The 109,304-nt window shown below is 43.9% G+C and overlaps 8 protein-coding genes and 1 pseudogene across 14 annotated transcripts; 6 read left to right on the forward strand and 3 right to left on the reverse strand.

Annotated features, from left to right (window-relative positions):
- Window positions 1-373: 373 nt before the first annotated feature.
- Window positions 374-9,542, forward strand: LOC143009989 (angiopoietin-related protein 1-like). Its single transcript, XM_076162097.1, has 5 exons — window positions 374-505; window positions 2,957-3,795; window positions 4,986-5,179; window positions 6,298-6,568; window positions 7,854-9,542. The coding sequence occupies exons 2-5, from the start codon at window positions 2,994-2,996 to the stop codon at window positions 8,039-8,041; spliced, it is 1,455 nt and encodes a 484-aa protein (XP_076018212.1). The 5' UTR covers window positions 374-505; window positions 2,957-2,993; the 3' UTR covers window positions 8,042-9,542.
- A 4,829-nt stretch (window positions 9,543-14,371) lies between these two features.
- Window positions 14,372-18,423, forward strand: tada1 (transcriptional adaptor 1). The gene is made up of 8 exons (XM_076162276.1): window positions 14,372-14,477; window positions 15,194-15,285; window positions 15,389-15,454; window positions 15,559-15,653; window positions 15,748-15,960; window positions 16,571-16,722; window positions 16,842-16,998; window positions 17,479-18,423. The coding sequence occupies exons 1-8, from the start codon at window positions 14,386-14,388 to the stop codon at window positions 17,629-17,631; spliced, it is 1,020 nt and encodes a 339-aa protein (XP_076018391.1). The 5' UTR covers window positions 14,372-14,385; the 3' UTR covers window positions 17,632-18,423.
- A 415-nt stretch (window positions 18,424-18,838) lies between these two features.
- On the reverse strand, window positions 18,839-20,851 carry LOC143010056 (transcription factor Jun-like; annotated as a pseudogene).
- fggy (FGGY carbohydrate kinase domain containing) lies at window positions 19,933-32,109 on the forward strand. 4 transcript variants are annotated; one of them, XM_076162196.1, is made up of 18 exons: window positions 19,933-20,020; window positions 23,478-23,544; window positions 24,141-24,334; window positions 24,648-24,859; window positions 25,218-25,329; window positions 26,007-26,158; window positions 26,358-26,446; window positions 27,181-27,296; window positions 27,452-27,580; window positions 28,067-28,170; window positions 28,618-28,725; window positions 29,304-29,365; window positions 29,660-29,813; window positions 29,911-29,985; window positions 30,117-30,237; window positions 30,331-30,425; window positions 31,367-31,428; window positions 31,816-32,109. In XM_076162196.1, the coding sequence occupies exons 4-18, from the start codon at window positions 24,677-24,679 to the stop codon at window positions 31,895-31,897; spliced, it is 1,644 nt and encodes a 547-aa protein (XP_076018311.1). In that variant the 5' UTR covers window positions 19,933-20,020; window positions 23,478-23,544; window positions 24,141-24,334; window positions 24,648-24,676; the 3' UTR covers window positions 31,898-32,109. The 4 variants fall into 4 exon arrangements, with proteins under 4 accessions (XP_076018311.1, XP_076018312.1, XP_076018313.1 ...); XM_076162197.1 differs by having other exon boundaries at window positions 24,666-24,859; XM_076162198.1 differs by having other exon boundaries at window positions 24,669-24,859.
- A 17-nt stretch (window positions 32,110-32,126) lies between these two features.
- On the reverse strand, window positions 32,127-34,736 carry LOC143010057 (peroxiredoxin-6-like). Its single transcript, XM_076162199.1, has 5 exons — window positions 34,562-34,736; window positions 33,662-33,818; window positions 33,352-33,501; window positions 32,779-32,925; window positions 32,127-32,641 (listed from the first exon to the last, which is right to left on the reverse strand). The coding sequence occupies exons 1-5, from the start codon at window positions 34,651-34,653 to the stop codon at window positions 32,513-32,515; spliced, it is 675 nt and encodes a 224-aa protein (XP_076018314.1). The 5' UTR covers window positions 34,654-34,736; the 3' UTR covers window positions 32,127-32,512.
- A 713-nt stretch (window positions 34,737-35,449) lies between these two features.
- LOC143010170 (polyisoprenoid diphosphate/phosphate phosphohydrolase PLPP6-like) lies at window positions 35,450-37,189 on the forward strand. Its single transcript, XM_076162374.1, has 2 exons — window positions 35,450-35,833; window positions 36,631-37,189. Exons 1-2 carry the CDS (start codon window positions 35,455-35,457, stop codon window positions 37,047-37,049), a joined length of 798 nt encoding a protein of 265 aa, XP_076018489.1. The 5' UTR covers window positions 35,450-35,454; the 3' UTR covers window positions 37,050-37,189.
- Window positions 37,190-38,403: 1,214 nt separating this feature from the next.
- LOC143010176 (myocilin-like) lies at window positions 38,404-40,574 on the reverse strand. The gene is made up of 3 exons (XM_076162383.1): window positions 40,085-40,574; window positions 39,471-39,575; window positions 38,404-39,215 (listed from the first exon to the last, which is right to left on the reverse strand). Exons 1-3 carry the CDS (start codon window positions 40,572-40,574, stop codon window positions 38,404-38,406), a joined length of 1,407 nt encoding a protein of 468 aa, XP_076018498.1.
- A 6,943-nt stretch (window positions 40,575-47,517) lies between these two features.
- Window positions 47,518-64,086, forward strand: dnm3b (dynamin 3b). 2 transcript variants are annotated; one of them, XM_076162258.1, is made up of 20 exons: window positions 47,518-47,678; window positions 49,277-49,350; window positions 49,626-49,775; window positions 49,884-50,087; window positions 52,070-52,168; window positions 52,976-53,136; window positions 53,435-53,577; window positions 53,733-53,868; window positions 54,176-54,243; window positions 55,723-55,861; window positions 55,958-56,044; window positions 56,189-56,259; window positions 56,495-56,549; window positions 58,339-58,461; window positions 61,866-61,975; window positions 62,489-62,603; window positions 62,689-62,853; window positions 62,941-63,176; window positions 63,313-63,486; window positions 63,699-64,086. In XM_076162258.1, exons 1-20 carry the CDS (start codon window positions 47,518-47,520, stop codon window positions 63,736-63,738), a joined length of 2,511 nt encoding a protein of 836 aa, XP_076018373.1. In that variant the 3' UTR covers window positions 63,739-64,086. The 2 variants fall into 2 exon arrangements, with proteins under 2 accessions (XP_076018373.1, XP_076018374.1); XM_076162259.1 differs by having other exon boundaries at window positions 58,348-58,461.
- Window positions 64,087-66,192: 2,106 nt separating this feature from the next.
- Window positions 66,193-79,102, forward strand: LOC143010062 (SUN domain-containing ossification factor). Of its 3 annotated transcripts, none has more exons than XM_076162205.1 (24): window positions 66,193-66,464; window positions 69,403-69,514; window positions 69,687-69,809; window positions 69,999-70,285; window positions 70,688-70,807; window positions 71,014-71,155; window positions 71,250-71,367; window positions 71,553-71,677; window positions 71,772-71,839; window positions 71,954-72,061; window positions 72,265-72,370; window positions 72,626-72,646; window positions 73,102-73,157; window positions 73,378-73,460; window positions 73,624-73,689; window positions 73,799-73,864; window positions 73,981-74,071; window positions 74,244-75,545; window positions 75,639-75,726; window positions 76,584-76,688; window positions 77,053-77,210; window positions 77,338-77,429; window positions 77,602-77,657; window positions 77,762-79,102. In XM_076162205.1, exons 1-24 carry the CDS (start codon window positions 66,400-66,402, stop codon window positions 78,176-78,178), a joined length of 3,975 nt encoding a protein of 1,324 aa, XP_076018320.1. In that variant the 5' UTR covers window positions 66,193-66,399; the 3' UTR covers window positions 78,179-79,102. The 3 variants fall into 3 exon arrangements, with proteins under 3 accessions (XP_076018320.1, XP_076018322.1, XP_076018321.1); XM_076162207.1 differs by having other exon boundaries at window positions 70,026-70,285; XM_076162206.1 differs by lacking the exon at window positions 72,626-72,646.
- Window positions 79,103-109,304: the final 30,202 nt, after the last annotated feature.

The raw sequence follows: 109,304 nt of genomic DNA on the forward strand, positions 1-109,304 counted from the left end.
AAAGAATTAAAGAAAATAATTGTGTTAAATTGCTTCAACATCAATCAATCTAAATATGCCAGAACAAAACTAAATAAAAAGCCAAATAAAAACGTGTGATTGTTGTGATTAATTGTTTATCTATTCCTTTACACTTACCAGTATGACCTCACCAGACTTCTAAAGATTTTTCTTTACACTGCAAGTTTTAAAGTAGCAAATGTTCTTCTGGCAACTGCCAACTCTTCCTAAATGTCCTGACATCAGAGCAGGAGGCAGGGCCAGACCAGCTCTCCTCACACTGCTCACTCTGCATGCACCACCCTCCTCTGTTCTCTTAGCCGTCTGCTTGCTTGTGTCATCGCCGCGTGCAGGCCCTCAGTCTCAATGAGACCGACGGCAGAGGGAGACTGAGAGTGAGGAGAGAAAAATGGAGAGCATGAACCTACAAAGGAATCACAACTGAGACGCCAACGGATGATCCTACCTGCTCCTCATAGACTGCTGACTGAACCCACAGACGCTGGTAAGATTCTATTTAGATTTCTGTTACATTGGCATGACATATGTGTGTTTAGTCACTTTATATAAGGGACTGAATTCCACTGGTGACATAGAACCATGACCTTAGAATATTCAAGTTTTTCAGCGACACTAGAGATCAGAAAAGACCATGAATGTCTCCCAGTTTAGACATTTAAAGTTGATCTAATCCTCTTTTCATTAGAAATTAGTTACAAATGATTATTTCTAATGTAAACTCCTTAATCACTTTCCTTATTTCCTTCAAAACTCCCTGCTGATAAGCACTGTGTACGAAGATCCTGCATAACTTTGTCCCCTTAGTAGACAGACCTAATCAATGGCACCATCAGAATAGCTTGTGGGCTAATTTGCAAAGTCCTAGACAACTAGCTGGTCCAGATCACAAGCCGCTGCAGATTCAGGCTGGATAGAAAGGATTTGATGATTTGCAGTTTGGTTGAAATGCTGAAATAAAGTTGGAAAAACTGTGGGAAAATAAACGCTGCTCTGTGGGATTCCCAAGGAAAAAGTTTTTGTGGTTTCTAACACAAAGAAATCTATTTAATTCAGGATTGTACCAATGGGAAATCAGACGTCAGTGGTGCCACTTAGAATAAGTGGGCCGACTGGCGCTGTCCTCGTGTTTCTCAGCGCTGGGAAAGCCAGCCACCGCAGAGTTTGACCTGTATGGTTACAAACAGCTCCATTAATATAGATGAGGTGGCTGAGTCTGGTTTAGAAGCTGTTTTTGAGCAGAGGGGAGGAGAAAATACCCTTTCAATAAGTCAACAAAAAATTTCTGCTGTGTGGCTGACTCCACGAAGGCCTGCAGGGTGTGAACGACGAGAGAAACCCAGTGGTAATAAGTGCAGATGAGATTCGCAGCCGTGGTTGAGAGGCACAGCGAGCCTCTGTGTAAACACTGTCAGTCGTGTCAGCCGTTGGGTCTGCGAGATTCATAAAGTCTGCTTGGAGCCATGCAGGCCGGTCGATGAAGACGAAACTTTGGAGGCGGCTGACCGGTGATTAAGGAAAGACAGGCAGAAGTGCTCTCTGGGTAATATTAATGGACTGACACTGCCAAGGTGTTTTAGAGCTCTGACACAAGGCGTCTTCCTTTACCGTCACTACTTCATATGGTTTACAATCTGAGACAAACCAAACTGCAACTTTGTATTTCATATGTTTAAACTGAAATACAGACCTTGGAGCAGCTTTCAAACCTTTTAAAGCCAAAAGAACGTTATTAAAAAGTCATCTTGGCTCAAAACACTTTCTTTCTGTCAGTAAGTCATTGTGCTTTATGAAAACACAAGAACCTGATATCATGTGTTTTCTTTGAGGCAAGCATGTTTTTCTGCTTTGACAATGATAAAAGGGTTCTATTATGCTACAGCAGCAGTTTGGGCTTAGGTAATGCTCTGGGATCTATCCCATTAACTGTGGTCGGGACTCTTCAGTGCAACTAAACATCAAATAGAGACCACAGAAATGATTCAAAGCCCTCGCTGTCTCTGTCTTAGACTCATTTAGTTCTGCCTTCTTGGCATCTGTTTAAATCTGAGGATTTGTTGTGATGAGCGCAGATATGAAGTGGGTGATTGTGTGTCTGTGAGAAGTGTTAGATGAAGGTTATTAAACCTCCCTGGTCGAATATCCTCCAGACTGCCTTCTGGCTGGATTTGGCCATGGCGCTAAGATCAGTCTTAAGTTGGCTCAAGGTGTGCTCCATTTCTAGAGCCAGGCCTCGATATTGAATATGGTAGGAGGGCTTTTTCACTAAGCGTGCAGTTTTTAGTGTTTCCCACTGCTGCTCTATTTGTTGTGCTGTCAGTACTAATAAAATCAAAACGCACACCGTCCTTCCAAAAATAGCGTCCAAAGACATTACTCATAAAACAGGGATTCCTGCTGCCACTGCTCAAATTCTTTCATTCACCACAAAATTTGCATTTATAAGAAAAATAGCATGAAATGAAAAACACCTGCTGATTTCTGATAGTTTGCTCATTCTTGCATTGACCTGGCAGTGGATGTTTTCCTATTTTAGGGAACTAAATTCTTCAGTGTAGGTATGCTCAAGGGTTATAGGGCAGGGGTGTCTGAGTAGGAGATCTCCAGAAATATGAAAAACAGATCCCTGCATGCGCACACACCCAGATACCTGATACAGATGTGGTAAGGGTCGTAATGAAAGAGAAGCCATGAGGGAATGCATTGAGAACATGAGATGCGATAACAGATTTGTGGTGGGTGGATGTCACGGTTCTGACTCCACCGCAAAGTGACCAGAGATCTATAGGATTCTACTGGATTAGGGGAGAGAGGAAAGGAAAACATCTGCAATACTGTGTAGTCTACCAATGATTTGTTCAATAGGAAATGGCAATAATGGGTAGAATAACAAATACTTGGACTTAATTAAGTAAAGCCTGCACTTTTCTGTTTTTAGACATTTAGTTTGTTTGGTGATAAACAGAGGAGGAACTATGGGACCTGGAATTTGGCGCCTGTTCTTCCTGGTTGGCCTTTCTCTCTGGAGTAGGAGTGATGCTCACACCAAGCACCCCCTCCTTTCCCGGATACGAAGAGCTCCAGATACCAGCGGTGAGGCTAAAAAGTGTTCTTACACCTTCCTGGTCCCTGAGCAAAAGATCACAGGCCCCATCTGTGCCGCCCGAGGTTATTCAACCGACAAGGACCGCGTGACCCGCCTGGATGTGGCTTCAGTCCGAGACCTGATGTCAAAGCAACGCCGGGAGATGGAAACACTAAAGCTGGTGGTTGATGTCGATGGCAACTTAGTAAACGAGATGAAACTGTTGAGGAAAGAGAGCAGGAACATGAACTCCAGGGTAACCCAACTCTACATGCAGCTGCTGCATGAAATCATCAGGAAGAGGGACAACTCACTGGAGCTGGCGCAGCTAGAGACGCGCATCCTAAACGCCACAACAGAGTCACTTCGCCTGGCCTCCCGTTACAGGGAATTGGAGACCAAATATGCCACCTTGTCTGCTGTGGTAAACAACCAATCAGTGATAATTGGGGCACTGGAAGAGAGGTGTATGCAGGTGTACAGCCGGAGGCACGAGCAGCCACCTCTGGGCCCCCCACTGGTGCAGGTGGTGCCGGAAAACATTCCTGTCAATGTCCCACGTTTTACCAATGAGATCCAGAGGGACCACAGCCGAGCGTTTGCCCGGGAAAGAGGCTCTCGCTCTGGGCCTTCTCCCACAAGCACCACCCTGGAAGCTCAGAAACCTCCATCCAGAAACTTCAGTGCTGAAGGTGAGTGAGTGAGTGAGTGAGGGAGTGAGGGAGTGAGGGAGTGAGGGAGTGAGTGAGGGAGGGAGGAAGTGAGGGTGGGAGTGAGTGAGTGATTGAGTGAGTGAGTGAGTGAGTGAGTGAGTGAGCGAGCGAGTTATTTATTCTTTCCTCTATCCATCTGTTCACCCATACACCATCCATCCATCTATCCATCCATTAATTTGTTCAATAAGTTGATATCCCTAGCACACACAGTAGAGCAGTCATGAACAGTTGAGGCCAACAATAACAAAGCAAAGATCCCTGACTTTAAATAAGGCTGCAGGTGGGCCTGTGGCCTAATTTTCAAAGGCACCAAGATTTGCAAATTCAGCTGGAAAGAACACGAGCTATGATGGAAATAAAAATGTTGTAATGTCTGAGTGAAGTTTGGGGACCTAAAGCAAAGAAAGAAAGAAAGACCTAAGCGGTGCGATTCTGCTCATCAACTGAAATTCCTGACACATTTAGTTTGCCCTCACCCAAGAATAATAAAGTGTGTAGGATTTCAGGGCTGATGTGTATGAAAATGATCCTTTACAAGACTGTTCCATTGCATGTGAGACACAGACAAACCCCAGGCAGGCATGATATGTTCCTAGAAACCACAAAGTAGGAGCACTTCTGGTATACTTCATAACCGTACCGTGGGTGACCTATAGTATATGATTAACCGGGCGGGGATTATTCTCCCATTAAATAAACTCACTGCCACACATGGGCTTGTAATTCAGAAATCTCTTAAAAGCACAGCCACAAACCATTTACAAAGTTGGTTAACAATATATCTCTTTGGTTCATTGGATTGACCCTATATACCGACTGAATTAGCGCCGTTCTCCCTCTGTTGTTCTGTTCAGAGGACACAGAGAGCCTTTGTTGGCCTACATCCGTGTGTTTTTAATTACTGTGTCTGCTGGCTTGACTTTCTGTCTGCCTCTCGTCTTCCTCCGTGCCCAGTTGGCTTCTGTTCTCCGTCTCTTTTAGTTGAAATAGCCACATTAATTGTTTCCTCATCGTGTAAACTTACCTTAATGTCTTATAAAGCTGATTTTAGTGCCCCGGAAAAGTATCTAATAAACGTATCGACGCATTTATCTCTGTGTCTTACTGCTTGTCCTTGTGTTTCTCTTCTACTGCCTCCCTTCGTGTCTGACTGTTTGTTACTTCAGGACCATTCCGAGATTGTCTCCAGGCGCAGGAAGCTGGCCACAGCACCAGCGGCATGTACCTGATCAGACCCGACGAAGCCGAGCGGCCCGTGCAGGCCTGGTGCGAACAGGATATAGACAACGGGGGCTGGACCGTTATCCTGAGCAGAAGAGACGGATCGGTAAACTTCTTCAGGAACTGGGAAAGCTACAAGGTGACAACAAAAATAACATTTCCACTGCACATTTTTCTTTATCCTCCTGGCCTGTCTTCTGTCAACCTCAGAATGTTTGGCTCATCTAGAGACAACAGTGGCGCGTTATATGAGCTATCAGGAGGAGCCATCTGGGTGCTTTGGGAATATTTCCGACGGCCAGAATCCTTGTGTTTTCACTTACTGTAAAATATAACGCCCTGTCAGCAGCATTATTCCTCCAAGGTCATTTGGTTTGAAATTCCCATTATGAAACATTAGATGGCCCACTAGGAAGGTATGTTCCACTGCTCAATCTGCAGACGTTTCTCTCCAAAACCGCTACTACTATGCTGCCTTCCTGGATGGATGGCTGGTTGGCTAACAGCTACCACACCATATAGGCCCACTCATCAAAGCTTCTCTTCTTTTTTTCTGTAAGAACGAGATGGAGTATATCACTGTTGGCAGCCTTGGCGATTCAGTGTTCCATTCACCCTGGCCAGGCTTGTGCATGTGTAACTGGAAGCTAAATTGCTCTCTTCAGAATTGATTTGCCTCTGTGCTCTCCCACAAAGCCACCACATGTACACACACACACACACAGAAAGTGAGCACCAGAGAGGAGGCCCCTAACTGAAACCCTACATCATTCATCATCTGCTGGCTCAACCAGTTAATCCACAATCACGAACCACAACCTTCTCTACGAAGTGTTCTGGAGGCACTCGGCCAGACGTAGATTGCTCGTGGTTATTCAGCACAAGCGCACACACCGGTCTTGCCATTAACTATGATCCAAGAGAGCTGCGGGGTTTGAAACGATGAACCACTGGATTCTTGTTTTCCATCATAAATTCTATAACTTGTCTATCTTAGGAATTTCAAAGACTGTGTGGCACTCACAGCTCACAGCGCTCCCGCCCTTAGTTTGAAGCTTTGTTATTTGTCATAACTATTATGGTCAAACATGATCAAAAAGAAAAGGCAGTTGTACATACAGAGACAATCCCACAGCATCTTCGTTCCTAAACAATTCTCATGTTTCTAAACTCCACAGACTACCACATCAGAAACATCTCTCCTTATTTTCTGTGATCTATCTTCTAACCTTCCTTTTTAATCTCACTGTGACACAGAGTGGCTTTGGCAACATCGACGGGGAATACTGGCTGGGCTTGGAAGGCATCTACAACCTGGGAAGGCAGGGGGACTACAAGCTGCTTGTGGAGCTGGAAGACTGGATGGGGAAGAAGGTGTACGCACAGTATAGTAGTTTCCACCTGGAGCCGGAGAGTGAGGGATACCGTTTGAGGCTGGGAACCTACCAGGGCAACGCCGGGGACTCGCTCAGCAGCCACAACGGCAAACAGTTCACAACTCTAGACCGGGACAAGGATGCTTTCTCAGGTAGATGAAACTCCAGGTTCTTATGTATGGTAGCCTTTTATATGGTCCATAGTCTCTATTTTAAATGGGATTTTCCACCCAAATTCTATCTATAGGCATTCCCGAAAACCAACTGTCCATCTATTTCCTCACTACGTTCCAAACAGGAACCGTATACTATTTCCAGTGGAGCTTTGGAGCCTCCCGGGGCTCTTCATGCAGGCAGTGTATTTAGCAACACATTGGTGATTCAGAAGACTGATTGTGGAAAATTTAACACCACTGGAAACGCATTGTGAAGACCTTAGTTCATGCTGAGTAAAGCTGAACAAAACCTTTTCGAGCCGCCCTCCAAGTCCTCAGGAGCTGTTTAATTGATACTATAATAGAGATAATATACTGTACATCAGGTTATTTTGGCCATTTATCCATGATGTGTAATAGAAACATGTGCATATGGTGCTCAACATGTCCATTGCATTTTTTTTTATGTTATATTTGCATCAACAAACTATAGTAGAGGGAGATGAGAGACATGGATGATATCATGAATGATGTCACAGTTGTCAATGACTTTTTTGACATACACACTTCTTTGAGAATCATGAATGAAGTCACAGTTAACTGACACACACACACACACACACACACACACACACACACACACACACACACACACACACACACACACACACTATTTTGAGAACATGTTGGGGTAATTGGTTTGGCTGGGGTGAAGGGGGTTAATTATCAGGGGGGGAGGATATTACAGGAGGGTCGCCAAGAAAAGGTGGAAAAGCCCAGAGGGTGTTTGTAATGGGTGGGGCAGGGGGGAGGAAGGAGGGGGAGGGGGAGGGGAGGCTGGGGCTGAGTGGGAATTTGCCAGAAGGACACTTTGCTCTAGTTAACTCAATTACTCAGTGTGTTTTGATGCACATTAAAACTTTGATTTTACTCCAATTAAGGCAATAAATGAAATATTTTTAAACATTAATATGATGTATCTATACACCGTGCTCACATTAAGTAACAGTTGTACCACACCTCTGCATGTATTTCCTCAATGGGCAGAAGCTCCTAATACTGTGATACGTTGAATAAATATGAATATTTATGGATAAATATAGTATACTGAAATGTTATTGCTTCCCCCAGTTATATTCCAACAAGAAGATGGACGGTCCCAACACAGAAATTTGATTTGGGGACTGGTTTACGATGCAATTTAGTTAGTTAGTTAGTCAATTTGTTCACTTGTAATTTCTTTCACTGACCATCACTTCTTCTTCTTTAACCTCCACCATAGGCAACTGCGCTCATTTCCATAAAGGAGGCTGGTGGTACAACGCCTGTGGTCAAGCCAATCTCAATGGTGTCTGGTACAATGGAGGAGTCTACCGCAGCAAATTCCAAGATGGGATCTTCTGGGCCGACTACGGTGGCGGTTTCTACTCCATGAAGGCTGTGCGCATTCTGATCCGGCCTATAGACTGAGGAGATTTCACGAGGCTGGACAATGCAGGTGCAGCCACGGAGGAGAGGGAAACTTGAACCTCATTCTAAAATCAGAACTGTATATGTCAATAGTAACTGGTTGATTAGAGGGTCGTACACGGCCCAGACACAATGTGGATGTGGGTTTCACCTACACAAACAGAGACATACCAGCCAACAGGCGTGGACTCATGAACATTGTGCTTTTTTTTTACAACATAAATATTTGAACACATAGAAAATTATTTAAAAAGTCACGCAGCTCCTTTAACCACCAAATATCTTTTGATGGTGAAGGGAAATTAAGAATAACCGCCTGTGCAGTTTATCAAGTGGAATAGCTAAGCGAGCTAAGAAACAGGTGTGTTTTCCTCATTAGTGGGCCACCCTGTGGACAGGAGGCGCCACATCCTTCAAAAAGTTTCATTGGTATTAATTTTTTAAATAATTCTCAGCGTCAGGATCTAAAAAAGCTGGTCTTCCTACCTCGCCAAGAAAAACGTCTGGCGGAAACAGTCGTACATGCTATTTAAGTTTTGCTATAGTGCTGGGAGCTGGAAAAGACGTTTTGCTGATACGTATTTAGAGTTATATGCCTCCGTATCTACTGTAATACTGAAAATTCTAAGACCTAACACTGTAAAAAGTGAAAGAGAAATGAAGGTGTTCCGTCCATTTGAGTAAACAAAATCAGTGCTGAGTTCATGTTCCCTCCCTGCACTCATATTGACCTTTATACTGTATGTGCATATGTCCAGAAATGATAATTTATGTGTACAATTAACTATAATAACAGTGAAATGGACCAGGTGTCCTGAGGGAGCAGTAAATGATCCCGTAGAACAAACAGAGAGCTAAGTTTCTCCACTGTATATATGACAATCATTCTTAAAGTGTGCTTACAGGGCAGATAACGTATGGAAATTGCTGTTATATGTTTTTCTCATTTTACTGTTGATTAAATTTCAGTATGAGTCGGGAGAAAACACGCATTGTAGGGAGAGGAGATGGAATTATGTTTTTTCGAGCGGTTTTAGGGCACGAAAAAAATGCCGAGCAAGCGTGTTGAGAGTTATAGGCGGTGGGACAGACAACAAGAAACACATTGCTCAAAGCCAGACAGGATGGAGGAAAAGGGAGAGAGAGAGAGGGAGAGATCAAGGGAGAGAGAGAGAGAGAGGGGGAGAGGAAGGAAAAGAGAGGGGAGGGGATGGACTGGGATGGAATCTGTCCAAATTTCCAAGTTATTTTCCCCCCCTCTTCCTTTTAAATACAGAGAAATTTACATTCTTTCCACACAAATGTGCTTGAACTGTGTGTGTTTGAAAAAAAAAATCTTTCATTGAAAGAGTCACGGGTCCCTGAAGTCTTTAATCACCAGTGTGGAGGAAAGGGGAAGGCTGCATCCTTATGGGGAAACCATCCCAGAGGAGAGCTAAGGGGGGTTTCTAACCCACTGCTGGGTCTCCTCTGAGCAACAATGCTGCATCCACAGCACACATGAAAGCACAGCAGCCTTTGGTCCCACAGCTGAAAATAGACCCACATATTGGACTGTTTTTGCTGATTTGACCACAACGGCCATCACACCCAGCTCTTTAACTTTCTTTAACAAAGCAGTAGAACATAAATCTGGGATGGTGGTGCAAGCAGACTGGACACTTTCAACATTCCTGAGCAAAACAGTGCCATCATAAATTTGTATTATGGTATAATGTTAGGTTTAACAGCCCTACAGAGCTCTGACAGATGACTCACAGTGTTCTCATACAAGTTAACAGTGAATAACATGGAAAATCAGGGTCACATAAGGGGACGTTTTTACAGTTTTTAGAAGAAGCTTTGTTCATGTGCCATAATGATTTATGCTGTTACCCAATACACAGTAAGTATATGACTTGTTTGGTTGGGCACATTGCTGAGATCAGGTCACTCCAGCTGTGTGTGTGAGTAATTAGCTGTACGTGAAACAGTCAAAGTCGCTACTTTGTTTTTCTCCAAAGCTGATTTAGGCTGATAGTAACAGTAAAAGGTTTTCTACTAAAAATCTAAAGCTTGTCGGTGTTTAACCCTTTAAAGTCAAACACCGGCCTGCTTGCTACCTATGTCTAGTAAAACGTAGATTCTAGAAAAACTAATGTAGAATTATGGGGGAAACAAATCCCTCAAGCTCAAAGAATTTGAAAAAATTGAATTTGTCATCCTAGTCAACATGTAGATTAATGATATGTTTAATATTATAAATTATTTACCTTTTTAAGGGGAAAAATGAAATAAATAATTATTAAAAAATAGAAAAACCAAACCCTAGACAAAATTGTAGAAATAAGTATTGAAAATGTATTCTACATTTCATTTAAAAACAATTCAAAAACATTCTCCTTGACCTCATTTTAGAAAATGTTTCCACATATGGATGTCATGTTCTTTACACTCTGTAAACAACAAACAAGACCTTGAAATGTCAAGATTATCATCAGTTCAAATCTTTTCTTTTTTAATAAAATGAAAACTGGAGTCAATGAAAATATGACTCCATATTCTCAAGGTTTCAGGTGTTGGTGTCTCATGAGATGAACACATCACGAAGACATCTCGCTTCACCTGGTAACAATTTTCATTTGATGACTGAACAAGGACGAGTCAGCGGGTCATGTCTGGCTCAGCTACATGCCTCGTCTCTGTGCTTCACCACAGGAAGTCCGAGTCATTCGTTTGTCATCAACAAGCAGCTTTCTGAGGTTAATGCCATTATTATCTATAATGGATACGATCCCTCCTCCTCTTTCCTACCTGCTGCAACCAAATCCTCCATTACCCCTTCCAACTGGGAACAAGAGACATGAACCACAACTGGGGTAGTAATTCTCCTTGTGGTAAACTCACCCAACCCCCAAAAGTTACGGTAGTTTCAAAAAGACAACTCTGTTTTCCCTCAGTGGGAATACAAGTTGACCAATATGTATTTTGTAAATTTAGGCATTTCAAAGGTTGCAATAAGAACTTGGATATTTGTCTGACATGTCCCTTTCAATAAGGATCCTGTAGCCGTCTGAGGACTGGTTATTAACAGCAGCAGTGTGTTTTGCATTGGTACAGACCCACACAGTTCCAAGCCCAGTCCATCCAGTCGTCTTCTGTTGGTCACTGGGCCGCTTCACTGGAGGAGCTCAGTCCTCTGTAGCTTGCTGATAGACACCTGAAGTTGTCGAGGGTGACGACAGCATTGGTTGAACTTCATGCCCACACTTTCCCAGCCCGTCCAGGGATTGAAACAGGCCACCTTTCTGTCATAAATCTGCTTCTCAAAAGTCAAGCGTAACCACCGTGAGATGCTCCGTCACCACACCAGCTCTAACCAAAGTCTTCCAGAAACTCTGCCCAGCACACACTGAGGCCTCACATTGAACACACCATCATGGAGGTATGGAAATGCATGATTTGCCCACACAGGCCAAACTCCAGAGCAGTGAGACGTAGGAACAGAGGAGGTGACATCCTTGGCTGCAGTGAAAGGGACCACACTCACGCCATTCCACCTCGGGTTGCTGGCCAGCGAACTGGGGACGGCCGAACGCCGCTGCGGTGTGGTCCTTAGGGGACGGTTGGAGGTTTCAGAGGTGAAAGCCGTCTTTGTGACAAAGTGAACCTTCAGTGTCTGCAAAGTTTACCACCAAAATGGCACCAAGCTTGGAAGATTTCTGGAAGAAGCTGGCTCCACAGCTTGCTGATGTTTGCTAAAAGACATCTGCTGTCGGGAATGTCCGTGAGAGTGACTCATTAGCCCACAAAAGCTCTATTAGTGTCAACCAACAAATCAGCACACTGGACATGGAGCTGTTTGCTTTAAAAATAAGCACTATAGCTAATGCCTGTCTTCTCTGTGATAGTTAAACAACTCCGTGACTCCTAAGTGTCTCTCTGAGTTAAAGCTTAACAGACACTTGTTTAAGATGGATGATCATTCTGAATCTGGGAAGAATCACTCAGACAGCTGGAGTTTCCGTCTGCCTCATGACACTAAAACGGAGCGATATTTCATTTAGCCGTGAAGCACAGAAGCTAGAGGATTAATGAGATTTATTTGAATAGCACAGAGAAGTAAACCTAAGCAGAGAACACAATCCAGAGATAACAAACAAGGGAACATTTCAGACGTGTGCTACTCGTCCTCATGTTCCAACTTCATTTGAACAGGAATTGAGTTAAACACGTCCGTTAGTGTCAATCAGGGGCCTAAAATTCAAGTCGTTTTCCTTTTTTATGTGCTTGGCATGAAACGTTTATTGATTCTTCTCTCAAGCCTTGAAATCTCTTAAGATATATTGGATCCTTTTTCTAAACAGTATGATGTCAGGACACTGGGGAGTTAGAGAGCTGAAGGAACTCACACACAGGGCTACATGACAGTTAACTGTGTGTGTGCTGGATATACAATTCCACTCATTGTGATGAATGGCATGAGTCACACAGGCCAGCCTGAGGATTCACAACTGACTGGGGAGACGGGGCCAAAGGGCCTATTGCTCCAACTACCCCAGTGTTTTTGTTCCATAGTTAAAACAATGAAAGAATTGCCAGCCAGTCTAAACATGCTCAAAGAGAGCGTAAGCAAATGAGCCACAGAGGACAAGAGAATGAACCACACAGAAGTTTTGCATGCTGTTCAAAGGATATTGGTCATTTTATACGCCTGGCATTGATTTTGCTTAAATGGAAAATTCAGAAACAAAGGCAGAGAGGTTATAAATGAATAACACATTAAATGATTCATAATTATCCCAAGCAATGGCAAATAATTAAATATTAATTTGTATGATAATGGTTTTGAAAGTAAAGATATACTTATTATTATTTTCCACATTTAAAAAAATGGCAAATAGAATATGCAATATGTGTTAAACATGATAAAAGTGTTAAGTCTCAAAACTTGTAGGAAGTTACATCAAAGTACAAACGCAAGGCGAGTGAGCCACATTTTGGCTTCTCAGATTCACTCACATAAGTAAATTTGCTGAAAAGTAATCAAGTCAAGTTCAACCAGTGTGAAATTTGACCCCCCACTAGTAGCAAAGCGTAACAAAGGATATCTAACAATTGTCCATTGATGATGTCATACAGGAACAATCAAAAATAATGGGTTATAACGATATCAGAAAACACAATTTCAACACACACACACACACACACACACACACACACACACACAAACAAAACACAACCAAACATAAAAATAACGAAACCAACAAGACAAAAACAAAATCATTCTCTAAATAGAAACAAGAGCATGGAAATCTGGATGGTGTGTATGACATAACTGACATGCATGTTATCAGACATGAATCATTCATAATAAATCTGAGATTGTTATGGAATGCTGAGACTCTTTACGGTTAAACTAGCTGCAGATGTGAGAGTGACGTTGACTGGGGCGACGAGTTTCCATGTGATTTGTGAGAGATAAAATTACGTTTTTATATCATTTTCATTCCACTGACTTTGTATTGGAAGCAAACTACTGAGGTCATAAAAAGAAAAGGGACCAAACTATAAAAAGATGAGATCATTGATAATGAACATTAATCATACGTGTGTGGAGATGGGAAAGAATACTTTATACCCACAAGCATTTTTGAGTGTTTGTTGGGGTGACATTCTGCTCACACTGATCAGATCTGACACACTACATGTCAACTCAGCCCACACAGAACCACAGCAGCTCAATCTGGAACTAAACATCTTCACACTCAATTGACATCCAATGTCCATTTTAGTCCATTCTCTACTGCCATCTTGTGGCATAAACCATGTTAGTGTCGCTGTGCTCCTTACAGAAGTGACAAAATAGGTTTGTTTGTATTGTTTTGTTTGCCATAGGAGCAAACTATTATTGTTGTCACCTAATGTTTCAGATTTCTATTAAGATAAACACATTATCTGTATATACACTTTTGAATATAAACATATAGACACACATATGGTATATAAACAATAAATGTATACATTGCCCGTTTATGTTTTTACTTAAATAAGCAGATTCATTTTATTTTTTTATAAATACGTCAAAATAAAAAATCTCAACACTCTCTAAAACATCAAATTGGCACTATTTTCAATATACATAAAGTATTGAACGTGTTCATATATCCAACATCCATTAAATAAATTAAATTCACTTTTGTTATGTTGGAATTTTAGATTCAATACAATCTATCTTTTTTCCAAGTAAGCTCTTGGTTGTTTGTGTTGAAGTTCACCGGATTCAGCAGTAGGTGGCGCTGGTGCCATTTAGAAAGGGAAAAGGGGCTAGCTTCCCATGTTTGTCGCGGAATGATGACGTACGTATGCGTTTGACGACCGTAATGGCAGCCCATGCTAGCGAGCTTGAAATTGCAAAGAAAAATTTAACTGACGCTATCGGCGAGAATGTCAAGCAGTGAGTATGAAGTAGTTTATAAGTCTCGTGTTCACCTCCTCAACTTTCAGCCTCAAACATTTAGTTCTGACGCTGGGATGCTGCGAGAAAGTGGCAGCTTGCTAATAGACGTAGCAGCTCCAGTACTAGTTGAAGTACTTGGACATTCAAATATTACGCGCTTTCAATGGCAGATTATACACAAACTAACTACTAACTACTAACGCAAGTGTTCCATCGAATGTTTAACTCTACCAGCATGAAGTTCAGCCTTATTGTAATGTTGGTTGCGTGGTTTCACCATTTTTATTAATACAGGAGCATTGATTGATAAGTTGTGCGCCTAAGTTATTTGAAAGTGGAACATTGACCTTAAACGCATACACAAAAATGTGATTTTATACTATTATTTGTCTGTTTTTGGTGGAAGGTAGAGAAAGCTAAAGAGAGTCGAGCCTGAGAGGTTACATGTTGGTTGTGCTTCTGTGAAGTACTGTTATGTTTAGGGTTGATTGAGAATTTATGAGCTTTGAGCTATGAGGATAAAGGCAAATGCAGTAATGTTCTCTGTAGAGGTTAAAAGTTCTTCAGGGCTGCTTTACACATTATCTGAGTTCTTTAACTAGTTCAGGACTCACCCTCCTCACATCTTCTAGTCTAGTAAAAACATACTAAATCTTCACAATCATTCCATCTGTCCTTTGTCAATTCTTTGTTTTATCTCTTCCTCTACACAGTTACTGGGCAAACCTGAAGCTGTGGTTCAAACAGAAGATCAGCAAGGAAGAGTTTGACGTTGAGGCTCGCCGTCTGTTGGCACAGGAGAATGGTTAGTAGACAGGAAACCTGCGTCTTGTTTATGTGTACAAACTGGTGTCCATTCCCTGACAAAATGCTGAATATTCTGTATTCCATTTGTTCCTCTTTTACAGTACATGTTCATAATGATTTCCTCCTGGCCATTCTCACACGCTGCCAGATCATCGTCTCCACACCAGGTATTGTACCCTGTCTGTCTGCCTTCCTGTCTGTCTGGCTGCCTAAGTGCCTGTCTGTTTATTTCAGCAATGCATCTAGCGTTATGTGTGCTTTCTTCCTCCAGAGGGCGCAGGGTCATTACAGTGGCAAGGTGGCTCTGCTTCAAAGCCTGGTAAACCAAAAGGAAAGAAGAAATGCTCCTTGAGGCAGAAATTTGATGTAAGTACTCATCAGTGTTTACATTCTTATTCCTCTCCAGTTGCCTTGTCGTCAGGAGCACTCAGGTGTTTGTATGTTCTGTTTTGGTCTTCAGCATCGTTTCCAGCCTCAGAACCCTCTTAGCGCTGCCCAGCCATTCAGCCCACGGGAGGTTGGAGGAGAGGAAGAGGAGCTGCGGCTCAGCGCTCACACGCTGCTGCTGCCCACCAGGGGTCAGCTGGAGGCTCGCATGATGGTGACGGCCTTTGAGCTGGGCCTGGATAACGTCTCAGAGGACACCGTCAGCGCCATGGTCTTTGCGTTGGAGGTGTGTGTTGATAAAAGTTTGTTGTGTGTGTGTGTAATGGTCACTACTCTGTGTGTCTATACAGTATGTTGGTATTCATTAGAAGTAACACAGAAGTTACACTCACTGGAATAGGAACAAGGATATGCAGAAACAAACAAACGAACAAACAGGACCACCACACTACCAGGGCTTTTATTCTGAAATACCATTCCCAGTGATGCATCTGGTATAATCCCATTTTGGGCAACTGATAGCTGTTTTCTGTTATCAAAACAGCCATCTGTGTATTGCTTTTTATTAAGAAAATAGCCATCTGCGGGAATTTCTGTGCAGCCAGGAAGAAGCAATTTGACAAACCTTTGTGTTTAATATAGGTTTCTATAAAAATGCTGTATGACAGTTTTGGTATTGAAATCTAATGGTTCTACTGGTTTAATATACAGCTAAAGGTTCTTGACAAGGTGGTGGTGTTAGTACTCTTCATCTGTGCTGTGTTGTGTAACAATGAAGGGGCCTAAATGAGAGAGAGAGAGAGACACTTATTTGCCTCGGATCACAAGTATGTCTGGCAGCTGTGTTTGTCCCTCGCTTTAAGTAAAGCTCGACTTAATGCTCTGATTTATTTCAGCACCACTTGAAAGATGTCCTGACGGCTGTCATCACCCGGAGAAAGTCATATCGGTTACGAGACGGCCACTTCCCCTACGCGTTTGGCAGCGACGTCACACCGCAGCCTTATCTGAAAAACAGCCTAGCAGCTTACCAGAGCGTGACTGAATGGTAGGGACAATCAGCCAATAAGCCAAACTGCAGCTTTAATATGACGGAAATCACATGGCCTAGTTTGTTTTGGTGTCATTATGAACTCATCCTGTTTTGTTTGTATGTTTTGCTTCCAGCCCACCTCCAAGCGCTTCTCTCCCTGCCGGTCCGCCACCTCAAGTGTCGCCGGACGAGGCAGAGCAACAAGCCGTTCACCTATTGGCTTGTTCCGCTGACAGTCTCCCCGCTCCCCTCCCTCCAATCAGCATGTTCGATCTCCTGGAGGCTTTGCAGGTCAGAGAAATGCTACTTTTCAATGCCTTTGATTTGATTTCTCTGAACTTTTGTTGACACACTTGAAAGTCAAATTCAAGTGCACACATTTGGTGGAGGCTTCATACAAGTGGTGGGGATTTGCTATATATATAGATGTGTTTTAACCTTTAACAAACTGTATTATTTATGTAAACGTTATGACATCCAGAATATTTCAATCGAGAAGAAGAAGCTTGACTTTAGCATTGCACAGAGACCATTGAGCCTCAGCACACTTGTTTGCATTTCTATGTCAAACTGTTTATGGTCTCCGTAGCGAGTCTGAGTCTCTCTAGAATTAAAGAACAGTGTTTGTGTCTGGGTCTTGTACGTGCTCACCTTGGTCATAATGCTGAATTCTTCTTGGACACCTACAATTTGAATTTGTTGCCGTATTTGTTCATTTCTTTGTAGATTTATTTGATCTATTGTCATTTTGTAACATTTGCTCTGTATCAGGTTCACCGCGGCGTCATGCCCTCCCACACAATGCACGCCTTGAACATGGAGCGCATCCTGTCGCGGCTCTGGCACCCCAGCCACGAGGAACTAGAGCAGGACCACGTACACCGGCAGCGTCTCGCCGCCAAGGAGGGCGTGCTCGTCAGCTGAGAACCTTCCCGGGGCAAATTCAGGGGGAGGGGGAGGAGGGGGCCGAGGATTTCAACAGGAACAAAACAGGAAGTCTGTATCCTCCGAAATGGGAATGGAAAAAAAAACTGCAAACTTTATAATTGCTGGAAACTCACATCCCCGCTGGACAGAGAGCTAAAAATCCTGAATGGAGCAGGATGAAACTAAACGGAGCGGGCGGTTAACCATTCTAACTGAGGCCCCTATGGTTTGTCCTTTCAACCGGGCACAGTGGCGGGTAACTAACCATTTCAATTGGATGTAAAACAAAATATGGAAAGTGGACATTCAAAGCTCTTCTAAGACTTGCGACTGGGTTTATTTGACTTTAATCTTGCCTCATGACCATCACAGCTGATAAAAAGGTGTGTACGGGGGTGTGAGATGATACAGGACGTAGTGTACAGGGTTGTGTTAGTAACATACGGATAACAACTGCACGGCGAGGCCACGTTGTATACCGGAGATAGAGAGGTTTTTTCCCGGAACTGCCAGAGACTGCGGCTTTCTGCACCATGACCCTCGTGAAACGCGCTGAAAGTGTTTCACAAGTATCCATAAAACATAAATAGTGTCCGGCTCAGTCCATCACTGTTGTCGGTCCACATAGTATAAAGAACATGAAGTTGGATTGTCAGTGTGTGAGTGAGCAGCAGCAGCAGTCGGGGCAGGTAAGCCTCTCAGTGTTTCTACATTTGTACCTTTCTTTTCTTTTTTAGTTTGTCATTTGTATTTTCCAGAAAATAAATAAACATACTACTGTTTATACAAGTTGTCCACCGGCTGCCACTTTGAGAACATACCCCCTCCACCCCCCATAACAATATCTTCCCTCTGCACTTTAACCCCCCCCCCTCCCCAGTGTGTAAACAGATCTGCTTGTGCTTCATAGGCCCTGCTCAAGGAATCACCAGCTGTAGCAGGAGGCAGTGATTCATACACACGCACACGCACACACACGTCTGAGTGCGCACTGAGGCCCTCTTGCCATATTTGGCTTCCCTGTGGCTCACTTCCGAGACCTTGCCGTCCAATGGGAGTCAGCGCAGCCATTACAAGCACAATACACTGACTCAATATCCTGTCTGTCCCAGTTTCCGCCACCCCCCCAACAACAAACACAACATGTTATACATTTTTTAAGACTTATTCTCTTTAATGTGCACAAAGGTACTTGCACATCATGTGTGTCCAGCAATTTATTTAGTCATATGTACAGTTCAGAAGTGCTCAAAATACAGCATACAAATATTACAAAGTGTTATTCAGGTCTAACATCAGTTACACCTATATCACAAAGTTGTATTAATGCAAGGGTTAAGAAAGTAAGGCAGGTTTTTTTGTCAGTAAACGCTACACACCCATGAGTCAAAACTTAAAAGGTGCGAAACAAACTTGAGTTACTGTGTTATTCTGTACATAGTCGCTGGTGGTATACTTGAGTCTTTAATGCAAAAATTGCTACTTGCTAGGCGAGGCCTGCACATTTGTGTTACTGGCCATGGCGGTCTGATCCCACAGACTCTGTCAGGACTTAAGACAGCATGGGTGTTTACCAGCTGACCCTTGAAGCCACCTCGTCTGGAGTGAATCTGATCCTGTACTTTTCAATGAAATGGTACAGCAAACACTGACCTCGGTGCATAGCAGTCTGATGGCCTCCGCTCTAGTTATTTATCACATTGACCGATTCAGATTCCATGTCAACTCAGTGTTTTACTTTGTATGTAGGAGCTCAGTGACCCAAGTGTATATTTTGTTGGAAGGTGAATTTAGTTGCTGGGACTCAAGTAGCAAGTGCTACATTACCATGTGGTCAACTTGAGCCCCTGTAAAACTGGATCAGGCCACTTGGAGCAGAATTTGGTCCCCAAGAAAATGTCCCTTGGTCCTTTCTTTTGACAATCTAGTAAGCTTGGAGCTGCTGCGTCAGTATGAGCTGACAGCCGCTGTTAACGTGGTCCATGACCTTCTGCTTGAGCAGAGCCAGCTCGTCCCGGAGGACGTTAGCAGAGGAAACCAACTCCGTGTTTTGAGTCTTCAGGTTCTTGACCCTGTCCTCCAGTCGAGAGATCCTCTCTAGCTTCCTTTTCCGGCATTTCGACGCGGCCACTCTGTTTCTCAGGCGCTTCCTCTCCGCTTTAATGCGCTCCTGGTTCTCCATGTCGATGGGGGAGAGCGGAGGGGTGTCGCCGGACATCTCCGGCACCGTCTGCGGCTCCTCTTTCAACGCGTGCAGCCGCTGATGTCGCGCTGCCAGCTGGGGGCCGATGTGGTTCTGGGACGGGGCCGCTGGGTAACCCGCAGATGGGTGCCTGTCGTCGGCAGGTCCTGACGCTGAGCCCACAGCCCGACCGAAAGCGCCCAGGTTGGTATATTCCGGAGGCTCAGTACGCGCGGTGCAGCTGTAGGGGATCCCATTGTCGGACACAGCCGCGCCAGATGCCACACCGGCGGCCCCGCCGTTCTGTGCCTCGGGGTGGGCGACGGGGGTCTGATGCTGGTAGTGGAGCTCGGCCAGAGCCCTCGCGAACCCCTCGGCGAACCCCTCCTGGTCGTCGGTGATCTTGGGACAGATGAACTGGGTCCCTGGGGTGGGAGTTGTCAGGCCATTGCAGGACTGGATGATCAATCTCTCGAGCTCAGGAGACGCCAGTTTCAGTAATCCCACATCAGGAGACGTCAAGATGTCGAGGGCTCTGGAGGCCAACTGGGGTTTGAAGTTTTTCGGGTCGTTTAGGTTCAGGGTCATATTCTGTTTGAGGGTCCTGGGGTTGAAGCCATACACTCCCGTCCCGTCATGCTGTGAGTTAGAGGTGTTCACAGACTCGTCGTAGAACGTGGCTTCCATTTTGCTGGACATAAAGTTTATATTACCTTGAGGGAAGTCCAAGATCCGCTGTTTACATATGTCTTGTGACTCGTTATCTCTCAAGTGTCTTGTGATAAAGTCCGCCTATTGTTGAAATTCAACTCACTTGACAAGTTTGGGTCCTGTGAAAACTTTCCCCTTTTGTACCGCGCGATCATCAACAAAAATGATCTTCAACAGCCGTCGAGCCTCACCGATTTCATTTACAACTAAACTTCCCGATATTATTAATTTCCGTGGATAAAAAACTAGACATCCTGCGTGAACAGGATAATACTTTCTATCACTTCCAACGTGGAAACGAACTTTATCCACCTCTAAGCTGCAGCTTCACTGAAAATAACAATGATGTCATTTCTACAGCTTCTGATTGGCTAGAGAGGGTTAGATGGGTGTGGTGTATCTAATGACATGCAGGTTGCTCTGACAACTAGCCATGTCTCCGCCCCCCCGCGATGGTTTATGGGATTAGGTAATGCAGGGAGTGGAGCAATGTACTCTGGGATTACGTAGTGTTTTTGAATATTTAGTTACCCGCTCAATTATTGCTTACCAATTCTAAAGTAAGGGTCGGCACACACGGTTTATTCACTTTAACCTCGATTAAAATGTAACAGAAAAGCAATGACTTAACATCGGAAGCCCGTAAAGCACAATTGAAACAATCGATTAGTTCTGTTTTTTTGCGAAATGCAGTGGTATGTTGTAATCAATAACTGTAAAAACAGATAACCCCAGTAACAGTAATAATGATTTTGTATATATAATTATTATTTGATAAGGTAGAAGAAAAATCAGAGAACAACAAAAACAGCCGAAAATTAGATGTAATATCTCAACGTACCTATAGGAGTTCTAATACAACGAATGAATAAATTCCAGCTCTGACTCATAAGAAAGTGCAACAGCAATATATCAGAATCAAAAGAGAAAGAAAACACAATAAAATACAAATGAGAATAAAATTAAATAGAATAGAATAAAACACGAGAGCCACACACTATAAGATGTTATACACAACAATGTAATGTTATATACAAGCTGAAGCTATAAGAACATCAATAGTCATAGTTAGAGTGGCCTAGTATGGTACGTACTATTGTATAAGTCTTCAGCTCACATGCTAAAGTAGAACAAAGGAACAACCTCGACTTTATTGCAGTATAATTGTCATTTAGGGAAGTAATATTTTGGGGATTTTTTTAATTCAGTGGGTGATGTAGTCAGTTGAGCTCGGTGGTCATACCTCACTAACTTACCTAACCCTCATTTCCAGTGATACACAACGCTCTATTCATTAAACAAGATCGATAAATTACACTAATATGCAATAATTATTGACTTTCTGACTAATTTCCATTATTGTGGCTTCAAACTAGATCAGCATTCACCCTTCTCACCTGTGCCAGATGAGAATTTTCTTCCCAAATATGAAAAAGGTGATGATGATGATAAATATACACCTGCAACACATCTGGTTAAGATGTTTGTAGATGTTATAAGAACACATTTTCAAAGTTACATATCTTCATGACTACACTTCTACTTCCTTTAACATACCAGCCTAGCCATGAACGGGGTGTTTGTCTAAATTTGTACCGACAATACAGGACAATACACCTTTCATAACTTGTAATCATTTTTGATGGATTCTACATTGATGGTTTCTACTTCGAATGCTTGACTTGTATTATTCTTGCCCTTTCAGCTCGTTACAGTGTATTCACTCTTTGATCCCCTAAGTATGTGGAGCTTTACTAATTCTTAAAGGGTCTATAGAGCCACAGTCCAGTCTGTCTGGCCACCCCATTGTATTATTCAACACATTCTCTTCAAGCAACTATAAATAAGTTAAGAGTGTACAGCCCCAGACAGAATGGGAGAACCAAAGCCGTCTGAGGTCAACACTCTTTAGTTGACACGCTTTTCCTCACTACATGGCTCCGCAACACCTATTTAGAAGTATTTGACACCCTAAAGTAGAAATCCAGTATTGGAATGCTTAAGATCCTCGTGTCTTATTCCACAGGAGCACTGAAAGTAAACAAGGCCTCACAAGGCAGCAACACTAATAAATAAGTATTTTTTTCTTTCTTTGTTTACATAGCAGATACCCAAATCATAGAATGTTCTCTCCCATGACATGAAGCTACCACTTTCCAGGTCCCCACCATGTAATTGTCTCTCTCTATTCCTCTACACCTGTGTTTAGACCACAGAGGAATATTTTCCCATCAAACTACCGCCGTGTCCCGACTGTGCTTCCTGTTTCTCGGTCAGCTCTTCCCCTCTGTTGCCCCGATGGGGTCACCTTTAGATAACACCGCTTTCCGCCACCCTGCCTGGGCCAGCTGTTTCCACTGCATGGCGTTTTCTAATCAGGAGCTGACCCAACAGGCCTGCCTTTGTTGTACAGAGGTGGAACCAGGCTAGAGCCCATGACACGCCCTTCCATGAGAGAAACTATAGAATTTGTTGATCTATCAACAGAGCAAAGTTTTGATTACCTTCAGGCTTGAACTACAACACACACACACCCACACACGCACACACAGTACAGGACGAGCAGTGAGCGAGACGGATGAGATTTCAAACACTGTCCATGCAGTGTTTGTTGAGAACCATCTGTTTCTTCCTGTCCTGCTGTTTGGTTTTACTCTGTACTCCACCTCAGCTGATCATCACCGGGTCAAACACCCCGATCACAGCCAGCACTGTTTCCGTTAGACAGCGGCTTATCTCCTTGAAGCAATGAAAACAATAGAGTATAGTGACAGGCTTGGATATACTGTAGGAAGTTAAATGTGTTGATTCCAAGTTCACAACAGTATTTTTATTGCTTTTTATTTTCGGATGGGAAGCTAGTATATAGTACAAATATTTTTCAGTTACTATGTATATGTGGTCATAAATGAAAGGCATAATTCTAATTGTAATTGTTTTTGTTTTATAGTGAAGAATAACAGTGATGGACATGCTCAGGTTCACCAGTGAGATGTCCAACATCTTCAAATACAGAGGTGGGTGTCACCATAAAGCCTGAATGTGAATACAGAGTGTGAGTGCGTTATCTCACACTGGACGCTTTCATGCACTGGAGAGAATGTAGGAGGGAAGAAAATAACAAGATAAAGGTCAGTGCTTCAACCTCAGTTTATCAGTTGATCAAAGGCTGATCCATGGCACCAGATTGTGTTGGGAGTGCTTTCACTCTAATCAGCATCAGGCATCAGATGGATAACAAGCTGTCTTATGATGATGTGATAAATTACTTTGCCACCAGGAAAGGAATATGGCTAACAATGTAAACAACATGTATATCTCAGTAGAAAACATTCTATAGTGCACATTCATGTTGCATTATTAAAAAAAATAGTTCTTGATGCATTTCTTGTTAAATTTATGTTTAATTTGCTTTACAATGTCGACTTCTAAGACAGATTACTGTGATAACTACATGAATGTGTTGCAGACAGGTGGGGGTCGAGTTTCAGTGTTTGCTTGTTGGATCAAAACACCAGGACCTGCTTTGTCTTTGCCGTTTCCAACAATGGCGGACTATAATGTTCTAAAATCTCTAACATGCATTATTTATGGCTCTCTTGTGTTTGTGCAGGTGAAGGTCTACACATTGGTCCATACATAATAAGCCAGAGAGGCCAATGTTCCGCGTTACCGTGAGAAACGCAAACATGCGACTGGATCCTTTTTGGCCACTTTGGCGTTCCGTATGCAAGCAACTCAAAGTACGCTAAATCCAAACTGAAAAAGTGATGTTTTCTGTGCCTAAGTAAGGCTGTAACCCAGCGGGTAAGTTTGGAACTGTGTCAGTATGTTATTCGCGAAAGTCTGACTGTTGCCGATTATGTTGGTTTTCCTCAAATGAAATTGAATTTTGTGCGGGTGGTGAACTCCGTTGCTGCAATCGCTCTGTAACGTCATCATCCTCAGATCTGATATAAGAAAGATATCAGGGTAGATCATTAAGCGACTAATGCACCAATATGAAAAGTAGAAAAGCATTTAAATACGCAAATACGCGACGTACAAGCTTTGATGTATGTGTTTACTTCGACCTCTTTCGAAACACACAAACATTACCTCGTTAATAATCAACTCTCAGATCTCTTGTGGAATTCAGCAGGAGTCCACATGGCAGAGTGGTATTATGTTGGGGTGGACGTGGGTACTGCAAGTGTGAGGGCTGCTCTGGTGACCAGGGAGGGCCTCCTGAAAAGCACGGCCGAGGAGACCATCAGCATCTGGGAACCCCAGTCTGACCACTATGTCCAGTCCTCCACTGAGATCTGGGACAAATGCTGCATGGTTGTCAAGGTGAGGAGTTTGAAGTCAAGTCACAAGTCTAGGTTCTAAGTCCAGACAGATAGGACCTAAAGCTGGACACATGTCAAGACAGGCAAGACAAAAAAGTCTAACTAACTTTTAGATTCTTTCTAAACAAGTCTCCAAGTGCTCTATATCAGATTTATGCCCGATAAACAATGACATTTTGTTCAAAACACCAGTAAATATGGCTGTTGATTATGTCAAGTTGAGTCTCAAGTCACACACAGACTGATATTTTGAATTGCATTACTACTGCTTTTCATTCTCGTCCCTCCACTGACCTACAACCTAAAATTAATGATCTGCTGTGATTTTTAAGCTTCTTTCGTGTGTGTATTGATTCCAGAGAGTCACCCACGGTGTGGAGAGGAGCCAGGTCAGAGGGATCGGCTTCGATGCCACTTGCTCTCTCGTGGTTTTGGACCAGAGCTTCCAGCCTGTGCCGGTGAATCAGGGTGGTGAGTGAAATCAGGCCTTGCCCTGACCTGATCTCCTCACGTATCACTGTAAAGCCCTCAGGTCAGGTCCTGTTTGTTACCAGAACAAAGATCTTTCTAGGTGCAGGAACCTCCAGAAGAGCTCCCTTTATAAAGATCTTAATACCCAACATGAACCGCTGAAGTTAGAATTAAGCGTTCAGATGTTGACTCTCGCACTGGATGTTGACAAATTTGACTTAAAATGACAGCAGATGTAATTATAATGAAATGTAATGTGATATTGTTTTGATCCATGGAGGGAAAGTCTCTGTCAGCCTGCCCCCCTCCACAGGGAGGTCATGGGTCAGAGTCGCCCTTAGTACAGAAGCCCTGGAGCTGGTGGAGGTTCATGTTTTGTTCAGTAACAAACAAGCAGAGCACACACACAAGGGCTTGTACACCGATTCTTATTTAAAGGACTCACACAGGGTTAATAGTTTATAGGTCAAACTCCAACCCCAAATATTACAGAAGTTTTGAATTAACAGCTGTCTCAACATTCACAAAGTTATGACTTGTAGCGAGGATATTACATCATACATACAGTATGACAGATGCTCAGATTTGATGTTAAATCACAACTGGAACCAGTATTCGGTGTTTTATTGATCCTATTCGTATGACTCACCCTTCCTCTTCTTCACTGGCTGCTCCAGGTGAGAGGCAGAGGAATGTGGTGATGTGGATGGATCACCGTGCAGCAGAGCAGGCCGCTCATATAACCAACACGGGCCACAGGGTCCTGAACATGGTGGGAGGGGTCATGTCACCAGAGATGCAACCCCCGAAGCTGCTCTGGCTCAAAGAGGTGAGAGGTGAGCAAGGTCACCACCCGTCACTAGATGTTTTATTGTTGTTTTCTGTACCGACTGGTCAGCATGTGCACGTGTAATTGATTGTTTGGAGGCATCTGATGGACCGATGCTCCTGAACTCAACTCTCATTAATTGGGGAGATCTAATATGTGAACACGTCCTGTTTTGTGCCTCCGCTCTTGTCTCTGTCAGAACCTAAGAGGAAGCTGCTGGAAGGAAGCTGCTCACTTTTTTGACCTCCCAGACTTCCTGTCTTGGAAAGCAACAGGATCTTTAACAAGGTGAGCTTTGGCGCTGGGTAATACATGAGTTTGCATCAGCGCAGTCACCACTCATATGTGTAGCAGAGCACCGTCTGCCTCGTGCTTGCTTGAGTCTAGTCTGTCTCACAGCCAGAGTCAACTGAAGGCCCATTATTCAGCCCGGTATCTTCGAAAACAAAGGTCCATTGCTTGGTAAATTCACACTTTGAGTTGTTGGAGTCCATTGACTGCTAGTTTTTAACAATTTCAAGCACTCAATAAACTGAAGAAGCACACAGACGGTGGTTATATGGTGGATATATAATCCAAGTAATTTAACAAGAGAAGTTTTTACTGTGTTATGATTTCCTGGTTGCATCATCCTGCATGGGCAATAGAACACACCAACACCCCACGTCCTTGCCACCAGTGATTGGGACAGACTACTGTCACTGGGGTTTCATTGTCTGTAACACAATTTGCAATGTATTTTCATGTATTTAAAGGACATGTAGGGTTGGCCTTCGTACCTTGCAGATTTCTTCCTGAGGTTATTTAAAAGGTTGATGCCTATAGCAAATGCATCCAGTATGATGAACTGAACGGAACGTGAGTGAGTGCTTGACCAGCATCAACAATGTTATGTTGGCTATACAGAGCAGCCTTGTTGGGAGGGAGGGTTTAAAGAGACACCACTAAAGATAGGCAGTGTGTTTTACTCAGTGTGCACTACAGCGCTATATTGTTTAAGTCCTATTGTGCATGCCCCACAGGTCTCTGTGTACGTTGGTGTGTAAATGGACGTATTGCCCTCCAGATGGATGGGATGCCACATTTTGGACCACCATTGGACTGGAGGATCTACTGGAAAATAACTGTTCCAAAATAGGTCAGAGAAACCAAATATTTTATTGTTGTTCATGATGCAAAAGCTACAACTCCTCTGATCTGCAAAGTGCATCCAGCTATGACGTTTGAATTGCATATTTGTGTAATAATAGTAATAATAATATTGCTGCTGCTGCTGCATTTGTGTCTATGCAGGCAGTCAGACCTGTTCTCCAGGGACCCCTGTGGGAGACGGCCTGACCCAGGAGGCAGCAGTAGACTTGGGATTGAACCCAGGAACTGCAGTTGGTGCCTCTCTGATCGATGCTCATGCCGGAGGTCTAGGTATTGAACATAAGATTCAGCTGACTGTGAGGTATCTCCGTTTTGTTAGACCCCCTTCCTCTGCTGCAGAAATCAGACCTCGGCCATCTGGTTTTGTTCTGGGACCTACACTGCTGCTGAACTCTGCCCGCTGAACTCTAGCTATGACCTCTGCTGATCACACATTGTTGTATCAGTCAGAGGTTAGAGTTCTCGGCTCTTTTAGTTGTTGAACGTGTCACAGTGATGTGCACCCCTCGCCCCGGCTCGTAGACGGACCTTTCACCTTAAACTCAAACCAGCTTGCCAAACATTATTCCAGCAGTTAGTGTCACTGCTAAATTCTGTGTGAAGGTTACAGAAATACTTGAACGCATCGTAAAGCTTTTGATCTGCAGGTCTGTGTGTTTTTCCCTGGCTGGGCTCTAATGGGAGTTTTGTAAACTTCAAAATACAACAATTTCAATATAAAATGCCTTGTGATATTCACCTTTTTACTCATTTCAGGTGTGATTGGTGCTGATGTGAAGGGTTTTCATTTGCCTTGTGAGGGAGAGCCAATCACATCGCGGATGGCAATGATCTGTGGGACATCGACTTGTCACATGGCAGTGAGTTTGGAGCTTCAGTTCTCTTATCAAAAATTGCGAGCATAGCTTCTGTTGTACTTTTCAGGGTTACTCATGCTCGACAGCCTCGTGACATTTTGTCATGTAGTTAATAACAAGATAAGGTTGCGAGCTCCATGATGACCTTTCTGGAATTACACACACTATACGCAGGTGATTGTATGACTAATACAAGCCCGTCCAGTAATTATTCTTATTCATGGCCTGTGTTTGAATAAGGGAGACGTCATATAAGGTTTATTTAGGCAACGCTGACGTATCTTCTGTCATGACTTATTGTTCCAAAATCTAATCTGTAGCTTGAAATGTATGAATAGCAGCACTATGGTTTGTCTAGTTGGAGCACTAGATATAATTGTTGATAATGTTTAATTTTGTCTATTGCTGTTCCATCATCTCTAATAAACATGTTGCCTCTTTGTGAGTCAGATCAGTCAGCAGCCTCTGTTTGTACCAGGAGTGTGGGGACCCTGCCTGTCTGCCATGGTGCCCGGCCTGTGGCTCAACGAGGGAGGCCAGAGCGCCACAGGAAGGCTGGTCAGTGCGACGTTAAGCTGCATGGATGGATGCATGGGTGACATGAATGCCCCTCAGGCTGTGGAGTAATGGCACGTTTCATCTAAAAAGTTTTCCATTGCTTCTTGGGGTTTGGGGTGTGGTACAAATGCAGTAAGACAATCCGAGAAGTGAAAGTGTGTGCTGTTATCCCCATTTATGTGATTAATTACATTTAGATTACAAAGACACTATGTCAAACTCCTTCTATGATGGTTGATGTTGCGCTCCACCTTTGACTTTGGACATTTTGAACAGGTATAAACATAATCAGGCCATCTAGTTTGTTTAATCTTAATTGCAGTCAATAAGTGGGTGAAATCAGCATTTTTGAAGCTTTTTCGATGAATTTCTTACTGTATAATGTAGGAAAAAGCCAAACCTTTACCGGTCCTCTAATGTGAAAATTGTCATTTAAAAAGAAATCTGCCTCATTACGGCCTGATATTGAAGACTTTTGCAGGTTTCCAGTAACTGTAAATCCTCCTGCTGGGTTCCGATAAGATGTGTCATTGTTTTGATAAGATTAATAGTTTTCTCTCCCTTCCTCCCTCCCTCAGATCGATCACATGGTGAAGGGCCACGCAGCCTACGCCCAGCTGCAGGAGCGAGCACAGCACAGGTCAGCTGATCGTCGGACTTCCCAAAAACATTGTGCCGCAGCTGTCATCTCTCTTGCAGCTGACTTGTAATAAAGCTTAGTAAGCTTGGACGTGTAATGAGTTTGCTTATTGTGTATGCCTGCCTAGAATTGTCAGTGGTGATCTATCTCCAGCAGCTGCAAAACAAAGTCTTGATTGTTTAATTAAATCTACCCAGCGAGCACGTGAAATTGATTTTCCTCATGGCAGCAGCTATAATGTTATTTCATCAGGTTGTGGCCGCTGCTAATGTTGCATTTTGTGAATATGTCCAGATTCGCTGGGAACATCTACTCCTACCTGAACTCCCACCTGAGTTTGATGCCTCAGGCTGCTTCTGCTGTTGACCTGCTTGGTTCCGGTCTTCACCTTTGGCCAGACTTCCATGGCAACAGGTCACCCCTGGCCGACCCCTCCCTGAAGGGCATGGTGAGGGGACATCAAATGGATTTTTACTCCATGTATTACTAGTTCTAGGTCTTTCCGTCCTCTGAGACCTTCTCCATGATCAATATTTATGTTTCAGGTGATCGGTCTGTCATTTTCCCAAACATTAGATGACCTGGGCCTGCTCTATTTGGCCACAATACAAGCCCTCGCTGTGAGTTTGCTGTGTTTTATGTGTCAGATGAGTTCCTCTGTTTACCTCATAATCCCTTTTAAGGTAGAATGAAGGGTTGTACTTGTGTTCTTGTAATCCTATTCCCTTCATATCTTCGTCTCCTGTTTCAGCTCGGTACACGTCAAATTCTGGAGGCCATGAAAGAAGCAGGACATGACATCAGAACGCTCTTCCTGTGTGGAGGATTGAGCAAGAATCCACTGTTTGTACAGATTCACGCCAATGCTACAGGTATAAAGAACTCAATACATCATGTAAACTAACACTGAATAAAACAGGATCACCCACCGAGGCTTTATCTAGTTCCTATATGATCCATTTCAGGGCTTCCTGTGGTGTTGCCAGACCAGACGGAGGCTGTGTTACTTGGAGCAGCAGTACTGGGAGCATGTGCATCACAGGACTACAGCACCATACAGGTGGAGTGACAGAGTGAAACATATAATAAACTGCAAATGTCCAAAGTTAATAATACGTTTTAAAGGATCTACAGAAAATTGTTTGTTTTGGTTAAATATGATGACCTGTAATCACTAGATGGGCGCTCATGAGGCTGCATGAGGCCCCCAAGAAGCCTCGCTTTAACTTTTTCATGAACTGATCTTGTAAGGGGAAATTCTTCTTCTGCTGTAGCTTTTGACCTATATTACATAATTAATGAAAATGGATCTAGATTGTGATCTAAATCTTCCTTGACCTAAGTCTCACCTAGACGATCAACCTTTTAAGTTAATGATAGTAAATCTGGCTTTATATTGGCAAAGAAACAGATAAATAAGAGGATTGTCAGGCCTTGGTGGAGGTATGTGCCCTCAACTTTAAATATGTATTATAGCTTTAACAAGTTTGGTTTGGTTTTATAAATCTGGCCCTCAAAAGGTCAAAATGCAGAATGAAATCTTGTGACATCAGTGACTCGGTGCTTCCATCTGCTGGTGGGACTTGTACAAGGCTTCTGTGCGGGGCTACGCTTTCTTCTGCCAGAGAAGAGTCGAGATTTATGTCAGATATAAAGTGGCCAATAATCTGCTGCTAGGTCAATCTGTCATCTGTTGGGCTCTCACAGAGGAATGAGGAGCCTATAAGCCAGACATGCTAAAATAAGACATTATTGTTTGGACTCTCTGCACCTGTCGGCTCATTGTGAGTCCTAACGGCCCAGACAGTTGTTGTTGTCTGATCCTCTGTGTTGCAGAGCGGTCCCTGCACCCAGCCTCACTGTAAGCACTGCTGGCTGGCTGGCTGGCTGGCTGGCTGGCTGGCTCACGTTCTCACTGTAAGTGGGTCATAGTCGGCCTAAAACTGGACGAGCACAGCATGATTTATTCAGTGACGTCTTTCTGTACAATTCATCTTTTAGGAGGCCATGGAGAAAATGGCTAAAGTGGGAAAAGTTGTTCAGCCCGATCGTGAGCTCCAGAGGTGAGATGGGGATTTTATATTTTTTCCACATATAGAATAAAGGTCATAAAAGGCCTAATTGCAACAAGATTGAAGCGTTTTTAACATTAGTCCCCAATGAAATCTAAACCTAGGCACAGGCTTGTATGTTTAATTATGATTGATTCAATACAAAAATTTATAATAATCATCTATGTGTCAACTTCTTCAAATATATGTTGACTGTGACTTTAAATGTAATTTATATGAAGAAACACAGATTATGCCTGGATTTTATCTGTGTCTTCTTTTAGCTTTTGAATTATAGCTCATCTCTCTCGTAGCTTTCATGTCTTTCTTGACTTCTTCCTTCACTCGCCATTATATTATTATTATTATCTAAGTGTATCAATCCTGCCCTTGTTTCAGCTTCTATGAGAGAAAGTACAAGGTGTTCCTCCGTCTGTTCGCCCACCAGAGGGAGTACCAGGCCCTGATGAGTCAGAGATGACGTCATGCCCTGCGAGTGGGTCGCCGAAACATTTTGTCTGAGATTGGAAATACTGTCGATCATGACAGGGGAAGGAAGTTGTGACATCCTGTGATCTCAAGGCCTGTGTGTGTTTTTAGATGCACCACTGCAGTGCCACTTAAAGATGAGACGGGTGCAGGGGGGAAAGCTGTCCTACTGTCCTGTTCAAATGGATGCCCAATAAAAGATCAAAAGGGAAGAACTCAATGTGTTGGTATATTTAATTAAGTGGGGCACATTAATAGTTAAACACCAGTCACTGATGGTTCCTATTCTCATGTGATCACTGATGTTCATGTTTAGTGTGTAAGGGGTAACTGAAACCCTTTTGCCATATAGGATATTAAAGTAAATTACAGAATTCAGCACTTCAGCAACCGCAAAATTTCCGAGTAGATTAGATTTGGGATTTTTTTAATTAATGAAGCTGTATAAATTAACAAAGTAAAATTTGCCTGGAAATTTTGAGGAGCCACTAATGTCCGTCCTCGTCCTCATCCTCGTCCAGCAGTGATTCACAGCGTTACCTCCGGCTCAGGTAGAGGATCGTGGTTGAGGAGTGCAGGTAGAGTTGAGTATCATCTGTCTCTGTGTTTATGGATGCGGTGTGTAGCGCAGGTACTTCTTCCCAGAGGGCAGATCTTTGGTGTAGACCCCAGATGGGAACAATGAGGCAGCCTCCTCTTCAGACATGCTGGGAGGGATCATTACACAGTCTCCAGGCTGGAGGGGGAGGGGGACAGACAAATCCTGTTTCTGGAGCTCTACAGTCATTTACTCTTCCTAATTCTCACCTACAATGATCCAGTATTTCTCAAGCGCCTGCTGTTATAAGTGTTGCATATTGTGTTTCGGCGTACCTGCCAGTCAACAGGTGTAGATACACGTTTCCCTGCTGTAAGCTGGAGCGAGTCCACAACCCGCAAGATCTCATCAAAGTTACGTCCTGTGGTGGCGGGATAGAGCAGTGACAGTTTGAGCCTCTTGTCTGGTCCAATGATGAACACCTACGCACGCACACACACACACACACACACAGACACACAGACAGATGGAGGAAGAGAGGGTGAGGCCAAGACATCACAGAAGCTACATTTGGCACAGAAATGATAGTGGATCAGGCTTGAAGGCTGAGAGAGAGAGAGTGACTGAGGAGGCTGTGTCTCATTTCTTAGGATGAGTCCTTGAAGGATGCAGCCTTTGTCCTCCTCTGTCCAGCAGAGGGCATTAGGCTTAGTGCTGGAGATGAGATAGCCTCCATCCAACCTACGTCATTGCCTGCATCATTAACTTCTCACAGACTATTGGCCATAAGAACTTATCATTTAAATCACATAATCTGGTATAAAAATGTGTGCTGTCTTCAAATGACACCCTCAGAGAGAAGAGACACTAGCAAGACAGGGAGAGAATGAGAGAACGAGACCACTCACACAGCGGGCAGTTAGGGGCACGCCGTCCTTGTCCTTCTCGTCTGGGTCCAGCATGCCCAGGGCCACAGCTAAGTCCCGTTTCTTGTCCGTTATGATGGGAAAGGGCAGCGAGCAGCAGTCAGACTCCTCACTGTTGTAAGCCAGGATGTCCTAGTTAGTACAGAGACACAAGAAGGCACATAGTCAAATCAGTGCAGTGCCACATCAGAGCAGAAGATACCACTTCTATACTGTCCACATTCTAGTTGAAGGCCCTCCAAACCCCCCCTCCACACACCGACTCATCAAAGAAACAGGCTGGCGATCCCACCTTAGTCCAGCCGTTGTGATCCTCCAGGTCGTCGATGGACAGGGCGATCATTTTGACATTCCGATCAGTGAACTCCTGGGAGAGTCTGGCGGCTCGCCCCAGCTCTGTGGTGCAGACGGGGGTGTAGTCTCTGGGGTGGGAGAACAGGATCCCCCATCTGGGAGAAGAGAAGGTGGAAGTTACCGACCCTGTTTCCTTCGTGTGATAGTTTGAGCTCGAGGTTAGTTAAAGTTGCTGCTGACAGGATGTGACATACGTGTCAGTCGGATGATGTCGGCGATGTCTTCTTGAGGTCATAATGTGTTGCTACATCAAGTCGATGGAAGTCTACAGACCTACTAAACTTCCTGCCCCTTTTACTGGATTATAGCCCTCAAGTTGTGACGAGAAGCATCTAGAGTCAATTTTGGTTTGAGAGACATCTTTACACAGCAGGCCTGTGAATCTATTCAAAAGGTTTCTTATTACTGATCAGTGGGGATGAACTTTATAGGATCAATGATTATTTTATTTTCAACAAAATTTTATTTTATTCCACTTTCCTGAGAATCTAAGTTTTGTTTTGGATTTGTACTTTTATTTGACAGTTTTATCTCCCCACTTTAATATTAAAATAAATCATTCCTGTCTTAAAGCAGTATTTATTTAGATCTTTACACATAGATGGGTTGCAGCTGCGTCTTTGTAGGAGTCAGAAAACCTGATTTATGTGAACTAAAATTGTAACAACATGTTGTTGTCGAGACATTAGAGGTAGTTGTTTATACTTGTACATTGCTGTTGTAGGTTGGATTGGTATACGATCGTTATAATAACATTACCAGCCTCATCATGTCTACAAAGCAGAAGCCAGCAGAAACAGGAACTATCTCCGTTGAAAGTCTGTGAAACTTTACTTACGAATCAGCGAGAAATTCGTGTAACTTGATGTTTCCATCGGTGGTCTCAGCCTCGAAATCGGGGAACACTTGTCCGAGAAGCAGCCCGGGCATGTCTGCGGTGATGATGGAGGTGTCTGTGTGTGGAGCGGTGGCTCTGGTGTCACACAGAAGCGGCGCTGCAGGAGGAAGATACTTCCTCCTCTTTCACAGCCTTCTATATTTACACAATCAGTGGAACTATCTCACGACAAGTCTGATGGTTGACTGCTTGTGTTGTTTTCCTCAATCGATGCAAAACAAAGCAATTCATCAGTTCTCTCAAGAATTTGCCAAGCTCGATCATGACGTCACTGTACAATAAGGTTATTTTAACATTACTACTCTGCTAAAGTGAATTCTGAGCGATTTGCACCTTTTCTGGCTAGAATTCTTATGTTTTTGTGACGTAAAGTCAACGAAATTGACAGTTTTGGCAACACACACAATCATAATCATAATCAATAACAAAACAGCAGCCGAGTTAACAGTCAATAATAATCATGCTGCCCAGAAACTTTTACACGCACAAAGCAGGAAAAACACTACATGCTCACGTTTCCATGACACCCCATGATGCGCTTGATCTTATATTACCTTTGATCGTCACAAAACTTCGGTTGATAAAAAGTCCAAGAAGAATTATGATACAAAACACAAAACAAACCACATTACTTTGGACTTACACACCTCATAACTAATATTTTGGGTTAATTAGCAGGATAACTTGTGTGTTCTGTGAGTCACGTGGCCAGATCAGCTCAGCAGTTTAGAGGAGTTCAACCACAAGTTTGGAGAGGGATGTGTTGCGTCTGAGCGCTTTAGTGGCCACAGGTGGTCGACAAATGAACAGATTATTAAAGCACTCAAGCCAAAATGTCCACACCAATGTCCAGAAGGAATAGTTGCCGTGGAGGTGGAACCCGGCCGTCAGCTGAGAACCACGTCCGGCGGCGCGGCTCCAACAACAACAACAACAACAACTGCTCCTACTTCTCCTCTGAAGACTTCTCGGTCAGCCTGAGCCAGCCTATATTGGCTATAACGCTGAGGTTTCTGCTGGCGATCGATCTGTGGCTGTCCAAGCGGGTTGGAGTGTGTGCGTGTGAGGAGTCACCGTGGGGCAGCATTCGGCCCCTGGTCAGGCTGGTGGAGCTCTCCGGCCATGTCATCCCTTGGCTCATTGGCACTTTGTACTCTTTGCTCCGCGGGGAAACGGCGGAGGAACGTGAGATCATGCTGAATCTGACCCTGGGTGAGTTTGTGTCTCAAATAATAATCACTTTAGCAACAATTAACGTTCTGTTCATCAGGAGGCCCGGATGCGTTTAGACTAGAATCCTGCCTGCAACAAATTATGAGTAGATGTGTTTAAGTCCATGTGCACGTTTTGAAATCAAGCTACAATGATCAGATTACACTTATCTTATTATAATTATGTATTATTATTTATTATTAGTTAGGGGTGGATAGACGATCAACACGTACACTTGTGAGATCTGTTCAAAGTTGACTAATGTCACCTGTTTATGATGTATTATAACTAAACACAACTCTGCAAAGAAGCTGCATGACTGTAATAAAGCACGAGTGGGTGAATACTTTGTTTTGTTTGTCTCTGCGCCCCCCGTGACCGTGAAACAGCCGCAGATCAACGCCATGGAAAGTTTCCTCCTCTGAGCCCCAGCTGGTCCCTGCTCACTGACAGACATGCACGCGACCTGATGCTATAGCTGCTTTGTATATTTAACTTTTTTTTTATACTGTATTCGTTGACAGACATATTGGGGAACAGATTATCTGATGTTATAACGCGCCGTGTTGAAATAGCAGAGCTATTCTAGACGCGTTTATGGATGTGATCAGAGGAGAGCTGCTGAAAATTTTCCGAGAGAGGTTCTCAAACTGTGTGTCGGGTGCCATCAGCCGCACTTGACCTGTTGCTATGCTTAAATGTATCAGAGAATTTCGCCAGACATTCAAAATAATTGATTATTACACAATTACAGGTGAAATTGAAACTCTTCTGATCTCTTGTCTCCTTCATCACAGCTCTCCTGATGGATCTGCTGCTGGTCAGACTCGTGAAGACGTTGGTCCATCGTCGGAGGCCTGTTCAGATCCGCTTGGACATCTTTTCCACCTTCTTTGTGGAGCGTTACTCTTTTCCCTCAGGTCACGCCACGCGGGCGGCTATGTGCGCCCGGTTCCTCCTGGCCCAGTTTGTGTACACAGCCTCTACGCGTATCCTGGTTGTGGGCTGGGCGGCTCTGGTCAGTCTGTCCCGGCTGCTGCTCGCCAGACAGTATGTGACGGATGTGGGCTTTGGCTTGGCCATGGGCTACTGTCAGTACAGCTTGGTTGAGAAGTTGTGGGTGACTCAAGACTGTCTGCAGGATATTCTGCTCCTGAGACTGGGAGAGAGACTCAACAGGGTTTACAGTGGATTCTGGATGACAGATTGGCAGTAGTTCTTTTTGTAACGAGAGGGCTGTGCGGGGAAAATGTCCAGCATGAGCATGAGCGTGGGCGCGTGTGCCTGTGTGTGTAAAGGTCACTACGCCTTTATTTCAGCGTGTTTTGTATGAACTGTATTTAGTGGTGTTTTTCATTTTGAAGGTTATTTGCACAATGGTATGCATGGACTTCAACTCACAGTTCTGTAACCAAATTAGCCTTTTTAAATGTGGTAATTAAAGAAAAGCACTTATCTTGGCAAGATCAGCGAGTGAGGTTGTGGCTGAATATGAAAGTGCGAGGTTTGAAAATGACACTGACTTAAGGTTTCTGTTTCAGTTTGCTGTGCCCACACTACACACACACACACACACTGTGTGGCAATGATCTGAGCTGTTACAATCCACAGTGGGCCCAACGTCCCACTGGAACTGTCCATGCCAGTGAAGGTTCCAACCGTCACTGAAATATTTGGTTCTTCACTGGCTTCAGGCAAATCCTCCAGGGTTGTTGGTACATTATTAAAGCTGTTAGATTCAACTGTTAGTGGAGTTGCAAGGTCTGCATGCATCATGTAGGTGCAGCCATTTACCCACAGAGGGCAGCACATAACAAGAATAGAGCAACAAAGGGGCAACAAGGGGGCTTAATGTTCCATAAAGGCAACAAGTACATCATTTGTACTCTTGATAAATATGAATATATTTAAGAAATGAGTGATGGTCACATGTACATTCTTGTGTTAGACCTGTAGACTCTTATACTGTAGTGTACACACACACAGAGTTCATAGCTCAGTTAGAGAAGAGCAGAGGAAGTCTTCAGCTGTGACTCTGTTGCAGCATGGCTGTGGTGAAGGAGGGGCTTCACACAGCTCACCGTTATGAATTCCCCATTGCATCATCTCTTCAGTCTCAGTCTCTTCAGTGTGTGTGTGTGTGTGTGTGTGTGTGTTTCCATATGAATCCACATAAATTCACATATGCACTATACGGTTGTGTGGCAGAACGTTTATGTCTCATTCATTGACACAACGTTTGCACCAAGTGTTTTTCTAAATCTTTTTTATTGATAACTTAAATAACATAAGCATTTAAGAACAGGTAACAAAAATATTGCACAATATTAAATAGAAAACATGAATACTGTGTTTACTGAGTTAGATCATAGCTACATTGATCTGCTTTATGAAGATTTCTGTGCCGCCACAATACAGCACATCTTATTTACAAATGGTAATAGAAAAAACAGATTGTCAATTCTAAAATACACACAAGAATACACACAATTGTTGTTTTAGTAATAGTTTAAATGGTGATATTTTGTATCAGCACTGTGTATCACAGTCCAGTAAACATCAGTCCCTCCTTAGCTGCTGCTGCTGCTGCTGCGGCTCAGCCTGCCCAGCCTGATGTCATAAGTGACCATGTGGAAGTTGTCCCATGCGTACAGCTTCTTCTGGGCGTGGTTGTAGTCCACCATGCTGTTGTAGCGGTACTTGTTCTTGAAGGGCACGGAGACAGCCTGGCCCACGCCGGTAGCTGTATCAAAGATGTAGTTGATGGTTGTGTTGGGTGCGGTGTAGCTGGCCACCGTGTACAAACGACCGCAAACCATGAAAGCATTGGCCACGGTGATCTTCCGAATGTTGGTCTCCCAGCTCTTCTTCACCTCCAGGCTCTCTGGGTCCAGCTGGGAAATCACAATAGCACCCTTTGCCTTGCTTGTACTGTAGATGGCCCACAGCCCCTGCTCGTCTGCTGCGAGGTCGATGTCGGTGTAGCCGCCCCAGGAGTACGGGTACTGACCGTGGAAGCCAGCATGTGGCAGGTCCAGACGCGACGCCAGGCTCTCAGAGGCCAAGTCGTAGCGCATCAAGGTACGGCTGCGTCTGCGCTGGTAGTAGAGGGAGCCGCGGTACAGAGTCGCCCCTGTGCTCTCCACAGGCTCGGGCAGGACCAGGACCTTCAAAGGGAAGCCACGAGTGAACTGATCCATGTCTTCATAAGCAAAGAGCTGGCGGATATCTTTGCCCACTGTGTCAATGCGCCACACCGTCTTGTTGGTGAAATGCGGACCCTTTGGTTCAGGGTCCTGCAGCCACACTCCATACTTCCCGTTGATACCGTCAGCCTTTTTGTGTAACACAGGATCGCCCACTGACAGAAGATCTCCACAGCCTGTAGACAGAAAGAGACTCTTACTGCGCTGCCACCAATCTCCTTACAAGGCCACGAGACTTGAACCCAGTCCACTGTGAGCCCCGGGCCAGCAGGGTTTCTTTCATCTGCAGCCCAGGTTGGCTGAGAGCAACTTCTAATACTAAGTGGAAGCAATTGGCTACATGGTAGGATAGAAAATCTCTCACACTTTGCACTAAACTGACTTAATTTACATGTAAGCAGCAGCAGACATCTGTGTCATCCAAACCGTACCTGTGACGTTGTTACTTCCTTCAGGAATGAGGTGGGACGCTGGGACTTCTGTCACCTCTGCTTTCATCTCCTGGTACGCACCATTACCCAAACTATATGCAGGGTCTGAGAGAGATCAAATGAAAGAGAAATAGCGCATTAAGATGAATTACATTTCAAACTGAAAGAAGAGGACAAAATGGACTGTAAATGTGAAAGGAGTCAGCCCCTCACACACACACACAACATCAAAGCCTAAGTGCTGAGTTTATTTACCTCCGGAGCTCAGCGGGTTCTGCTACAACCCTGTTATTGCTCTCCTGAAAATGATCACGCACCTTTAAACACACATGCATGACTGACAAAGCTGTAAAGGAGACGTCTGCGTTGTAAATTCCAATCCCCTTACTCATCCTAAGACAGCTAACTGCAACCTGACCTGTAGCCCCCGGACTTTTCATAGCCTTCCCCAGCCATGCAGACTGTAATAGAGAAACTAAAATGCACATCCTGTTTCTTATCAGATCCAACAACAGAGAGAAACTTGAGCTATAATCATTTGTTGATCTCCCTAAAAGTGAAAGTGATATTTGTTTAATTTGTGGTGGCTTCTCCTTAGGTGCTGCTGTACGTACCGCTGGCAGGTCTCTTGTTGTTGTCATGTTGGGGGCCCTCAGCTGTGAGGGTCTGCAGGCAGGGTTTCTTCCTGAGGGTCTCTGCCTCCTGGCTCAGCTCGGCCACGCTCCTCTGCAGCTCCTGGATCTGCAGGCTCAGACGTTCCTTCTCCTGCTGCAGCTGGTTTCTCTCGGCTGTAACCTGGGAGAAAGCCAGCCGGAGATCCCCTTCACCGTCGGCTTCGGCTCGGGGCCCGCCGTCGCCCTCTTTGCCCGCTATCAGCCGACTGACCAAAGCCTCTAGCAGGGTGAGTCGCGACAGGACTCCCTCCATCTCTGACTTCCCATTGTTCCCCGGGCAGGTGATCTCCTTTGGACTGGCGACAGTGAAGGTGTACTGGCAGCGTCCGTTGTGATCATTGGAGAGGTTAAGTGCGGCTTGGTCCTCACCGTGGCTCTCAGTGACCAGACTTAAGCAAGACAGGCACAGGATGGACACTTGGAACCACATATTGAGCTGATCTTCTGGTGTGGCGAATTTAACAAGGATTTAACTCTTTATTCCCCTCTTCAATTTCAAGTTTCTGTATCTTTTCTTGATGTGGCGAGTCTTCTTTCCCTCTTGGAGATCTGCGGTCAGTGCAGGTCAGTGTCTGAATCCCAGCAATGCTGACAGTAGGATATTTATACAGTGAACTGTCAGAGGGTGGGAGGGGACGAGGAGAGTGGCAGGGAGCAGAATAGCTGGAGGGGGGGTGTGAGTCCACATGTTTGGTGGTGGGGGGGCATTCTGAAAGGGACAAACAACATGAAGTACCGCTGTGAAAAAAAGAGGAGAAGCACTTTTTAATGTTTGTTATTTTCCTGTGGAGAGTTTTTTCCGTGGCGTCTCAGCAGTTGGTCTGTCTCTGCAGGTTGTTTTGACTGGGCAGCATCTTTTCGTGTGTCTAGTCAATGTCAGCTGTTTACGAAAAGGAAAGCTGCTGTACTGTTTACTTCCTCCTCTACCACTATGTGATTAACTGCAAAGCCAATATCAGAGGACTTTATGAGGTGGATAAGGCGTCAGATTGGAGCTGCAGGGAGAGTGTGTGTCTGATGTTTGTCTGGTTGGATTTATAGCAGGTCCCGGAATCTGCAGGCATTGTTTACCAACTGGGCTCGACAGCAAGCAATCCTGGTTCACCAGAGCACCTGAGGGCTCACCGGCTCTCTCTTCCACGCAACACAGCTGGGCAGGATGTCTGGCACAGGAGGACTGGCTGGCTGTCTGGCTGTCTGGCTGTGAGGATGGAGATGTGGTGCAGTTGCCCTTTCTTTCTTCCAACTAAACCCATACTTTCCTCAAGCACCACATTGCACAACATTAATTAATTTTGACCTTTGATAATGGGTTTTCATCCGTCTCTCTCCATGTGATATGTCTGAGACTCAGTCTGGTTCTGTGAACAGCTCAGTAGACAGACAGAAGAGAGGGGAAATAGCAAATACAGTATATCACAGGAGTTCCACACACTGTTGCCCAGTGTAGTTATGTGAAAAACATTCATCTGGTCTCTTAGGGGCTGAAGGCCAATAGAAGCTGTCTTGAGTTGGTAGCGCTTCCTCTTGTGCTCCTTTGCAACATCCTTTTTATTTGTCTTTCCATCCACATGTCTCCCCCGACCTTTCTGACCTTTACCAAATGCTTAATGTTAATACAGACGACACAGAATGATCTCCCACACATCTGTGTTTAGTTCCACAAGATCATTCTGCTGCCTAGTTAACCTGTCCAGTTTACGGCTCATGGAAAGTCACCAGTACCTCATAACGCTTTCACCGCTGAGGTGTGTTTTTCTTACATAACATCATGAGTCAGGCAGCCTGTAAAAATGAGTCCCGACTCCTCAATCAGCCCCAAAGCGAATAGAGGAACACAATGTGCACACAACATCTACAGGGAATGGTGCTTTGCAGCAGCATGACCGGGAGCCAGGACTCCATGCGTACCTGCTTAAATGCTCAACACAAGAATGCACATCTTGAGCTACAAAGCACTTTTTAATGATGATGCTCTTACATTATGTTATAGTCATTTGGCTGCTGTTGAGTTCTGGTGTTTACAAAATGTGGATTATTGGATTTAGATTACTATTTCTTCTTGATGACTTTCTTATTTTTGTATTTAATATTATTTTACTGTATGCACATTGCAGTGAATCTGATATCTGAGTGCAGTTTGTGATTAGGACTAAGAATGTAAATAGTGATGTCATTAGTTGAAGAAAGAGTAGAAACAGTATGGTTATTTTGGCAGTAATTTCAAACATTCTGAAAGCTTTATCCCAGAAGTCTTTGGCAATGTAGGGTTTCCACTGTGCTGAATTCTGAAGGGACATATTACTGCTGCATTTGTCTGAATACATTACATAATATGCAAAAGGAAAATGAGGCAGGATTGTCAGGGACAGATGGAAAACAGCACTGATAAGGCAGAACAGTATGACTGGTGAAACAGGAGAGAAATGTGGAAAAGGAAAGGTTTCTGAGTATAATTTGACCATACATTTAGAAGTGAAGTCTCATATTGAGTCATTCAGGTAATGACAAGTGATTTTCCAATGACTGATCAAGATTACTTTGAACTAACACCCACTTGGAACAATTGCTGCCAGCCACACATGTACAGGTGTGAAGTGTTGCATAAGACACATTTACATGAGCGCGAGTCTGGCACAGTGATGTGGAGATGAAGAAGGTGAGGCAGAGACAAGAAGGCAGTCAGTCATCTTGAATAGAACCAGAACCCATCTGAACATCCTGCATATGTGACAGCCTAACACTCCAATGTGTGAGTCAGAGGAGTGTCCTGAAATAAAATAAAATAAAATAAAATAAAATAAAATAAAATAAAATAAGATGAAATAAGATAAAATAAGATAAAATAAGATAAGGTAAGATAAGGTAAGATAAGGTAAAAATAAAATAAGATAAAATGAAATGAGATCAAATTAAATAAGATAAAATAGAATAGAATAGAATGAAATAAAATAAAATAAAATACAACAAAACAATGCAACCTCTTCAAACACATAATTGATTATAAATGGCTGAAAATGGAGAAGAGGGGGAGAGTAAAATTATAAAAAAAGGTTTCAAATGATACCCATCAGGTGTTTATGTGTGAAAGGCACAGAGAGTGTGAGACCATCTGGATAGTTTGCTTTATTTGTGATGTACCTGCTGATGCTTCAATGAGTCATTAGGCTTGACTCATGCTGCTGGGAAGTGCTGCGTGCTTATGACATGTGGAGTGTTTGATAAATGGGCCCTCGTGGGGTCAGCACAACTTGTTTTTAGTTGATCATTAAAAATGGTCTCCTGTCTGCTGTGGCTGTGACTGTATAATTACAGTACATTACACATAGAGACAGACAGACACACACACACACACACACACATTGGCCTCACACAGTAGGTGTTGTTTGGTTTCTGAGTGCTGCATACAGGTGTTACACCCAGAGGTTCACATTACAACAACAAGCAGACTCGCATGACAGCAGCACATCACAGTCACACTTGCGTCATCATGATTCATGCAATCATCATTATCACTCTGTATTCACCCAGTTATTGATTATTGTAACTATTGTATTGTGATTTCGACCATGAAACATATCTGCAGCTTCACGGTTGCAGATTTGATTGGTTGAGAATGTTCTCTGTTAGTGATACAACTCAATATTTTGTGTCAGTTAGTTCTTTTCCCATCTCTGCTCTGGCACACATGGTCATGGTCAATTTGGTCTTTTCAGTCTTTTCAAAAGCGTTGTTGGCAGTTTGGAGTTAATGGCAGATGTGGGCAGAAAGTAACATTAGCCACTGGAGCCGATGAGTCACATGAATTGGTTTAACACTCCGATGAAAGGCTGCAGCGAGCATACTAAGACATCTCAATGCAAAAACTCCACATTATGACAGATAAAACCTCAGATAATAATGGAACAATCTAGATGTTTGTCTGCAAAAGCATCTGTATATTTGACAAGATGACCCATAATCAGAGTGCATGTCTCTGCTTTTTCAAACATGACATCATCTAAACACACAGTGTAAAAATAATGGAATTCCTGCTCATTGTAATTCCAGTCATATCTCCTCACAGCGGCGGCGCCCTCTAGCCACACCTTTCTGTGAGTGTGTGTTTATGGGATTCCAGAGGTTTTAACCCGTACATTTAAGAGTTACAGTAAATTCCTCTTTTCTTACTTGCAACACAAACTGTCATTGCATCTGTGTGTGTGTGCGTGTGTGTGTGTAATGTTGTGCAGTATGTAAGTGGGCTGCTTCAAGGCAAAGGTTATGTAATGGGGCCACTGTTTTTCCACATTCACAGCAGGTTAACAGCGGGGCCCTTCGTCTATTCAAGTCACGCCAAGTATTAACGACTTTGCTATTGGCAAATGGAGAAAAATGTGAGTCTATCATGAAGATATTTTCCGCAAACCGTGGCGCCACAGCTCATTTGCATCTAAAACACTGACCTTATGTCATCTTGAAACACCCGCTCATATATTTCTGCTTAAAGCTCCAGTCAGTGGCCTTGAAATCTCATTCAAGAGAGGAAAATTCCTTCCCTGGAAACAAACCTGAGGTGGCCTAAATTCAAATATTTGTGACTCCCTTCAGAATTTTGCAGGGAAGAAGAAATGAGTGACCCTGCTGGCTTCATGTTGTGCTCTAGTGGTGCTCAACCTGATCACAGTGACGTTTCTTGTGCTCTCTGACGCGTTCAGCAGACATCCTCAGTCTATTTACATACAATGAATCATGGGTAATGGATGATTCAGGGTGATGACGGAGAGGTGCATAGGAACATATTGAATCCTGCCCTCCCTGGCATCCCTTTGATCCAAAGCCAATAATCTGTTCTCTACCATCTGTCTCTGATTCAAAACACACATACATACATACAATAACAAAAAGTGCACACCCACACAATCACTCCCTCTCAGTGTCCTGACCTTTCATTGTATCAGCGTCTGTGCTTCTCATGAATTATTCACTTAAACAGTAATTCTGAAAATATGAAGAACCCTCTACAGGTGATATAAATTGAAATTGATTGTTCCCTTGACAATTGCAAGCTTGGGGCCTTGAAAGTTGAAACAAACTGTAATACTTGCTCCTTCATACTGCGTAGTTGAGACAAGGCTTTGGTGTCGCTGTTAGTGCTTAGGATTCAGGCACCCACAGGATCCGTCTTGATATGACCGTATGTCCCCCATGTCAAGTATGGGTCCACTTGTGTATTTCTTCAGTCATTTTAAAATCCCAACCTGAAGATGATCTGCTGTTGCCCCAGATACCTCAGGAAACAGGATCTTTGCCACTAAATGAGACGGAAGACCTATCAATGTCACTGGAAACCACAGCTCAGACTGGGGCATCCTGTGTCTGACACTTAAGGTCACAGGGGTTCTTACATGGACCACAGGAATCAGAAAGACTTTGTCAATACGAGTCTTGACAATAGTTTTAGATAGTTTTACAAATGATCATCTGTACTGCCTGGTTTGTATCTATATTTTAGCTTGTAAAAACAAATTTAAATAACTGAGACCAAACACACAGTGGTTAGCTCAGGTCATTACCGCCATCTAGTGACCACTCAAGGCAATACACATGTGTCGCCCAAGACCCATCAGCGTTTGGAGGCCTAACCATAATTGAAACGGAAGATTCCAACTAAATCAATAATATTTAAATGTCAAATCATTAAATATGGAGGCATTCCACACAGGAGATTAGATGTTATAATCTCGGGTGTTTTTTCTCCATCATTTGAACTCGAATTACCCCTTTCCCCGTCATCAACCCTTTATTAATATCAGCTGATGTTATCCGGTGAAGGAGAAGTAATGACCTTTATCTGGCCCAGATGTCGGCGCTGTTAAGACAGAATGGCAGCGTCATTTCCGCATGACATCTCCCAGCAGCCCCGGCACTTTAACCGAGGACCGACAATCACATGTTTTTATTCACTTAACAGAATGTCAAACGTGTGTGTGGTGCCAGTGTGTAATACAACATGCAGCCTGTCAGTGAATTTGTGATGACATAGAAGCGAGGTGACAGGAAAATGACTTCCTCAGCCTGCGTCTGCTATAAAAATGGTCGTGCAGTGAATGAAATTTACGATAGCGGCTCTTTGCTCTGCTCACTGCGGGGCTGTGAAGGAGCGCGTCCACCTCTGCTGTTGCAGCGATGCGCAGCCGTGCCGCATGACTCACAACGGCAGAAACGGCAAGCATGTAAACAGGGGGCGGGCTCAGGTGCACCTAACACGACACCTGCTCAGCCAATGAGCGCGCCGCGTTTGTCTGCCTCGGCCCCGGATCCTGGCTTTTCATTGGTCCGCCGCCGCGTCACTTCGGCGTATAGAGGCAAGGCGCAGCTTCGCAATTACCGCGGAAAGGAGAGGAAGGGGGGGGAAAAATGATTAATCTGTCAACGGCGAATTTGTGTTTCGGGATGAGACCGCGCTGACGTCCGAGCGTTTTAAACGAAGCCCTACGGACGGACACACCACTTGATGCACGGGGCTTTAAAGCCGAGCCGGGGGCTACCAGAGCAGGCGGTGCTTGTGTAATCGTCCGGGGTTCTGTCACTTGTCTTTGCTGCCTGATCTGCTGCTTGTCGTTTCAGCACTGGACAGCGACCAGGGACCGTCGGACACTGAAAACACTGAGGGAATCTAAAGGCGGGGTGAGCTTAACAACCACATAATACCACCGTCTGCACTCATAGGTACACAATGTTTACAATCCACACACTTTGACATCGCGTGTTAGTGTGCTGCTGTGTGCATGCAGCGCGTCCGAGGTGGTGTATGCATTTATTTATAGATTGATTTATATTTACATGGCGTCACCCGTGTTTGTTGTGCAGAGCCTCCTTGAGCGCACTGGTTTGATTGATCCACCATGGCTGCACGGAGACTACACAGCTCCACTCGCCAAATGCCCTTGAAAGTATCGAGGCTGCGCGTGTGGCCCAGTGTTTGTGTGCGATTGCGTGTGCGCGTACGTGCCTGAAAGAGAGAGAGAGAGAGAGAGAGAGAGAGGGGGAAAGAGAGATGGAGAGAGAGAGAGAGAGTTTTATTATGGTGGTACGCAACTGCGCAATTGTCTGTCCGTCTCTTTTCATCTCTCTCTCTCTCTCTCTCTCTCTCTCTCTCTCTCTCTCTCTCTCTCTCTCTCTCTCTCTCTCTCTCTCTCTCTCTCTCTCGCTTCCACAGTCGGTGCGACCCTTGCTTGGCTCGGGGCAATGCGCGGCTAGATGACTTCACTACATCAACAAGCGGCACCGCGGTATCCTGGACTAATATAGTAGCAACACATCTTCCCCCCTCTCTCTCAATCTCTCTCTCCATTCGCTGATCCCCGAGTCCCTCCATCTCTCAAGGCACCATGGGAAACCGTGGCATGGAGGATCTTATCCCGCTGGTCAACCAGCTGCAGGATGCCTTCAGCTCCATCGGCCAGGCCTGCAACCTGGACCTGCCGCAGATCGCGGTGGTCGGCGGGCAGAGCGCAGGGAAGAGCTCCGTGCTGGAGAACTTTGTCGGCAGGTAATATTGACCACCACAAATAGGATAATCCCTCCACTAGTAAACCTTGAGGATGACTTAAGAGGCCTATCTCTCTGTGCAGAGTTCACACCAAACCACATCAATCTCTCCATGCAGCCTTAAGTCTTCCTTAGCACTGCACCCAGCGCCTCCTGATGGGTAGAGACCCTCAGTTTTATGCCCCCATTCTGTTCCGCTCCACGGTCGTCACCATTTTTTTTAAACTTTAGAGCAGGGGAGCAGTATTTGGGTTACAGCGATTCTTTGGGGGATTTCAGAGAAAGCAGCTTCGTCTACGGTCAGACTCTCACTTTCTTAGAAACACCAACATCACACACATCATCCTACATTCATTGTTCACTGCTGGCACTACCAAAGAACAGCATGATGAATATTCATCACCCCACTTTGAAATTTGAACACACAATTAACAAAAACATAATGTAACTGAGATGATAGTTATGTTCGGATTAGTATTCTTGAATGCCGTTATGAATAACAGCAACATTATTAACAGAATCAGGATTGTATTCCTGTTGGCTGCATCTATTTCAGAGTAAAGTATTGATTAAATATCGAGCCTGCAGGTCACAAACGTATTTTTTGCCAGCTGATACCCAATTGTTGCAGTTGTGCTTTGAGTCTGATACAGGAATGTTTCTATATGCTCACACAGCAATGTGGCAGGTTGGCTATAGTTAGTTACTGCATACTGAAGAAAGCCACTGTGTTAGATTGACCTTTTTCCTGATGGATAATGATGATACGCTTCTTTTAATTCAAATACTACAGAGAATTGCTGTTCACTCAATGCCAGGATGTAATCAAACATTCACTCTGTAACGTAATGCAGTTGCCATGACATTTCCTATGCCACTTGTTTTTCAGTTGATGTGTGACAAATGAATTAATATTCTAAAATATATGCAGTCTCATGGCATTGCTATAGTAGCAGATTCTTCAGTGTGTCCAGGTTGCGTTCCTATACCGTACAGCACATGCATGCATATGGTTCCAGATGGATGCACAGATTTTGTCCTGTTCTAGCTATTCTTTGGAGCCATGATGCTGAGTAATGGTCCATCTGTACATGGTTCCCACAGCGCTGAATGGACAAATGTTTTTTTTAACTCAACCCGCTTGGGAGTTGCAATGGTCAATCGTTGTTAATAAGGTGTCTGGGAACTGACATTAAAGCCTGGCACTTAGTTGTGAGGGCTGTCGGGTGTGTGACATGCAGGCACGTACACAGTCAGGGACACACACACAATCTGCGGAGCCTCCAGTAAACTGTGAGGTCATCGTTTTTAAATGAGGTAGAGTCCTGCTAAGGATGGAGCTCTATTCTGATCTGTTTATTAGGTCAGATTGTCCTGCACACAGTTGTTGTATTTAATGCAGAACAACATACCCATGTCTGGTCAGATTGGAAAGGGATTAGAGCAGAGTGTACCCTGTGTAGTTACCGTGCAATCACACAGGAATAATAACTAGTTTGCTCTTGAAGAGATCAAAGACTGAAGCCCAAAGAGGAAGCTATTTGTTAGTTTTGGTTGTGTGGTTGATATTATGAGTTTTGATTGGCTGTCTTTCCTCAGGGACTTTCTGCCCCGTGGAAATGGTATTGTCACCCGGAGGCCCCTGGTTCTGCAGCTTATCAGTGCCAATGCAGGTGGGCACATATTTATATTCCCACACACACCGGCATGCATACACACACACATGCACCCTCCCCCTATTTCTTTCACAACTGATACTGTTTTTGCTGGCTTTGTTTTAGTCTCCTACTGGCAGTATTTTCCACACACACACACACACACACACACACACACACACACACACACACACACACACACACACACACACACACACACACTGTAGCTGTAATCTCTTTTGACACACAGCAATAATCCAAAACACATATATTCCTCGTTTGCATCTTTTCAGAATGGGCTGAATTCCTCCACTGCAAAGGGAAGAAATTCACAGATTTCGATGAGGTTCGCCAAGAGATTGAGGCCGAGACTGACCGTGTCACGGGGGCCAACAAAGGCATATCTCCTGTCCCCATCAACCTGCGTGTTTACTCCCCTCACGGTGCAGAACCACACCTAACCTTCCTCCTTTAACGATACACATTAATAGTTGTTGTTACTTTCTCATACTTGTGTGTTTATATTGAACTGTATTCCTCTGGTTGCACAGTGCTGAACCTGACTCTCATCGATCTGCCGGGGATCACGAAGGTGCCAGTTGGAGACCAACCTGTAGACATCGAGCAGCAGATCAAGGACATGATCATGCAGTTCATCACCAGGGAGAGCTGCTTGATCCTGGCCGTCACACCAGCCAACACTGACCTGGCCAATTCTGACGCCCTGAAACTGGCAAAGGACGTTGATACCCAGGGTAAGGCACAAATGGAAGGAGAGAGCGTTTGATAGGAAGGACATAAAGGACTGGAGGAGAATAAAGAAAGGGACAGGGAAAGATGTCCTTGTGGTTAAAGGGACCAAGACATTGAATCTGTATGAGGACTGCATGACTGACCTTGTTCTTTGACCTCTCTGTCAAAATAGAATTTCCCTACAGGGATCGATAAAGTGTCACGTTATTATTAGAAATGAGGGGCTGGGGGAAATAGAAAATAAAGGAAGCATGAATCAAAAGAAAATATTAACAGGAAAAGAAACAGGGGAATATAACAAAAGTAGAATATGGAGGGAATGGGATAGGAAAGATAGGAAAGGTAGGAATGAGAGAGAAAAGAAAGAGGCATGAGTGAGGAAAAGGAAGAGGGAGAATGCGGAGGGGACATGAGGGGAGGCAGAGGGAAATAATTAATTTAATGGCCAGAGTTTAACCTTCAGACAGGAGAGGAGGACAAGGGAGAGCACAGAAGGAATCGGCAAAGAACAGAAGGTCAAGAGGAGGAGGAGGAGGAGGAGGAGGAGGAGGAGGAGGAGGAGGGTTAGGAAGAGCAAAGCTAGGGAGAAGGAAGAATTCTAAGAAAGAAGGACAGAGGAGGTGGAGGACAACAGGAAGGAACGACTGCAGATCAGAGTTAATTAAAGAAAGCATTTGACATCCAGTTATGAGACATTAGAGATTGTTTTCATACACAAAGAGAGAAGTGATACACATGTGGACTAGATGCATAAGGAGACATAAGTGACTTGAGCTAGTGACTTGTACAGTCGGGTTGTACAGGTGGTGAATAGCAACGTTATTGGTGATGAATAGTTGTGTTCTGTTTCTGATTCACACACACCCATCCTGGCTCGTCTGCCATAATGAAACTATTTGGCGTTCAAGTCTCAGTCATTAGTCTGGCATACCCAGTAGATCTGTAAAGTAGGGAAGAAATGATTGCCATTTGTGATAGAACTTACCGGTGTGTGTCCTCTTGGTGTTTTTGATTTTCTTGCGTTTAAGAAGAAACATGGTGTCCTTCAGCCATTGTGAAACATCAGGAGGTGGAGGGAAACTGATCATCTATTTTTGCGTAGTGTTAAGATGACATGAGTCGTGTTGAGTCCGGGAGATGGCAATATGAGGAGAAGGTTGAAACTGTGTTCCCAATATGTTGGACTTTACGTTGAAGTAACCAGACCAGTAATTCTGTAACCTGAGGCAGAAGAAAAACACGTGGTTGATATGGCAGTGTGGGTTCGAATATCCATCACATTTGTCCTCTACTTCTGTGTACATCTTAGATAATCTCAATTTGGAAAAGTGGACCCTGTGTATAACCTTAAACTGAATGAGTGCAAGACGAGCACAGGACGAGACATGTGTAGTTTGCGTATGACTTCCTTCCACCAGACTCCAACCTCAGACGGCCCTTATTTTAGAGTTAGATCCAGGATGGGTGATACGACTCATCCCTCTTAGTGGTGTCCTGAATGTAAGCACGTCCTCCAACATTAGTTGAGGAGGAGGGGAGGGGAAGTTTGGAAAAGTGTCTGATTTTGAGGTACTTGAATAATTGGTTTGCAGGCATTCGGCGTTGTACTTTCAGCCTAGAAAAGCTGTTAAACTACCATTTGAATATCAATCAAGGAAACATCTAAAGAAAGATCTGTAGGAAAGAGCAGCAGAAGTACAATTAAATACAGATGAAGGAGGAGCGGGAGGAAAGGAAATGAATTAAGTCAATTTAGAGGCCAGGGACTTGAAAGAGGGACAGACAAAAGAAAAGACAGAGAGGAGGAAGAGGCTGAAAGAAGATCAAATGGAAATGCCAAGAGGATAAAATGTGCGCTAATGCTTCTCTAATTGGAAAAGACATTCTATCATGATGTAAATATGGTACAATTCTCTACTCTTAGGCATCAAACTCTAACAGTTTACTTATTAAATCTATCCTCTCTCTTTTGTCCGATTTCCAGGTCTGAGGACTATTGGGGTCATCACCAAACTGGATTTGATGGATGAAGGCACAGATGCCCGAGATGTTCTGGAGAACAAGCTGTTGCCACTGCGAAGAGGTGTGTGTATGTCTTTGTGTGTTTTATAGGGAAATTTGCAAACTAAACTTCACTTGGCACTTGGTTCTTTATTTGTCTTTCTGTTTTCAAAGGGGATATATATAGTTACGGAGTAATATAGTAGGGACTCTGTAGAACATTATTATAATTGCAAAACTTCAGGTTCAGATAAAAAAGATTGCATTCCAGCCATCCGAACCCATAGGTCCTCAACGTTTTGACTAATCCTGCATTGCTGCTGGTGTACAATTACAACCAAGCTGTGACTCAACTGAGCTACATCTCCATATAGACTAGACTTAAAACAGCCTGTTTTCATTCAGTGTGCACAGCTGGTGTGTGAAAGAGAGATCAGAAGTGGATCAGTGTGTGATTTGTACATTAATTATAAAATAGTTCCTTAAAATCTACATAAAATGTTGAAAATTGTATCATATGTCCCCTCTAATCTCAATTTATAAAACTCCACATCACCTTTTTTCACCTCCACCCCTTCTTTAACCCTATATCTAGCTCCCAGGCTCTCAATGCTACTTCTGGGAAACCCGCAGCACTTCATGTCTTCCATCTCTACCTGCTCTGTCCACGCTGGATGATCTAAATCAGGTGTGTTTAGGTTTCCTGGATCAAGAGCTGGTCTCTTCCAAATACCCAGACGGGGCAGAGCAGGCAGAGATGGAATATTCGCTGTGCTGTGGTTCCCCCGGGAGCAGCGTGAGAGCAAACGCTTGAGCCTTCCTTGCCCTTTCAGTCATCTCTGCCAGGATGATCACCTTTGAATCTAGCTCATTGTTTATTCATCCCCAGGTTATATTGGAGTGGTGAATCGCAGTCAAAAAGACATTGACGGGAGGAAAGATATCAAGACAGCTTTGGAAGCGGAGAGAAAGTTCTTCTTGTCCCACCCGTCATACAGGCACATGGCTGAAAAAATGGGCACCCCGCGCCTGCAGAAAGTGCTCAACCAGGTGATCATAGACTTACTCCCTGAGTGCACTTTACATAATTAATAAGAGTTCGGCCTATTTGATTCACTTTCAATGTAGGAAGCATTCATCCGCTTCACAGGAGACTGTCAGCAGATGAAAAATTCAGTTGCTCCTCCAATAATTTATCATTTCAACCTCATTTCCTACATTTTATTGTATCATTTATGCTTTCATTGTTGTAAAAAGTGTAGATTCTTATAGTATACAAGACGACACAGTGCATCACATATAATTACAGCTTGGTTAATGAGGGTTTGGTGCGATTCTGTGTCCATAGCAACTGACCAACCATATCCGGGACACACTGCCGGCTTTCCGCAGCAAGCTGCAGTCCCAGCTGTTGGCTCTGGACAAGGAGGCTGAGGAATACCGGGGATACCGACCCGATGACCCATCGCGCAAAACCAAGCAGCTGCTGCAGTCAGTACCCCTCTGTTTCCTTCCTATCAAGTGCACTTACATTAGATCAATTCCATTTTAATTCCAAAATGAGTTTGGAAGAAATTCCCACTGCCTGATCAAATTCTTCAAATCTAATCAGTTCTCCCCATTTTCCTTCTTTCTCTGTTTCCCAGGATGGTCCAACAGTTTTCCGTGGACTTTGAGAAGAGGATTGAGGGTTCAGGAGACCAGGTGGACACGGTGGAGCTTTCTGGTGGAGCAAAAATCAACCGCATTTTCCACGAGCGTTTCCCCTTTGAACTGGTCAAGGTGATATGCACAAGATATTAGACTGCATGGCGAAATCTTTGTCTCTCACACCATCTTTATTTGTCCCAGCTCCTCAGACCAACTGTGTAATGAGACATCCGGTGTCAGAAATAGCCTCTCTATAATCACTGCCTTTGCAAACGCTCGGTACAAACACAGCTTTTTGTGCTATATTCACTCTCTCTGTCCCTATAATATCTATCCTCCTCTCTTTTTCTCTCCCCAATCCTAGTCTCGCCTGTGTCATCATTGTTTTGCCACATTCTCAGTATCCAATTTTCAAATCTCCTTCTCTCTCTCCCGTCAGATGGAGTGTGATGAGAAGGAGATGCGTCGTGAGATCAGCTATGCCATCAAGAACATTCACGGTATCAGGTAGGAATTTGGCTCCAAACCTAGAGGGATTCAAAATGAAGCTTTAATTCTCTACATCCCTCCTCTCACAGTCCTTATTGGGCCTTTATCACCAGTGTATCCACTACAGACACACACACAAATCATCCAGATACGTGTCAGATACACATACTACCAGTCCCTGCTTCCTGTCTGTTTGTATTATAAAAGTTTAAATCAATCCAATTTATGATCTGTGGCCAGGAGAGACAGTCAAACACTGTAGATCAGCAATGACATGGCAGATATCATGACAGGTTAACAAAAATATGAACCAGATGTTTGAATTCGGTTTGCCATATGCCTACAAATACATGGTTTGGATGGGAATCTGTGATTGAGGGAGGAGCTATTTTTGTTCAGTTCTGCATGTGTGGGAGAGTGTGTGTGTGTGTGTGTGTGTGTGTGTGTGTGTTTCTATACTGATTCACCAGCGGTAGGCCACCACAACCAAGAAATTGCCAACTACAGAAGAGAAAATCTGACATTTAAAGAAACATCAAATTTAGCCCAAATCCATTCCAAAACCAATAACAGCTAAAGGGCTGAAGCAGAATTTATGGCATCAATAAAACATTTCTGTTATGACCCAGTAGTGCAACCATAGGAAGCATAAGAAATCTGTGGCAGACAAAAAACAAGAAGTCAAAAATACGTTTTTATTATTTTCAATTATTTTTTGTGTAATAAATGAACATTGCCAAAGTTACAAAACACAAACAAGCTAAAGGTTGTGAACGACCCTGACTGCTTCTATTTTTATGTTCTCAGAATCAGAGTTAGGTCTTTTTCCCTCTGAAACATGTTGACGTCAACGTGTAACACATTTGAATTTACTCACACACACTTGATGACACACCTGATGGGACACACTTAGCAAGTAAGTCCAATCAGTGTTTGGCCAACATTTGTGTTTTGCAGTCAGGTGGATGTTGCTTTGTCATGTCTGCACCTGACCAATCAGAAAGAAGCAGGTTCCTCTGTGGGGGGCCTTAAAGAGACAGTACCTAAAATTGATTGTTTTCTCAGTGTGCATGGGAATCCTGCAGCGAGGGAGAATAGAAATAGATCTGTGTGGTTTATTGAGGGTTATAGATTGTAGTTAAAAATAAGAACATAGGAATTTCGATATGTCCAATTTAAAGGTTGAAGGTTGAAGGAAAGCAGCTGCACCGTCTGCTTTCTGGAACTCCAATTTGTTTGTGACCTGGCAGTGTGCAGAATTTGTTTTCTTCTCTCTTGGTTTGAGTGTTTCCATCAAACACACACACACCTGCTCAAAACACAGATCAATGGAAACCCCAATATTGCTGCTTTTATGATTTTAAATCATTGCAACACTTTCAAAATGGACCCATAAAGGACAATTAGAACATGAAAAGTGTCACCAACATGAAAACCACTCTTCATTACCATTGTGCTGTCTCTTACACTCTTCTCACTTCTCTTGGTGGGCTTCAGGACCGGTCTGTTCACCCCCGACATGGCGTTTGAAGCCATTGTGAAGAAGCAGGTCATAAAGCTGAAGGAGCCCTGCGTCAAGTGCGTGGACATGGTCATCCAGGAGCTGATCAACACTGTGCGCCAGTGCTCCAACAAGGTACAGCTCAGATTACTCAGCTTGGATGCTGGCATTCATGGGAGTAAGGAAGTAACTTAAAGTAAATTAATGTATTAACATGTGATGTGCTCTCAGCTGGAATGCTTCCCCAGACTGCGTGAAGAAACGGAGAGAATTGTGACGGCTCATATCAGAGACAGAGAGAGAGGTGCCAAGGACCAGGTAACACTCATTAGTGTGCCAGATTGATCTACGCAGGGGGGTGTGTGTGTGTGTGTGTGAGTGTGTGTGATATGTATACGCTCACATATGCATGAGTGCACACTAAATCAAATCAAACAGTGAATGTCTTTTGTACGGTTACAGGTTCTGCTGGTGATTGACATTCAGCTCTCTTACATCAACACTAACCACGAGGACTTCATCGGCTTTGCTAAGTAACGACTCCATCTATTAGCTTTGCTCCCATGAATAATGCATTTATGATGAAGAGGCTCAGGGTAGTGAAAACTGCCGATCGATAAGGTGTTCATTAACACATATTCAGGCAGTATCCTCTTACCCATGTGTGCTTCTTTCCTCCTCCATTTTCCTCCCTTCACCCCTTTTGACCCTTTCATCCCACTCTTCTTCCTGCCACCGTCGCCTCTGTGTTGCTTCTCCCCGCCGCAGCGCCCAGCAGAGGAGCAGTCAGACTAACAAGAGCCAAAGTTCAGCAGGAAACCAGGTGAGCGTTTGTCACGCCGCCTGTGTGTGTGTGTGTCAGGAACAAACAGCAGAGAGCACAAGGTCAGAGGAGAGGAAATACAAAGAGAGAGAGGGGGGCTGAAATGAGAGAGAGAGATATTCTAGTGTGCAGCACATTTTCTATTTTAATCTCTGTTTAAATTCATGCATGACATTTTGGTTTGTTCTAGGTCATAAATGTGATTTTGCCATGTATATAGGTTTGTTTTCCTTCTTCGTTTTGTGATTTTGGTCTCAGGAAACACTCAGACTGGGTGCCTTTGCTTTATGCCACCACCCTCATTGGTGTTGTTGAGACATCTCCCTTTGTTTGAACCCCTCCTGTGTCATCAAGGTGCCACTTTGCATTTCATCCCCATCCCTTAGTGAGAATCTCAGCTGCCCTCTAAGGGGGGTCTCCCGGTGAGTATCGCTCATTGTGGGTCTTGGTTTTGCAATGTGGGTTTTTGCCTGCGATAACACTTCTGCCCATTGCGTGGTGCTGTCCAGCGCTGCAGACTAGAAACCTGTCGTTGTTCATTCTCTTCTCTTCTGTCACATCACACAAAATGGAGCGTGGAGAACAAACTGCTGTTACATTCTAACAGCTCGAGAAAGGCATTCGGCTGTGTAGGCTGCTGTTTTGGCACAGACGTTTTCAATCGAAGCTGCACTAGAAAAGCTGCCAACGTTTTCTTGAGCCACCAGGTGTCTAAACCCCCCCTCCCCGTTCCTTCCCGTTGCAGGCCTCTTCTCCTCCTGCATCAGGCCTGATTGTAAGAGTTTACTCTCTAACAGATTACTTGCTAACACCCTCCACTCCCTGCGAAGGCCCACAGACTACAAGGGGTTCCCAATTGGATTTAAATGAATCTTAAAGGGGACATATCATACTTTTACCTCATTTCTTGAACTGCCTTAAAGCTTCAGTTACCTTTATTTCACCCGGCACAAGGCTAACAAATGTGCAAAATTGCATTTTGTGGGTGATGCCAACTCAGGATTGCTTTGCAGTTGGTCAATCAGAAAATCCAGGCCTTAAAGGGACAGTACCTAAAAATGTTTGTTTTCACTGTGCACAGTGGTGCTGCAGAGATTGTGTTTTTACATATTATAGCAAAGGTTTCCACATAGACCTCTGAGTTAGAATAAGAACATCTAAATCTATATGATACGTCCCCTTTAAGGAATAAAAAAAAACAGCCATATGTAATCCATAGTTGACACATTTTTGCACGTTTTTGCAGTAATGAAAATATATCAAGATTGACTTGATTAATAAGAATGTGTGTCCTATGACAGAAAGGCTTTAGCAGTATTTGGGTAACCTCCTTAGTGAGTCTTAGGCTGTGCAAGACTGACAGTAATCTAAACTAATACTCACTTGATGCTACGCCCAATGGATGTGTGTGTGTGTGTGGGGCTTGTTTGGTTTATAATTATCACACAGTAGATAGGACACACATGCTTTATTGTGCTTGAAGCACTTAACACAGTTGTCACTTAACAAGCTAACCTAAGCCTTTGTGTGTGGCATTGTGGACACTGTATCTTGAATGAATCTGCACTGGAACACGATGACAGTTATGTGCTCGGCTCTGAATGAGTCACGACACACTGCTAACCTGGCCTTCACACGTGTAATCATTCACATTTCATGCATTGGTGATTCTGGGTTCGTTTTTAGCCACAACTTGGGTGAGTCAGTTCTGCCAAAACAGGATGAAGGCTGCCTGTCATCTTTTATTTTCTTGTTTTCGTTGCTGCTATTTCTGACTTTTGACCTTACCTCCTTGCAGGTCATTCGTAAAGGCTGGCTGACCATTAATAACATCAGCATCATGAAGGGGGGAGCAAAGGAGTACTGGTTTGTGCTGACTGCAGAGAGCCTCTCCTGGTTCAAGGATGATGAGGTGGGTTTAGCTCCTAAACACTACTACAGCTAACACCAGCAACCATAACAACACACACAAGACAAACCAATGAGTTCTTCAGATTTGATAGTTGCAAAAATTTAATAATTACATCACTGAAAAATACATCAAATAGTGCTAGAACAGCTTACAGGTTGGATAAGGAAACCCTGGCCACATGCAAGCACATCTCAGCATGACTGTGATGCAGTGTGTGTTTGTCCTTCCTGGTGGCTTGCTGGGCTGATGTCTATCTGCCTGTCTGTGCCTGCTGTACAGGTTGAAGGATATTCTGCACAGCAAGTGTAGATAGGCAGACACACTGCAACTCCGTCAGCCAGTTGGCATTGACACTGGTCTGTTGTTTGTTTAATGCGTGTTTATCTCCTGGATGGCTTTCGTATGTGAGAGAGTGTGCGTCGCCGTGTCGTTCCTTCTCTTTTCCATTCATCTTTCTCTTTGTCTTGGAGTTCCCCCCCTTTTTCTGTCTTTTTTCTTCTCCCCCCACCTCTTTCCACTGGGAGTAAAGGCATTTGCTTCTTTTTTGCACATTTGGAACAGTCCCAGTTCTGGCCAAATGTTCACTCACAGACACCCAAAATAAATGAAAGCAGCTCAGACGGCACACGGGTTCGTGCTGCTCCGCATCTACACATTGTTATTTGATATGTTAGTGTGGTAATGTCGGAAATTATAGACTCCATTGGCTTTGCTGTGTATATTTCTGTTTTTCACTCCTTGAACTTTCTATAGTCACTTACAGATGCATGCGCACACACACACACACACACACACACACACACACACACACACACACACACTCCTCCCTCTCTCAGTGCGGTTGGCAGTTACTTTGGAACTGCTCACATTCTTGGCAGGAAAATCACAAGTTTTTAATCCAAACATCAGCCTCCGATGTTTTCGAGGGGAGAAACCCTTCTATTTAATATCAATATCCCCCCTTTTCTGTTTCACATATTCAAATGAATGCCTCTCTTACGCCTTGTGAGCAAATCTATTCCATCCATTCACTGTTTTCAACATAACATTCCATTTGAGTGAAAAGGCTGCATTCATATTTTCAACACAAACCAACACAAACATGAGATCTAACTGAATTGAACTTTACATTTTACAAGCTCTGTATCACTTTAATAGCGTGGATTTGAGGCTCTGCAAAGCTTTTTTTTAACCAGACTTTTGCATTTGTGTCATTTGACACCGCAGCCACTGAGCATACATCAGTGTCCTTTGTATTAAGCCTTCCAAGTCTACTTTGGCCACCCACTTAAATAACTTCACTGGAGGTGTCTGACTGTATTTCCAAACTCCACTTGATTGATTGGCTCTCGTTCCGTTGGCCTGTGCTTGATGCTTTGCAGCCACAGTGGCTCCTCCCACTCCAGCGGACCACATCTTCCTCAGAGCACTAGGCCATCAGCCTGCACGCTTACTTACTCATTCAAGCACTTACACAATCAATAATGTGAGCTCACTTCTTCATGTGAGGCTTTGCACAGTTTCTTTAAAGCGTTTAGCATCGAGGTGAAAAACTTGCACCATTAGATCTTAAATTAGATCTTACATTTTTTTTTTAGCAGTTTGTCAAATCTGCAGTTAGTGTTGGAAATCTGTGATGTAATGTTTATTCCATAACAAGTGAAAAAGAACTAGGAAGTGTTAGAATGCATTAAGGACAAAATACAAATGAACAACGTGGTTAACTATCGGTACAAAAGGAATCAAGTAAAACAAAAGGTTAAAAATAGCAGAGGTTGAAATGGCCACAGAGACAGAGACAGAAAGACAGACTGACAGAAGAGGATCCATGCCCAGTCTAACCAATGTGCAGACTACTGTACACCAGTATGACAATGAACAGGTAGTCTGAACACTGGGTGGACGGAGCCGGAGTAAGAGTCAGGCCTTGTGGTGTTTCTGCCATTCCAGATGCTCGCAGCTCTCTCTCTCTCTCGTCTGTGCCCTCCCTTCCATTTTGGCACCAAAGATCTCGATTCCCGTCTCTCGAACCCCTCAAAAGTGCCGTTCGCCCCCATCCGTGCCGCCGCTTTCCCCTACTTTTTTCGTGCACGTTTCTTGGGTTTGTTTGTTTGTTTTGGTTGATCTTTCAGCTCTGGGTCCCCTCGCGGTCCGCTTTGGTCACGCCGGCCATGAAGAGTATCCAGCCTTGACGTGGCATATTCGCTCAGACGACTGGGACAGACTGGCTGCACGTTCAGGGAGGGGATATTACAAAAAAGAGGGAAAGAGAGAGACAGGGGGTGAGAGAGGGAGAGAAAGAGAGGAAGAGGGAGGGACCCATGTGACCATATATGGGCTGTAGTGACCCCTTGGGGAATACAACACAGAAGGGTCTGCAGAGTTTACTTGTCCTCTCTTCTTGGCTCCTCATCCCTTTTAAGTCTTACCTGTAACCATCTACCACCACTCCCCGGGCCGTCACACCAGATGCCGACTCTCTTCTGCAAAGCTTTTGGAAATCCTTTTCACGTTTCTCCTCCTTGGGTCGGTTTCTTCACCAGTCGTCTTTCTGTCTTCTCTCCACTCTCCCTCCTTCCTTGGTTCTCTGTGTGCTGCTAAGCACTACCAGATGTTGGGTTTTAACGCCAGGCTGTCATTTAATCTCTCTCTCGCTCTCTCTCTCTCTCCCTCTCCCTCTCTCTCTCTCTCTCTCGCTCGCTCTCTCTCTCACTCTCTCTCTCTCTCTCCCCCTTCTCTTAAAAAAAAAAAAATCAGGCAGGAAGTGGGCCCCTCTGGAATGGAAAGAAAAAATATTGAAAAAATATAGAGGGGGAGGGATAAAAGAAAAAGAGAGAGTTAAGAAAGATGAAGTAAGAAAGATGGAGGCTGAGATGGAGTTTATAAATGAAGAGTGGAGTTTCCAGAACTCCTTGAACTGAGCCGAAGCACGTCTTACAATCCGTCACAGCCCCAGAAGACGAATGTAGCGTTGGAGCTGTGCGCCTTGTGGACCTCCAGTGCTTCTGTACGTCTGCATTTCCTCCGAATTTATGAAATCCCAGAGAGTTTCCTCAGCCTTTAGCTCCGGCTCACGCACCGTGAAGAACGACTGCGTGTTGACCCACACTGTAATGACTTCCACATGTGCTCTCCCTCTGCCTTTTTCATTCTACGTTTCTTTCTTCCCTCTACCACCCCTTCTCCAACCTACCCACCCCTCTCCTTTCTCCCCCATTCCTTCTCCCTCCCGTCCCCTCACTCTCTCCCCCTGCTCTCTCCTTCTCTTAAATCCCGCTTTTTAAATCAACATCTTAAAGCACAGTTGTTCCTTGCCGCAAATCAGTAAATAAGAAAGTGGAGGAAAGTGTATCAGAGTGTTAAAGGCGCTCATTAGCCATGCCTTCCATTTGATTTATTCACAGGAGAAGGAGAAGAAGTACATGCTCCCCCTGGACAACTTGAAGGTTCGCGATGTTGAGAAGAGTTTCATGTCCAGCAAGCATATATTCTGTATTTTCAATACGGAGTCAAGGTCAGTTGTGAGAACATAAATTCTCTCCTTTACCGTCTAGTTTTGATAATAATAATGTCATTTGCAGCACACATGGCTGCAAATAAAACAAGACTGTTGATAGCAGCTAGAGTTCGAGGCCGCGGTGCTGGCACAGGCTACAATCGAGTATGTAGTATGTTTTTGGAGTTATATTGTGTGTGCATGCATTGTATATGAACACATACAAACTGGGATCGGTGTGATATGGATACTGTAGATGTTTTTTTTTGAGAAACTTATTTTTTACATGTTTCCACCCATGTTTGTCAGCAGAATATCTAATAAAGTCAGTAAAGTAGATGGATTTTCAAGGTGTTGATTAGATCTGATTCAGGATCCAGATAAAATATTATGTTTCTCTTACCTTCAGATTACAAGGTAGGGTATACATTTGTCCACATTTTGGGTATAAATCTTGATCTGGCTTTGCAGTTCCATCATGTATTCATTATTTTGTATGAATAAACAGCTGTTCTCCTGTCTTGGTGTTAGGAACGTTTATAAGGACAACCGCACTTTGGAATTGGCCTGTGACTCTCAGGAGGATGTGGACAGCTGGAAATCCTCTCTCCTGCGTGCCGGGGTCTACCCTGAGAAGATCACCACGGTCAGTACACTCCTTAATGTTTCAGTAATGTTACGTGTTTTTTGTTATCTCCCCAGACTAATATTTCACTTGTGTTCCTTTCAAGGTTGAGAGTGAGACCACCACCGCTTCAGATAACTTCTCCATGGACCCTCAGCTGGAGCGTAAAGTAGAAACCATCCGTAATCTGGTGGATTCCTACATGGCTATAGTCAACAAGTGCATCCGGGATCTCATGCCCAAGACCATCATGCATCTCATGATCAACAATGTAGGAAAACTCTTAGATGTTCAACGTTCACTGTCCTGCAAAAACGCAATCTTTGATCACAATGTCTCAATCTCTCTTTGCCACTAGGTGAAGGAATTCATCAATGCAGAGCTGCTGGCCCAGCTGTACTCTGCAGGGGACCAGAACGCCCTGATGGATGAGTCCCAGGAGCAGGCCCAGAGGAGGGATGAGGTGCTGAGGACCCACCAGGCCCTGAAGGAGGCCCTGACCATCATCGGAGACATCTCCACCTCCACCATCACCGTTCCCCTGCCTCCGCCTGTTGACAGCTCCTGGGTTGGCGGAACCAGTGGTGGCCGCAGGTGAACAGAAATGAAACTGATCTTGATGCAGTGGCACCGCAGTAAAACCTGCCATCTCATTAAGATCTATCATTTCTTAATTTATCAGCCATTGACTCTTGTTCTTTATGTTCTCTCTGTCCCTTCCCCTCCCCAGATCTCCACCACCCAGCCCCACTGCACCCAGGAGGATGTCCTCAGGCCAGCGCCCGGCTCCCAGAGGGGCCCCACCACCACCAAACCGCCCAGGACCTCTGGGGCCCTTCAATAACAGTGCTGACAGCCCTCAGGCTCCCAGCCGTCCTAATCGGGCCCCTCCTAGTATCCCTAGGTGAGTACTGTGGCCTTTACTGGAGGATTGTTTTATTATAATGCGCATGCTGATAATGTGAAAGACCCACACCTGCCTTCTGTATCTTACACTTTAATACTTCACTTCTATGCATGTGTAAGGACTGAACATTAATCTTATGTTCTGTTCTTTTCTGTTCTGTTCTCTTCTGTTCTCTTCTGTTCTCTTCTGTTCTCTTCGCTGTCACAAAGTCGGCGGCCCCCACCCTCTCCTACAAGACAAGTCCCATAATCATCTGAAGGGGTTTCTCCAGCCGCCTCTTTCTCCCCCTCCCTCGTCCACTCCACTCCCTCTCTCTTAGCCATGGCTCTGCTCTCCTGGTCTCTCCTTAGTGCAGACACTGACGTCTTTCCCCCTTGACCCTCACTTTCCTGCCAGGTGAAGATGTCCATATATGTATGTACAGTATGGTACCTGTCTTGTGGTGTATGTGTACGTGCGCTTGTTGCTCGCCTGTGGTCTAGGTTTGCTTTGCAGATCCAGTATCAGTCCCCAAAACCTTTGTCCCCAAACCCTTGCAAATTCAGCCAACACCCCCCTCTTGCTGCTTATACATAAAAAATATGCTCAGCGGTCGTACTGCCCTACTCATTCCAAATGCAGCATGGCACATAAGCTGCTTTTATTGCATGGGAGTGTGTGTATGTAGAGTGTGTGGGTGTGGGTGAGTTTGTGTGTGTGTGTGTGTGTATAGGGGGAGGGACTAATTTGCCTATATGTAGGCTGAGTTTGATTTAGTATTGTATTATTTATTGTACAACGATGCCCCCCTAAGTGTTTATTATCAGCTCAATGTTCTCTTAGGAACAGAAGTTGTGTGTCAGTATGTGTGTGTGTGTGTGTCTGTGTGTGTATATGCGTGTATGTTTGAGTAACACAGTGTATGCTTGTGTACAAGCGTGGAAGGACACGTGTGCATGTGTCGTTTGTCTGCACGTTTGTTGCCGTTTCAGTTGTGTTCGTTTTCATGGTGAAAGCTGTTGATGATGACTCATAAACCCTTGAGGGTAATTTAATGTCAGACTTGTGTGAGTTGTTCCTGTGTTGTAGTAGCAGCCATACACACATAGCAAGGCTGAGGAGCACCATCAGTATTCTCTATATACTAGAATCAGCCTCGGCAATGCGTTTAACCTCGTCATAGGTGTCCACCTGTGCTGTATCTATGGTTAAAATGTGACCCTTTTAACCTTAAGCTCCAATTCAGACGCTAACTGGAGGGATGGATGGGACTTCTGCCTCGCCACATGAAAAAATATGTCAATAAATGGTATTTAACATGGCGAAATACTCCTGTATGAATGATCAAGGGATAAATACTCCCATGTTTCCATTTAGTCTTTTTCTCAGGTTTGAAACATGATCATCATCGTCATCGTCACAAACCAGCGTTCTTTCTCCTCCTCCGCCATCTCTCCCGCCATCGCCTCTTAAACCAGTCAGAGAGTCAGCGTCTGTGTCAGAGCTTAAGGAGGTATTGTCAATGTTTAAGTGCTCTCTGTCAGTTTGTTATCGTGTATATGGGACTATACTGTGTTCTGATGTATATAGGTAATGATAATGAGATACTGTACCTGTGGACTATAAAGACCTCATCAAGGAAACCTAGCGCTTTAATCGTTCTCTATGTCTCTATTCACTAAATGCTCTCTTCTCTCTAATTTAGACTGCCTTACCGGGCATGACTTATGATTCTGTATTGCCAAAGTTAAATGTAGAAAGAAAAACAAAAAGCGATCAAATTCAACTGAAGACCAACTACAAAATGGTTCCTGATGTAGTGTGATGTATAGCAGAGGGTAGGAAGTTAAACTGGGGATTGCATCAGTTGTTATTTTCTGTGTCTCTGTATCGCTCCTCAATAAACTTCCTCATAATATCTGTCTTTGTGAGAGCACTTCTTTCTTTCTGTCTTTCTTTCTGTCTTTCTTTCTTTCTTTCTTTCTTTCTTTCTGTCTTTCTTTCTTTCTTTCCTTCTGTCTTTCTTTCTGTCTTTCTTTCTGTCTTTCTTTTGTTCTTTCGTTCTTTCTTTCGTTCTCTCTGTCTTTCTTTCTTTCTGTCCTTCTTTCTGTCATTCTTTCTGTTTTTCTTTCTGTTTTTCTTTCTTTCTGTTTTCCTTTCTTTCTTTCTTTCTTTCTGTTTTTCTTTCTTTCTGTCTTTCTTTCTGTTTTTCTTTCTTTCTGTCTTTCTTTCTTTCTTTCTTTCTTTCTTTCTTTCTTTCTTGTCTACTTCAAGTACACTGGAAGCACCATAGAATGATAAGAAGAAGGATAACAGAATAGAGGGAACTTATTTATTTCCCCATCTAGATTTCTCCTTCCCGTCTGGGAATTAAATCAGCCACTACACATGTACTTACCACTGCGAACCACATGATGGCAGCACAAACTCTTGCGGAGCACAGTGGTTTTTTAAACTTTTATCAGTTTAGAAATATGTGAAGTTTCTATCTAATGACATTCTTTTACTTTAATTTAACTCCAGAAATGTTTAATTTAATATGCGTTGCATTACTTATAGCGTGAGTTGACAAAAGCTTCATCATTCTTTAATATCAACCCCGTGCTTCTCAAATTGACCAGGCAAAGAAGCTCCACCTCCTCGGGCGAGAGGCAGCTGCAAAACAAGCGCTTCTAATAGCAGCCCATTTGAACTGCGCAATGTCTTTTCTGCGTTGTGATTGGACAGATTGAGAGCCAAACACGCGCTTCTAGGCGGTAGCATGTTGTTTATGACAGCAGCGTCTCGTTGCACATGCCAAACGGTTTAATGTTAGCTACCGCAACCAGCGCTAAATGAACGCTGCACAAAGTGAAACGCGGAGCCAGCTTATAATCATATAACAACGCTAAGTGTCAGCTCGACGAGGATGTCTGTCCCGACAGGAGAGGGATGATGATGACACCACTGTTATGGCGAGTTGTGTCACTTTGGCTTATTGTAGCTGTACTCTGTTGGTAAGTTTGTTTCAGTGTCATTCTATCTTTATTTATTTGCTGATTTTTTGCTGTGAATTCGGTTGACTGACGTTATCCGGGGTTATGTCGTTTTGAACACATTGACAGGCTAGCTAGCTAGCTTTGTTATTGTGCCGTGATGTGGCACCTGGCTGACTACTGTTGTGCTCTGTCAATGTTAGACGTTAGTACGCGACATAGTACGCGACATATTAATGAGTTCTCTCTAATAGTTAACGCGTTGTGGACGAGCCGATTCGTTGAGTTTAATGTTACTACGGTGTGTTTGTGACATGTTTCCTAAGTGTGTGTGTGTGACGCTTATTGTAAATTAAATGAATTTAATCACCAGCGGGTGTATCATATTTATGAGTGACCGTGTTAGCTGGTGACTTTTTTTGAAGTCCTTTAAAGCGTCGGCGTGTAAATTTAGTCAATATAAACACAACATCTAGTTTCAGAACTGATCCAGTGAGGAAAATGTGTGCTTCACTAAGGCCTGTGTTGTTTTGTTTTTTGAAATTACAAAATGCTCCCTTTTGATTGTCAGATGGGCAATGGACAAAGCTATAACGTCACTACTTGATCTGTAACACATATGTATGGAAGCATAATAATAGAGCAGTTTATGGAGGATACCTGACTGATAGAAGGAGAAGGAGTCTACATTGTAATGGCTGGCCACTGTCTCCCAAGATGCACACTGTCACAGACCTAATGACTGACGTTCAACAGATTTTATTCCTCAACTCTTGGCAGGATTAGTGGACTTTCATGTCAATGACAGCAGGCAAGTCTTGACTCGTAAATCTTTTGCTGTTGGTCTCTGTTAATCTGATGGGAAAACAATCAAGAGAGGAGGGATTATGTAGAATAGGGATTGAGTTTTAGGTAGGATGGTAAAATGGAAAATTACAGAGAGAGAAAGGAGAGATGATATAAGAATGTTAAGATCTTTGTTAACCTGGCCTACATTTCCACATTCCCACCGCTTTGGCTTTCAGTCAAACATGAAGCTGTGACTGATTTGGTTTGTGAACTTAATGTAAAGTAATTCAGTTTATCTTCTGCTCGATCGTCCACACAATGTCTCACTGGGAAAATAGGGACAAGCTCCTACAAAACCTGTAGTAAACATACGGAAAGATCATCTGAGATCCCCTCTCCCTTAATGGCCATGAGTAATATGAGCCAGTCGGGAAGCCAGCAATTACAAGTGAAGAACACAGGGTTGTAGCATCGGATGTTACTCCTCAAAAGACAAAACAATAGAACTGAGTGAGAACCTAGTGACGATACTTGATCTCCACAGACATGAAATATTAATTATTAAGGTAGGTAAAGGTATATTATCATCAAATAATACATCTTATTATGTATTATTAGATGATAGTATTGTATAATATGGTACATATGGTATAGATAGTATTTAGTGTATTATACATCACATGATTTAGCATTCATTCACAATGGATTTATGACACTTAACCACATGATATGTACGGTCCCAAATCATATACTCTCAAGGAAGGTCATGAGATCAGCCACATGGATATGATCTTTGCACCTGCTTTGCCACTTTAACAGGAACACCTGTACATTCAATGGACTGTGAACAGCCCTGCAATGAGTCATCTCTCTCATCTCTCTTGTATCACTACTATAGTATCTATCTATAATATAATAAATAAGTAGAAGTCAAATAAATAGAACCCTCAAAACAAACAAAAACATAGCCATTTAACATTTAATTCATAAAGGTGGTTAGTGTTTGTCTGTCCTGATGTATAGATCTACTCTGTATTATTGTGCGTACTCTTTCTGTTGACACTGTGGTGGAGAGGCTATTGCATTATAGTGTATACCTGATTCTAATACACCTATGTCACAAATAGAGTAAACAGAACATTAGAAACATATCTCCATTGACTACAGTCCAATGTGCAACACCACCACTCACTTCAGCCTGGACCCCTTTCTTTGCAGTTGTTTAGTCAATTATTCATGTAAACCTTAAATCACCCTTGCTCCCCTGGGAGTTACATTATGGCTGCTGGCTTTTAATTACAAAACAAATGGCCTGTTGTTACTTAAAGTGTTTGTGACCGGTCAATCTCCTCGAGTCAGATCAGCAAAGCAGTTCCATAAGCCGGCCCAGTGGCCGAGTAAACTACTTAACCTGAAATCGTGAATGAATTCTCAGTAATGAGCTGGATTGTTGACAGTTGGAAGAGTGGCTGTTGGTGTCGCCTCTGAGAACGGAGCAGAGGGACAATTTCCCCATGGGAATGTGACATCATTATAACTATTAATAGCCTGGTCACTGTGATTATTATGGTCTCTGGCAGGAGTGTCCACTGTCACTGTCACCCTGAACATTTTCTGACACAGTGGAACCCGACTGCAATGTGTTCTCTGTTTAAAAGGAAATAATGGCCCCTATTATGAGCTGAGATCACCTGTATTGTGAGGTATATTAGATGTGAGCAGCAGCTGTCATGGCTTCCTCTCTCCCATGTGGAACCCCTTATTTTAGCTAAAACAGAACATGAAAAAAACAGAACATGAAAGCCTCTTGCATGTATGACCTATATGTCGTTTGTTTGGCATGACCCTCCATTATGATTGAGCAACACCTAGTTTAAGGTGTGTCTCCTGTCTTTATGAACACACACTGTACCCTACTTACAGATAAGATAAATGATTTGAACCAGTTTACAGGTTGCTTACTCATTGCGTCAGACTTGTGTATCTTCTGTCTTTCTGACTCACTGAAACCAAGTCTAATATTGCTCAATATTTAAGAGCTTATAAACATCTGAAGTTTTCCAGTCTCCAGCGTGGATATGCAGGTTTTCCATTGTAATCCAGATGACCCATAGTCAGACACATTCTTTCACTGCTGCTGTTTTCACTCAGTTTGTTCCTGGTCTTATAGGTATCCTAGTCATGCTGGTAGCACGGAGTCGCACCAAGAGGCCCAAAGTCTTGTGTCCCCACAGGACATCAGTTCGGAGGAAGAGCCAGGGGAAAACACTCTTCATCACAAGGTACAATTAACTTTGTAAGGCTTCTTGTCAAAATAGTGAAATAAGTTGGTAGTATCTGAATTTGTATTTGTATGTATTATATGTGTCTCATTCAGCTGTGTTGGGAATTTGGTTTCTGTGACTAAACCGATCCTTTCATTGAGTCTGTGATGTGTGTGTGTGTTTTCTGTAGGTTGATGACAGCTTGGTGTTAGACATCCAGTCTTTATCTGAAGATGATCAGTTGGTAGAGAATGATGATCAGGAGGATGCAGCACCAACAACATGGGAGGCAGAGGAAGAAAAACATTCACAGGTGATTAGTTTGAAATCTGTCATCTCTATTTCCTGAGTTATTGTAGATCCACCTGTACTCTAAAACATTCAGATTCAGGACTTGATAGGCCATCACATCACTAACCAGTTCTTTCCATTGATCGTTCCTGGAACACGTGAAACATTAATGCTGCCTGATGGTTTGACCACTTTAACGTTCCTCTTACAGCTTAATATCCCTCTGATTATCCATCAGCCCCTCGACATGGAGGAACCTAATGTAGAGGTGAGGCTGGAGGAAGAGGAGAGAGTTTCACCACCACAAACAAAACATGAGCACGGTTCGGAAAATCCCCATCAAGAAGCCTCCGTTACTCAAGACCAGGACTCTGCCTCCTCCTCTTCTGAAGTTCCACCCCCATCCCCTGAACCTGAACCTGAACCTGTCACTGACTCTGCTGCTAACCTTGAAGACGACCTCAGCACCTTCACCTTCCAGGAGGACGCTCCAAATAGGTAGACCACAGAAATTCATTGAGCAAGTGTTTATTGTTAGTAATTTAGTGTAGTGGTACCCTCTGGTTTCCTTTTTACCTTATGTGTTCCCTCTTTTTGGGGTAAGTCTAGCAAGTTTGATGACATCACTATTGCTTAGAATAGTGTCTGACCCCAAAGCTACTAAAATAAACAATAGTGATGTCATCAACATAGGAAAGGTACAACATTGATGTCATATTTATACATTACTAAATTTTGCATTCTAGACCAATTTATACGAGTCATCTATACACATTTAGTGTACACTATCTGTAAACACAACATCACATTTGTTGTTTTGTTGTGGTGTTTGATCTTTAAGTTTACTGTGCACTTTGTAATGTATTTACTTTATTGTTTTTTTTTTCCACTTCATTTCAGTGTTTCAGACGATGTTATATCTGATGTACCTGCTCCTGAGGTCGGTGATGCTTACCTGCCTCCACCTGACTGTGAAGAGGAAGAGGAAGGGGAAGGGGATAACCCATATGACACTGCTAGGTGGGTGCTGCTCATTCTGTGGATTAAATCATATAAATCTTCTGAATTGTATGAAAGAGTATTTCAGCATTTCTGTTGCATTATTGTGAATTTCTCAACGTCGCCCGCAACGAACATCAAAATCAGACTATGTCATTTTCAGCCTTGGTTCTCTGTTAATTACCAGAATATCACACTTATATGAAATGCTCTTTTTGCTCCGACAGCGGTCCTCCAGTGGTTTTGGAGAACATTTCCAACGCTCACACTGCTGGTACTAAATCTCACACTGATCCGCCGCTGAGCTCTCAGTCCGGTCACAGCTCGCCGCATTTGAAGGTCAACACGTCGCACATGCTGAAAGAGCAAGTAAGGGGACTTTGGATATCGCTTCAACTATTTTTGTCGCTCAGCTCCGTCTACCAGGAGGTCCCAGGTCTCATTATCTCATTATCACCGACAGGACCTGAGTCCCCCTGCTGCCACAGAACCAGATTCCAGCGTGAGCAGCAAAGACCCGGAAGACATTCCCACTTTCGACGAGTGGAAGAGGAAGATGATGGAAGTGGAGAAGGAGAAGAGTAAGAAGCACGTAGACGTTGTGTCAATGCAGCAGGTTGTGGGATTGTTGAGTGGGTGGAACCATTAAGATAACGTGAACGACTTCCCTGCAAAAAAAAAGATTCTCATCCATCTAGTTGAATATTATCTGCACATTTTTAAAATTCCACAGTGATTTTCAATTGGACTCCCTTGTTCTCCAAAGCTCATTCCACCCATACCTCTGCTAACGGAGGTTCTCATACTGTGAAGAAGGCGCAAAAGAACTTCAACAATTATGCCTCAGTGGAGTGTGGAGCCAAGATCCTTGGTTCTAACCCTGAAGCTAAGGTAAACACTCGTGATTCATGTCAGATTCCTTCTGTTTTGACGGATGTTGACGTCGTGCCAAATACAATTGTATGTGCACATTTGTTCCACACAGAGCACTTCAGCCATATTGATGGAGAACATGGACGTGTACATGCTGAACCCCTGTAGCAATAAAATCTGGTATGTATAATGTATGGATTCCCCTCTGCATTCTAACACATCCCTTGCTCATTTTGCATGAATGCAACATAAGTTCTCTTGTCCCGTCTCTCCGTTTGTCCCACTCTGTCTCAGGTTTATCATTGAGCTCTGTGAGCCCATCCAGGTCAAACAGCTGGACATCGCCAACTTTGAGCTCTTCTCCTCCACTCCCAAAGATTTTCTGGTCTCCATCAGTGACAGGTCTGAATTACAGCCGCTTTATTTGATACAGCAAAGGCGTATTGTTGTCCTCTTATCAGTAAAACAGTATCAGCACGTTATTGAGGTCATTTAGTTTAGATTTACTGATGCATGCAATATCTTGACACCTGTCGCCACAAGGGGTAATGGCCTCTCAGATGGTCCGTTCACTCAGTTGACCTAATATCAATGTCGTCACTCAGGTATCCGACTAACAAGTGGCTCAAACTAGGAACATTTCACGGGCGGGATGAACGCACTGTGCAGAGTTTCCCTCTGGACGAGCATCTTTACGCTAAATACGTCAAGGTGAGGACAACTTCAACTCGTCTCACTCAATCTGTCTCTCTATCCTGCGTGTATCGCTTTATTCTCTACTTGCGTTGCTGCAGATCAATCACTGTTGTCTCCAAATGAAGTAGAATATTGAATATTTAGTAACGTGTAAACTATTCCTATATAGACTCTGTGAAAGCCAACATACTGTGTACACTCTTAGCACCTGTTGTAAATGCATGTATAGATCTCTTTAATTGTTTCTCTTTTCTGTTTCTCTTGCCTCAGATGTTCACCAAGTACATAAAGGTTAGCATGCTTTGTGGTGGAGTGTCGTGACTAATAAAGTGTTGTCTTACTGTCCAGTCGGGTGAACAAGTGTTATCAGAATCAAGTAGAGCTTAAGCTGCTACTACATTATTACAAAGAGTCCTTTAGCATAACATTTAACTCAGTTCAATGACAATTTGATTACCAATGAAGCAAAATGAATGATGTCGGCTTGTTATCAAATAATGAAGGATATTCTGGTAGATGATCCATCCCGAAGCTGACGAATGTTCCAACTTAAGTCACTCGCTGCCAATCAGTCGCTACCAGCTATTCAATTGAACCCGCTGAATTGATTTGGCTACAAGGCAAAAATTACAGCTTTGCGAGAAATAATGTGATCCCTGCTGCGAGTGTTCAAAGAGCTGGAGTGTCAATCAGACCACGTGTTCCAGTTCCACTCCACAGTATAACTCAGTTTCACATTTCCTTAGGTGGAGCTGCTATCTCACTTTGGCTCTGAACATTTCTGTCCCCTCAGTCTTTTAAGGTATGTAAATGAAATGACTTGTTGTGTTTAAAAAATGTCTTACGCAGGGAGAGAGACGACCTTCTTTCTGTCTCTCTGTCCCCCTAGTGGCTATCGACAGTTTTACAAATAGGCCACCTTTGGTTACAGCCAGGAATCCACTTTGCTGGCTGGTGGAGATTGTGTTTCATTGCCATGTGAGCATGGTTATAAAATGAGTTTGATCCACTTTCTGTGCCAGGGTGTTTGGGACCAGCATGGTGGAAGAGTATGAAGAGATAGTCGATCCTTCAGAACGACCAGATGATCAGGATGATGAATTGGGTGAGGACGGAGAACATCTTAGATTTCGTAGCTCAAGTACTCCACGTGTAAATGTCAGATGTATCTTTCACCGCAACATGTGTATTATGAGCTGGATGTGAATAAGAACATGTAATCAGTAGAAACACTTCCAATGTTCTAATGAGGTCACTGCTTTCTGTAGACTATCCTCCAGGTTTCGTGCTGGGCGAAGCCAAATATCCCAAGAATCTGATTGGATCAGCAAAAGGTAAACGTGGCAAATAGGAAAAACATGCATTAAACTGACCTCACTGATTCTAGAACATGTAAGATGGGGTTAACCGTTGTTCCTCTGTGGTTTTCCTTTTTATTTCCAGATGTCATTTTGAACATGGTGAATAACATCGCCGTCAATGTTCTTGGTGGAGGTCCAGAGATGCAAGGTACGGCCAGAGTGTCATGCTGGCTACTAACCCTAACAATAACACAATAACAACATCTAGATCTGATTGTGCAGTTACTGATTTGATGCTTTGTTGTTGTTGTGTGTGTTTTGAAGGCAACATCTCGTCGCAGGAGGTGAACGTAACTGAGCTGTCATCCCAACTTCAAACCACCACTGAAACAACTGCTACACACCTTCCTCCAGTGTGAGTGTCTGAGAAGATCACTCAGAATTTTGAACTCGCTGTCAAGCAAACTGAAGTGTGTGTTCATATTTCACAGTTGAACATGTTCTGGGAGGTTCTGAATGAGAAGATGCTGAAGCTGTAAATGAAATGCTACTGTGATCTGTACTTTAATGTCTTTCTCCTTCTATAGAACTGAAGACGTTGAGAAGCTCCTTGATGCTGAACTCGCTGAAATTGCAACTCCCTCACCAGAGACCGCTACGTCAGAGACACTTAACACTGACGCTAACATATTAGAGGTCCTACCGGTGGAGGAGAAAATAGTCGTTCGTTTAGAGAGAGATGAGGACGAGCATATTGGCCCCACCGTCACTCTTTTGGATGAGGAGGAAGAGTTGGATGAAGCTAGAGAGATAAAGCAGCAACTTGACCGACAACAGGAAAGTTTAGACTACTGTGAACTCTCATCGTCTCCGCAATCGTCCCTCTGCTGTTGCTCAGCGTCTCTCCAGGAGCTCCTCCAGCGTCGGTGCTTAGCCAGGCTGTCCAAAACAAGGAACGGCTGCAATGTGGACAGAGAGCAAACGCTTCCTTCCCAGAGCCAAACTCCCACAATGCCACTGCCCCTCTCTCCCTCCACTTCCCCCGAACCTCCACATCACCGCAGTGAGATGTATCCACCTCAGGACAAAGAACCGGCTCCTGAGGAGAGTGAGAGCGAAGCCAAACCATCAGATCCACCAAATCCCCCAGGGAACGCAGTGGAGTCCCAGAAGGAGGAGATGATGGCTGAGCTTCCTGTGCTGGAGCCCAGTCAGACCCCGACTCCCCCCAAAGCCAGTGCCACCGATTCGTTCACAACCAAAGCTACGGCCACTGTGGAGCCGCCGCAGCTTTCATCCGAGGATCCGCACAAGGAGCTAACAGCATCGAAGAGCCAGGACACGCTGGCTGAAGAGAAGCACGAGGAGCAGTCAGCCAGTTTGAGCCCCATCTTCACAGTATCCAGTGTCAGTGCCACAATGGAGGATCCCTCTATGACCGCAGCAGAGGAGAAGCACAGCAGCGACGCCCCCACCCAAACCCCACACACCACAGATCAGTCTCAACTTCTTCATTCCTCTGTCGCTCACTCAGAACATCAACCCACCCCGCCTGCTGCACTGGAAAACGGCACTGCTGAGACGTCCCACCCTTCCCCAGACGCCACTCCAGAACTGGAGCCCTCTCTCGGCCACGCTGTTCTCACAGACGTTAGAGCGGAGGACCTCGGGGAAGACGGCGGCGCGTCATTGCCCCACCCGTCCTCCGCTGCCTCGCCGTCCCACTCGGACTTCTACGCCGAGGTCCCCGGCAGCGTGGAGCAGAACGGCAATCAGGTGCACGGCACTAACCAGAAGGAGTCGGTGTTTATGAGACTCAACAACCGCATCAAGGCGCTGGAGATGAACATGTCGCTGAGTGGACGCTACCTGGAACAGCTCAGCCAGAGGTGCGTCAAAGAATATACAATCAAATGAGACTGGCGGTGGGACGGAACGCAACGCGACGGCGACCCTCAATTTCTGTCTGCTTTATTTTGAAGGTACCGAAGGCAGATGGAGGAAATGCAGAAGGCGTTCAACAAAACCATCATTAAGCTCCAGAACACTTCCAGAATAGCAGAGGCACAGGTGAGCAGTGACAGAGCACACTTACTTTATTTATGTGTACACATAGTTTCCCCCTTTCTGTCATCATTATTTTTGACGGATGTAAAATTTGCTAAACTGAAATGCTCATTAGGGGAGAATGTGGAAGTGCCCCAGCAGAGAGCAAGCAGTGGGGAGAAACTCAGCCCACCTAGGAATGTTGGGAATGACGTAGCGGCATTTTAATTACGAAATCTGCGTGAGACAGAAAGTGTGTGTGTGTGTGTGTGTGACATAGAATGATTATTAGTAGATATTAGTGCACCTTGTATTAACTTTAACCCTTTGTGAACAGGTCTTTGTGTGTGTCTGTGTGTGTGTGTGTGTGTGTGTGTGTGAGAGAGACAGAATGATTATTAGTAGATATTAGTGCACCTTGTATTAACTTTAACCCTTTGTGAACAGGTCTTTGTGTGTGTCTGTGTGTGTGTGTGTGTGTGTGTGTGTGTGAGAGAGACAGAATGATTATTAGTAGATATTAGTGCACCTTGTATTAACTTTAACCCTTTGTGAACAGGTGTGTTTGTCTGTGTGTGTGTGTGTGTGACATAGAATGATTATTAGTAGATATTAGTGCACCTTGTATTAACTTTAACCCTTTGTGAACAGGTGTGTTTGTCTGTGTGTGTGTGTGTGACATAGAATGATTATTAGTAGATATTAGTGCACCTTGTATTAACTTTAACCCTTTGTGAACAGGTGTGTGTGTGTGTGTGTGTGTGTGTGTGTGTGTGTGTGTGTGTGTGTGTGTGTGTGTGTGTGTGTGTGTGTGTGTGTGTGTGTGTGTGTGTGTGTGTGTGTCATTAGCCTCTCCTCACTCACCGTGTCGTTCTCCACAGGACCAGCGGCAGACCGAGTCCATCCAGGCGCTGCAGGGTCATCTGGAGAACGTGACTCAGCTGGTTCTCAACCTGTCCGTCAGAGTGAGCCAGCTGCAGAGCGAGGTACGAAGGGCTACAAGCGCTCCAGGCTCCAAATTTGTAATCAGCCCACGATCCTCATTAAGCAAACGTCCTCTTATTTCAGGGTCAGCTCACTGGGACGCACTCTGAGCCTCCAGCCTCTGACACAGATGCTCTTAGGTTACTAAATGTTTCCGTACTTTCCTCAAAGTTGCATCTCGCACTTTGAATGTCAAGGGGGAAAAAAAAGTGACAAATAACTTCCAAGCTCTCCTCAGCTCTTTATAGTTGTGACGCTCCTGTTTGTTCACCCTAGTTATTATGCTTTGCCCGGTTTCCCTCCCTGTCAACGTCACAAAGCGGGAGCATCTGCTAATGCATATTTAATCTTTGGTCGGCTTCCCAGGTGTCAGACAGGCAAAGTTACCTGCTGTTGTCTCTGATGCTGTGTCTGTTCCTGGGCCTCATGCTGTGCGCCAATCACTGCCGCTTCTCCACTCTGCCATCCGCCACCGAACCAGAACCGCCCATGCACAAGAGCTACAGCTTCTGTTGTCCTGAAAGGTAAGCGACGTCAACTGGACGGTCTTTGTTAGTTGCTCGCTGATTTTTAAAACTCAATGACAAGAACGAACAGCAATGTCTTGAGTTGAGCTTTGAGCATTTCTTATAACCGTTGTTTCTTTAACAGGCAGTTCTCTTGCTGTGATGAGACGAGCCTGAAGAGGAGCGCTTCCTACCCGCTCATCAATTCTGAGTCATTCCAGTTAGACACGTCTGAAGGTAGGCACATATCTTCTATCTGCTCTAATATGGATGAATCCTTCTCCTCTCGTACATTCGTGTCCCTACTCACCTCAGAGTTGTGCTTAATACCGGATTTATTTGTCGATCTTGTGTCGGTTTCATGTGAAATCTCTGTACAAACATTCCAGTCTCATTATCTGGCTCACAGGTTCAGGAATTCTACAAACAGAGGACACACAGAGTCTTTGTCCAGCCAACAAAAAGGTGTGTAGATTGGAATCTATATGTCTCTAGATAACGAGCTATACTGATTTAAACAAAATCTGTTCTTCTGTTCTTCTCTCTCTGAACCTCTTCTCCCCACACAGAGGAGGCGGCACAAGATCAAACCCAGCGAGAAAGTGGAGACGCTGAAACCTTCTCTGCACGCCGCTCCAGAGCTCAGTAACGGAGGCGTCGTGTGTAACGGCGCCGCCGTCACCGCAAACCCTTACGCACTTACAAAAACTCTACTCCAGCCGACCTTTAGAGACTCGCCCTCAGAGGGAAGCTCCGAGGGATCCTCCCATTCGGACGACCCTTCTTTCTGCGGCATCACTGCAGGCTGCACCCGGATCTGCGACGGGCTCCCCGCACCAAAAACCAGGGCAGAGAAACGGGCATTAAGACGCAGGCGTCCCAAGCCGAGCTTCGTGGTGGTGGACTCGCTTCAGGTGCCTCTGAGGGACAAGAGCGAATCTCTGCCCATCGCCACTGTGCAGGACCTGATGAACAGGAGAACTTAGTAAAGCTCTGGGATGTTTGGAGCAAATATCTCAGGTCGCATTTGACAAAAAACAAACAATCTCTACTGTTAAACTCTCTGAAAGAGGGTGGATGTTATTTTGCTGTAGCCGCAGGCAGCTTTGAGCTTTGAAATGAGACAATCCCTTCGTTTTCACTAAGTGATGTTTCCTGTTTGTCTGATGTTTATATGTGTTCCTCTCTAAAGCAACGACACGTCATCCCAGCTCACCTCACAATCTTTTCTTTCCCCTTTGTGTGACTGGAAATAGGTTGAGAATATTGAAAATTTGGTTTTGAACTCAACACGCTGCGCATTTGCCAACTTCCTTATCAATAAAAATGCAACCTCTGGATTGAAAGCTCTTTCCCTTTTTTGTTTTATTAAATGTCTGTGTCTCGGTGAACTGGTGAGACACTCAATGAGATGTAAGGTTTCAGTCAGGCTGCTTTAAAGGTGAGGAAGACATTTGGTTGGTTTTATCTTCCAAATCAAAGCACAGATGGTTACACCAGTGATTTACCTATAGACTGAAAAGTGTTGTAAACAAATCCCACAAGGAAATGGTTGCTCTCTCTCTTTCTCTCTCTCTCTCTCTCTCAGAGCCAAACGTGTTCATCGTATTTGTTGTCATCCTGTGTGCGTCTTTAGCAGTTTTGATTTTGTGTGACCTTGCATTTCACTGGAGGGACAGCGTGCAAAACTCAGCCTTATATGCAGCCAATCAGATGTGCCGTGTTACAATATACAGACACACTCTTAAGTGGATCAAGTTTCCACTGATACAGGCAAGGTAAAATGTTGAAAATTAATAAATGCTCCTTGCAAGTAACAGTGACTTCAGACACTGGAGATATGTGCGCACCTGCTTACATCAATGTCCAGCAGGGGGCAGTACAACAACAATAATAAAAGCTCCATTTTATGATTGTTCTGCCATCCCCTTATTTCCCATTTGATGATTCATTCCTCATGTTTCTAACTGAATAGAGGAACAGTTTAAAGACTAGTACAGTCAATATCAGCTCATTGGGTTCTGTATCAATGTTTACAACAACAGAATCCTTAAAACTGTTGAAAAATGCTGCGATTATAATCCTGTTAGCTAGTGGATGTTTACTTGTGGGGCTCCTGCGGGACGTGTTTCCTAAAATGAGTCGATAGCTGTTTGATAGCGCACATTTGATTGGTTCATAAGAAACTGAGCTCTGACTGTGAATGTGTATCTATTTATCACATAGACAAACCGGATCCCTCCTTTAACACACACTGCTCTCTGCTCTGTGGTCAGGCTCGGTCAGCACGCTGGAGGATGTGCAAAATTAGGTTAAAACCTTTCTTCATCTGACCCAGCTGGGTCGCAGATAAGCCTGATGCTCTTTTCCCTTCATTTTGTTAACAGTATTTCCTATGTTTCTCTCTTCCCGGAGATTATCTGTAAATGCAGGGAAGCAATCCTCTTTTCCTACCGACTCTGTTTTCATCCCGGAGCTGTTATGGACCACTCACACTATACTGTTACTTTGGTGTGTGTGTACATTACAGTTACTGTCAGCTACCATAACTCAGCTTTTCTGATTACTATTAAGAATGGATGAAATGTTTACAGGCCTCTCTTTTACCCTCTGGAGTCTGGAGTCATTTTGATGAAGCCAAATCTAAGTACAAGCAAAGAAATAACAAAAAAAACAACAATAAATTAAATAGAACGCAATAAAAGTCGAATAAATGCTACCAAAATAAATGAAAGTCTCTGAAATATCAAAAGAAGAAATCTGCTGAAAAAAGGAAACATTTCTTCACTTAAGTTTCGAAAATTCCTGCGCTCCTGAACATCCCAAGGTTCCTTTTGAAGAACAAATACAGACAACAGAGATTAAGCACCTTGTTGTCTGCTGCAGGTGACAAACAAAAGCCAAATTCAACATTAAACAGCAACAAAAATGGTCAATCATGTTTTAGGAGTGAAGAGCCGTTCACAGGTCATCTGTTAGTGAGCGGCGTTGTGATAAAAAGGGCAAAAAACAAACAATTGAATGTCATTATTCCACAGCTCATCTTGTGATGTCACCAACAGCAGGATGTGGCTCAGGATGTGTGTGTGTGTGTGTAAGCGAGTGACTTGCAAGTGCCACTTCTCCCTGGTCCAGAATGTGGATCTGTCCTTTTAAAGGGCAAACACTCCTCTTGCATTGAAGAGGCTCTAACCTTCACTTTATTTCTCCATCTGTTTTCCTCTTTACCCTCCATCCCGTCATTGATTGATTCACACTTTTAAGTGTTATGTCGCTTCTTCCCACTGCTCCTTTATGACCTCCCTCCTCTACTATCCTGTCTTCCATCTCTCTCTGGCCACACATACACACACACACACACACTCTCTCTCTCTTTCCTCTCTCTCTCACTCTGTGTGCGTGTGTGTGTGTGGGAGGGGCTCTGTGAGTGCAGAGCGTGATTGGAGGAGAGTAATCCTTTGAGTGCCTTGCTCCCATAGATTTGGTTGGGGTTCTTTGATGTTCTGTGGATACCAGTTGAGACCGCGGCATAAAATGCGGATTTACAATTTCCTCCATAGATTCCTCCATCCTCTCTCTCTCTCTCTCTCTCTCTCTCTCTCTCTCTCTCTCTCTCTCTCTCTCTCTCTCTCTCTCTCTCTCTCTCTCTCTCTCTATACGAGTATGACTCATTTTCTCCCTTTTCTTTACATCCCACCAATTGTTATATTTCCCTGACCTATTTCCTGTTCTCCAGTGTTAGACAGAGGCACAGTAAAGGCAGATGTAGGAGCAGGTAAAGCTCCATCCTGACAGGGCCGTTTATAAGGCTGTTTAGCGAGGGGCCCATAAGATGCTGGCAGCCACTTCAAATCAATTTGGCCGTGCCTCGCCCTCAGTAAGCCTGTGGTCACTGAAGTCCCATTGTAACGTGTGTGATTAAGTCCAGTGCACAGGGCTGAAGGAAACACTCAGGAAACTGTGTTAGACTTGCCACATTTAGTAAAGCCTGAGTTGGACATGCAGAGTGTGTGTATGAGTAACAATCTCCTCCCAGGGGAGCTTCTGCTTAATGTTTCATGGGCTTCATGTCCTTTGTCATCTTGCTGTTGTTTGATTCCACACACAGGAGGTCACACACACAGGAGGTCACACACAAACACACACACACACACACACACAGATGTACCGTACATGAGGTGTGTGAGTAGTAGCGCTGCATAGACTCTCACATGCCGTATTACATATCCTGCATTCATGTGACATTAGTGTATATGGACATACAATATTGAGTGGGCATTCACTGAGTCACATCGCATCGGGGATGAGATACAGACGAGACACTCACACACAGATGAGATGTGACGTGTGTTAACTTACATACGAGACAGAATGCGCAACATTCAGCCTGGAGTGTAGAGTGATCATGTGTGGCGTGTCCCTCCACAGGAGCGTGGACTCTAACCTTGCTCCTAATGACAAGTGAGTCACAAAGGTAGCCCAGCGTCTGTGTGTGTGTGTGTGTGTGTGTGTGTGTGTGTGTGTGTGTGTGTGTGTGTGTGTGTTTGTGTGTGTGTGTGTGTAACTGTGGCCAAGCCTGTGACTGTATGTATGATGTACTTGTAGCTCTGCAGTAAATCTTTTTTATATTAAATTCATAATAAAACCATATTGTTAATGATACTGACTGAATTCAGTGTGAGTCTATAGGTGGTCATGGCTCAGTAGCGTGTGTCAGAGTGGCTCAGCATCATTTTACCCTGTGTGCCTCTGTCATGTGCTCCTGTACTGTAAATGGCATTCAACTAAAGCTTGTGTTGAGTTCTTGAGTTTGTGTTGTTTCTTTCAGACACTCAGCCATCACATGGTTAGTGGAGCTCGTAGCAGCATCAAAGCAGTAATGTACAGCTCTGTTACAAAAAACTATTGTGTGTGTGTCTGAGTGTGTGGATAAAAGGTAATAACACCCTGCGCTGTCCAAACATTGTTATTGCACAAAAGCACTTTAACAATAAACTCCAATAAACAATGGAACCAATGAACAGCAACGCTACGTATAACAATGCATCAGTGATGACAACTGACACGCCTTCAACTAAGCATCGTCTCAAAAACACCAGCCCTGAGCTCATCGAGGGTCAGATTTACTGAGGGTTTGCAGGGCTTTTACAGACGGGACAAATACTTTCTGTTCATATTTACTAACATGATGCAGAGGGGTTTGTGCAGGTAACATGAGAGAAGAGACGTTACTGTAAAATGTGTGTGTTTGGGTTCATATATATGCATTTAAGGGTGTGCCGATGTGGCCAAAGGTAATTGCCTATATGATAGAGTCTTTGAAAAGCAAGGGTTAACTGCTTTGTGGCTGTTTCTGGATAGAATATTGATCCATCTGCTGCTGTTTCATATTTGTTATCTTTTGTATGTCTAGCAATATCAGCATTTGAGTTTGTTTCCAGTTTTAGTTGAAAAAGCATGACGTAACAGCATTTAAAGTCAGTGGAACCAAATAAGATAAAAATGTAAACTTGAATTGAGGACATACCTCATCTATTGAATGATGTACATCCAAAATACATCATTATAGATACAGGAAAGGCATTCTAAATCTAAATTTTGCGTGACCCCAACCCATTCATGCAAAGACAGGAAGCCAGGATAACAAACAGCAGCAGTTCATTCATATGGACTCACTGCTGCTGTGCCCCCTACTGTAAATACGGCACACATTTGCGGCCCGGATGGTAAGTTTGCGTCATGCTTCTCATCTGTCAGTGCAAAGTGCTGCCACACTGCTCATTTCTTAGACGTGTCCTCTATCTGCTGCAGCCTCCAATGGACTCTGTTCCTTTCGCAATGTAGATGTGTGACAGTTACTTAAGCATTAACCCAGGCTGAATTATACAATCTGCCGCACAGCAGTCCAAGGTCAGCTGTAGGGAAAGCTACTTCCTACACACACAAACAGGAGGAATACTGTGGCTGTTCTTGACTTTGGCACTCTACTTTAAGGTCTGAATAATGTTTGCATTTATGTGCTTTATATTGTTTAATGTCAGGTTTTGAGTCAATGGAGTAAAAACAACTATTACCTTGAAGTCACCCGTGATTGACAAAAGCCTCATCACAAAACACTTATCTTTACATCATTATGCAGAGCAGCAGTTTAAAAGCCACTGCACTGATCCTGACTTTGCATCAGCCTGAAGGATCTGATTCTGATTGTAGCCATGGTTACCACACAGTAGGTGGACGTACAGATGAAGACGCGGTGATTATGAGGATGAGGAGGAGGATGATGATGATGATGATGGCGCAGGTTGTCATGTGTTTGCCCGCAGGGGGGTTCGCTTGCTTTCACGTCGGCCCCAGCATCTCCCACTCGTGACCTCCTCACCTCCCCTGTGGAGACACACGCCAGGTGAGAAAAGCACGCAACAGGAATTTGGAGCAGGTCGACTGTGTGAGCCTTCTCCCTCCCCCCCCCGGGCAAGGTTGTGTTTGGCTGATGTGTCATTTTAGTTCATTTCATGAATACAGAGCAAGTTCTTTTCCAACAATGTACCAGGAGATACAAACAGAAAAGGAAGTTGAAGAAGAGAAGAGATTGCGACGCACAGTTTATTAACACCACACACACCAATGAGTTGAAGCATCTATGATTTCAACTGACACTCTTTTTATATTGCACAGACTTTATGTCAAATCCATTTTCCAATTATTTCACCAACCTCTGAAAGGAGACTATATGAAGAGTTCTGCACGTTTGCAAAAACACATCCATTTTCAACCATTTTTTAAAGCCTTTTAATCCAAACTCATCAGGTTCAGGCCTTTTAAGGGAACGCACAATAGAAAACATCATTTATGACCATGAACATAAAATAAAGATCTAATTAACTCTTCATGTACTGTCACCTGTGTGTGTCTTGTGTTAAAGGAATGTCCCAATTATTGTAGAAATATAAAACTTACTGTTAATTTGCCATTTCTCTTGAACATTCATTACTCAAAAATTAGACAGAACCTCCATCCAACCAGGGAGGCAGTGGCTCAGTGGGTACTTTCGCTTGGGAACCAGAGGGTCACCGGTTCGAGCCCCTGCCGAGGTGCCCCTGAGCAAGGCACCGAACCCTCAATTGCTCCCCCCTCTGCGAAGGGTGGTAATGTAATGTAAGTCGCTTTGGATAAAAGCGTCTGCCAAAATGATCGTAATGTAATGTAACCTGGTGCAGCCCTGTCAGTGACTTTGGGTTCTATCTCCTCATTTTATAAACTAACAAACCTGCCTGGTGTCTGGTCTCTGGTGTTGCGTAACCATTGCTGCAGAGGTCTTCACAGGTCGAGACGTTTGGATTGGATTAAAACAGATAACTTTCAACCGAACGCCTCCACTCCTGCTCACGCCTCATACATCTCATTTCCTCCTGAAGTGGTGATGATGCACAGCGGGGATACGGAGTCTGCTCAGATCCAAGAAGAACAAGACATATTGGCACACAGACCGGAGACCCACGGCAATAATAATAACCCAATTAGACTGAATAGATGTTGGTCTCAGTTCAGAGGGAGTGTGCGTCTGTCGGTTTGTCTCTGTGTCTTTCTTGATGACCCATTTCCGTCACTGCGCTCTCTCCTTTGTCTCTGAGCCTGACATGTTAATGCCCACACATCAGCGAGTGAACCAAATCATGAAATCAATTCGATGGCATTTTCGATACAATTTGTCTCTTTGTAGGCTTCCAGCACAGAGAGATGATGCATTCAGGGGCAACAAACCTGCCAAACAATACCTGTGAACTGAAATTGAATGCAGTAAAATGAAGTCAAATTCTGTTGTTTACATGCATTATAGATAATACACATGTTGGATGCACAATTGTAGTATTGGGGAGAATCTGCAAGGTGAGGAATTCAGATCGTATTAGTGTGTGTGCATGCTTGAATACGTCCACAGTTGACTCATTAAGATCGTATTGGAGGTTTCCCAAAGACACATGAATGCAAAATTCTGTCTGTCTTGTCATTTTCCTCCTCCAAAAATAATGAATTCTATCTTCTGCCTTAAGGCTCCGGTTAAATAAAAACTAACTGCGTTCTTCTTCTTCTTCTGAGTGGGAGCTCATCTGAAACAGGCCTGTGACTTGTTTTGGATGTCAGCTCTGAGGCTATGACTAATCATCTGTCACTAGCTGACTGATGAGTAATGCTGTAGAAGCGCTTACATGACGCCGTCGATGTTATACAGCGACGAGAGCATCAGCCCGTCACGCGGCCTTGAACAGGCCCTGTGTAGAAGAAAAGCAATATGAAAGCAACTGCAGCCGTCGCTCGTCTAACTGGGTGATACTTTATGGTCGCTGTTGGCAGAACTGGGTTGCTCCATATCGAAGCAGCTACTTGGGGACTCTTTACGTCTCGATTTCTGACATAACCCATAAGCGATTTAATTCCTCTGAAGTTCCTTTGCGCTGCTGTGCTATACACTCCAGAGCCTTGACATCGTTAATCCATTAAACTTTAAATTCCAGCGGATTTTTTTACCCCTCCTGCTCCCACATTAGCACTCCAGTGCATTTCTGTGTCAGTTCACTGGGTTGAAATTAATTTCTCCGACTAATTTAGTAATTGCACAGCAAAGCTTTTTTATCTGAAGCCGAGGCTAAGCTGCATCGCACTGCCACGACACTGCGGGCAGGTTGGAACTTTCATCTATTTTCACGCTGCAACCTTTTTGGACATGAGTGCGAGGGGCCCGACTCAATACCTCACGCATGGCCGAAGAAATAACCTGAAGGGCGTAAAAAGCCAAAATAAAATCGACATTTCCCGGTCAATCTCTGTAATCCAGTGGTTTAATGCTGCGTGCTGCGGCCTGTCAGGGCTGGAAAGCCTCCATCAGGATGTTTGCTGAAACATGATGATTTGCACAAGCTTTTAACCACTTTCTGTGGATGCCTGCTCGAAGTGTGCCGACTGTTTCACACCGAACGGCTGCTGTGTGTAAGTGCTCCATTCAGAGCTGCTGCCTGCTTTGCCCATTATGGCTCCTCAGACACTGATGTAAACGCTGCGGCCCAGAACTATAGAGGGATCCATGATGAGGTCTGTGTGAACAGGCTCTTAGTCCTGTGGGGCGGTGGAGCTGCAATGATGATGGAGGGGGAAGATGTGAGCACGAGTGGGATGACTGACTCTTGTTGTCTGTTTCTGTCTGCCTCGTCTGCATGTCTCACCCCCCCCCCCCCCTCTCTCTGTCTGTCTCTCAGCCATGCTCTTATAGTCTCTCTTTCTGTCTCTCCCTCTGCCTGTCTATCTCTCTCTCTCTCTTTCTTAGTCTCTCTCTTTCTCTCTCTGAAAATGAATTGATGATTTTCCTTTGCTGAACATGATCCCAGGTTGTAAAGACTGTGGAGCCGTTTCCTCGTTTCCTTCAGGGAGGGAATTCTAAGCTCGTCTCCTCTCAGGATGGTTGTAAAAAAAAACAAATTAAAATATAGTTGTTAAGATTTGAAATAGACAGAAATTGAATGACACTACATTAGTCTGGATGAAGAGGTCAGAGCTGAATGGAGAACCATTTATTATCCACAGAGGATAAAGAGATTATGATGCTGTTTTCCTATTTCAGAAAATGATCAAAGCTCTGTCTGAAGATTTATTTGAACTTCTACAAAGCTAAGAAAGATTTAGACACATAAGAATGTTCTTTGTTCTGAATATATATATATATGTGTGTGTGTGTGTGTGTGTGTGTGTGTGTGTGTGTGTGTGTCACTATCTTGCTTTGTAAATGAGTTTCTGGTTTGGACTGATTCTTAATTTCTGATTTAAAAATAGAGTAAAGTCAAAAATCTCTCTCTGTTTCTCAGGCCCTCTCTCTCTCTCTCTCTCTCTCTCTCTCTCTCTCTCTGGGACGATTCCTCACACACCAGTGACAGTCTTAAGCTGACGTGGGACAGCTGGACACTGCCCCCCCACCCCACACACACACACACTGATAACATCTGAACACATCTGACATCCTTTGCCTCTCAGCATCACATCGGGCATGAAATGAATCTGCGGCCCTAAGACGCCGTGTCTCCGTCGGCACCACAGGCTCTGACAAACATGACACTGACTGGCATTACACTAAATTAGCAGTTTGTAGTGATGTGTTTGCCAGTGTGTGTTTCCTTGATGCCTGCTGCACTGCTTCACTCGCTTCAAGCCCATCTGCCAGCAGGGATGTGTGCAGCTCTCTCTTACATGGCACAGGGGAACATAAGGTGCACCCTGTTATCATGGCCCACACACACACACACACACACACACACACACACACACACAGACACACACACAAACACACACACGAGACTCATGATAATGGTATGTCTCACAAACGCAGTCATCATCACATCACTTTTGACAGTCTTTGCTCACACGCTCAACCTTACACACACGCACATGTGACTAAATACGGGATCATTGTCACAAAGGTATGAACAACAGTAAGAAAGCTGACAGATGGTGAGGGAAGGCGCTCTGTTCTCACACAATCCACAAAACTCACAAGCTCACGGCAATCTGTGAGTCAGATACTTCGTAGGATTGCTATATTTTGGGCGTTTAGCCAAATGAATAAATGCCGTCCATTTCTCTCAGCTGGTGTGTGGGCGTGGCCTCACCTCTGTCCCAGTCACATGCCTCTCCTCAGCCAATCAGCATCTTACATCTGTTCTCAGCTCCACACCTGTTCCCATTCCCCTGTAATCAGTCTGTCTTCCCACTACACAGCCATTTCTCTGTTGATCCCCGTGAGGTGAGGTCATCCTGTTTTTCCTCCTCATTCTTGTCTTCTTTGACTCGGACAAAGTTTAGTTTTTGGTTATTTCCCTCTGAACTGATTGCCTGTTTTATCGCTCAGCCTGCGTTTTGCCCTTTTTTGCCCTGCATTGTTATTCTCTGGCAGTTTGCATTTCTTGGTTGGATCAGTAATTTACTTTTTTTTGCTCTATTAAATGTTTGGCCGTTATCCCTGAACTGTGTCTGCCAGGCTCATTTTCTGAACCTGTTAGTGACATGTTGGCTGTCTTGCATAGAAATTGAAATTATGCCATCACCTGGTGTTAAACTGATACACCAGCGGCTACACAACATGGACTGATTTTGGGGATAATTACACCTGAACTGGGTTGCTTTTTAGTTGTAAATTTGAGGAGTTTTGGTTCTAATAGCTGTATATTTAAAAGGTCTGCGCTTGTCTGTAGCTGGACCCGCATAGAACCACAGAATATGATGATGATGAACACATGGAAAAGCCTTGTAAAGCCCCTCTACCTGAAGTTCTAATCTTAGTTTGATACCAATATGTCCACAGTTGCCTCACATCTGTTTGCAGCTGGTAATAATAATAATAATGTGAAGTAGTGGTGGAGAAAGAGTTCACATTCAGGACTTGACATGCAGGGTGAACTTTAACATTTATTCTGGTGTGCATAACTTCTATTTTTGACTGTTAAATGAAAACAAAATCTGCTCTAGACTTTGGGCAATCTCTTTAATTATCTCAAGTCTCCAAGTTGGCATTTTGTCTGTTTTCCCTGGTGAGATCTTCAGTCATCAATCATCTTGTGAAAGCAGCTGTACACACATTTACAGTTGGGAATCCTCTCATGTTTCGACTGTGTGTGTGCAAATAAAGCCACGCGTTGCCTTGGAGGAGGAAGATGCTTGTAAGAGGACAAAGGGGCCGAGTGTGTTGTTGTGTCTTTAGAGGAGAAAGGTGGTGACGGTCATAAACGCTCACCTGCTGCTATGTCCTCACTGGATGGAGTCCAGCATTGCTTTTGATGATAGCGCAGGACTTTTTGTTGTTGTGAAGGGCAAATTGGTGGCTTCGTGGACAGTAGTGTTGCCTCACGACATGATTGCTCTGTGTGTGTGCCTGTGTGTGTGTGTGTGTGTGTGTGGCTCCAGCTACTTCCCACAGGGTAGTTTTAGAAAATTAGAAACTTTTTTTTGCTATCATTTCCCATCTCCCTGCTCTGCCTAATTGCCTCTCCTGTAGTCTGTTTCTTTGATTAGATTCTCTCTCTTGTTTTTGTCTCTCATGTTAAAACTGTAAAACTGGTATCTTTTGGTTAGTGTGTATCCTGTGTCCCTGGTTTCACCTCACCTGCATGTCCTTCTGCTCCCTCGTGGGATTCCTGGTTAAATCATTTATCCGCCCGTCTGGATTTGCGATTCTTCTCGTACTTTGTGTGCCACTGTAACACTTCTACAGCGCCTTTTGAATTGAAAGGTTTTTGAGATCATTCTGGATCTCTAAAACTCATCGTGGCTCCTGGTTCCCTTGAGGCAGTTCCAATCCAGATGTGCTACTTTTCAGTGACCCTTTTCCCCACATTAGTCTCTGTAGTTTCCCGTCTATCCAAGCTCTTGCTGTCCTTTCCTCTGCAGCCACACGCCCGTGATCGCCTCCAAATGCCTTTATTTCACCTTCAAAGTCAGACTTCCCTTGGTGGGGCGTAACTAATCCACCTTACTGACCAATTGTGTTGACCGATACACAACCAAAGCCGGAGGTTGGTTGGTTGGTTGGTTGGTGTTTCATCCCAATATCACCTGTGCAACCCCATGGATTGATGGAGATGTCACCGTTGGGTTGGAAATTTCAAACGTATCCTTTGCGAGACAGTAGCTGCCGATATCGGACAGATGGATACCAAGCACTGATAGCTTGGAACAGCCACAGGCCTGCAGCCACTGACCATGCCTGTATCTGCGAGTCGGCCGCAGCCTCTGTTCTTACTCTTGCTTGACTGGATTGTGCACTGGCTCACATAATGAATAGTCCACCCAAGGGGGACAATTAGCTTCTTAATGTGTCTGATGGTGACAGACATGGCTCTGGTGAGTGTTAATACAGCGGAGGATTGTGTGTGTGTGTGTGTGCGCGCTGCCATGTTTAGACCATGAGGCCGGTGCTGTGAGACAGGAAGGATCAAACACTACACTTCTGCTGTATCTCTCAGCCGTACACGAAGCTGCAGAGCGTTGGAGAATTGCTGTCTGAAACGTTTTGCACAGCGCGCCCCCACAGTTTCCCAGTGCACTCACTGTAACACTCGCAGCTGCCTTGAGGAGTTTGACTCCGGTACCTTCAACAGTCTTTGTCTAGAAACCCCTTGACACACCCATAAAGCAAAGAATTTCAATCAAAAAGAATATTGAAGTGGTGGAATTTTCAAAATATGCCTCTAAAAAAAATTGCTCCAAACACACTTTGATATGGAAAACATTTTGCTCCTCCCTCCCTCATGAATTAGATTATATTTCCTGTCTGTACAGTAGAGTCGCCCCAGGCCCTCTGACCCTCATTACATGAGTCGCACATACAGAAAGAGAGAAAAGCCCCCGCATCTTTATATTTCATTTATTTTACACTTTGAGTTTTGTATTTGATTTGATATGAGTCTGAACGTGTTGTGCAGTGGGGCCTTTTCCAATCTGAGACAGGATAGTAGCTTAGTGCTGACAGTGTTAAATAGGTGAGGTGTTCAGGAGGTTATAAATGGAATAATTAACAATTGATTGAAATTATTAATTACTGAGCATAGAGCATAATTTATGACTTTAATTGTGGTGAAACCCCCTAGAGCTAAAATAGACCTGCACTTACTGTTATGATTCAATTCAATCTTCCTGGATACCTTCAAATAGTTTCATTCTTCAATTCTAATTCTAATTTGAATGTGCAGCCATTAAACACTGTTGAGCTCAGGACTGAACATACATGACACACAGGTACGCATGTGCAGCCTCAAATGGAGAACACACATGTCCTGTCTCATGCAAACGTGCATGTGTGGACAGAGCAGTTACGGCTGAGAGAGATTCCTGTGTCTTCCTCTCTTTATTAAACTGCACTCCAGCCTGAATTGACCATTAACCCTGGTTATTAAATGCTTCATTTCAACAATAGGCTGCTTGTGTCTGATTTAAGTCTGGAAATTTCAATGAAGGGCAACGGAAAGAATTCAGTTCTGTTTAATAACTTACCGACTTCTGTGTTAGCCTCAATGAATTGCACAATAAGCCCATGAGCTGCCCTTGAATCTCCACTCAGACCGGTGTGTGTTTGCCTTAAATCCAGGCTATTAAAGGTGATGGGCGCCCCTACAGGACTTGATTTTTGCCTGAGGAGCTCAAGCTGCCCGGGTCACTATCATTCCTATAATCACATCTCATAAGTAGTACACCAATCTCAATGGGGGGGGGGAGAAAAATCCGGCATATTTAACCCTGAATACACTGCCAATAGGTGCAGTTTGGTCCAGATCCTGATAAGCATCCAGATTGACCAGACTAAATATCTGCTGAGGCAGTGGAGCGCACTAAGGAAATGACAGCAGCTGTTCAAATATAAGACTATTAAAATGCAATAAGCACTACTGTGTAGCTGAGATGATGCTGATTCAACAAGCAACAAAAAAACGTTATATTATTCTCAGTTATAGTGTAAGATGTGCTGCAGGCCTCTTTATGGTAATGGAACAGAATAGGTGTGTGTGTGTGTGTGTGTGTGTGTGTGTGTGTGTGTGTGTGTGTGTGTGTGTGTGTGTGTGTGTGTGTGTGTGTGTGTGTGTGTGTGTGTGTGTGTGTGTGTGTGTGTGTGTGTGTGTGTGTGTGTGTGTGTGTGTGTGTGTGTTATTGGCTAAAGGATTGGTTGTGTTTTTGGTTGAAGAAAGCAGAAGGTCTTGAAGTGTTTGTGTTGTGCCGTCTTGGTGCTCCAGATTGTGACACAGCATATGGCCGGCTCTCACTCTGCTTTGTGGACTCTTTAATTAGCCCAGCGGTCCAAATGAGGCTACTGCAGCGAAGGAAACAAAACTCAAATAAACGGGTGGAGGAAAACTGTAGTGCAAATGTGTGTGTGTGTGTGTGTGAGAGTGGGGTGATTTGGACTGGTGCGGGCTTATGCCTACCCTGAGAGTGCAATATGTTATGTAATTCAGGGCTTGATTATGTAAGGGATCAATCGTGTAACTGTATGAGGGCTCAGGTTCCCTCCCTATCCACACACACACACGCGCGCACACACACACACACACACACACACACACTCACACACATGCTAATCATTGTTCTCCTCTGAAGTTCACAGCTAATTGTACCTCAGGAGAGGTGCCTGCCTCCTCTGCAGCGTGTGCTGTGCAGACAGCCGTGCCCTTGCGTGCTGTGTTGTGGAGGGAGTGCGCAGCTTTCCTCTGTGCTTTCTAACATGAGAGGGACCAGTCGCTTCTAATTACCTCCTGAATGAGGGTCTGTGACAAATAATGGAAGATGAAAAAACACACACTTTCACTTTAAACCTTGGGTTGGCCCTGCTTGTGTGTTTGTTGCACAACCTTCTCCAACTGTTACCAAACCTGCCATAATTAAGGGTGAACATATGTCCTGTTTCTCCAGGGACAGTCCCTTATCTGAGGCATTTTTAAAGTGTCCTAACGTATTCCAAAACAACCCTGATTTGTCTCGTATTTCCATGTTTCAGGCTATAACCGATAGTATGTTTTCGATGGTCGCATGAGCAGAATCTCATGCCGTAACATCAACGATCCGATGCCCGAGCTGCCTGTGTCTGCGCTGTCCGTACACATATTAGCGTGCCTGCGATAAGTGATTACCGTTGCCACCTCTTTAGCTCTTTAGTTAGCCATGACTAAACAGACTTGAACCTTTAGCAAAGAGTTCAAATTCAAATTCAAATTCTTCAGAATAGGTAGCGCTTCAAACTCCAGCAAGGTTATTTGTGGAACTTGTGGATCCCACTTCTCTATTGTGCACAGAGGTCGCCGTGACACTGATGGAAGTGTGCAAGTATTTCAGAATTTTGGAATCTGATGTGAGTGCATGCATGTGAGGGACTTTTTGCTTAGCACGCTGTTGTGGACGGGCATAGTTTCAGATCCAGCGACTGCACAGCTAAATTTATCAAGAAACTTTGAGTATTAATTTGCCTCGGCGAGAACATCGGAGGCCATTGTCTGTAAAGTGTTTGTGCGCCTTTGTCTGAAGAAGAGGTTCGGGGGGATTTGGACAATTGTTCTTTCATCACAGCAATGCTTGATGCATCCAATCACAAATAGCTTCTCCACGTCCTTGCGTGTTACTTCAGACCAGAGAGCGATGTGAATGTTAAACCCATTGAGTTTTTCCTCTCTGCCTGGTGAAACAGCTGAATTACAAATTATTTTTTGACATTTTGGAATGGAATGTGCTGTTTTTTGTAAGAAACTACTGAAGGACAAATGCACCCAGCGAAAGCTTGCTTCAAGTGACAAATACAAGTCAGAAGATAGCACAACATGAGCCCAAGCCCAAGTTATTGCGAAGTCATACTGTTATCATTTCCTGTTGACCTACTTATTGAAAGCAGATATTGAAAATTGTGATGTTCTGGACTTTTGTCTTGTCAGGGCTGTGGGTTTGATCTGTATGCAGTGAGTCTCTTCTGTATTTAGCTGATAGAGATCTGGTCAGTCCGGCCGTAATGGAGGTATATTAAGTCTTTTATCATCTTTGTTCACCCACGCGAACATGACAGTTTGCACTTCTATTTGGCGTACGGGCTTCATTAAAGTGAGCTCGTAAAACTCAATCAATGGATATTTTGATTGTAGTAAATATCATGGTATAAATTTGTGTATCAAAGAAAATCAATACTTTAACAATGCAATGATGTGACTGGGAAAATAACAGTAGTGCAACAGGTTTAATAGTTTGTCTGGAAGGTATTGTTCCCTTGTTCCAAACATTTGGTGGGGGAAAGGTTCATGTAGTGGTTGCCAGGGAAACCCATGCAGGGGTCTGCAAGTGGTTAGTTGGCTGTTCCTGAACACTGGCCGTTAAGCATTTACGCTCTTGATGCAGGCATATTCCGCTTGTTGTTCTGTAGTTGTTGTTGTGTAATATAGAAGGGAGTGTGTTGTAACGAATGAACAACCTTGAAAGGTTGACCTACTCTGAAAGGTATTTTCTTGATTGGTTGGTTTTCCTTATGTAACACGTGAATTTACCCATCTACACACCTGCTCCACACATTTACTATATAAACTATTGAGTAAGTGTGTGGTTGTTGTCAGTTCAGGCGTGCTGGCCAATCAGAACAGAGCAGGCTTTCTAAGAGGGGCCTTAAAGAGACACTAACTGGCGAGTCTGCTGTCGTACTGCAACAAGGGAGAATAGAAGTTGATAAATACAAGTTAAAATGATCCGCTGTCAAATTTGTGTATAACTAGGCCACTGACATTGATTTATCTTAGTTTAAGTTGTAGCATTCTGGAGTTCACTTACCTGGTCCATAATCTGTAGAACGGACACAATCCATAGAAGATACTGTTTGATCAAACATCTGGGCTTGTGCGATGTGAGATATATGTACTTACTGTAAATGCAGGGCGGAAAAATAGTGCCCAAAGAAAATAGATTTTACAAGATGTTGCCATAATTGCAGCACAGTTCAGTTTGTGAATCCAAAAGGTAAATTGTGCTTTTGTTGCATGCATAACATCTATCTGGGCAAATGGATCCACAGAGGTCCAGTCTAAGGCTTATTGACCTGGTAGGTACAACAATAAATAAATAAGCAAACACAAGAATTATGTCAGTGACACAGTAAGTCTTTCCTGCAAGTCATGATATTTTTTTAAATAACCAGTGTGTCACTTTAAAGCATTGCAAAGGTTTCAAAATAGACCCCCTAAATGAAAAAGCAGTATATCATGCCCCCTTTAATTGTGGTCTGACCTACTCATTCCTATGGCTGCCTCTTTTTCACCAACACTGCAGATGTACAAAGGTTAAACGAATCACAATTCAGAGAAAATGGTCTAAACTTTACCGTGTGTGTTCATGTGTGGAGGATATGATGAAAGGTTACACCAATCATATGAAATAAACCACATTTACAGACAGTAGAAGTTGGAAATAGGTCAGATTTGCTTGGGATGGAACAGGAAGGATAACTGATATGCAAATCCTCATACTGGCAAATGTGTTGTGGAACTTTTTTAGTTTTGTGCGCTGTTAGGAAGCCGAGGTGTGCACTCTTGACGTGAACTGGCAGTTTCACAACAGCAGAATATCTCCACCTATAACAGAAAATCAACATCATGCATTGTGGAACGACATGACACCTGTCAAAACTGAGGAATAGCTGTTCTGTGTTTTGCTATTCCCACTGCTCCATTAGGACGGCCCCGCACCTCTCTCACTGTGAAGAGACTGAAGATCACAGGCTTTCCTTCCCTCACATCTCTCCTTCAGTCCCCATATTTAGTCTTTGGTCCTCATTTTTGTTCCCTTTTACACTCTTTAATCCCTTTTACACTCCTGCTCCTTATATTTGAACACTTATTTTTCTCTCTCTCTCTCTCTCCCTCTCTCTCTCTCACACACACACATTCCCTTCATTTCGACCATTGAAGTCCGAGGGGACGATCTCTGTTTTCAGAGAAGAGGAAAGCGATGTCACACACAGCCGAGCCAGCGAGATGAATGTACTTTGACAAAATCTCCCCCTTAGCCACTTATTATTATTCAGAGGGTCCAAACCTGCTCCAGCACAGAGCACTCTTACATGGAATAGAAAATACCAGCATGTGAGGAGGGACAGAAATAGAGCTGAGACTGAACCCGGGCTCTGTAAAATCACATTTAATTGATTAGTTTAGTGAGAATGCCTGCATAATCTAAGGCACTCCAGTATAATAGTCTTCTTAAAAAGGTCTACATTTACAAAAATCCCCTACTAGAAACGAGCAAAGAAAAGAAGCATTTCTGTAGATCAATGACTCAAGCCTGTGTAGCTTCATATACAATGAGAATTTCAGAATTGTTTTTATTTTTTGATCATGGCACTCGATCAATCAATCAATCAACACAATCAGTGAATTCTTCAAACAAATTCATTTGTATGATGAAAATCTGACTTTTAGGACCCAGTAACAGACAAAATGGCAACAATTATTAAGTTTGCTGTTTGACTGAAAATAAGCTTAGAAAATGCACAAAAATAATAAACTTTCAAGAGAATCTAACAATCCAGTGTGTCTAGCATACTATGAGATTATTTTAGCTGTATAAGAAAAAAAAGATTGAATCGTCTTAGAACAAGTTAAAGTATAAGTCAGTTTTATTTGATACTTTCTTAAAGGTTTTGATTAAAACCAACCCTGAATTACTCAAATGTGAGCTATTTCTAATTGTTAGACAGTTTGTTTTTTCTTTCGTTGTTTTGAACTTTTGCCATTGAATCTCATGTTTTCATTTGACAGGTGACCAACTGTTTTTTGAGGGAAATGAACCAATCACATTCACAGATTATCAAGGAAACCACAGGGGACAGCCTGTTGGAAAGCAAATAGACTTTTATTATGGGCCCCTCTGTACTGCTGCCCAGCCAATGGCACTGCATAGTAGCACATGTGCAATTACCACAGAACAGATGGTTCAAGTTCACATCAAATCAATGCTGGGGATGAAGTGATGGGGAGGGAAGCCCAGATCCCCCCATGGGGGGACCATGGCTTCACAACTCACCGATGCATAGTCCAATTTGACATGTTTGATCAGGTGACTTCATGCAAGTGTATCACTTTGAAATTAAAATGCGTGCCAGAGCGCATTTACAGTACATTCTGTTTTTTCTAACACAGCTGGATCCGCATCACAAAAACTATAATTTCATAATTCTCTCATACATTATGTATGGCGACATGCCATTAGTGAAGACAGGTAGAGGCACTGCTGGGAGATTTTAATGAATTTTATGATGATAGGAGGATTTGCGTTTGCAGTATATGACATTGTGTTTGTTCTGGGAAATTGGCTGAGATTAAGTTTCATGGACATGGTCTACCTGTGCCACTTTATGCTATTGTAAAGAATGGAAAACATTGAGCGTGTGCCGTTTATTATGCTCTTTCTATATATATATTATATATTTGGATGAACTGATTAATACTTGCATAAATACTCAGCTTGCAAAGTTAATTTCCATGGCCATTATAAATGAAAATTACATCCAGCCTCTCCTCGTCTTGCATTCTGTCCCACCATATTCACATTCACAGGTGGAAAGTCATGAACACTGAGGTACATATTGAAGGTCTTGGTTGGATTTTCTTTTGCTACTTCCCATTCTTATTCCTCTCCATGTCAAATTCAAATATTTACTACAAACTGTGATGGCTGTAGTTCCATGCAGTTTTGAGGATGAACTCACTAAAAGCAGAGAGCAGAACATGACATATCCACTTGTTCCAGTCGTGCAGCTCATTTCAAAACAATGTTCCTTTTCTTCATGAACTGTTAGAACTTCCTGAACAAGCAGTGGAGCTGTGACACACACAGGGCTATAACTGTTGCCAAACTTTATCAAATGATTTATAGCAGAAGTCATTTTTGCTTTGACATAGAAATCAATGTGTATATGTTTTATGTTTAAATCATTATGTAATAGTTGTGGAATACACTGCACAGAGCAATACAGACATCCACATTAATCAAAGGATCGTTGGCTCTTGGCGGAGGTATGTCCTGTCTGAGTCATTTATGAGGTAATGATGGTGAAAATATTTTGGATTGTAAATATTGTGTGTTTACCCGCTTTTAGTATCAAAGCCAAAAAGCTAATTTCAGATTCTGTCACTCATTTGTCATGCAGGGTAATGGTGGGCTCCTTCTGCCAGAAATGAAAAAGATACCGGAGCGAATATCCACTTCTCCATCCACTATATTGAAAAAAAAAAAATTCTACCACTGGCTGAGGTTTCAAAACAAATAGCCTTCCCTGAGAAAAATAGAATATTTATAACTCGCACTATGCCTGCACAGCTTCAGAGCTGAGCAGCCATGATTACAACTGAAGTGTTGTGATGATGACCTTGCTTCGGGTACTCAACAAAATATTAATTAGACATTGCTGTGTTGTGAGTCAGCTGTGGCCACTTATGCTAACCAGGCAAGCAAAACAGCCAAATGTGTGAGGCCGGTGCTCGTCTGGGCAGAGAGAGAGAAAGAGAGAGAGAGAGAGGAAAGAGAGAGAGAGAGAGAGAGAGGCTCCTGCTGCAACCATAACTCTGGACAAAAGTTTACTGCAACACAAATTAACAAAATCTTCAACAAAGCCCGACTTGCCCGATAAATACTCAATAAAATCTTCCCCTGCAGTGCTATTAGCAGCTTGTTCCTTGACTTTTGCAATGGCTATTTCCTTCAGTACCTGCAGCTATGGAGCAGGCTGGTGCAGGGAGGGTGGGGGAGGGTAGGGGGGGGCATTGGCATAGATAGCATTATGAGCATCCCTGCTAATTAACTGTTTCTATTTCCTCAACCAAGACCTGAGGGAGCACCGCCCCCCCTGCCCCCCTCCCTGCTCTCTCCCTGTCTTTCTCCCACCCCAGCCACTCCTCTCTGTGTGAAAGGCCCGGTCTGATTTGTATTCAGACGGCCTCCCTCCTCCCTGCGTGTGACTCTGCAGAGCAGGTGTCCGTGGCTGCGGCTCTGATACACTGATAGCCCACTGATAAGCTCCCTCGCACAAAACTGATACATAAAGGCAGAGAACCTGTGATATCTACTGACAAGGATGCCACATATTCAGCTTGTAATGTGCAGCTGTGTTTAGGAAGGCAATGTTATAAGGCCACAATATAAACCTAGACACATGTGTTGTTGTTTGTGTACCTTGCAATCTGCTTGTCCTGCTGTAAGCTCACTATTGCGGCGTTTGGCTGTGCAGTCTTATCTTGAAACAGTCTGTTCTTGGATTTATATGGACAGACCCCACAGGTCAGAGCAGCCCAGCGTCCCCCAAGCCCAAGTGAACCATCCTGTATACTGTAGCATTGTGCTGCTTGATCCTGGCATCCGGCACGGTATAACGGCGATTATCTCCTGTAATCTTTAATAACATCCCAGGGAGGAAGACTGAGTGCAATAAGCTGCATGTGGATCTGTTTGTTGAGCCGGAGAAAGGGAGGAAGGGAGAGGGGGAGAGAGAGAGAGAGAGAGAGAGAGAGGAAGAGAAAGAGGGGGGATTTACTGTATACCTTTGAGTAGCTTGAGGTTTTGCTAGGTGACGTGGCAACGGATCCTTTACACTCATTCCAAGGTTAAAATTGAATCCCTGTCATTCTATTTGTGTTCTCATTTCTTCTTCTCTATTGTAACGTTTCAGGAAACATGGTCAGTTTCTATCCAATAGATGAAACAGGAAAGTAACAAAATGAAAGAGCTTTAAGCAAGTGAGACCTGGCTTTGATTCCTACCATGCACTTGATTTTACTTGCTTGATTTTATTCTTTGGAGTAAGTTTTCCTCCTGCCTTGTTTTACACCGGTGTCAAGTTAGAAATATGTGTGCAAAACTTCTGAGTGATTGCTTGCTTGAGTGTCAGCCGGAGCTCCTTGTTCACCGAAGCAACAGAGCAAACAGACAGCATGAAGGAAATGCCAAACAGCAAAGAGCCGAGGTCTTTTTCAAGCTGAGGTCATGCGAGAGAAAGCCTTTTTATTCATTACAGCCATGTGCGGTATCCATAGCAACAAGCATCACCGGGTACCCCAGCAAGTTTGGTGCCTGTGAACTACTGACTTAGAGTAAACATATAAAGTAAGAACCTGTTAGCTCAGGTTGAGGTAGAGACGGAGACTTTACTACGACGCAGATGAATGTTATTCGGCGTTAGCAACTGGACTTCAGCTGTAGTTCAAAGGTGTACAGGAAACACATTTATCCTCTGAGTTGTTCACACCTTGGGCACGGCAACTTGTTGAGTCAAAGCAGTCGGGAACAAGCGCCGCTGACAGCATCGATTTTGGTTTTTGTGGAGTGGTCGGAGTGGAAGGCGGCTGATGGCGAGGTTTTCAACCATGCCGATTGCTCAGGTTTGCGGTTGCAGATGAAGATTCATGGTGGCCACCGCTGCTCCGTGTCTGCCATGCTCCCAGGGATGATATTTATATTTGTGTTGACAGTGCTCCTTCTCCTTGCGAGCCCAGGAGGAGGATCACACAAGCTGTCAGTCAGATCGATGTTTCCCCTGACGGCGCAAGTTAAAAGGAAGAAGGAGAAGGTAATGAACAGACGAGAGAGAATGGAGAACACTCCCAGGGTTCCAGACGTGTGAAGATGATCTCACCACAGCATCATCGCTATTCAATTCATCACAATGACATTCTCACACGCTTGTGCGCACATGCACGTGTAAGCACATATGCACAGGGACGTGCATCCTGAGCACCGCTGTGCAGAGCGACGCTGTTGTTTTTCACAGGGGGTTTGTTGTGTTTGTATCAAACGTGCAGCCTGTTCATTCATACAATATGGATCAAATAAGACGGAAATAAAAAGAGGCAGTGTGATGTCATCTGTGTGACCTCACTGTATATTGATACAGAATGTATTGTTGGGTGTTGATATGATGGGCAGCTGCTCAGCCTACTGTTATCTAGTCAGGTCATCTTCAAACTGAAACACTGTTTATTTTCGCTGGTATGTTATTTTCCTTCAACCATGGATTTTCAGTGTGTGTGTGTTAAGATCGGATGTGTTTTTTTTAACGTGGCTCTGCATTGTGCAACAGGGTGATTCCTCTTTTCTGCATGGTGAGTTCCTTTACATAATAATGAGGGGAAACATAATCTAATTTCTGCTTTAATTTACAGGACAGGGTGTTCAAATGAAGTAATATCTGCCTCTCTCTCTCTTCCCCTTCCCTCCGTTCTCTTTCTCCCTCTCTCTCTCCCTCTCTCTCTTCCCCCTCCCTCCATTCTCTCTCTCCGTCTCTCTCCCTCTCCCTTGAAGAATGCATTTGAAACCATGTAAATGAGAACAAGTGAACAAATGAATGTTTCATGAATGCTTTTATGATGAAAAAATGCAAATGAGGATGAGTGAATGAATGAATGTTTAATGAACGCTTGTTTAATGAAAAGGACTTATTAACTAGAGCGCTGACTTAGCACTGCACCACAGACTGGGCCTAGCACGCATGAAAAGATCGCATTATATTTTGGCAAGGAGCTACTACAAAACATTTAGATGAACAAGCCCTGCAAATCAGTCAGACCTGATTGACAGGACACAGACATATTGAATTAGCATTTAACAGTCACTTTTGCTCACCCCCTCCATTTGTGTTGGATAATATTCCGTGAACACAGAATCTGATTAAGTAAAATTAGATGGGCTATGCCAAGCCACATTTTTGGCTTCTATAGCCGAGTTGGGGATAGAGGCTCACACGAGGGTAGAGCCTTCACTCGCCTCATTAGCTGTTGTCATATTTCTGCACATCTCACATAAAGAGGCAGAGAAAAAGAACTTAAATCCAATTTTGCTTTCCTTTTCTTTTAGACGATGTTAGAGAAGCAAGCAGATGTAAAATGGTTCAATGTACAATAAGCAGCAGGTAACTGGCATTCATTCGGAATTTCTCCAATCTTTCTCTCAAACTACTTTCTGGTTCATCCCTATAGATGTTTGAATCTCTAACATTATTGAGAAGATTTCAAATTTAAGAAGCCATTCCTGTTGCTCTGTGGTGTTCCTCAAGGCACGACACTTGATCCTCTACTTTTCTCATTCTACGAGCTCCCACTGGGTAATCAAATATGCAGCCTTGGCATGGATTTTCATTATAATGTAAATGATGTTCATCTGAACACTATGTTACCTTGGTGATTTTAAGAAGCATTACTCAACCATGGAGGAATTAAGGCTCGATGAGACATATTTTAGGGATTTACTGACGGAATCAGCTGCTGCACACAGTCTTCCCTCCCTTTCCCCAACCATGGATTTTCTGGCTCTACTCACTGGCAAACCTGGCAGAGTGAGTTGGAAACCTAAATTCTAGTCTGACTGCATTGAGTCCTTCAAGTAAGCCAGCGTGTGTCGAAAAGGCTCATCTTCAGTTGCTGGGTGGCACTCTTTCATAATTCATGAATGAATTTAAACCTTTTAACCGTGAGGAAACCCATATAAAACCAATAACTGTCATAATCCCTCATACAGCTCCGTGAAGAGAACTTGCCTAATGGCAGGGCCACTCCGTGTCCTATTTGACCTTCCCACATCCCCATTGACTCTCTTGTGCATATGCTCTGTCCGCAGGCACCCCACTCCCCTTCTATCTCCCATCACATCTCCCACCCCGTTGCTACAGTTGTGTTAGGGGGAAATGGGGCTTAACAAAAATATTGTCAAACTGCCTGGAAAGCCGAAGGGAGGAAGCTGGGCGAGCATATCCAAATAGCCTCAATTTGAATTGCTAATTTGAGCCCCAAAATAAAAAAGTGTTGACAGAGCTGAAAGCAGGGGAGAGAGGAGTGGGTCCTTAATAAAGCATCAGTGTTAACTCTTGGGCGAGCAGCTTCAGAGCGACATCAAAGCATGTTAAAACAGTGCGAACTTAAGCTTCTTCAGAGAACCCTCCTCACCCACATACCGCTCTCTTCTTCGCTCTCCCTCTCGCGCTTGGTTCCCAACTAATTCTGTCCCTGCGTCACTAGCCTCCACAATCCCCTTCTCTTTCAGGCTATGGGCTTTGGATGAGAACCTCCTCTTCCTCAAAGCCCATGCAAATGTTCGAACGTATGTGCGACTGAGATGGAGAGTGGGGTAGAGAGGAGAGGGAGGAAGAAGGCGAGCTTTGTTAGAAATGTCTAAATTGGGTTGCTTTTGTGCAAATACACGGATCCTTTTCAAATAGAAGGGGATACATGTGCTTTTGTCCCAATAATAGGCTGTCCACATACCATGAAGAGGTTTGCATTTTGTCTGCACGGTGGCTTATCCGTGCTTTTGTGGCTACTGGTGGATGTGCACATCAGAAGTTCATGGTGTGGATTTGCATATGTGTGTGTATGTGTGGATCATCTTCACACAGTTCAGACTCTCGGTGCTTTGTAGATGTATGTGGGCAGCGAGGAGGGACCCACACATCAGGAGACGCACCTGCTCATGTGGAATGGTCACAGGTGGAGACACAGTGTGTGGGTGTAATACACACCATTACACACACTTACACATTAAACAATAGATCCATTGACCTTTATCATGACAATATACAGTATTTCCAATGTTTTGACAACACAGAGGAACATTCTAAGCCTAACTAAGATACAGAAATTGGATTGCATTGCAGGGAATTGTACAAGCACTGTATCTGCAGTAATGCCTCCAATGGATTCCATACACTTGTGAATGATTTCTTACCTTGACAGTTTTGGCTTGAGATGCACAGCTGTCCTCACAGATGGCGCCGTGGCACAGACTGCCAGGTGGCTTATACCTGTCTTGCCGGAGGTTGGGATACATTGATGTCCAGTGTTCCCTTGCAGCTATTTAGGACAGCATTCTGCATTCCTCCTATCAAACCGTTGCCAAGCACCTTCATCCGGTTACTGGTTTTCTATTGGCTCCTACATTCATTTGTCTTGGCTGTGAGCTTGTAATGTTCTGAGATAGGCGAGTTTTGCGCCCTTTGCGTCTCTTTTTTACCATCATGTGTTTTGTTTCTTTGTGCTAAAAGAACAGACAATGATCTCTTCAAAAGGCATTCTAGTGCAGGACAGGATCTCATGGTAATAATGTCTCTTTTCTATTCAATACCAATTTTACCCTTGCAATGAACAGAATTGTTGATGTGATTGCAGCAGGCACAGGCAGTTTTGCGTTCGTATGTTCTCTGGCACTCAACTACTTCTGCATACTTCAACTTGCAGACACCATTCAAACTTTCAAAGCCTATTCAGGACATTATTGCCCTGTTCATATCTCTAATATAAAGCAATTTTCCCCTTCAAAATCCCCATTCAGATACATGCAAACACTGTTCAAACTTCCTTCAGACCATCTCTACTTTAAGCACCTCTATTTTCCAGGAATTCAGACTTAAAACTTTCAGGCCTGAGTTCAGAATTTGGAAAGAAACAATAGTTTTTGAGATATCTTGAGTTTTAAATATTCGATTTAGATTAGATTTGAGGATTTTTCAGCCTTTTACATTGGTGCCTGTTTCATGTATTAGAGTGAAGCTAAGTTGGAGCTGATTGGCTGACAACTGCCCACTCTAGCTGACCTCCAACAGATGTTTTCACATTGAGGATGTGTGACCACAACTGTGCAGGTAAAAAGATAACGAAATGAAGAATGAAGGTGACATATTGCTGCCAAGACGCATCAAATCCACAAAGAATATGACTTCACTGAAGAGGGAACAACAAAGATCAAATCTGTGTCACTCAAGTGTGAGGAAACAAGGAAACAAACAAGTGGAAGAAACATTCCTCACATCAGATAGTCATTAGTTATTGGATGTCTTGTGCTGCGTTGTGGATGTGTGTGCAGCTCACCCAGGCTACAGGAAGTGTAATGTAGGTCAGATATGTGAGTTGCAGTGCAGGTTCACAGCGCTGTGACCCAATAACAAGCCCTCTGTGCTGTTTACTGTTGTCAGTCCACCTTACCTGCTCCATGATAGCGGGTCAGATCACTCTGACTGTGTCATTCTGGTCAGAGGACAGACAGAAAAAGAATAAAGGGAGCTGGGCTGCAGATTCCAGAATTATTGTTGTCACGAATGTGTGTTCATGTCTCTCTGTGAGGGCTCATCCAAGTATACAATCAAGTCACAAGTCACATTGAAAATTCATTTGAAAGGCTTCTGCAGTTCACTATGAGGACATGCCTGCCCTACCTGTCTCTGGAGCGAGCCTCTCCACTGAGCAAATACATTTAAACAGTGAAAAGCCTTCAATCGAAATTGTCACGATTATAGTAACCAGACCAACCTGCCAGATAACTAAGGATACAAACAGACACTAGAATGTTCTGGATAATTGAAAAATACTACAAAGTTATACTGTGGCACTGCAGTAATATCTCCGATTTCCAATTTTCCTCTGCACTTACTTCTCCATTGTAGTTGTTACAATGGTGAAGATGCCAATCACAGCTGCAAATCAGTGCTTTGCGCAACACTTCGGCTTTGTAATCAGCAATAAAACACAGCAGCTTAAGTGCTGAATTAAACCAAAGTTGATTCCAAAGGAAAATTGATTTAAGAATAAAACACATTTCACTGCAGCTCCTCCTCTCACCATCAGCTGCATGCACAAGTGAAAGTATACAGTCTTGCAGTCTTGTAATCTTTAAGCTTTTGCCCCTACCAAGGCTACAGAATCCACTTTGTTTGCATTCGATACATTTCTAGATATCTTTCAAGGTAATGATACTAAACATTGGCATTTTATTGGCCACAATGTGAAATAAGGCAAATGTTTGACCTTGGCTGAGGTATGAAAAACTGCTTAAATACCTTAAATGTTAAGCTGCCAGGACTAACTAATAACACAAGTGTATTTTGAGATGACAAGAGACCTTTGTGACTGAAGAGGATGTGATGATGATGATTATGAAACCTTTAGTCTCTATTTGCTGTACGGGGGACAGGAATGTAGAGCAAATATGAGCAGCCATCAAAACCAATGTTTCGAAAAAGGTCAACCTCTCTGAATGCCGGTTCAGATAACATGAATAGGTAAACATGTGGGGGTCCGTGTGTTCTTTTCACCATACCTGTTTTTTCTCCTGTGAAAAATTTAATTAGCTGGTGGTACATTAAGCAGCTTATGTTTACTTTATGATGATCACCCTCCCCCTTCACCTTTTTTTCCCCCCTCTCCCACTTTCCTCTCTCTCTGTCTCTCTGTTGATTCTCTCCCTGAGCGGTGCTGTGCCCTACCTTACTCCTGTACCTGCAGGCGACAGCTATTTGTTGACTTAATGCTGGAGCAAGGCTCTAATCTGCCATTAAGACAGGGGGAGAGAGCGGCTTACTGGTGTTTCTCTTACAAATCCACTTCCAGAAACCCCGGCTGAGATGCTGCACTGCATCCCGGTGGATTAGTATGAGGCTACCACAGAGAGGAGAGGAGAGGAGGAGAGGAGTGCATGACTTCAGGAAAGGAAGGTGGTGAAGGAAAGGTGAGGTTAGATAGGTCATGTAAAATGGGAGGAAAGGGGAGTGAAAAAAAGCTGTGAACCCTGGGAGAGTGTTTGTTCGCTCATGTGGGAATACGCAGGAGAGAGGGGGAAAAGGAAAACGACACAGGGAGGCAGAGGTGTAAGAGCAGGGGGACAAGGACAAAAAGGAGAACGGGAGAGATGGTGGTGCGATGTGTGTGGCTCTGTTGGTGGTGGAATGAGCATTTGTGGGCCGTAACATTTAATATCTTGTATCCACAGTGTTTACCTAATGTTATGTGCAAATATCAGATAGTGACGGGGGTGCGCTCTGCTTCTTAACCCCTTTCAAGCTGTTCAAATATAAACTGGGTTTATTCCTGCGTGCGTCTTCTGTGTTCCCCCCCTCTGTCCCTTCTCCTCCTCAGCTTTGCTTTAATGATAACCAGACAGTGCGGCTCCTAGTGTCACTTTGATGCAATCCAAGCATGACTAACACCTTTCTGAAGGCTGTCCATCTGTGGTGGGAACACAGGAGAGCCAGAGCAGGGGTCTGAAATGGAGCAGTCCTGACGGGCAGATGGCTCGGCTCATCCGTGCCAGAACTGTGCGCAACTCCCTCCAACCCAACAGGTCGCCCCTCTTGGCTCAGTCCATCTGTCCACTAGCCTTAAGGGGAAACGGAGCCCACCTGGGTCGGTCTGTGGCCGCAGTACAGCGTCCATTTTGTTCAGGTTCATTCTAGTGAGTCAGAGGTCCAAGAGAGCCCACATTCACTTCAACAGTGTAGAAACCACCCACGCTCATCCAAGGAGCAGCCCCTCTGAAGGTAAATGAAGGGGTTTTCTTCTCCACCAAGCACTCTTGGCTTTCCGTGGGCAGTTGCCATGACTACGGTAAGTAAGCAACCACCTGTGGGCTTACTTCTGATGTAAAAAAAGACAAGAAAGCCAGACAAATACCCAGACTGCAGACTGATTACTGTAATTACTTGAGAATAAAAAAAAATTTCAGATGAGACATCCTGTGCTGTTTCCTGACACATATGGAGATGGTGGCAAACATCTCGATTCAGCAGACAGGAATCGTGCCAGTCTGTGGATCTGTCAGACGGGGGGCCTCCATCACAGTGGGGTATGAGCAGCTGATGTAGGCTCCGGTCAGATCAGACTGAACCCCATAAGCAGTTCTTTCCACCAATCTATCTCCTGCTGAAGATCAACCTTCAGAGCTGCTGTATAGGCAAAGATCAGATTTGATTTCTCCACTGAACAGTATTCAACCCTTGACCTCCCTCCCCTCACAAGCCTTAGTAGTCCCAAGTAGTTGCTATGGTTACTGTAAATCAGGGAAGTAACTGAACATGTGTCCCTGCAGGATGCGGAGCTGCTGTGACCATCAGAGAAGTAGATACACAATGATTGATTGAGATATGTTGAGCTTATCGTAGACTGATGTAACTCAAGGGCTTTGTAGTTTCAAACAATGCTGCTGGATGGATTTTATCCCACAAAAGTGCTTCACTTCACTGTCCAAACAACCCCTCTCACAGCGTATACTATATGTCATCATCATCTAAAGCCTCACTAACTCAGGCTGAGGACTTTAAAGGAGGCGATGAAAGCCTCTCGGGTGAAATAGGGTGAACATTTTTTTCAGCATTTTTTGCCACAGTCATGGGAAGCAGTCATAGTGACAGCAGATGTGTGTGCCGCTGCATTATTATGTGTTCGCCTTGCATAACTGACTTGCTTACAACCCCTTAGTCATTTCCTTTCCCAGGCTCAGAACTTATCAATCAACCAATGTGCATCGCTTGTGATGTGTAATTCAATGTTCACACAAAAAACACGCCCAGGTCAATAAACCGCTTATTTCTGGTCCTGAATGATAAGGCATCATACAGTGTGTGTGTGTGTGTGTCAGCAGAGTGTGGAGTGTGATGAATTGAGAATGAGGTGGCGTTCCTCTTTAAAAACACACTCATGTCTGAGCACAGGTGTGTGTATGTGTGTGTGTGTGTGCGTATACATGTGTCCAAGCGTGTGAGGTTGTGTTGAGGTGGTGCCAGTGGTTTCCTCGTGCCAGTCTGGTGAGGCAAAGCGGCGTGTCGGCTGCACAGCTGCACGCGGGCGGCTCCCATTGGCCGAGGTTAACGAGGGAGAGAGCACATCTGCAAAAGAGCAGGACACGGATGAGTGAGGACACAACAGAGGCTGGCTGGCTCGCGACATGTTTATTTGTGTTTGGAGAGAGAGAAAAGACTGAGAGTGGTGTGTGTGTGTGTGTATGTGTGTGTGTGTGTGTGTGTGTGTGTGTGTGTGTAGCCATGGATTTTTATTTTATGGAACAGCATCAATATGTCAGACAGGAGAAGGGAAATATAATTCAATCGTGTAAACTTGGATTCTTGTTTGTTACACCAGTCGGGCCCAAGCACGTTCTGTACGTTGTCTACAGAAATCCTAGTAAACCTATTGAGACATACTCAAAGGATCAAACCCCCACCAAGGGAGAGCAGTCCCCCAATTGACTTATGCCTCAAAAGTGGCAATCACAGCGCCACCGTCAGGCCAACTGGTACCAAAAGACGAGGCAGGTGATCTTCAACCCGTCGTTCTAGCAGGTTAGGTAACATCCCAACCACTGAGCGCTCTGCAAGCATTATGTTCTCATTCGTTTTTGCAGTTCGGTGACCAAACCTGACTCCCAGCATTGCCCTGCCCACCTTCAACCTGGAAACAAATGGTCAGAATAAATGAAATCACCTGTGTGGGCGAGCGCAGCCTTAGTGTGTCAACTTTAAGAGAAGGCTATGGGATCAATATTCTGCCAAAACTATTTTGAGGTTGTAAAGAAGTCAAGTTACATTCACAGTCCCTGAAGGCACCAAGGACTTCCACAGTGGACCGGACAATGATTGGACGGTTAGACTTTTTAGACACTTTCTGATATATCTTTCATTGTGCATGAAACGGACTTGTTGGCCCGGTGGATCAGGGGTAAAGGTTCTGGCTAAACTCCGCACTTGGACTCTGAGTTGGTGTTTTTTAACTTCGCTGTCCTTACAGTGTGGGAATTTTGAGCGCTTAGTAAAAATCTTGT

Source organism: Genypterus blacodes, unplaced genomic scaffold (assembly GCF_046128005.1).
Source record: "Genypterus blacodes isolate CSIRO-AG114 ecotype Tasmania unplaced genomic scaffold, CSIRO-AGI_Gbla_v1 ptg000120l_1, whole genome shotgun sequence".
NCBI classification, from domain to species: Eukaryota; Metazoa; Chordata; class Actinopteri; order Ophidiiformes; family Ophidiidae; genus Genypterus; species Genypterus blacodes.

Excerpts from the sequence above, each read along its gene's own strand:
- LOC143010176 (XM_076162383.1), bottom strand. The coding sequence starts at position 40,574 with ATGTGGTTCCAAGTGTCCATCCTGTGCCTGTCTTGCTTAAGTCTGGTC. Across the intron at positions 39,576-40,084 it reads CAACAAGAGACCTGCCAGCG|ACCCTGCATATAGTTTGGGT; the intron begins GTACGTACAGCA and ends GATCTCTCTCAG. Across the intron at positions 39,216-39,470 it reads AGGAAGTAACAACGTCACAG|GCTGTGGAGATCTTCTGTCA; the intron begins GTACGGTTTGGA and ends TTCTGTCTACAG.
- LOC143010057 (XM_076162199.1), bottom strand. The coding sequence starts at position 34,653 with ATGCCCGGGCTGCTTCTCGGACAAGTGTTCCCCGATTTCGAGGCTGAG. Across the intron at positions 33,819-34,561 it reads CACGAATTTCTCGCTGATTC|ATGGGGGATCCTGTTCTCCC; the intron begins GTAAGTAAAGTT and ends CTCTTCTCCCAG. Across the intron at positions 33,502-33,661 it reads ATCACAACGGCTGGACTAAG|GACATCCTGGCTTACAACAG; the intron begins GTGGGATCGCCA and ends TGTACTAACTAG.
- LOC143009989 (XM_076162097.1), top strand. The coding sequence starts at position 2,994 with ATGGGACCTGGAATTTGGCGCCTGTTCTTCCTGGTTGGCCTTTCTCTC. Across the intron at positions 3,796-4,985 it reads CAGAAACTTCAGTGCTGAAG|GACCATTCCGAGATTGTCTC; the intron begins GTGAGTGAGTGA and ends TTGTTACTTCAG. Across the intron at positions 5,180-6,297 it reads GGAACTGGGAAAGCTACAAG|AGTGGCTTTGGCAACATCGA; the intron begins GTGACAACAAAA and ends ACTGTGACACAG.
- LOC143010170 (XM_076162374.1), top strand. The coding sequence starts at position 35,455 with ATGTCCACACCAATGTCCAGAAGGAATAGTTGCCGTGGAGGTGGAACC. Across the intron at positions 35,834-36,630 it reads CATGCTGAATCTGACCCTGG|CTCTCCTGATGGATCTGCTG; the intron begins GTGAGTTTGTGT and ends CCTTCATCACAG.
- fggy (XM_076162195.1), top strand. The coding sequence starts at position 24,581 with ATGTATGTGTTTACTTCGACCTCTTTCGAAACACACAAACATTACCTC. Across the intron at positions 27,297-27,451 it reads AAATAACTGTTCCAAAATAG|GCAGTCAGACCTGTTCTCCA; the intron begins GTCAGAGAAACC and ends GTGTCTATGCAG. Across the intron at positions 27,581-28,066 it reads TGCTCATGCCGGAGGTCTAG|GTGTGATTGGTGCTGATGTG; the intron begins GTATTGAACATA and ends TACTCATTTCAG.
- LOC143010062 (XM_076162205.1), top strand. The coding sequence starts at position 66,400 with ATGATGATGACACCACTGTTATGGCGAGTTGTGTCACTTTGGCTTATT. Across the intron at positions 66,465-69,402 it reads ATTGTAGCTGTACTCTGTTG|GTATCCTAGTCATGCTGGTA; the intron begins GTAAGTTTGTTT and ends CTGGTCTTATAG. Across the intron at positions 70,808-71,013 it reads AACCCATATGACACTGCTAG|CGGTCCTCCAGTGGTTTTGG; the intron begins GTGGGTGCTGCT and ends TTGCTCCGACAG.
- tada1 (XM_076162276.1), top strand. The coding sequence starts at position 14,386 with ATGCGTTTGACGACCGTAATGGCAGCCCATGCTAGCGAGCTTGAAATT. Across the intron at positions 15,654-15,747 it reads CCTTGAGGCAGAAATTTGAT|CATCGTTTCCAGCCTCAGAA; the intron begins GTAAGTACTCAT and ends TTTGGTCTTCAG. Across the intron at positions 16,999-17,478 it reads ATCTCCTGGAGGCTTTGCAG|GTTCACCGCGGCGTCATGCC; the intron begins GTCAGAGAAATG and ends GCTCTGTATCAG.
- dnm3b (XM_076162258.1), top strand. The coding sequence starts at position 47,518 with ATGGGAAACCGTGGCATGGAGGATCTTATCCCGCTGGTCAACCAGCTG. Across the intron at positions 54,244-55,722 it reads AAGAACATTCACGGTATCAG|GACCGGTCTGTTCACCCCCG; the intron begins GTAGGAATTTGG and ends GGTGGGCTTCAG. Across the intron at positions 61,976-62,488 it reads ATTTTCAATACGGAGTCAAG|GAACGTTTATAAGGACAACC; the intron begins GTCAGTTGTGAG and ends TCTTGGTGTTAG.